This window comes from Adiantum capillus-veneris, chromosome 17, assembly GCF_014529385.1.
Source record: "Adiantum capillus-veneris isolate H3 chromosome 17, ASM1452938v2, whole genome shotgun sequence".
In the NCBI taxonomy this organism is placed as follows: domain Eukaryota; kingdom Viridiplantae; phylum Streptophyta; class Polypodiopsida; order Polypodiales; family Pteridaceae; genus Adiantum; species Adiantum capillus-veneris.
Genome location: NC_140947.1, coordinates 149,848,252 through 149,992,430, shown reverse-complemented (window position 1 = coordinate 149,992,430; position 144,179 = coordinate 149,848,252). Strand labels below are relative to the sequence as shown.

General features: G+C 42.8%; 1 protein-coding gene and 1 pseudogene across 2 annotated transcripts; one reads left to right on the top strand and one right to left on the bottom strand.

Annotated features, from left to right (window-relative positions):
* Nucleotides 1–24,433: 24,433 nt before the first annotated feature.
* LOC147438317 (uncharacterized) lies at nt 24,434–113,532 on the bottom strand. 2 transcript variants are annotated; one of them, XM_086486108.1, is made up of 4 exons: nt 113,334–113,532; nt 113,067–113,124; nt 76,816–76,875; nt 24,434–25,122 (listed from the first exon to the last, which is right to left on the bottom strand). In XM_086486108.1, exons 1-4 carry the CDS (start codon nt 113,501–113,503, stop codon nt 24,994–24,996), a joined length of 417 nt encoding a protein of 138 aa, XP_086342234.1. In that variant the 5' UTR covers nt 113,504–113,532; the 3' UTR covers nt 24,434–24,993. The 2 variants fall into 2 exon arrangements, with proteins under 2 accessions (XP_086342234.1, XP_086342235.1); XM_086486109.1 differs by lacking the exon at nt 24,434–25,122 and adding an exon at nt 30,539–30,990.
* LOC147438318 (uncharacterized) lies at nt 88,863–91,847 on the top strand (annotated as a pseudogene).
* Nucleotides 113,533–144,179: the final 30,647 nt, after the last annotated feature.

The following is a 144,179-nucleotide window of genomic DNA, read 5'->3' as shown; positions in this document are numbered from 1 at the left end:
AATTGACTCACAACACCCACTGCATAACTCAGATCCGGCCTTGTTATTGTCAAGTAAATAAGGCTTCCAACCATCTTGCGGTACATAGTGACATCCTCAATGTAATGTCCATCATCAAACAACTTCACATTTTGATCAAGAGGTGTATCAACCGGTTTGCACGCTGTCATTCCATACTTCTCAAGCATATCCAATGTGTATTGTCTTTGTATCATCCAAATTCCTGATAAAGTATTGACAATTTCAATTCCCAAGAAATATCTCAACTCACCAAGGTCCTTCATGTTGAATTCTCTCAACAAACTCTTCTTGACATGCAAAATTTGCTCATCATGACTTCCAGTGAGAATCAAGTCATCAACATAGATAACAATAACGACAATCTCTCCATCAACATGCTTCAAAAACAATGAGTGATCAGTAGTAGACTGTTTAAATCCAATCTTCTTCAAGAATCTGGTTATCTTTTCACACCAAGCTCTAGATGCTTGCTTCAAACCATACAATGTTTTCTTCAACTTACACACATAATATGGAAACTCTGGATGTTGATAACCCTCTGGCTGTATCATATAAACTTCTTCTTCCAAGTCACCATTCAAGAATGCATTATCGACATCCATTTGCCGTAACTTCCAACCGAACATACTTGCCATTGCTATCACCAATCTGACTGTTGTCATCTTTGCAATTGGACTAAATGTCTCATCATAATCAAGACCTTTTGTTTGTGCATAACCTTTAGCAACAAGCCTCTCTTTGTATCTTTCCACACTACCATCTGACTTGCACATGACTTTGTATACCCATTTTGAACCAATTGTTTTCTTTCCATTTGGCAAGCGAACCAAATCCCAAGTGTCATTCTTCACAAGAGCATCCATCTCATCATTCATAGCTGACTCCCATTCTGATTTTCCAATTGCTTCTTGAAAACATGTAGGCTCTTTATGTTGCACACGTGAAACCATGTATGCATAATGTGTACGCATGTAACCGTTGTATGTCAATCTATCAACTGGATAACGCACCCTCTCTGATTTTCTCAACTGTGGTACACTCTTCTCTTCAACTCTTGCATATGGGGGTACATATATTTCAATATGCTTACTGCCAGGTGTCCTCAAATGTGGTAAACCATGCTCTTCATCGAAGCTTTCATCTCCAGAACTCTCTTCAACCACTTTCTTCTTACCTTTCTCGTCTTGCTTCTTATCTCGCAAACAACCACTCCATGGGTTGACACTTCCTGTACTCTCCTCTGCCATATGTGGTCCTGAAATATTTCTTGTTGATGGTCCTGGCTTATCAACAACATGATGCACTTTCTCTTGCTCTTCATACTCATCTTCTATCATCACTGGCTTTGGTTTATACCATGGTTCCTGCTCACAAAATCTGACATCTCTACTGACATAAACTTGTCTTGCCGTAGGATCATAGCACTTGTAACCTTTCTTTTCAACTGGGTAGCCCAAGAATATACACTTCACTGCCTTTGGCTCCATCTTCTTTCTTGCTTCATTTGGCACATGAACATAGCAAACACATCCAAAAACTTTCATGTAGGAAACTGTTGGCTTGATCCCATAAAGTCTCTCATAAGGTGAAATTTGATGAATGGCAGTTGTTGGTGTTCGATTCATAATGTGTACTATTGTATGAACTGCTTCAGCCCAATATGTTAATGGCATATTCATCTCATTCATCATGGCTCTTGCAATCTCTGATATGACTCTATTCTTTCTCTCAGCAACTCCATTTTGTTGTGATGTGTATCTGTGAGTAATCTGTCTTCTTATGCCTTGTTCACGTAAGTAATCATCAAAACTGTGTGACATGTACTCTCCCCCTCCATCTGTACGTAGACATTTAATTTGACAACCATTCTCTTTCTCAACCATAAATTTGAACTCCAAGAATACCTCAAATGCGTCTGACTTTGCCTTTAGAAAGTAAACCCATGTCATTCTGCTGTAATCATACGTGAATGTGATAAAATATCGACAACCATTTGGCGTAGCATGATCACAAGGTCCCCAAATATCTGAATGAACAATTTCCAAAGGACTCTGGCTAATTCTCCCCCTCTTTGGAAATGGTAAACGAGATTGCTTTCCAAATTGACAAGCTTCACAAACATGATCAAAATTCAATCTGCCAAACTTTGGTAATCCACGTACAATTTGATTTGATTGCATATGATTTAGTCTTATAAAATTGACATGACCAATCCTCTTATGCCATAACTCTGCCCAATCATCTTGAGTGGCTGATTTGTTTGCATACATACCGCTGTGTAAACATGGATCTCCAGCTTCCAATGAGAACAAGCAACCTTTCTTTCTTCCACGTGCCAATATCTTGCCTGGTCTGCCTTTGTGAAACTCCTCTATGAAGCAGCCATAACGATTAAAATGGACTTGCAACCCTTGATCTTTCAATTGTCCAACTGATGCCAAATTCTTTGTGATTGAAGGCACATATAGAACATCTCCCAATGTGTTGTATGTCCCATATTTTTCTAGCAATGGAACTGAACCAACATGCGTAATCCGATGCATAGTATCATCACCTGTAGCGACAAACTCATCCTCTTCTAACTTCTCTTTTCTGTCAAACCATTCACCATGATATGTCATATGATTTGTGGAAGCACTATCTAAATACCAATCATCTGTATGATGTGGCTCCACCATGCTTCCAACAACATTCTCCATAGGAAATAAATGTCCACTCGATCTATTGTCATATATATTTTGATCATGAGGATTGTATCCAGCAAAGTTTCCTCCATGTCTGCCATAACCTCGGCCTCTTCCACCACGATCACGATTTTGATTTAGCCTTGTGTAACATTCTCTTTCAAAGTGACCATAAATGCCACATCTATTACAATATCCATCTCTTTGAGGATGTACAAATCGTCCACCTCCACGACCACGTTGTCGGGCTCTCCCCCTGCCTCTTTGGCTGTAATCATTGTAACTTTGACTTTGTTGGTTTTGCCATTGACCTCTTCCAGCATTGTTTCCACGACCATAATTTCCTCTTCCACCTCTATTGTTTCCATGACCTCTAGAGTAAAAAACCTGATCTCGGGAATTGTTATTTGATGTAGAAGGACCTGACTTGCCTAACTTCACCTCTTCTTGCAAACAAAGGTTTACTAACTCTTCAAAATCAGGCATGTGTCCTCGAACAGATATAGATGTATCCAATGACTTGTATTCCAGTCCCAAACCATTCAATGTCACTGAAACTAAGTCATCATCTGGAACTTCAACATTAATGCTCGCAAGATCTTCCTGTATTTGCTTTATCTCTGTCACATAATATGATATGGATCTATTTCCTCACCATACACAATGTAACCTTTGCTTCAAGTGAACTTTTCGTGGTTCTGTATTGGAGTTGTTCATTCTTGCTAGTATCTCCCATGCTTCCTTTGGAGATTGAGCCTTCTTCACATGTGGTATAAAGAAGTCACTAATGCATAGAGAAATCCAATGCATCACTTTCTTTGAATTCTCGATCCACTTTTTGTAAGCTTCTACTCTTGCTTGCCATGTTTTATGTGCTTCAACATTCTCTCTGTTTGGTTCCAAACCAACTTCGGGACACTCTTGTTCACCTGTAATGTAATCCCATAAACCTTTGCCCATGATAAAGTTTTCCATCATGTAAGACCATATGCTATAGTTCTCTCTGGTCAGCAGCTCTCCAACAATCTATGTGACTTGAGTTGAACTTTCTGCCATCTTCACTCTCTCAATTGCTTCCAAAGGATTTTGACAAAATTTCGGCAGAGTTTCGTTTGTATTTGGACAATATCTCAAGTGACAATCTCAACCAAAGTGCTCATAAACACTGACAGAAAATCTCTCACTGCCAAGGGAAAATCCACTGACCCACTTTGCCACATACTGACTCAATACTATGCATAAATACTCTAAAACAATATCCACATGGACCTATATGCAAATGCAATCCATACGCTGTCTGTACCACATATCCATACATCCACCTTCTTCCCGTAGTCGTAAACGACATATGAGGTCTTTCGCGGGGCCAGTCGGGGGTTCGCTCCAGTACCTAATCCACCTTGCCAAGGTACCAAAGCTCCCAAGGCAAGGCTTCAAAAAACCTCACTTGACCCTCACAAAGGCTGCAGTTTTCCAAAATACATTAACCGCATATCCATACATAACCACAAAGTACTCAATCTGACAATATAACCGCCTCAACTTCTTCCCACAACCTTTCTTACATAGGCGGCTGTCCATAACGAACCCACAACAACCAAACATAATCTTCGATAACACAATATCATGATGCAAAAGCTCTATGTCGCTCTACAAAACCTGTGTAAATGCTGAATTCTTCACCTGTAACCTGTAAATCTACTGTCGAGTGCAAAACTGGAAATCTCCTATGCTTGCGTGAGCTGGCTGTTTGCTGCAAAAAATTGCAGATTTTGGCAAATCTGAGTATGCCAATGCGTCCGGAATGCCCAAAAACATAAAGATAGACTCCTGGATCATTGTATTCCGAGTTCGGTTGAGGGAGTTATGACCAAAAAACCTCTCTTTTTTGCTATTTTCCATAGCTGTGGAAATCTGTGTATTGACTGTAGCTCCTTAAACTGAGCTCTGATACCACTTTGTAGAGTGCGCAGGTGATGGAGAAGGTAGGAAAGAAGACTACGCACACACACCAACACACATCAAGACACACACACACACACACACACACACACATAATCGTTACCCTGCAGCAGCCATTCAACGTACTGCTCTTCTCTTCTTCTCTTTGAACTATTATCCAAAGTATATTTACAACATAGTATAGTCAGTGTCCGGCCGCCCATAGCACAATGGACATATTCTTTAACATCATATTCTTTAACATACTCAACCTCACAACTCGAAGTGGCCACAGTAGGTTGCTTCTTGCTCAACCATGATATACATGAACTGCCAAGCATGAAACAAAAACCACTTGTGGACACTCGCGTGTCAAAACAACCAGCCCAATCTGAGTCTGAAAAAGCATGTAAGTCTGGCGGTTATGATCCCCCCTTGGGATAAAACAAACCAAGATGTAAAGTGCCACTAAGGTAGCGGAAAATGCTCTTGACAGCCTGCCAATGCTTAGACCTTGAGCTATGCATAAATCTGATCACCTGTGAGACTGCAAACTGAATATCCGGCCTCGTGTTGCATACATAAATGAGACAGCCAATAGCAGTTTGATAAAGAGTGACATCAGCAGGATCGCCAGCATCATGTAGACTTAACTTCAAACCTGTTTCCATGGGAGTGGCAATAGGTTTGCAATCCTCAAGTCCAAACTTACATAGCAATCTTTCTATGTAACTTTTCTGACACAAGGCAATACCACCATCACACTGCTTAAACTGTATACCCAAGTAATGATGCACAGCCCCAAATCTTTCATCTTGAAAGTAGCATTCAAATCGGCCTTAAATTTAGCAATATGTCTCTCATTTGGTCTAGTGATCAGCAAATCATCAACATAAAGAACCACAATGAGAAGTACATCACCCTCACGCTTTACATACAATGTGCTTTCTGTTGGACTGTTAGGAAAGCCTTGTTTGACCAAATGAGTGTCAGCTTTCTCATACCAAGCCCGAGGAGATTGCTTCAATCGATACAAAGCCTTGTTACATTTGCACACTTTGTCCTCTTGTCCTTTTATGACAAAACCGCGAGGCTGCATTACATAAACTTCCTCAAATATGTCACCATTCAAGAAAGCAGTAACAATGTCTGATTGATATACATCCCAACCAAATGAGCTGCCAATGCACATAGAAAACGCACAGTAGTCATACGACAAGTGGGAGCAAAAGTCTCTTCATAATCTATGCCTTTTTGCTGAGCATAACCCTTTGCAACAAGTCGAGCCTTATGGCGATCAATCTCACCATCCGTCTTGCGTTTCAACTTGTAAATCCACTTCGTACCAATGGCCTTTTTGCCAGGGGGCAAATCACATAAAGTCCATGTGTCATTTTCTATGAGTGCATCATATTTTGATTGCATGGCAACCATCCAATTTTCTAAATTATGTGCTTCATCAAAAGACAGAGGCTCCTCAACATCATGTAAGCTAGACATAGCCAAAGCATAACAATCCGATGCATAAGATGCATGGTGAGAGCCTGAACGAGTACGACTAGACAAAGGTGCATCCAATTTACTGTCACGCAAAGTGTGCACCAGCCATTTTGGCATACCTCTAGCCTGCTCATTTTCAGCCCTATTCTCATCAAGTACATCATGTACATCTGCATCAGTAATAGGCTGATCTAGAACATTTTCAGAAACCCCCATAGGCTGTACATGTGCCTCATTGGAACTTACGTTCGTATTTCCACCACTGAAAAAGAGGCAACAAAGTGTCATAAATGTCCTGTGAGCTTACATTACTGTCTCTAGTACATGACAGCAAGGGCTGAACAGAATCTTCCACAAACACTACATCCCGAGAAACCAGAATACGTTTTGTTTGCGGATGATACAACCTGTAACCTTTGCTTTCAACACTATAACCAACAAAAATATATTTGACAGCCTTATCATCCAATTTTGTGTGCTGCACTTGTGGCACCAAAGCATATGCCAAACAGCCAAAAACACGCATGTGCTCAATAGAAGGCTTTCTATCATGCCATGCTTCATTTGGAATAATAGACTGCAAAGCTTTCGTAGGACACCTGTTAAGTACATAAGTGGCACACATGATGGCCTCAAGCCAAAAAGAATGCGGCAAAGCTTGACTTTTGACCATACATCGTGCCATTTCCGTAAGTGACCTGTTTTTCCTCTCAGCAACACCATTTTGTTGATGTGTATAAGGCACTGTACATTGGTGTTTTATCCCACGACTAGCCAGAAATGCATTGAATTTATGGGACATATACTCCCCCCCTTGATCGGAACGGAGGGTGCCCATAGTACATTTTGAGACATCTTCAGACATAGCCAGAAATTGTTTGAAGCACATAAAAACTTCGGACTTCTCTTTAAGCGGAAATACCCATGCATGCCTAGAGTAATCATCAATGAAAGTCACGAAGTACAGGTAATTGCCCAAGGACGGAGTTTGCATGGGTCTATAAGTGACTGAATTCCCATAACGGCCAGACTCGAGAGACGTAAACAATTCACAATGTGAGGTAATGTGCTTTGTAGCACCACTGTTGAAATACCACACATGTGAATCTGCAGCAACTGACAAGCATGCATCATGGACAACGGGATTGTAAGTGCACTCTGTGCTAAAAGCCCATTCTACATCAACATCAGCAACACGGTCTCCTTTCACAGAACACTCAACAATGGCTGCATTTGTAGTGGAACTAGCATTTGCAGTGGAACCACCCTCTTTGTTCTTAGCCTCTTTGGCCTTCAACTTAGGACACGGCTTGATCAAGTGATCATTGGCTTTACAATAATGGCAACGTATCTTCTTTTTGCCCTTATCACCAAAATTTCCAAACGAATTGCTGCCAGCAGAAGCATTAGGAACAGAGTTTTTGCCACTCGCAGCAACCATAAGAAATGACTGCATTGCTGTTACCCACCCTTTCTTTGAGAAGCAATAAAAGCCTGTTCAACTGCACGTTGTCTAGTCCTGTTTTTTCTAGAAAGTGACTCTTGCAACAGCAATGTGCATAATGCATCAAACTTGACAACTTCTAGATTTTCTTGGGTCATAAGTCTTCAAGTACTAGCAAAAGTCTGGTAAGAATCTGGTAAGGCATCAAGGACAGTCAGCACAAGGGAACTGTCTGAAATAACTTCACCTGCAGAAATAAGTTTCTCATTGATATCCTTGACACTAGCAAGGAAAGTGTCCATATCATCATCCTCATCGACTCCAGCTCTTTACGCAGCAAAGCAATTTTAGCCTCATTGCGGCTTGCATAAAGACCTGCTAGAATATCCCAAGCCTGTTTTGCAGATTTTGCTTAACGGATGTGAAGAACAATGGTGTGCTTCACAGACAACGCAATCAATGCATGATCCTGCGCATCCTTAACATCCTAACGAGCTTGTTTTGTCGTAGGCAAAACAACTCTAACAGCTGCAATCCTTGCAGCAAGACCTGCAACATCCTCAACATCGCCTATATCCTCAGAACCAGGGCGTACATCAATGCCCTGCACAATGTTCCAGAAACCCTTTGACACAAGAACATGTTGCATCATATAAGCCCACATAGAGTAGCTGTCCCCATCCAACCTATCCTCAGCATCAAACATCTTGAACACATCTGTGTTGTTGTTGTCAGTCATGGTAAATGATGCACCTGATGTGAAAATTGCCCGAAAATAGGAGAAACGGAGCTGGAACAACCTATTCTATATAGCACAAACTATAGAAGACTATAAGGCATCTGTTATGCAGAAAACGGCACTGACAAAAATTCTGCACAAAATGACGAAATAGCATGTGCAGTAGTGCCTGTAGTGGAAACGGAGGCCAAAATGAGCCCAAATCAAAATTCTGAGTAGACAAAGCTCTATGAGCCTACCCAAATTATTTTTCGAGTTGCGAACGCTTGCCAAATCTCACTGAAATCGGAGAAAGTGAGCAGGCGTGTGCTGGAGCAGCTGGCGACTAAGCCCGGGAGGACGTGACCTGCTCTAATACCAATTGTTGGAATTAGGGTTGCAGAGAAACGCACACAGCTTGGAGAAGAGGAAGGAAGCTCAAGGCACACAATAGAGGGTGTATTACTTAGTGTGCAATGGAATGATCAATAGCCCTAGAGTGATGGGCGTATTTACAATGCACGAAGGAAAAAACCTCCTAAAGAGGGAAAAAATGCCCCGGCGGTCCTAGTGTGTTCACACACATCACTACCACATGTATATGGTAACACAAATGGCATTTCTTTCACACTTGTTGATGCACTTTATGTACCTGTGATCAAGAAGAATCTTTTGTCTGTGTCTGCACTTGCTAGACTTGTTCTGGTAGTGATGACAGGTGTACAGTACATGATTTGAGTTTTGGTGATGAAATTGTTGATCATCAAGCATTTTATGACGTGGGTTGTATAAGCTCAATTTGTATGTCAAGTGTGGGCGGAATTTTGCAAATGCGATTGTGGATTCAAAGGCTATTTCAGATGCAAAACTTTGGCATGCACGTTTTGGTCATCTGAATTTTGCCAGTTTGTTGCGTTTGTAGAAATTTGATATGGTTGCTTCTTTTCCATCTCTTGAAACACCTATCAAACATGTTTGTGAAGGCTGTATTTTGGGTTTTGATCAATAAGTGGGAGGTTGTTAGGCTAATGACCAAGTGGCCGATCGGACAACCACTAATCCATCTACTCTCTATTCTTCTTTATCTAATGAAAGAGTCAGTGAGACATTGCGCAGTATTAGACATCACCCACATTGTGTGTCTCTCGCTTCTCCACTATACAAACAACATATACACTCCCCGCTCCTGCACACTCTTTAGAAAGAACTCAAATTGGCACTTCCTCGTGAGTTAAAGATTTCCTTAAAGCCACCATCAGTGGGCGTCATCTTCAGACATGAAAAATTGACAACTTAGGTAATGTGTATGCAATCAGTAAACCATTCTAAATGAGAGTCACACATTGACTAGTGCTTGCATCTCTTGAGACATTTCTTGCAACTCCTTCTCCAACATGTACTCAACTAGATTCTTCTTCATGTTACTAAAGGCATGCAAGACCATCTCCTTCCCAATGATCATTTACACTCTTTTGGGTCTAGCACTCCGGTCCATGCTCTCCACTTAGACACCAACACGAAAATATTATTCAAAGAGCTCTGACTTAGCCCCTTTGAAACTTCATGGGAATGCTCTTTGTGGTGCAAAAACAACCTTGTGTATTATGTCTTGTCCTTTGGCATGAAGTAATAGACTTTGGCATTACAAGTTTTGATGCACATAGGGACGTGCTTACAAATGAACCACTCGAGTGTCCCAAACTCTGGGACAAATTTGGCGAGTATTTTTCGGTGAGCGTTTTTTTGGAATTTGGTGAGCAGATTGCAAAAATATATTTTTTTCTCTCTCTCCCCTTGATTGTTGAAGATCCGATCTTTTTCCCTCTCTCCTCATCCTCTCTCTCTCTCTCTCTCTCTCTCTCTCTCTCTCTCTCTCTCTCTCTCTCTCTCAATTTTTCCCTTGGTGAATATATCTTGCTCAAACATTAATTATTTACAAATCTCCCTTTTTTTTGCCTCTCTCATGCACACTCATACACAAGCACAAACATACATCCGAATCATTACCCATACACACACACATGTACTGCTATTAACTGTAAGTAACTACATCTTTTTCCACACCTTCACACACTCACACGCACATGCATTGCTTTTGTCTATAACCATCCCTGCACAAATTTAAAAACAAAACCTCTACAAACTTTGGTTGATCATCTACAACTATGAATAAGACCAGGCCTACAGATACATAGTAGGAACCTTGAGCCTTGAGCATTTTTTGCACAATCAAAACTTATCTCCTAAACCCTCTTGTCCACATAATAAAACAGGTGATTTTTTTCTCATTAGAAAATGCCTAGGGTGACTTGTGTCTTTCTCTAGCACCCGACTGCGTTTCTTATAGTACCTACCCCCTTTTTGGACCTTTCCCCCCCGTATACAAATACTGCACATGGGATGGTACCCTTTGTGGGGTGCTTGGCCTTTTTTTATAAACTTGCATAGAAATCTACCCCTCATAGGGGCGCCTGTCTAATCACCCTCACTTGATTTTTCTAGCACGCGTTTTATGGCCCACTGGCAGTTTTACGGGCATAGTTAAGGCTTCACGCTTCGGCCTCTCTCTCTGCCCCTATATCCTTTTCTCTCTCTGCAATGCCTGTGCACCTTCTGCTTAAATGATTCCATCTCTCTTACCTTAACCTTTACATTAGTAAAGGTTAACCAAGTCTACTGCCACTTGTAATCATTTGCCTTGAGAATCTGGCATGGTGAAGAGCAGGTTGTGGGAGGAATTCTCCATGCTCGGATTTACTTGGCGCATCCACCAGTAGAATATCACTATATAATGAGGTGAGAATTGCATGCCCCTCACTTAGCCTTGTTTTTACGTATTGTATGTGTATGTTAAAGAGAGGTTTGAGGGCTTTTTTTTGTCTACCTACAGTGTTGTTATGGAGTTGGTGGAACATAATGCTGCTTCTCACGTTCATATTCTTCCACACTAGCTGTGTTTTTTTAATTTACAACATGCTCTAATATCGTTACTCTGCACTCGCCCATGTATTTGGTGGTTGATTATGCGTTATTCACTATTGTGTACTCCGAGTATGCTGCACCATATTTGACAATTAGTTTATGATCATAAGGTTGTTTTTGGCATCTTGATGAGTATACGGGTTGAGACACCTGGTCTAGAGGGCTCTCTCTCTCTCTCTCTCTCTCTCTCTCTCTCTCTCTCTCTCTCTCTCTCTCTCTCTCTCTCTCTCTCTCAGAATTTTTCCCTTGGTGAATATACCTTGATCAAACATTAATTATTTACAGATCTCCATCTTTTTTTCCTCTCTCATGCACACTCATACACAAGCACAAAAATACACCCAAATCATTACACTCTCTCTCTCTCTCTCTCTCTCTCTCTCTCTCTCTCTCTCTCTCTCTCTCTCTCTCTCTCTCTCTCTCTCAAATATCATAATTTATGTTGAGCATGAAGTTACCCACCAATCGGAAAAAGGTACACCTGGATCATTCACAACAAGAAAATTTTAAAAGATAATTCAATCCAACTTTGTCTTTATAAATCATTGGATGGACAACATTGAAAGACTAGTGAAACATACTCATATAAACTAATATTGAAAGACTTGAAAGTAAACACCTTAAAACAAAAACTAAAAACAATTGATATAGAGTGAAACAAAACAGTTGAATATTGTCATATGGGTTCACAGGCTTATTGTCCTAACACTAGCGTACAATGGAAAATCTATTTGTTGTCATCACTAGTGTCATTGTCACTGTCATTATCCTCATTATTGGCTCCATTGGCTTGTCCTTATGAAGCAATGCATGTCATCCACACATTGGGAAGGATGCACACTCATGTGAGGTGCGATATCCATGTTTCCCCCAAAGCATTATTGCATTGTGGGGAAAACAACAAATTTCTCAACAGCCTCTTTGGTTGGATGTGCATTTTCATCAAGTTTATACAAGTCACTGAATAAGGCGGTTGTAGCATCATCGCCTGCACAAAAATCCTACGTGTTGTTGCCTACACTTTGTGTTGTGCATAAATTATTCATTGCATACACATTGTTAGGAATGTGATTAGTGTATACATTGTTGTGAGTGTTGTTTTCCTTATCATTGTCACTGTCATTGTCCTCATTATTGGCTCCATTGGCTTGTCCTTGCAAAGCAATGTATGTCATCCACACTTCTTGAAGCCTGCACACTCGTGTGGGGCGCGATATCTATGTTCCCACCAAAGCATTATTGCATTGTGGGTAAAAACAACAACTTTCTCAACATCCTCTTTGGTTGGATGTGCATTTTCATCAAGCTTATACATGGCATTCAATAAGGAGTTTGTAGCATCATCGACTGCACATAAAGCCTCTGTGTTGTTGCGTGCACTTTGTGTTGCGCATAAATTATTCAATGCATACACATTGTTAGGAATGTAATTAGCATGCACATTGTTGTTGGGTTCAACATGGGGGAGTGGTGGATCATGCTAAGAGCCATGACTGTGTTGAGTGGCTTACCCATGTTGATCGCATTGTCCATGCTTTCCCCTTGGCATGGTGAATGTGTGAATGTGAGAAGTCTGAAAGAGAGGGGAAGGTTGTTTTGCAATATATTCATATGCTTTTGTGTCTTCCCTTGGTGGTAACTCGGGAATCTCTGGGTGTTGTTCAACCGCTTGGGCTTCATCCTTGCTGGCATCTTCTTCATGCTCAAGAGGGCTTGGAGGGCTGCCAAGTGAAGATTTTGGATCTGTTGCTTTTTAGCGTTTTGACTCCTCCTCCTTTCTCTGTTCTACTTTTTTCTTTAAAGTCTCACTTATCCTCCTTCTGGTGTCTGTAGCCAAATCCGCTTGTGCTTGAGCTTTTGCGGCGTTCTTCCTTGAGCTTGTTCATCTTGGCATCGATCTCTTCAAAATTTGTTGATTGGGCTTGCTCTTCTATATTTTCTTTCATTGCCTTTTGCTCTTCTCGTGCCTTGTGCGCTTCTTCCATGGTTCTTTGTGTTTGTGTGAGAAGAATTTGTTCAAATTCTTTCTTTGCTTTGTACTCTAGAGGAATTGTTACATCATCTTCTTCCTCAAAAGACTGGTATTTAGAGGGGACATCATCTTTACCTGTTATTTCCATGCTCAAATGTATATCAAAGTCAGTTCTCTCACTATCAGCAAGGACTTTGTCTTTGTGGACTTTTTTTTGGTCCTCTTTGATTGGGCTGCAGATGTGCTACCTACTAATCGTGCTACGTGCTTTGCTCTGTGTAATAGGTCTAGTTGAGATTCTGCTTCGGGAAGGTTATCAACCATGCCGAGTGCTTGGTAAGCTATCCGGGTAAGCACTGGTCCAGCGTTCATATTTGAATTGCCTCTTTTGCTTCCCCTTAAGTTTGCATTGACTAAATTCTCTAAGATATAAGTCCCAAAGTCACAGCTACCTATTCTTCTCTCTGCTAACCCATCTCCATTACTACCCCCATATGCAACATAGGTTTAGAGTATCATGGCAGTTTTTGCACTTTGAAATGCTAGGAAATCAGTCGGGGGTAGTTTTGTCTTTGAATAGATCAAATCTTGATAGGTTATCTTGTGGCATCTTTGCTTAGGGAATGCCCTGTCATTGTCTATTGCCTTCATCTTCAGTAGCAGATTCATAAGGAGAAATATGGACTTTGCATGGGCCTTGTAAGGAATCCTAATTTTTAGGGATTAAGGCTAATGTTGTGTAGGGTTAAGGGGACAAGGGCATTCAAGGCGCTAGTTTTGAGTAGGCTTTTCTAGCCTTTTTTTAAGACACGTGTAGGATGTGGGACCTAAGAGATTACTTTCTCTCTCTATCTATTTGAAAGTGAAGGGAGTAAAGGGGTGTAGCCACATCAGCAAAAACGTGGGTCACTAAGAGCCAAAATTTGAATTCATTTTTACTTATTTTTTACTTAAAACTCCCCCACCAACATACATACATATCCAAAAATCATTTTTTGACCTTTTTTTTTTAATTTACAAGCACTGAAAGTCCATTTTTCCAAAATCTTTCTCCAAGCAAAAACAACTTTGTTACCTCCTCCTCCTCCCTCCTCTCTCCCTTTCCTCTCTCTCCCTGCCCCTACCCTTCTCCTCCTCCCCTTCTCTCTCCTTCTCTCCCCCCTGTCCCCTTCTCTCCTCCCATCTTTCTCCCTCTCCCTCCCCCCCTCTCTTTTCATCCTTTGCTTCCTCACGGAACATCTTCCATGGTGCTTGAACATCACAAATTGTTTGCTTCACCACCACGTAATCCGCACGCCAAAAGCATACATAATTGCTTGCCCACGGTGTTTGCACCGAAGACTGCATGTGAGGGTGATCAAAGGTCATCACAAGAACGTCGTGCCGTCGGTGAGATGAATATTGACATTTGAGTGGACGGCCATTTGTACCCTTACGATCCTATAAGCCGCGTCCATCCATTCTTTTAATAGCCTTTTGACATTTTTTCAATATCTTGGGAGGGGAGAAGTAGGCTTGCTAGGCTATTGCAAGCGGTTGTGTATGGATGCAGGTGCTTATTTGCATTCATGGATGCACGAATGTCAAGATCTTCAGCTCAAGACGGTGGCATTACAAGAAAATATTGCCTCTTCGGAGACGGAGGTTGAAACTCTTCCAAAAAAAATGTAAGAAAAGGATGCCCACATTATGGAGCTTGACAACACCATCACATATTTGAAAGAAACACGCCTTGGTGTAAGGGAGCGCAAGCCCACGTTTTCATCCATTGAAACCCTTCCACATTCGGGTGGGGCACGCAACCGACAAGTGAAAGCCACAAGGTGATTTGTTCTTTACTTGCAAGATACATTTTTGCTTCCCACTATTTTCTAATATTTATCTTATTGGTTGCTAGAAACTTCATCCAGGAGGCATGCGGTGGAACAAGCCAAGATGATTGAGTCAACCTTCTCACTAGTTATCTCAATACCCATGATGTGATTTCTATCCTACAATTGCCTAGGCGGAAGCACATTAGGGATGCAGTCACCAAGGACCTTATGCACAAATTGAGAAATGTGGTTAGTGAAGATGACGTGCAACAAGCTTGTGATGAGGCTGGGATTAGCACCAAAGCCTACCAGGCTATTTTTCAACTCCTAAAGGATGCCCCCAAAGAGCATGGCATTGTGGAAAACCTATTTCTCATTCCGCACAAGGTCAACCTTGCAAAGAATTCCACAAACAAAGATGTGTTCTCCCGCATTGGGGCATACTCAAAACAACTCAAAATAGCTCCAACCCAAGGCAAGTAACCTTTGAGAACTCTCAATTATGCAAAGGTACTACTAACAATGATTCAAATGGCGAGCTTGATAACAAGCATAAGCAAGTTTGGGAAATTTTTGATAAAATGGTCAGGCTTATGGGCCTTACCATCACAATAGAAGTATTGGAATTAGGGTTGCAAGAAAACACACACATCTTGGAGAAGATGAAGGAAGCTCAAGGCACACAACAAAGAGTATTACTAAGTGTGCAATGGAAAGATAGATAGCCCTAGAATGATGGGTGTATATCCAATGCATGGGGGAAAACACCTCTTAGTGAGGAAAAAAATGCCTCGACGGTCCTAAGTGTGTTCACACATCACTACCACATGTATATGGTAACAAATCCCCCTTGGAGTGATGCGGTGAACGAGAGCTGGCACATGAGTAAAGGAAAGTGCCATGCCTTGAGAACATGATCATTCCACAAAGGAGAGCAAGCCCAAAGCTTTGCGGAAAGCTTCAAACTTCTCACGAGACAATGCATTTGTGAAAAGATCTACAAGGTTGTCCTCTGTTGGCACATAAGCCAAGCTGATCTCTCCTACTGAGAGTCTCTCCTTGACATAATGGTAATGCACCTCAATGTGCTTTGTTCGAACATAAAAAACTGGGTTCCTTGCAACTGCCAATGCACTCTGACTATCAGTGCAAATAGTGTTGGCAGTGTGCTATCCAACACCCAAATCATCCATAAGGCGCCTGAGCCATACACATTCAACCGTAGCCGTGAAGACTACCTTGTACTTAGCCTCACAACTAGAAGTGTCCACAATAGGTTACTTCTTTCTCAACTGTGATAAACATTAAATGCCAAGCATGAAACAAAACCACTTGTGGACGTTCGTGTGTCAAAACAACCAATCCAATCTAAGTCCGAAAAAGCATGTAAGTCTGGAGGCAATGATCCCCCCTTGGGATAAAACAAGCCAAGATGTAAAGTGCCACTCAAGTAGCAGTAAATACTCTTAACAGCCTGCAAATGCTTAGACCCTGGGCTATGTATAAATTTGTTGACCTGTGAGACTACAAATTGAATATCCAACCTAATGTTGCATACATATATGAGGCATCCAAGAGCAGTTTGGTAAAGAGTGACATCTGCAAGATCACCAGCATTATGAAGACTCAATTTCAAACCTGTTTCCATGGGAGTGGCAATAGGTTTGCAATCCTCAAGTCCAAACTTACATAGCAATGTCTCTATGTAACTTTTTTTACACAAGGAAATACCACCATCACACTGCTTAAATTGTATACCCAAGTAACGATGCAACAGTCCCAAATCTTTCATCCTGAAAGTAGCATTCAAATCAACCTTAAATTCAGCAATATGTCTCTCATTTGGTCCAATGATCAACAAATCATCAACATAAAGAACCACAATGCAATTTGTATGTTCATAATCTATGCAATTTGTATGTGCATAACCCTTTCCAACAAGGCGAGCCTTATAGCGATCAATCTCACCATCTGGCTTGCGTTTCAACTTGTAAACCCACTTTATACCAATGGCCTTTTTGCCAGGATGCAAATCACATAAAGTCCATGTGTCATTTTCTATAAGTGCATCATATTATGATTGCATGGTAGCCATCCAATTTTTTGAATTCCGTGCTTCATCAAAAGATAGAGTTTCCTCAACATCATGTAAGCTAGTCACAACCAAAGCATAACAATTTGATGCATAAGATGCATGGTGAGAACTTGAATGAGTACGACTAAACAAAGGTGCGTCCAATCTACTATCATGCAAAGTATGCAACATCCGTTTAGGCATACCTCTAGCCTACTCATTCTCAACCTTTTTCTCATCAAGTACATCATGTACATCTGCATTAGTAATAGGTTGATCTATAACATTTTCAGAACTCCCATAGGCTGTACATTTGCCTCATTGGAATTCGTACTTCCACCATTGAAAAGAGGCAACAAAGTGTCATAAATGTCGTGTGAGCTTACATTATTGTCTCTAGTACATGACATCAAGGGCTAAACATAATCTTCCACAAACACAACATTCCGTGAAACCGGAATGCTCTTTGTTTGTGTATGATACAACCTGTAACCTTTGCTGTTAGCACTATAACCAACAAAATAACATTTGACAGCCTTATCATCCAATTTTTTGTGTTGCGTTTGTGGCACCAAAGAATAAGCCAAACAATCAAAAACACACATGTGCTCAATAGAAGGGCTTTCTATTATGCCATGCTTCATATGGAGTAATAGACTGCAAAGCTTTCGTAGGACACCTGTTTAGTACATAAGTGGCACACTTGATGGCCTCAAGCCAAAATGAATGCGGCAAAGCTTGACTTTTGACCATACATCATGTCATTTTTGTAAGTGACATGTTTTTCCTCTCACCAACACCATTTTGCTGATGCGTATAAGGCACTATACATTGGTGTTTTATCCCACAACTAGCCAAAGATGAATTAAATTCATGAGACATATAACCCCCCCCCCCCCCCCCCGCCCCCCCCCCCCCCTCAATCGGAACGGAGAGTGCCCATAGTACATTTCGAGACATTTTCAGCCATAGTCAAAAATTGTTTGAAGCACATAAATACTTTGGACTTAGCTTTAAGTGGAAATACTCATGCATGCCTGCAATAATCATCAAAGAAAGTCACGAAGTAAAGGTAATTGCCCAGGACGGAGTTTGCATGGGCCCACAAACATCACTATGCACAAGCTGTAACCTGCATGTGGCCCTAACTGAACCGTCCTTTGCAAACTTAGAACACTACATCAGTGGAGTAAAACAACAAAACTATGTACAAAACATGTACAGCTGTGAAGCATGACAATGGCTATACCCAACACCCATCAAGTCTATGCAATGTGAAAATTTCTCCGTCGTTAAGCTCTTCATAAGAGCATCCATAGAATTGTTATTCGAATGGACTTTGACAAGCTTGATCCGCTAGTTTGCCTAAAATTCCCGCATGAAGTGATATCTTAGCTCTATGTGTGTTTTTTTTTAATAAAACACGGGACTCTATGCAATGCAGCATTGGAATATGTTGACCCTTGTCCAGCTCTCCTATTAAACATGCCAACCATAAAGCTTCCTTGCTGGCCTCTCATGCGAAAACACTCAACCTTTTTAGTGGAAGATGATGTGTCATTCTTAAGACATGAGCTATCTCCAAGAGATAGCTCCTCAAGCAAATATGAAAACATAACCAGATGTAGATCTCGTATCATCTAAATTCCTTATATATTCTACATCTATGTATCCAATGGTAGATGCATCACTATTTTTGAAGCATGACTGCATGAGCACCTACTTGTTATACCATTCAAGTACCTGAGTTATACTTCACTTCATCCCAATGTTTCTTGTGAGGGTTAGCCATGTAACGACTCACCACTACTGCAAGTGCAATTTCTAGCCTCATAGTCACCATTGCGTACATGAGACTACCCACAGCTAAGGAACACAAATTCTTAGCCATGCCATCCTTCTTAGCATTTGATTTAGAGGAATCATCATTGCTAAGTTTCACACATGCCAACATTGGGGTACTCAATGCTTTCCCCCTGCATATTGAAATGATGCAAGACCTTGTGTATGTATGATTTTTAAGACAACTCAAGAATTCCCTTTGACATGTCGCATTTGATATGCATAGCAAGAAAATGACTAGCCTCTCCCACATCCTTCATAGCATAATTCTAACCCAAAATTTGCTTTGAATTGGCAATCTCATGATAGTTCTTCTCGGTAATAAGCACAAAAATGATGCTCACTACTGCAATTGATGTGCAATTAACCTATAGAGAAGTTCAATGCCTTGCTTGATATGGAAAAGGGTGACATCATTCTAGTACGACTTAGGATGCAAACTTTCCAATTTGGCTAGGAGTGACAACAATAGAAGCTGATCAAGAGATGGAATCATCACAATACAAAAGGGTGAAATACAGTATTGGGCACCAATTTCAAAGAAGAAAAATTGTGACCAATGAGGAAGTTTAAAGAGACTGTTGAAACAAGTATCAACAAGAGAATAAAAAAAGATCCAGGAAGACACTAGCTGCATCATCTAGGCCTCGTAACAAAAAAGATCCCAAAGTTAGTGATGACAAAGGCCAATGCAAGTCTACAACTAGAGGATATAATTCAAAATACAAAAGATCCATCAAATGTAAGTGGAGTGGAGGAGGGATGAATGAAAAAGAGTATCCTAGTTTTGTATTAAAGAAGCAAATATTGGCCAAACTTTGAGAATCATATTACAATGTAATGTCTAATTGGAATTGAGAAACACTATTCATTTAGATGTTCCTTGAAAGTTAGTTTAATTTATGGATTGCATATTTATATATTCTTTTTCTTGTTCAAGTGATTTTGGTATATTGTGTGGTGTGTTGCAAAGTCTTTGTGTGGTGTGTTGCAAAGTCTTTGTTTTGATGATTGGTGTGTGTAATGTAAGCACAATGTTTGCACAAATCAAGCACTAGTACCACAAAGAATTTAAAGAATCCAAAATATGACATCAATGCAACCGTCACACCCATTAGTTGATAGCAATGCAACCTCACATATTGCAACAACAATTCTAACACTAGTTTCACAAATAACTTGATAGTGGCCTTGGCCTTGATAGCAATATAACCCTCACACTCAATACAATTCCACAACTCAACATCACTATCACAAAGAATTGTCCCAAAATTGCATGTTTTTCTCAAAATTCTTAAATATGTCTCTTTGGGTAAATATGTAGTTGTCTTCTTAGACAATGCACTTATTTACAATAGTTTTAAGGAAAAACATTTAGATTATCTACGACATGTTATTGATCTGCTTAAGAGGTATGTCTTGTATGCCAAGAAAAGAAAATGTGCGTTTATGCAAACAAAGGTGCAATATCTTGGCCATAGTATGCTTGTTAATCTTAAGATGGATCCTAACAATGTCAAGGCTATTTTAAAATGGCCTTATCCCAAAAATTTAGAAGAGCTTTTTTTTTTTTTGGGCATGATTGGCTATTACTGCAAGTTCATTCAAAATTATGCTAAGATAGATGTGCCTATGACTCACCAGCTGAAGGGTCAAGGTTGTCATTTACTTGGCAATACTACCTCAAGGAGGTAAACTAGTTTCGTTTGAAAGTAAGAAATCAAATGCTCAACAAAATTACTCTATGTACGAGCGCGAGTTGCATTTTATTTATACATGTCCTTTGCAGATGGAAGCATTATTTATGTGTGCAGAGTTTGAGATCTTGTTTGATCATCAAAGCATTAAGTGGTTCACCAATCAAATTTGAAGGTCAAAAGGCTAGATGGGCAAAGATCCTTCAAGTGTATGATTGCTCTTTATAGTATCGTAAAGGTCAGTACAACATGGTAGCTGATGCTTTAAGTTACATGCTAGAAATTAATGCTCTTCCTTTCATGGAAATTAAGAGTGAACTCTTGATCTCTCTTTGAAGGAAGCGTGAGCAAGATCCGTTGTATAGTATGGTGTGGTCTCATGCAAAAATGAGGGATGCTTTTCACTCTATTGTGAGTGTAGCAATTAACTTATACACAGTTCTACTTTTTCATAAGAAAAACATAGCAATGGAAAAAAAATTCTATCAGTGATGTGTATCTACTCAACAAGGGGAGTATATGTACTCATGGACTCAAACAATAGGCACAAAATTCTTTTTACATGTCATAACAATCCAAGTGCAGGTCATCCTAATATTATGAAGACATATGCATTACAATATAACTCGCCAGGTTTACATAATGGCGTACATGAGTTTGAGATTGATCGTAACTTAAGTACATCTAGATAGATGGATAGGCTAAGCAAGTAAATCAATTACTAAAAGGTATTTTACAAGCCTATGTTAGTAAAAGTAAATAGATTGGGAAGACCATCTACCTATTTTGAAATTTTCTTACAATAGTACAAAGAATGTTTCCACACGATTTAGCCCATTTATGTTCATGTGTGGTTGTTATCAACCTCAATCTCCAGTTTCCATACGATTAGGTAATGAACACAAACACTTGGCTAAGGATTTATTAAAAGAACATTTTGCTACATTGAAAATTGCTAAGAGCAATGTTAAGCAAGCTTAGGACTGCTACAAAAGTTTGCAAATAAGACGCAGACAAGTCTCCTTCACAGAGCGAGAGTGGGTGTTTCTGAAGGTTCCAGAGCATTCAAAAAGTTTGAAAATTGGCTCTCACCTAAACTTCCACTTATGTATTAAGGTCCATTTCAGATAAATAAGAGGATTGGTGAGTGTGTTTAAAAATTAGATCTGCCAACACATTCACGACTTTAGCTCAACCTCACGAGCCAAAAAGGATTTTGGATCATCACAGTTTACAAACATGTAATCATGTTCGCCAGCAAGTTATCAGCAAGTGGAAAGATAGAATTGAGGAAGGTGCCACTTGAGAAAAAATTAGTGTGCTTCAGAAGTGATTTATACTTTTGTTTTTGTTTTCAAGGACAAAAACTCTTTTCCATTAGGGAGTAGTGTTAGGACAAGTGGGCACGACCACACACAAACAATGCACGGGGTTTGTCTCTAGGTTAGGGGCTATAAAACTAGGGAGGGGTTGGTTGGGGGCAAAGTCAATCACCCAAGAAGACCTCTTGACCTTTCACTTTGACAATTGATTTGATGAGTTATCCATCTATTTGTCTTTTTCTCCCAGCAACATCGTGGTGCGACTGAACAGAGGGAGCAATTGGCGGAGTTGGAACGATGGCCGAGCAAGGAGTTGGGGGCTAAAGTGTGTCAACAAAGGTACGACTAGTAGGGGTGAACAGAGATTCTAAAGGAAGTTCATAGGGCAAGTCAATGGAACACAGAGCATAGTACAGATCATGTGCATACCATGGCGCCTCTGAAGGCGAAGTGAGCAAGGAGTTTGCTTTCCAATTCATATATTCTTTAGAAATATATCAAAGAAGTTAATGGGGTTCAGCACCAGATTCCAAATTGACACTTCATCATGTCTTTGACAACGTTCTTCACAATGAGTGCCCACCACTAACTGAACTACCGATCAAAAAAATGTGTGTTTTTTTAAAAAATCTCTATTTTTCATTAGCAAAAAACTAAGGCCTTACCCCTTTGGAGCAAGCCAAAAAGGAGGGACAATGGGGTTTTCCCTCCTTTTTGGGCCCTTGTACACAAAGGCTACCACTCCCTCCCTTGTTCCACATATATGCATTTACCATGGAGCCCACTTTTTTGAGCCCTTGATTTTAAACCCATAGGCTACCACTCCCTCCCTTGTTCCACACCTTTACCATGATCGAATGGTTCCATTCAAAACTTAAGAAGAGGCTCCTATTTATTTCTAGCGTTTGATTTGAAAATCATCCAATGGCCCACACTATTTCTCTTTAAGCTCTATGCTTTATTAAAGGAGGTTTGCAAAGGCTGCCAAAACTAGTAGTGGGATTTGTTCCCATGAACCTTTTTTTCTTTTTCTTTTCCCACATTGTTCCATTTGAAAGAATCTTTATGTGGCATCTTATTAGAGTGTTGACAACCCCCTATTTCATTCCATATGTCCCACACTCATTTGCACATTGCTTAATCTTCTTTCTAAGCCCATGACAATTTAAGTGGCCCTCCTAGATCCCAACCACCTCCTCTTGATGAAGGTATGAACACCTACTAACATGCGAAGATGGTATCTCTGATGAGAAATCCTTGCATACCATGCAATGGAGAATCTGATAGAAGTAGAGTCTTGTCATAGGTTGAGTGCCTTCATCCTTTGCAGATGAACCAGTCGTCGCATTTGATGTACCAACCCACCGTCAAAACTTTGCCTTTAGATTTTTTCTCTTTCGTAGACAAGATGATGAACTGGGAAGAAAGACAATTTGCAAGTGAAAAAACACCATGAGGATAGATATTTTCACCAAAAAATTACTGTGTAGGGGTTGAAAATGTTGATATTCGTCAATGAGAGACACACCAAGGGTGAGTTGAATGGACTTGCAAGTGATCGTAGCAAACACCACATAAGGGGTGTCACTTTAAATGTGTAGAAGATTCTTCAAGGATGAAAATAAAGAATGGAAGGGCTTGACCATATTCTAGTTGGAATTCACCAAGTACATTTGGTGGAAGATGATCCAATGCTAAAAGTGAAAATACTAAGGGTGAAGTGGAGAACTACTACCACAATTACTCAATAGGGTCCACATCTCACTAGCTATGGATTTCTTTGTGAGAACTAGACTTGAGGTTTTGCAATAAAAGGTCTCCATTCAGCTCCAATGGTAGCAAAAAAAAGCAAATTTGGTGCAACTTTTGACCAAAAAAAACACTTTACAAAACAGAACTCTAATGAGGGTGCATGCAAGTGGAGGTGAGAACTTGCATACAAGGGACAAAAACACGGTTTTTCATGATAGAATTTTTACAACTAAGGGCTAATGTATAAAACACAACAAATTGACTCAAGTGATTGTGATGAAAACAGTTGTAGCAGCCTCCAAAGTGTGTTGTAGATCTCCAAGCAACCTTCTTGCTCTAATACCATGAAGGAATGAAGAGAAGAGAGCAGAGAGAGAGAGAGAGAGAGAGAGAGAGAGAGAGAGAGAGAGAGAGCCACGAGCAATAAGTCAACAACTCAACAAAGTGCTCATACATGCATAGCCATTTTGACCATACAACCATGCCCTTTACCTTGGGATGCCACCATCTAGTGAGTTGCAATTGAGATTGGGACTAAAGCTAAAATGGTTCAAGGAAAGTGCCACATGTTGTTGCATGCCTTTTGAACACCAAACTTTTTGCACACCCTTTGAACACCATACTTTTTATAAATTTATACAAATGGACATGAAATGATGTGACAAAAGAATACATGGTTGTTTTTTGTTGGATTATTTAGCATACTTTAGTAATCACATGTACACACAAGGAAAGTCACTTCTCAGTGCTAGCTAGCGATCTACTTTATGTTCCCAAGTGTTTTTTGTTTGAGGTGCTTCTTGTATATAAGTTAATTGAGTCGTAAGCAACCAAGGGGTAGCTTATTATCAAATTTTTGTGAGTTTTGGTCATTGGGTCTTCTTCTCCTTTGTGGATGACAGTTTGGGCTCTTGTCTTTTCCTCTCTACATGCTGTGATTCCAAGACAGCTCCCTGTTTTGGTGGAGATTTTTCACATAGATGTGTGAGGAATCAATCTTGTGTTCATATGTTTTTTGATATTGTTTTCAAGTTTCTTCCAAAACCTAGAATTTTCCTACTAGATCTATAATGCATAAGTTATGGTTAATTTCTTAGAGTGTTTGCTCTATGAAAGCTTTGGAGCAGTAATGAGTACAAGGTGTTGTATGCATATGTATGCAAATTGAGGGACAAATGATGCACGAGGTTGTTCTGAGTGTTGGATGGTTCTGAGTGTTGGATGGTTTGGCTAACACTCTCCAACCACAAGAATTCCCATTGTCTTGTTTCGGCACCTGCAACTCAAAAATGTCATCTCATCCCAAATGTCCTTCCTTGGGTCAGTGGGTCCAGGGTAGTCACGAGCTTTTGAACAAACCTGACGAGCAATCATGAGCTGACATACTCAAAAAAATTGTCATGGAAAATAAATTCATAGCCAAAAACTCAAAAACAGACTTCACTAACGTCCGCACATTCCCATGGAAACCATGTGAGGAGTTTGCAAGGTAGCAAGTTTGTGCTCTAGAGCCACAACAACAAGGCTTTTGGGACCTGTTTTAACAAGTAAGGTCAAGTGAGGTGCATGTATGTACCATGTGCAATGTTATTAAGGAAGGATTTTACTTTTCACTGTGTATGAGAAGAAAAAACTTCAATGTCTCCATGTTGATGGTTTGAAACCAATCGACTTCGTCCACCCATGAAGTATTCTAGGAAGTGAGAACCATCTAAACCTATGAGTCCAACATAGCAAACTCATTTTGAACATTCTAAGAGAGGTTTGAAATTGACAAGAGTGCAAGCAGATACTATGTCCATTGAAATGCACGATATTTTTGCACTAGAATCTTAGTGAGTTCCCTTTCACTGTGTCCCACAATGGCAATCTCATCAAGGCCAAAGGGGAAATAGAAAACACACCCCCACACAAGCAAGGCAATGTCAAAAAATTGCCTAAGTCAGTGTAGAGGTTTGACATTGCCCATGTCAAACCTCTACACTGACTTAGTAAGGTCAAGTGAGGTGCATATATGTACCATGTGCAATGTTATTAAGGAAGGATTTTACTTTCACTGTGTGTGAGAAGAAAAAACTTCAATGTCTCCATGTTGATGGTTTGAAACCAATCGACTTCGTCCACCCATGAAGTATTCTAGGAAGTGAGAACCATCTAAACCTATGAGTCCAACATAGCAAACTCATTTTGAACTTTCTAAGAGAGGTTTGAAATTGACAAGAGTGCAAGCAGATACTATGTCCATTGAAATGCACGATATTTTTGCACTAGAATCTTAGTGAGTTCCCTTTCACTGTGTCCCACAATGGCAATCTCATCAAGGCCAAAGGGGAAATAGAAAACACACCCCCACACAAGCAAGGCAATGTCAAAAAATTGCCTAAGTCAGAGTAGAGGTTTGACATTGCCCATGTGCATGCATTCTGCCATTGGTTGATTGTGGATGTCAGCCATCCCCTCTTCATCGCCCCCCCCCCCCCCCCCCCCCCCCCCCCCCCCCCCCGTCTTCCACTTCTTCCTCACATTGAAATTATCGTTCATTATTGAGAGAGGTACCATATTGATGGACATTTGATGTCATATCTATCACCTTAACCCTTCATTCAGAGGAGCATGATGCTCAATATGTTTTAATTGTTGGATATTTTCATTGAGACAAGTGTTTTGTCATACCTAAATTGTATAAGGTGAAGGGAGTTGAAGTCTTGTTTTTGCATTGACGTATGTATAACAATCATAGAGTTGTTATGTATAGCTTTGTTACAAAATTGTAGGTCACAGCATCATGGTGCTTTGTATCAAGATCATGCCTTGAATTGAGAGTTGCATTGCACCACAAATAGACAATTATCTCTTATCTATGCACAAACTATCTTCTTCTCCTTTCTCTAGCAGAATTTTACGATAGAGTTAATCCAACATATAGATTAGACCAAAATATTGTGACAATGACGTATGGGAAAGAAATAAATGCAACAACAATGTTACTTGTAAAACATACTACCCTTCACATGTTGCATTGGAAAAGAAATTTTGGAGGCAAGTTGAGGTCAACATCATTCTCCAAATCCTTGGGCACTTGTCGCAGTGTGACATTACCTCGAATGCTAAGAATTGTCACCAGGTCATGTCCACACCATACCTCAAATATCTTCACCGGATTGTTCATGTCACCAGATAAATATTGGTCCACACCTACCAATTGTCATGTACTCGATGCCATCTTAAGTAGTGGAAGGACGCTATGAAGTTTTGAGAGGATATCATGCACTCACAGTAGACTTCATATCCACCTTGCACAAGATACCATCAGAATCATGGATATCCCAATAATCATTTAAATAATCAAGGCATTTCTCTGGCTTGCAAATAAGCATGGTAGCAGTCTTCCTTGTCATGGAAGAAGTCAATAAACACATTCATGGGCATGAAAATGGAGACATGTACCATACGACTAGCAACATTTGGTCTTAAGCACTTCTATATTTCTTGATGGAGATTTAGTTTGAAGCACTCAGAGGTTTTAGAGGCAAGTACTGCCCAGTCTGGACTTTCCTTTCGAGGTGGTGGGAGATATCGGAGTGTGCCAAAGCCAAGCACAAAACAAAGAGCATTAGTAAAGTGATCGTAGAAAAACACCCCCCTTTAGCCAGTGCTCTTCTCGTGCTAGTGTTGTAGAGAAGCTCACTTATCGATGCATGGAATACATGAAAGATGCCCATTATGTATTCCATCGTCTAGCAGTCTTCATTGCAGATATCTACAGCCATCAAGTTAATCACACAGTACACGAGTGAACAAAAAAATCTCTTGTTTAGCACATGCATAGTTTGGTCTGTTCGTTGGAAACCTATTGGTGGTGCTCAAAAATGTTGCTCAGAGTGTATATATACGCGTTCAACAAGCACCTCCTTGACTGTTTTGCCCATTTGTGATGAGCAAAAGTCTTCTCTCCACATTTGTAATTGTTCACAAACTCATATTCTCTATGCCTTCTCTTCCTTGTCTACATGAGAACCTAGCTTCCAATGGTAATGGAGGTGGCAATCCATCAACTATTGTCCAAATCAAATCTATTAAATACTTCCATTGACTTAATGCTTGTAGACGGTTGTCAAGGTCTTCTATTCTCCATTAGTGCTTCTACGACCTTAACTTGCGCGCACGCACACACACAAAGTTTAGTAGTGTCACTTTGTGCAAAGAGCATGTAGTGAAATGTAAATTGAATAGTTAGTAGAGCGCAAAATAATGGATTTGAGCGAGAGAACCATGAAATCTCCCATATTGAAAAAGTGCGCACAAAGGCATTGTGAGTGCAAGTTATGCCACATTTGTCTTATATTTGGCCTCTTGGACTCTAGTGAAATGCATAAATGCCACATAGGATACACATGGGTGTCACATGAACTAGTGCCACAAGAACTCCAACTAAGATAGGGAGGCTACACTCGGATACTCAATAAATGTAGAGGTAAAGTTCTCCCAAGGGCCATAGGGTGGTAGGTCAATAATTCATTATAAATTTTTTCATTGTATACATTCTATTGAGGATGACTAACCAATCAAAACGAACCAAGATGAAAACAAGATAAACACTATAGTATTGAGATTGAGTGCATTGTCTTTGTTAATGCCATATAAGCAAATTCTACTACAATAAAAGATGATAAAAGCTAAGTTAGTAAAAATGCATTAAAAAATCCTGTTACAAACAAATAACAATAGCTTACCAAGCTCTCTGCGCGCGCGTGTGTGTGTGTGTGTGTGTGTGTGTGTGTGTGTGAGTGAGAGAGAGAGAGAGAGTCTCATGTAAGTGTACAACTTTTAAAAATTTATAAAATATGTGTAAACAAGAGGTGATTTTAATAATTCAATGAAACATTTTTTTTGAAAAAGAAATAGAACATTAAATATGTGCTAAAGGAGAACTTACATTACGTTACAAAGATTCGTCATGGTGCGTGCATCTTCCAAGGTGTGTGTGCGTGCTTGACTCCTTTGTCAGCCAGGAGGCAAGGTCGCACATACCCTTAAATGAAATTTGCATCGGGGGCGCAAAACCCTTCTTGTATTGACTCTCTAATGTAAACTAAGGCCCGTGTCACACTGGGACGGGGTGTTTGCGGCCATGTTGAGATGGCGTCCAACTTTCTATTGAAGCGGCCATAAGCGCGAATGACACTCATAGGTTTCGAGCCTTGTCAGTCGGCCCGAAGAAGGACGCCTTACCATTTGGCTACAGCTGATTTGCTGGGAGAAGTGGGCATTGTTTGTTCTATAGCCTAATGTGACAGCCAAAGGCTGCCCGTCTTCCAAAAAGTGGAATGGCCGCCTGTCGCAGTGTGACAGGGGCCCTAAGCAAGCAAAGAAGAAATGTATTAATGCGCAAATGTGCGTCTGCCGGAGTGGGCAGGGAAGGCGTGAGCTCAAAGGGGGTACTTTGCCTAGCAGCTTGCTTTCTTCCTCCCGCTATGGCTGACGCCGTTTTTTCATGGCCCAGATGGCTCCTGTGCAAGTTCCCCCTTCGACGAAGGCACTACGGCAATGCCCGCTACTTTCCTTTGCGTTCACCGATCGTGCGTGTCCAACTGCGAAATGGCGCATACTGCTAAACATCCTCGCACGCCATTTCCTTGCTGGCAGCCAGCTCGACGCCAAAACGCAGGTGAATTTTTTTTGGGGTCGCCAATTCTCTTCGACCAATCAGCGCCTTCCTTTTTCATTTCTTAAAGATGGCAATGTGTTATAACCGTCACTTAAGCCCTGCCCGCCATTTTCAATTGGGCCACCATGTTTTCAACAGGTGCCCATTTGGAAATGGCGATGTGTAACCTCTTAAATATGTTTCTTAAAGCTTTGTTTGTAGCCGGTGTGGGCACGGTCCACCCTCTGTGAGGGGGTGGCCGCCTGGTGGCACTCACTATTGGTATCTGGCTTTGTTATGGTTTTGGGCTTCCATGTAAAAAGCCCATTACTTTGAACCGAGGAGCTTATGGACTCCGTAGCTCGGTATGAGCATGGTATATGTTTAATTCATTTTGGTTTTGATTCACTAACTCACGATTTGTGAGCATTGCCAAATTAAAAAAAAAAAAGAGGAAAGAAGAAAACTGAACCCCAGTTATTTAAATTTGAAAGCACACATAGATGTGATCAAGACAAAAAAGGTCATAGAAATGCCACAAAAAAAATTGCTGAATGGGAATCCCCTGGAAATTGGAACAAGGCATTTATAGTGTTGCAAACTCAACAATGAAATTAAGGTATCCAACATAAATGCTAAACAAGGTGTCAAGGCAAAGATTTGTTTCAACAAGACCAAGTTCCTATAGCCAATGAAAGCAAAGAGCTTGATGAACTCACAAGACCTAAGGGGCTTCGATCATTCTTGTGAAGTTCATGAAAAATCAACCATGAAAATAGATGGCAAACAATTTGAATCTAAAAACACTTTCAATTTTGCCTTCAATCAGTTTAGAACATTTATCTCATCTCCCTTTTCTCTACACTCATTCATTTGAGAGGGGGGGGGGGGGGGGGGGGGGGGAGGAGAGAGAGAGAGAGAGAGAGAGAGAGAGAGAGAGGTAACTTTCTTTGTTCTTATTTAATTAATAGTTTATTCGAATAAGACATAAGTTTTCCATTTTTAAGGACTTTCCTTCAAAGTTTCCAATTGTACGATTTGAAATTATGTATCAATCTTTGTTGTAGATTTCTGAACATGTTCAATCTTCAAAATCAAGTATCTAAAGATGTCCATCAGAGATAGTGATATGCCAACCGAAATGAAGTGACAACTTACAAACTAAAGAAAGACATTTAAAGAAAGTCATGAGGTCCTTAAGTGAAGGGACCCATTTGCAAACTTAACAAAGGCAATCAAAATTTTGTAAACCTCTCTCTTTTTTTCTCTATGGCATGTTTTAACATGGCAAAAAGAGAAGAGCATTAAGTGCATTATCCTTACGCTTTGAAATGATTCTGCTTTTTAACGAAGTGAAGGCTCACATTGGCATTTTATAACAAAAAGTTGAAAAGGCGTGAAGATTTGCTCTTTACAATGCGTATCTCCAAAACTTTTTCGAGTTGTTTTCATTTTCAAGAAATCCTTCAACATTCCCACTTTCTTCAAACATTTGGCATATCACTGTCCATGCTTAATATTGACATGATGGAGTCCAGCTTGGGGATACTTGATCTTAAAGGTTGGACGTGTCTACAAATCTGCAACAAAGATAAGCTTTGTTAGTGTTACCATATACATGTGGTAGTGATGTGTGTGAACACACTAGGACCGCCGGGGCATTTTTTCCCTCTTTAGGAGGTTTTTTCCCCCGTGCATTGTATATACGCCCATCACTCTAGGGCTATCCATCTTTCCATTGCACCCTAAGTAACACACTCTCTATTGTGTGCCTTGAGCTTCCTTCGTCTTCTCCAAGCTGTGTGTGTTTCTCTGCAACACTAATTCCAACAATTGGTATCAAAGCAGGTCACGTCCACCCGCGCTTAGTCGCCAGCTGCTCCAGCACACACCTGCTCACTTTCTCAGATTTCAATGAGCTTTGGTGAGCGTTCGCAGGTCGACAAAAATTTTGGGTAAGCTCGAAGAGCTTGGTCTGTTCAGAATTTTGATTTGGGCTCATTTCGGCCTCCGTTTTCACTACAGGCAATACTGCACAGGCTATTTCGTCATTTTGTGCAGAATTTCTGTCAGTGTCGTTTTCTGCATAACAGGTGCCTTATAGTCTTCTACGGTTTGTGCTATATAGAACAGGTTGTTCCCGCTCCGTTTCTCCTATTTTCGGGCAGTTTTCACATCAGGTGCAGCATTTACCATGGCTGACAACAACAACACAGATGTGTTCAAGATGTTTGCTGCTGAGGACAGGTTGGATGAGGACAACTACCCTATGTGGGCTTATATGATGCAACATGTTCTTGTGTCAAAGGGTGTCTGGAACATTCTGCAGGACATTGATGTACGTCTTGGTTCTGAGGATGTAGGCGATGTTGAGGATGTTGCAGGTCTTGCTGCAAGGATTGCAGCTGTTAGAGTTGTTTTGCCTACGGCAGAACAAGCTCGTTGGGATATTAAGGATGCGCAAGCTCATGCATTGATTGCGTTGTCTGTGAAGCGCACCATTGTTCCTCACATCCGTTCAGCAAAATCTGCAAAACAGGCTTGGGATATTCTAGCAGGTCTTTATGCAAGCCGCAATAAAGCTAAAATTGCTTTGCTGCGTAAAGAGCTGGAGTCGAAGATTATGCATGAGGAAGATGATATGGACACTTTCCTTGCTAGTGTCAAGGATATCAATGAGCAGCTTATTTCTGCAGGTGAAGTCATTTCAGATAGTTCCCTTGTGCAAACTGTTCTTGATGCCTTACCAGATTCCTACCAGACTTTCGCTAGTACTTGGAGACTTATGACCCAAGGAAATCCTGAAGTTGTCAAGTTTGATGCATTATGCACATTGCTGTTGCAAGAGTCACTTTCCAGAAAAAACAGGACTAGGCAGCGTGCAGTTGAACAGGCTTTTATTGCTTCTCAAAGAAAGGGTGGTAACAGTAATGCAGCCACTTCTTATGGTTCTGCTGCGAGTGGCAAAAATTATGTTCCTAATGTTTCTGCTGGCAGCACTTCGTCTGGCAACTCTAGTGATAAGGGCAAAAGAAGATGCGTTGTCATTATTGTAAAGCCAATGATCACTTGATCAAGTCGTGTCCTAAGTTGAAGGCCAAAGAGGCTAAGAAAAAAGAGGGTGGTTCCATTGCAAATGCTGGTTCCACTACAAATGCAGCCATTGTTGAGTCTTCTGTGAAAGGAGACGGTGTTGCTGATGTTGATGCAGAATGGGCGTTTAGCGCAAAGTGCACTTACAATAATGCTGTCCATGATGCATGCTTGTCAGTTGCTACAGATTCACATGTGTGGTATTTCGACAGTGGTGCTACAAAGGACATTACCTCACATCGTGAATTGTTTACCTCTCTCGAGTCTGTCCCTCATGGGAATTCAGTCACTTGTGCCAACAATGCCTCTTATACAGTTCAGGGAGTTGAAAAGATTGTGTTCACTGCTGCTAATGGCAGTTCCTTTACACTTGTTGATGCACTTTATGTACCTGGGATCAAGAAGAATCTCTTGTCTGTATCCGCACTTGCTAGACTTGGACTTGTAGTCAAATTTGTGGATGACAGATGTACAGTTCATGATCTCAGTTGGTGATGAAATTGTTACATCTGGCCTTTTGTGCCGTGGGCTGTATAAGCTCACTTTGTATGACAAGTAAGGACAAAATTTTGCAAATGCTGTTGTAGATTCAAGGGCTATTTCAGATGCAAAACTTTGGCATGCACGTTTTGGTCATCTGAATTTTGTCAGTTTGCTGCGTTTGCAGAAATCTGATATGGTTGCTTCTTTGCCGCCTCTTGAAGCACCTATCAAACATGTTTGTGAAGGCTGTATTTTGGGTAAGATGCAGCGTTCTAAATTTCCAAAGGATGGTTCAGTTCGGGCCACATGCAGGTTGCAGCTTGTACATAGTGATGTTTGTGGGCCCATGCAAACTCCGTCCTTGGGCAATTACCTGTACTTCGTGACTTTCATAGATGATTACTCTAGGCATGCATGGGTATTTCCGCTTAAAGCGAAGTCCGAAGTTTTTATGTGCTTCAAACAATTTCCGGCTATGGCTGAAAATGTGTCGAAATGTACTATGGGCACCCTCCATTCCGATTGAGGGGGGGAGTATATGTCTCATGAATTTAATGCCTTTCTTGCTAGTCGTAGGATAAAACACCAATGTACAGTGCCTTATACACCTCAGCAAAATGGTGTTGCTGAGAGGAAAAACAGGTCACTGACGGAAATGGCACGATGTATGGTCAAAAGTCAAGCTTTGCCACATTCTTTTTGGCTTGAGGCCATTTTGTGTGCCACTTATGTACTTAACAGGTGTCCTACGAAAGCTTTGCAGTCTATTACTCCATATGAAGCATGGCATGATAGAAAACCTTCTATTGAGCACATGCGTGTTTTTGGCTGTCTGGCATATGCTTTGGTGCCACAAGTGCAGCGCAGAAAATTGGATGATAAGGTTGTCAAATGTATTTTTGTTGGTTATAGTGCTGAAAGCAAAGGATACAAGTTGTATAATCCGCAAACAAAACGTATTCTGGTTTCTCGGGATGTAGTGTTTGTGGAAGATTCTGTTCAGCCCTTGCTGTCATGTACTAGAGACAGTAATGTAAGCTCACAGGACATTTATGACACTTTGTTGCCTCTTTTCAGTGGTGGAAATACGAATGTAAGTTCCAATGAGGCAAATATACAGCCTATGGGGGTTTCTGAAAATGTTTTAGATCAGCCTATTACTGATGCACATGTACATGATGTACTTGATGAGGAAAGGGCTGAAAATGAGCAGGCTAGAGGTATGCCAAAATGGCTGGGGCACACTTTGCGTGATAGTAAATTGGATGCACCTTTGTCTAGTCGTACTCGTTCAGGCTCTTGCCATGCATCATATGCATCAGATTGTTATGCTTTGGCTGTGTCTAGTTTACATGATGTTGAGGAGCCCCTGTCTTTTGATGAAGCACAGAATTCAGAAAATTGGATGGCTGCCATGCAATCAGAATATGATGCACTTATAGAAAATGACACATGGACTTTATGTGATTTGCGCCCTGGCAAAAAGGCCATTGGTACGAAGTGGGTTTACAAGTTGAAACGCAAGCCGGATGGTGAGATCAATCGCCATAAGGCTCGACTTGTTGCAAAAGGTTATGCACAACAAAAAGGCATAGACTAATGAAGAGACTTTTGCTCCCACTTGTCGTATGACTACTGTGTGTTTTCTATGTGCATTGGCAGCTCATTTTGGTTGGGATGTACATCAATCAGACATTGTTACTGCTTTCTTGAATGGTGACATATTTGAGGAAGTTTATGTAACGCAGCCTCGCGGTTTTGTCATAAAAGGACAAGAGGACAAAGTGTGCAAATGTAACAAGGCTTTGTATGGGTTGAAGCAATCTCCTCGTGCTTGGTATGAGAAAGCTGACACGCATTTGGTCAAACAAGGCTTTCGTAACAGTCCAACAGAAAGCACATTGTATGTAAAACGTGAGGGTGATGTACTTCTCATTGTGGTTCTTTATGTTGATGATTTGCTAATCACTGGACCAAATGAGAGACATATTGTTGAATTTAAGGCTGATTTGAATGCTACTTTCAAGATGAAAGATTTGGGGCTGTTGCATCATTATTTTGGTATACAGTTTAAGCAGTGTGATGGTGGTATTGCCTTGTGTCAGAAAAGTTACATAGAGACATTGCTATGTAAGTTTGGACTTGAGGATTGCAAACCTATTGCCACTCCCATGGAAACAGGTTTGAAGTTGAGTCTACATGATGCTGGTGATCCTACTGATGTCACTCTTTACCAAACTGCTGTTGGCTGCCTCATTTATGTATGCAACACGAGGCCGGATATTCAGTTTGCAGTCTCACAAGTCAGCAGATTTATGCATAGCCCAAGGTCTAAGCATTGGCAGGCTGTCAAGAGGATTTTCCGCTACCTTAGTGGCACTTTACATCTTGGCTTGTTTTATCCCAAGGGGGGATCATTGCCTCCAGACTTACATGCTTTTTCGGACTCAAATTGGGCTGGTTGTTTTGACACGCGAGTGTCCACAAGTGGTTTTTGTTTCATGCTTGGCAGTTCATGTATATCATGGTTGAGCAAGAAGCAACCTACTGTGGCCACTTCGAGTTGTGAGGCTGAGTACAGGACAGTCTTCACAGCTACGGTTGAGTGTGTATGGCTCAGACGCCTTATGGCTGATTTGGGTGTTGGACAGGACACTGCCAACACTATCTACACTAACAGTCAGAGCGCATTGGCAGTTGCGCGGAACCCAGTTTTTCATGCTCGCACAAAGCACATTGAGGTGCATTACCACTATGTCAGGGAGAGGCTCTCAGCAGGAGAGATCAGCTTGGCTTATGTGCCAACACAAGACAACCTTGCAGATCTATTCACAAAGGCATTGTCTCGTGAGAAGCTTGAAGCTTTCCGCAAAGCTTTGGGCTTACTCCCCTTTGTGGACTGATCCTGTCCTCAGGGCATGGCACTTCCCTTTACTCATGTGCCAACTCTCGTTCACCGCATCACTCCGAGGGGATTTGTTACCATATACATGTGGTAGTGATGTGTGTGAACACACTAGGACCGCCGGGGCATTTTTTCCCTCTTTAGGAGGTTTTTTCCCCCGCGCATTGTATATACGCCCATCACTCTAGGGCTATCCATCTTTCCATTGCACACTAAGTAACACACTCTCTATTGTGTGCCTTGAGCTTCCTTCGTCTTCTCCAAGCTGTGTGTGTTTCTCTGCAACCCTAATTCCAACAGTTAGGATTTTCTAAAAATAATCAATTCCAAAAGTGTGGACACAAAAAAGGCATCACCATTTTTTAGCTTTGTAATAGCTTTGTCCTAACACACAGAAATCATAGGGCTTTGTAGAAATTTGTGGTGAAGTACCATGATGGAGAAGGTGTTCGTCCAATTATTACTACAAATGTGAGCTAAAGATGTGATGATCGCAAAAATAAAGCGATCAAACGAGCTAGAGAGCCTTTGAAGGTCTTATATAGTGCTTGAACATCTCAAAAAAAAATTGTCGTATATATTTCAAAAGTAAGACCAGAACAAGTGTTCACCCAAACCAGAAAGAAAAAGGACTCGTTTTAAATTATCCCGGTTTTGTGTTAATAAATGTAGGATATAAACTTACATGTATGAATTTATTTCAATTTTCAAATTCGATGATGCGTAAGCGTAGAGACCAAGGAGAGAAAGCATGAGAGAGAGAGAGAGAGAGAGAGAGAGAGAGAGAGAGAGAGAGAGAGAGAGACCAATCAACCTTGGCAATGAATAACTGATACGATGTACAATGGGGGCAAGGGGTCACATATATACCCACCTCAGTACATTGCCCTACCACCCAGACTTCGACAAATAAGTAAAAATAAATACCCTTAAGCCAAAATAAATAATGGGATCACTTTGGGTGGTTCACTTGAGATGCCATAACTCTTAACACCCTCTCTGCAGCTCATAGTGGACATAAATCGTGAGACAAAGTCGATGAAGAAGCAACCATGGATACGCCAGCAACAGTTGTCATGCTGGATACACCTCTTGTTGCTGTCATGTTGGATACACCTCAGATTTGCTACCCTCAACTTTGTACCTTAGAAGAATGCCATCTTGAGCATTGGTTGCCTTTTAGAAAATTTGAACTGTAGACCACACTACCAAGAATCCCCATTCGCAAACTGTGAACACATCACATCCAAAATACTCCAAGATAATGGACTGTGGAACACGTCCTCTCCATAATCCGACCAACAACAATGAATTGGTGCACTCATCCATAGTGTTTTAGATACGTCTGATTGGTTCCTTGCCAAATGCATGTGCCTTGAACTCCAAGCCACGGGTTCAAACCCGATAACTTGAACTCCAACACAAGTGTCCAAATTAATTTAGGGAGCACTGCTTACCCCTCTCTACCACTCACAAGCCTCTCTCTAGCTGAAGTTGGTGGCAACAATTGCCTTATGACTAGAAATCTGGTGTCATGGCCACTATGGTCGCCGCCACGTGTGCCATGCCGATCTTCTCTCTCAAATCTTTATCACCGTTATCTTTGTCCAGCTTGCCTTTGTCTTTGTCTCTTTGTGAGTTCCTGCTTTTGTCTTTGGCTTCAAACTCTCGAGCCAAACAAAGCTTCGTGTCACATTTATAACAACAATTGTCGGACCTCGTGGGTACCGAGGCAGCTAACTAAGTAATGATATTGTCGTCCTTGTCAAGCTTGCCTTTGCCTTTGCCCTCCAGCGAACTCGTCCATTTGCTTTTGGCTTCACAAGCCTGAGCCAAACAAAACGACGATTTCCTTGAGAACTTCGCCCATCCATAGGCCGCTAACTAGATGGTGGTTGATTTGCTATCCATAGCCTTTTGTTGGTTTTGGTCGTTGATGTCGCTGGCGCTCGAGCAAGGGGAGGGCATGTTGAAGTTGCAATATCTAGGCTTAGTACCTTCTCGCACCTCTAGTAATCCAAGCCGTTTGTTCAAATCTACAAGGGGGGATGATAGCTTCGAAGCTTGACACTCCCAAAAGGGCCTCGGACGGTTTCAAGCTTTTCACCAAAGCTTTCCAATGCAGCTTACCATGGGCCTCGAAAACAGCTCCCCCAGGCAGCTTCTTTACGTCCTTCGAAGTCCTTGTAAGGGGCCTTTCCAAAGCCTCTCCAAATCCCTCATCTCCAAGTCACTATGAAACTCACTTTTGTCCTCTCCTCTAGCAACACACCGCCCACCACTTGCTGGCTCACAGCGATTTAAAAGGCTGGGTCACAAGGTGGGGGTGACAATAGGCGTCGCTGCTAAAGGGGAGGAGGAGATCTCGGTGTTGTCATCGTCAAGGTGGGAACAGCATGTCAAAACGCAGCCTAGCTGTCATGCTGTGGCACAGGGAGGGCAGGGCACAAATGGGGTCGGTCAGGTTAGTGTTTCAAAATGCTAGGCCGGAAAGGGAACAAGGCGGAGTCGCCGTTTCAAAACGCTACGGCAATAGGAAAGAGACTCCGATAGGCTCCAAAAATGCAGCATTTTACAACGCCGTCTGCTAAGGGTGGGGGGATGGCTCCGCCAGTTAAAGGGAGAAGCTCTTCACGGATTCTCTTCACGGGCCGCCTTGATCCACCAAGGATTTGATACCATGTCAAAGTCGACGATGCGAAAGTGTAGAGACCAAGGGGAGAAAGCACGAGAGTCTCGTGAACCAATCAACCTTGGCAATGAATAAATGATACGATGTACAATGGGGGCAAGGGGTCACATAATACCCAGCTCAGTAAATTGAGCTACCACCCAGACTTTGACAAATAAGTAAAGTAAATACCTAAAAGCCAAAATAAATAATGGGATCACTTCGGGCAGTTCACTTGAGATGCCATACATTTAAGTGGTGAAAAACACACTAAAGGATGGTTTTTTGTGAGTTCCGGCAGAACTAGGCTGATTTATCTTACAATTTGCCAAGAAAATAGAAGTATTAAATTGTGGTCAACCACATGACATGTTGAGTGGAGGTCAAAAATTAAAAGAAATGTAGAAAATGCTTGAAAGCTAACTCAAATTAGTCATATATGAAACATCAAGCAACTCCAATAAGAAATATAGAGTTTTCCAGATTTTCAATTGTTGCAATGACCCATGTAAGACCAAAACAATGAAAATGTAAAAAGTTCAAGAAGCAACATGCAACATAGTAATGTGGTAGCTCATTGGAATGGCATTGAAATATAGACACCAAACACAGGGAAATGCAGAGATCTAATTGATGCCAACACAAAGCTACTACAACACAACAATATTTTCACAAATTAACCTGGTACTTTTTAAAGTAAACAACACTACTTCCCAGCAATGGAGCCAAAAGAAGGCTTTGCGGGTATAGCACTCCTAGGGCAACCCTCAAAAATTTCTAGAGAAGAAGGCTAGAGTGGCCTGTACCGTACGTGTTGGAATCTATCTCACTTTAACCACCAAACCAGAGAGCTCATGAGATTCCATCGTGGCTAACTATCTTGTAGAATCGCAGGTGCCCTTCTGTTACACACGCCATGTGCAAGGGCTAGCTAAAATGCAAACGCCAACCTGATCTAGACTGGTTCAAACAAATGCACCGTCCGCGAGTACCTATTGGATGGCCTTGCCATCGATGATGACTCGACCATCGTGATATATACCTCTTTTTCCCTCTTTGGGAACTATAGAACTCGTGATTATTAGAGCTTTATATTCACCTTTGGATGCTATCACTCCTGCTTCCCAGCTTGCACACATGCACTGGTGTCGATTGTTGCACAGGACAGACACTAACATAGGGCTATCGGATGCAGTTGTGGGGATTCCGGCAGCTGCACTCATCAACCACTACACAAGGTAGGCTGCAATCCGGAGGGCAAACCTGTTGGGTAGGTGCAGGGCAGCTTGTCAAAGTCGACAATGCGGAAGCGTAGAGCCAAGGAAGAGGATGAGAGAGAGAGAGAGAGAGAGAGAGAGAGAGAGAGAGAGCCACTATACAAGGTAGGCTGCAATCCGGAGGGCAAACCTGTTGGGAAGGTGCAGGGTGGCTTGTCAAAGTCGACAATGCAGAAGCCTACTAGAGCCAAGGGAGAGGATGAGAGAGAGAGAGAGAGAGAGAGAGAGAGACTGGTGAACCAACCAACTGGGCATGGATTGATGATCATTGATTATACAATGGGGGCTAGGTGTGCTTATATACTCCCCTCAAAAAATTGACGTACCCAAGACTTTAACATTTAAGTAAAATAAATACCTAAAGCCAGAATAAATATTGGGATCACACTGGGCCATTCACTTGAGATGCCATAACTTTAACACCCTCTCTGCAACTCATAGTGGACATAAGTAGGAAGACCAACTCGACGATGAACCTACCATGAACACCCCAAAAAGCAGTTATCTACTGGACACCCCAAAAGCAGTTGTCTACTATCAACGTGTCACCTAGGAAGAATGCCATCTTGAGCATTTGCCTAACAGAAAATTGAACTATAGACCACACTATGTCCAAGAATCCCCATTCGTGAGCTGTGAACACATCACGTCCAAACATTCATAGTCAATGAACTTTTGGAACACATGTTGTCCATAATTTGGCCATTAGCGTGCACGTCCATAGTGTTTTGTATACGTCACATTGATTCCTTACCAAATACATGTCCCTTGAACTTCGACCCACGTGTTCAAACACCGATAACTTGAACTCCAACACATGGGTCCAAATCATTTGTAGGGAGCTCCTTTTGCTCCTCTCTGCCGCTCGCAAGCCTCTCTCCGGCTGAAGCAAGCGGCGGTAACGGCCACCTCACTAGAACGTTGGAGCCCTTGCCAGTGTAGTCTCTAGCACACCAGCAGACCCCCTCGTGTTCTTTCATGAGTCACTATCATTGCTTTCCTCATCATGCTTGCCTTTGTCTTTGTCCTTTGTCATGCTTTTGCCTTTGCCTTTAGATTTGCAATCCCAAGACAAATGACCATGCTTTCCACAATTATAACAACGCTAGTGGACTTCTCAAAGCAATAAGTGCTTCACCACCTTTGCTAGAAACTCAAATCTTGTTTTGAGTGATTAACACGACTTCCTCCTAAATGAGAAAAGAGCTGAGATCATCATCAAATTCAAGCTTTTCCTTAGTGATTGCAAGCAAGTGTCCCTAGACACCGTTTTGTACTCCTCACTCAATTTCATGAGTAGCAAGGCAGCTAAGTGAGTATTAGTCAATGCACTTTTCATAGCCGATAGTTGATCATGAATAATCTTCGCCTTTATTAGAAAAGACTGCATGGAACTTCCGGTTTCAAACTTGATTGAAAATAACTATCCAAGGAGGGTGACCGCTCGCATCGCAGAATCTCGACGATGAGCTTGGACCACATTGCATTGGCAGTCTTCAAAGTTTGTGAGGCTGGAAAAATTTCCTTGATTAAAGACTCCAACATGGACTATAACACACGGCCATCACGCCATGTGCAAGGGCTAGCTAAAATGCAAATGCCAACGTGACCTAGACTGATTCAAACAAATGCACCCTCCGCGAGTCCCTAATGGATAACCTTGCCATCGATGATGACCCGACCATCGTGGTTGGGGCATGTGTTGGGGTATAAAGCCCAATGTGGTCGCCCAGGTAAGTGGGCGGGCCGCCAGGGATGTACACATATTCTTTTGTAAAAACCTAATAAGAACTCACTATGCTCTACACATTACAGTAGAGCGAGTTCACCATATCATCGTGCTCTTCTTCTCGCACTCTCTCTCGCGTCGCACTTCCGCTCGTACTCCTTCAACTAGTATCAGAGCTCAGATCGAGGCTCGGGGCAGCACTGCAGGAGGCTAGAGCCACCAGCTCAGATTGGAGTGAAATTCGACAGGCGAAGACACGGCCCCAAATCTCGTGGGATCACCCGAAGGGCTCGGTGTTGTCAGAATTTCATTCTGAGGTCATCTCGGCCACCGTTCGGCTTCGACAAAGGTCTGCGCAGGCCATTTTCGACTACGTGGTCTCAACGGGTACAGATCCGACTCTGCAAATTTGGGGTTTTTCGGCCTACGACTGCAGGTGCTGAGGATATCGACACTCCCAGAGTGTTGATTTGTGGCTGTCTACACATCGAAGGACGGCTCACAGTTCTTGGAGGAGTGTCACATACGACACGGGCGCATCTACACACAAACTGTAGGCAACATCCACTAGTTCATCAGGTAGCTTGTGTTTGCTGCTTGATATTCCAGATTTCATCCTGACATTGCAGCTACTTCCACATGGGATGTATTGTCAGAGATGATGTATGTCTGTTGAGGGTTTGCTGGCTGTGAGTCACGCAGCAAACAACCGCCGCAGCGGTTACAGCATACAGTGGGAAATTTGTGGATGTATGACTTTGTGGGAAGTCTATGTACTGTCAGATTTACTGCAGCCTTTGTTGAGGGTCGAGTGAGGTTTTATTGAGCTGGGGGATTCTCGAATGTTGAGATCCTTTCGGTGATACGGGTCTTGGAGCGATCCCTCGAGCACCCTTAGATAGGCAGCTAGGATGTATTGACTGTGAGTTAGACAGTTGGGATTGCATCTTTGCTTTACTGCCGTTGAGGCATTGTCACAGTCTATGCTTACAGAACAGTGACAGGACAGTGAGAGACAGTACAGGTGCAGGACAGGTTTACCCGCAGCTTACAATGTCAGAGAGACGGTGTTTTTTGAGCTGTTTTTTGGTCTGTTTTTTGAGTACACCAGAGCCATTTTACAAAAGAGACTCTGCCGAAATTTATGCAGAATCTGAAGCTTTCTTGGTTCATTTGACAGGTTGATATTGGTTCAGAGGTCAGTTTACAGGGGAAACTCTGCCGAATTTTTCCCAGGAAAGTAAACCACTGTGAAGCGTAGCTATGGCTGGATCACAGGACACTGCTCTTTACAATATCAAGAAGCTGGATGGAACCAATTTCCCATTGTGGAAGAAGCGGATTTTGCATGTGTTGGTACAAAAGAAGCAGATAAAACCTATAAAGCTCAAGGGGATAAAACCAGAAGATATGGACGAAGATGAATGGAGCGAAATGGATGAATTGGCACTTTCTACCATTATGCTGACTTTGGCAGAAAGCGTTTACTTCAATGTAGCAGACGAGATGTCGGCTTATCAAGCATGGTTAAAGCTGAGTGATCTTTATGAGAAGCAGAGTGCAGCTTCACAGGTATACTGGCTTAAGAAGCTTGTTGACTTGAAGATGAAAGAAGGGACACCTATGTCCAATCATCTGAATGAATTCAACACAATCTATAGTCAGTTGTCAGCTCAAGGTGTCAAGTTTGATGAACCTGTTAGAGCTATGTTCCTGTTGATCACATTGCCGGAAAGTTGGGACACTTTTCGCACAGCTTTGAGTAATTCTGCACCTCCAGATGGTTTGAACATAGCAGGTGTAGAAGGAAGTCTGCTTACTGAAGAAACCAATAGAAAGACAATGGACAAAGGCAAAGGAACAGCCTTAGTTGTCAGGGGAAGGACCAAAGAAAAGTACAAAGGTGGAAAGAGGAATCAGTCTCGTAGCAAGTCCCGCAGTGCTAAAGGCAAGAGTGACATAGAATGCTACCATTGTAGCAAGAAGGGTCACATGAAAAGAGACTGCAGAGAATGGAAAGCAGAAAAAGGCAAAGAAAAAGCTGAAGACCATGGTGAGAAGAACAAGTCCTCAGTGAAGATTCAAGAAATAAATGTGACAAACACTATTGCAAAGGATGACAGTCTAGTGTCAGGAGACATCTACTTCTTGAAGAATACAATGGACTCAGCTCTTCTTACAGCATCTGATGGAAATGCACTGAGTGACTGGATTATAGACTCAGGGGCATCACTTCATGTGTCTCCAAACAAGGAGTGGTTTACTTCTTATGTGACCACTAAAGATCATGTTCGGCTAGGCAATGGACAGACATGTGAGATCTTAGGTGTTGGAGATCTTCAATTGAAGTTTCAGAATGGCTCTTCTTTCACGCTGAAGAATGTGAGACATGTTCCTGCAATTACAAAGAGCTTGATCAGCACAGGTTTACTTGATGATGCTGGCTACGTCACCACTTTTGGACAGAACATGTGGAAGATATCCAAGGGTTCTATGACACTAGCACATGGAGTAAAGTCTGGAGGACTTTACATGATTTATGTATCAAATGTCTCTAAAAATGTAATCAATGTAACCGAGCAGCCGAACGTTTCTTTGTGGCATAGCCGGTTAGGACATATGTCCAAGAAGGGAATGGAAATCTTGTCTCGTTCTGGTTATTTGCCTGGCTTTTCATTTAATGATTTTGAATTCTGTGAACATTGTCTATATGGTAAGCAAACACAGTAGCCACATAAGCATAGAAGCAGTAGAAGAGATACACAGTTGGCACTTGTTCATAGTGATTTGTGTGGACCTATGCCTAACCTATCTCTAGGGGGAGCTTCTTACTTTATGACATTTATAGATGATTACTCGAGGAAAGTATGGGTTTACTTTCTCAAGCACAAGGATGAAGCGTTTAGTGTTTTCAAAACATTTGTGACACTAGTGGAGAATCAGAGTGGCAAGAAGCTTAAATGCTTACGCACTGACAATGGTGGAGAGTATGTTTCAAAGGCCTTTCAGGACTTTTGTGAGTCAAAAGGTATAAAACGTGAACTTACTGCTCCTTACAATCCTCCTCAAAATGGTGTTGCTGAGAGGATGAATAGGACCATACAAGAGAAGGTCAGAAGTATGTTGTCTAATGCACAGCTGCCAAATGGGTTTTGGGCTGAAGCTGTATCAACAGCTGTTCATCTTGTAAATAGATCTCCTAGCAAGGTTTTGCAGAAGGATTCAGTGCCGGAGATGGTATGGTCAGGCAAAATGCCTTCATACAAGCATCTCAGAGTCTTTGGCTGTGAGGCATATACTCACGTTCCAAAGGAATTTAGGAACAAACTTGAGCCAAAGAGTAGAAAGTGCATCTTTCTAGGCTATGGTAATTCTGGTGAGATGGGGTACAGACTTTGGGATCCCGAATCCAGAAAGGTTGTCCGCAGCAATGATGTTCACTTTAATGAATCCAAATATCATTCTAAACCAGAGAGGGTTGAGGAGATTAGAAGAGTTGTCTTCCAAGAAGATGGACTTGCACGTGCAAGACAAAATGTCAAGGCTCAAGAGGAGCAAGGACAGGATAGAGTGGAACCACAGGTTGTGGCTGAGCCTGAGCCACCTATTGTGCGTAGATCTGGACGTATCACGCGACCTCCTGATAGGTTTGTTCCATCTATGAACTATGTCATGTTAACTGATTGCAATGAGCCTTCATGTTACAAGGAAGCAGTGCAAATGAAGGACTCCGGGAATTGGCAATTGGCTATGCAGTCAGAGATGACAGCTCTGCATAAAATCCATACATGGAAGCTAGTTAAATTACCACGGGGCAAAAAGGCTCTACCCTGTAAATGGGTTTACAGGTATAAGATCACCGCTCATGATAGTCAGCCAAAGTACAAAGCAAGGCTTGTTGCCAAGGGCTTTAAGCAAGAACAAGGCATTGACTTTGATGAAGTCTTCTCTCCGGTGGTCAAGATGACTACATTGAGATGCTTTCTTGCATTGGTTGCCATATTAGATTTGGTGTTGCACCAAATGGATGTCAAGACAGCGTTCTTGCATGGTGATTTAGATGTGGAAATTTACATGCAGCAGCCAGAAGGGTTTGTTGAGAAAGGCAAGGAAGATTGGGTATGCCAGTTGTTAAAGAGTCTTTATGGCTTAAAACAATCACCGAGGGCATGGTACCATAAATTCCACAAGTTTATGCTTTCTCAAGGCTACAAACGTAGTGAGTTCAATCACTGTCTATATACAAAGAAGGCTAAGGATGGCAGTTGGCTGATCCTTATTTTGTATGTGGATGACATGTTGATTGCTGGCAAGCACTTGGAAGAAATTTCAGCTTTGACGTCAAAGATGGCAAAATCGTTTGACATGAAAGACATGGGTGAGGCAAGTCATATAGTTGGTATGCGCATTGAGAGAGACAGATCAAAGAAGTTGATTTGGTTATCTCAAACAGAGTATATTGACAAGGTTTTGCAACGTTTCAATATGGAGAAGGGAAAGGCACTGAGTGTTCCATTGCCACCATATGTGAAACTTAGCAAACAAGATTGTCCTGTGTCTGAGGAAGAACAGGCTGAAATGGATAAGATTCCATATGCGTCTGCAGTGGGTAGTTTGATGTATGCAATGATTGCTACTCGCCCAGACATTGCATTTACAGTGGGAGTAGTAAGTCGATACATGTCAAACCTAGGCAAGAAACATTGGGAGGCAGTGAAAGGAATATTGAGATACCTGAAAGCTACAAAGAGTATGCGTATATGCTATGGGAGTCAGGAGCTAAGTGTAAAGGGTTTTACAGACTCAGATTATGCAGGTGACTTAGACAACCGAAGGTCTACGTCAGGGTATGTCTTTACATTGGCTGGTGGAGCAGTATCATGGCGTTCTAGATTACAAGATTGTGTTACTCAATCTACTACAGAGGCTGAATATGTTGCAGCATCAGAGGCATGCAAAGAATCAATTTGGCTTAATCGACTAGTAACAGATTTGGGAATCAAAGAAGAGATGCCTGTGTTATATTGTGATAGTCAAAGTGCTATACAATTGGCTCGCAATCCAGTTTATCACTCAAAGACAAAGCATGTGGATGTGAAGTATCATTTCATCAGGGAAATGCTCGAGGATAAGCAACTTCATCTTGTCAAAGTTCACACCACAGAAATCCTGCTGATCTACTTACAAAAGGACTTCCCTCAGAGAGCTTTGCGCATTTTCGCAAGCAGTTAGGTGTAGGGTAGTACATCACTTCTCTACATCTCTTGTATATTAGCTTGTATAGTAGCTTCTCTCACACTTAAAGTACCACATTGGACTTTAGTGGGAGGTTGTTGGGGTATAAAGCCCAATGTGGTCGCCCAGGTAAGTGGACGGGCCGCCAGGTATGTACACATATTCTTTTGTAAAAACCTAATAAGAACTCACTATGCTCTACACATTACAGTAGAGCGAGTTCACCATATCGTCGTGCTCTTCTTCTCGCACTCTCTCTTGCGTCGCACTTCCGCTCGTACTCCTTCAGCATGTGATGTTAAAGCTTTATATTCACCTTCGGATGCTATCACTCCTGCTCCCCACATTGCACACGTGCACTAAGGCCCTTGGTAGAGGCAGGTTTTTGATCCAATTTCGCCAACATAACGGCGCAAATATCCCTGTAGGTCAAAAGTACATGTCAAGGACACTTTCCCTTGCGGTATGGAAGCTTTCCAGTGAGCTGCAGGTCAATTTCAGCATGCTGTAATTTTGTGTTTTGCCACTTTTAGGTGCCTATTGCCTTGTACACACATCCAAAGGCCTTTCCGAGGCTCCCCTGGCGATTCCCTGCAGTTTAGGTGCAAAACCCTAAACCTGCAGAAGAACACAGCAGGCTTTAATTCTCTGTTTTGGACCGTTTCGAGCGGAGTGAGCACGCATTTGCGTGTCTCAGGTGCTCCCGCACGCAATGGGACAGTTCCCTTTCAAATCGGACAAGTTTTCACGCGAGAAAACTCTCCATTTCGCATTCCTTCGCGATGGAATTGTGCGTACTTGAAGGGGATTAACCATTAGCTAATCCAGTTCCTGTGTGGATGTTATTCGTATTCCAATTCCAAAGGTTGTTTGCCATAAGAATCACCATGATCTTCATCTTTGAAAAAGTAAAGCAACTTTTCCGATGGATAAAGATTGGCACCCCATTGTTGCTTGACGTATCTGCAAGGAAAAAAAGTAAAACGGAAAAATCGTGAAGTAGAAGCTCAGGTAGAAGGGGATCTAAAAGCCGTACCCAATGACGCACCAAAGCCAATGCAAGGATGGGGTAAGTGACCAAATTCAGTCAAGGAACTTGAGAAGTCGGTTATAGTGCAAAGGTATCTGGTTCCCACACCAAAACACAAGTATTGGGGGTTGGTAGCACAGGTACGAAACCGATTGTAGAGCAATCCCGAATCAAAAGGTGATGAACAGAGAAAAGAGGTACTTGGCAAGTCTTCTACAAACTTTAACAGATGTCAATGACGAAAGCAAGGTCACTGAGAGGAGGTTAAGAATGGAGCACGAACGGATTCCGAGGTTGGACGTGTCGGCAAGGTATGTAGAGGCTCCAAGCACCAAAGCTCGGGTGGAAAAGCAGATAGGAAGTGCCGCCTAGTAGGAGTGATCGCTACAGCTGACAAAGCAAAAGCGTAATAACGCAACCATAGCCGTTTATAAATTAATAAAACACGCTATCCCAAGCGAAAGAAAATGAAATTGCTTTAATGCACAACAATGGTAGAGAGCGATGAAGGCACAATACTCACAAGCAACAAAGGAGAAGAAGACAAGGCACATGAGAGAGAGAGAGAGAGAGAGAGAGAGAGAGAGAGAGAGGTGAAGCCAAGAACTCAAAAACTCTATAGGAAAATGATACAAGATGCTTAGTGAATGGAAGCTTGGCTGTCACAAACTGCTGACGTGTCAAGTCACTGAAGGACGGAGCCAACCTTTAGTCCCGGCCGAGGGGCCTAAACCCTAAGTGAAGAAGCAGAAGCAGCAAAAGAAGTTTTACCAGCTTGCAAAGTTTTTCCGAGTGGCCTTTTTTTAAAGAAAAGTTCGCACCAAGTTATGGGACCCCTTCCGATGGGGCCCAAGTGACACCAAGAATAAATAAATTTGGATCTACACACATTCACAAATAGCGTAAAAGCTGATGACGTGGCAGCTCTACAAACAGTACGGAATTCCGCAATTTGCGCTAGCTTTGCTGACGTGGTATACTGTACGGATTTCGTGTTTTGTGTTGCATGCCGTGGCAAGTGGACAGATTTCCTAAAATTGCAATGGCTGATTTTCAGCATGTGGTTTTGGGCCCGATGCTTTTGATTTTGAAAGCTTTTCATGGCCAAGGGCTCTTCTTTGGCATGCTCCACTTGAGGTGTGGAGGACGGAGTACCGATGTTGTACAGAGTTCAAAAAATACGAAAGGGGTGCCAAGGTTTTGGGCAAGTGCTCTCTTGGGGTGGAACTCCGACACTCCCCGTCTCGTGTCGTGCATCAACATCTCTTTCAATTCGGTTGTTATTTGAAGTGCTTAAAGTTGTTCAGTACATTCTTTTCCGTTGGCACGTGGTGCGCGTCTCGTGACAGTGGTATCAGAGCTTCAGGTGTGCTTTTCTGAAAGCATACTGGTCATACCAAAGAGCAAACAGAGCAAGATGGCGCTTCCAAGCTTTACATGAAACTTTATTAGCCCCTCCTCCCACCCTTACTTCATCGCGCATTGGGCACGCTCCCATCTTCATCGCTCTGTCTTACAGGGCATAATCCATGAAGATCACTTGTAGAGACTTTTTTTGCCTCGAGCTGCCGGTTTTCTCAGAGGCAGTGCCATGCAGTGGTGGATGTCGATAGCTACCAAGACGCACACACCAAGGACTTGGCAAGCTTTCAAGAAAATTTTGCCTGAAGTTATATGTCTTGTGACAATTTCCTTCAAAGTGCAGAGTGGGTTATCTTGAAATGCTTGCCGCGGAAATCCTAGCACATTACAACTTGCTGTCTTTAGATATATCTCAGCAAGTGTCTCTTGTTGATAACCTTGGAGGTCCGGTGTGATTGTCATGTCTTGGGACTACCATCGCCGCCAAAGGAACACTGTCTGTCCAAGAGCTAATGGACCATGCTGTGGTCAGCTACGACCTTATGGAAGGAACCTAACCCTAATTTTTGGTGTAGGTTTCAAGATGGAAAGTCAGTCGACTTTTCGAGCTTGATTGATGTCGAGATTGCTTTTTAAGTTTGAGTTATGTTTGGAACTTGTTTGGTGATCCTGTTTGGAATTTGTTTGAAATGGATGGTGTCTGTTTTCAACCTGTCGTGGTGCCCATATGAATTGTTTGACTCTGGTTTTAATACTGGTTTTAATGATTGGTGATTTTACTCTCGGGTGGAGCACTGAGATATGATGTTTAAGAATGCTTGTTCATACTCATGGCTTGGACCCTTGTGGTTATTTGTGGGGGGGGGTATTGAATGTTTGAAAAGTGTTGTTTTACTCATGGCCCGGACCCTTGTGGTTATTTACGAGGGGAGTATTAAGAAGTTTGAGCAGTGGTTACTCTCAACACCTCTAAACGACGCAGGTTGCGGTCTGGAGGGCGTTTGGTTGTAAAAGGCCTCTATATCTCATGGCCTGGACCTTTTTAGGTTATTTGCGGGAAGAGTGATGAGGGAGTCGTTGAACAGCTCATGACCCGGATCTGGATTGTTATTTGTGGGGGCAATGTTCATCGACAACTTTATGTTTCTATGTTTTGTAACATGCATATGTAAGCATATGTGTTGCATTGTGATGTGCCAACCAATGAATATTCCTTATTGGATGAGATACTTCTAGGAAGTTAACGACCCAGGATATCAAGAGTTCCGATCTGGAATGAGACTCCTCATTGGATGAGATTCTTTTGGGAAGCCAACAGCCCAGGAAATCAAGAGCTCTGTTTTGGAATGAGAAAATAGATTGTTCCTCGGAATGACCCTCGAAACTTTTTGAGCTAACTTGAGTTGTTTTGTAGATATGTTGTAATCGCGGACGATTACTTTCTTTCAAGAAGGGGGATATCACAAACTGCTGAGGTGTCAAGTCACTGAAGAACGGAGCCAACCTTTAGTCCCAATCGAGGGGCCTAAAACCTAGTGAAGAAGCGGAAGCAGCAGAAGAAGTTTTACCAACTTGCAAAGTCTTGCCGAGTGGCCTATTTTTAAAGAAAAGTTCCCGCCACCTAATGGGACCCTGTCCGTTGGGGCCCAAGTGACACAAAGAATAAATAAAGTTGGATCTACACACATTCACAGATAGTGTAAAAGCTGAAGAAATGGTAGTTGTACAGACAGTACGAAATTCCGCAATTTGCACTCACTCTGCTAACGTGGCATATTGTACGGATTTTCGCGTTTTGCATCCCATGTTGATGTGGCAGGTGTACCGATTTCCTAAAATTGCGCTGGCTGATTTTCAGCATGTGCTTTTGGGCCAGATGCTTTTGAGTTTAAAAGCTTTTCATGTAATTGCTTTTCATGGCCAAGGGCCTTTAAATGAGCCAAGTTCTCATTCTTTTGCATGCTACGCGTGAGGTGCAAAGGATGGAGTATCGGCGTTGTACAGAGTTCAAGTAATATAAAGAAATACTGAAAGGGGCGCCAAGGTTTGGGGCCAGTGCTCTCTTGGGGTGGAACTCCGCCACTCCCCGTCTCTGTCGTGCATCTCTTTCAGTTCAATTGTTATTTGAAGTACTTAAAGTTGTTCAGTCTGTTCTTTTCCGTTGGCACGTGGTGCCTGTCTCGTGACATTGACCACACTCATAGTGTGTCACTCTTGGGTTGGGCAAATCCTCTACAAATACCCAACACTAAAAATCTCCAATCTGAGAAAAAATATAAAATGGTGAAAATGCATGGTGTATACCTGTGTCACGAGGACGTGGCAATTGCTAACTTGAGTTGTTGGTTTCTTTTCGATGATTTTTGTTTAATTTTTGGAACCCTCTTTTTGAAGTTGCAAATGACCGGACATTGCGTGGCCAGTGTGAAACGGCCGATGGCCGAAAGTTTCACCCGCAGTCGGGAAGGGCAGGTCACCACAAGTTGGTCGAGCTAATTGGCACTGGAATTCGAGCAGTAAAAGGGTGTCTAGGCTCAGTTCAAAGTCATTTAGGCCCCTCGCGACACTTATAAGTTGGTGGGTACTAGGGAATTAACTCAAAAGAGGCAAACTGGACACATGGCGGCTCCACATGTACTTGCCAGGTCTGCAAGAAGAGGAGGCGCCCATTTCAAGAGAGGGGGCTGATTTTTGCTTCAGTGTGACTGCTACTGTGTGTGTGAGTAGTGGGTGCAGTTGATTACAGCTTTAATGGAAAGCTTGCCTTCTCCCTTGCTCTATGTAGCGCGACGATTTTCTCTCGCGCATCTCTCTCTCCCCTTTGCACATATAATAATGCCCCACTACTTGGGCTTCTCAGATGACCATGTACAGTTCTGGCGGTTTATGCGCGTTTGCCAAGGCAAGAGCCTTCTACTATTTGTCCTACGGTTTAGATATATGGAGCATCTTCTACTCTCGCTTCCTCGACTACTGTTTTGGGACAAGCCACTCCTACCTCTTCTACTAGCAGATTACCTACGGAATTTGGTACTTTCATCGATTGTTACACACAAGCTGTGGTTGACACTTGGCATAATAGTCACACGAAATGGTGTTTCGGGGGGCCAAAACGGAAACGCCATTTCCTCACCATTTCGGACCTAAAGAAACTCGGTTTCTCATCTCTCTTTTTTTTGGGGGGATCAAGTTGGGGGAAGAGTGCGATTTTTCTAGATTGTTGTTTTTGCGAGCAGTTTTCTCGGCAAAGCTTTAGGGGCAAACAACAATTGTCCGCACACACACAAGCATATGGGCAGTCCTACATTTGACTTGTGACATGTATGAGGTATCTTGTATGTTGTACCTTGGTTTGACACTATGTAGTATGAAGATCTAGTTTTTGATTTGAAACTAGTCTATTAAGTTCTAACTTGTAGGCTTGTATACTGTAGGTTTACAGTTTACCGTTACTTTCTTTGAAGCATTAAGTTTGGAACTTCTCTATAATATGTCTAGTTGTGTTTCAATGAGGAATACACCTATAGCCCCTCCTAGGCTACTTCTTGTAATACAGTGTTCATAAATTCTTAAAAGAAATGCCGTTTTGTGACCGTTTTTGCCTGGGACGAAACTCTGAAAGACCGGTTTTTCCGTTTCTACTTTTGCCGTTTCCGTTTCGTGTGGTGATTATGATACTTGGAAAGAGACAAACCACATTGCATCAATTGTGCAGATTGTGTGATTTCACTTTTTACATAATTTCGATAAGCACATGAGGTTTGGGAATATCTTCATAGCCTTTACGAGGCGCATACTCCTGGTCGGGTCTTTGCTTTGGAGAAGACTCTGCCGAACCTCTACTTCTCACACTTCTCTTCCATTTGAGCATAGGCTTTTATTTGTTGCATGCAGCAGTTTCGAGATGAAGAGCTTGCCGAATGTGGCAAGGTATCACTTCTCAGGTTATGGCTACTAGAATTTTGGCCAATCTACCCTGGTAGTATGATTCTCTTTACCAATCCCTTGTTACTTTTGCTCAAGCTACCACTTGGGAGAATTTTCTACCTGCTTTGCAACAAATTTCTCAACATCTTCGCAATTGAGATTGCCACAATTGTGGGTGAAACCACTTTAGCAGTTGCTCTAGAGGTGGAGGTACTCAGCAAAATCAACCTGATGTTACAATACCTATTGTGAAAGACAGAGACATACAATATCCAACATCCATTTGTTATTAGATATGGCGCATTCCTCATAGATGCAAATGTTGATTGCTCACCTGGGTCAGGGTCAGCTTCTATCCTTGCATGCCTCAGCCAAGATATCGGCTACCAACATTGCCCCCTCTAGCCTCATCATTTGCACATTACCATACGAAAATGTCAATTCCTTTGCATTTGAAGTGTTGTCGATTTCTTCTTGACCTCAACAATCTTTCTCCTTTGATTAGGTTCTTCCACTTCACGGGTACCACTTCTTGACCTCTCTCCCCTTGCTTCACCTTAGCCGATTAGCTATGATACGCTCATCTTTTGTACTTCCATAGATAGTAGCCATAAAGTTTCGAAATGTTTCGTAAGAAACGAGTTTCGAAAATTTCAAGAGCCTTTGACTATTTTATGAAACGCCACAATAATAGTCTCGTCAAAATCTTGAGTCTCAAGCCCTAAATATGTATGCTTAGAGCTTACACTCACAGCACATGTACATGCAAATCAACATAAAAAGACTGTGAGATTCAAAAAGTCATTTTGAAGTTGGAAGCTTTAATCAAAGTAACATATGGACAAGATGATGTGGACTTGGACACTAGTAAAAAGCATGCGGCTTTGAAACGTTCAAGAGAAGTTTTGAAACATTTTAACGTTTTGTAAGTTTTGGTGATTAAAGAAACGAGTTTCTTTAACTATGCTTCCATTTCATTTCCGGCAACTTATTCCGGTTTTTGGGCATACATAAGAGACCTCTGGAGATGCGCAATGGCCTATCACCCAAAGAAAATACAGAAGTGGGCTAACAATGTATATGCTATGTAAACATCAAGGTGGTATGTACGATGAATGTAAAAGATGATCTCGCCCATGTCTAAAGCAAGACACATCAACGCTGCTCCGTGACCTTGGAGGAGCCGGCTGAAGAATCCCACTGACTGCGAAGAGTATGCAGCAGCTCTCTCCATATGGCTACCAAAATGGACATAGAGGAGGATTGGGAGCCTCAATGTGAGCACATCGAGCCTTCCACCAGGTCCAAAGCATGATGTTGCATATCACTGAAAAATGTCTCGCTGCCAAAAATCCAGCTCGTGACCTGCATCTGAGATCATTGGTAGAGTGCCTGGTCTATATCCTAAGGGAGTAAGCAAGAAGACCGGATCTATCGGCAAGCCTTGAAAAAAGATGTGTGACCCGGAAATTGCAAAAGCCATTCAACTGCCCCTCACATCACAAACCCATCATGGATGCCCACTCTAATCAACAAACAACAAACTGCCATCCACATTGGCTGCGCAAATGGACAAATCCACAAACAATGCCTCAAGGACTCACGCTCCAATGTACATCTCTGACAAGTCGAATCACGACCAGTGACTGCCGACCAAGTGCCTATAGGCAATGCAGCATGTGCTATCATCCACAGGAATAAACATATCCTGCGGCTGATCCAGAGGGTCCAAATGCATGACCAAAACTGTCGCTGGAAATCTGGGGGGATGCGCTGATCCTGCCACACCTCTGAGTAGGCTCTGGCTAGCGTGAACGGTGAGGTGGATGACAGGTCCGCAAAAGAAGCCTGCTCCCAAGGAAGACTATGCACTCATTAAAGGATAAAGGTGCTCCATCAGCGCTCAACGAAGACCAATGCCACTCTCCAAGATCCATAGTCTCTAAAGTGGTACAAGATCTTCTCTAGAAAGAGCCTACTACTCTTAACAGGCTACCAATGGGCACTCAACTGCTAATCGGGTAGAGCCTCACCTTGGAAATCCAATCTGATGGGACGTCCATGATGGCGAATATCAGCGATGCTGAAGATAAGAGTCCCCTGCTAAGCAACAATCGGGTCTCCTAAGAGAGGATCGAAGTACACCCTGTTGGCCCGTCATTCCATCTAGCCCAATCAATGTGAGTCCTCTCGCCTAGCTGACAGCCTTCTACATCTGTCACATATGCATTCCATACAAGTGGATGCCTCACTACCTCCTTGACACAAGAAGGCAGGTATCGGATCAACGCAAAATGTAATTCCTTCCAAATCCACAGCAAGCAGCACATAAATGGTGACAAAAGGGACAAATCCAAGGGTGCATTTGTGAAGATGAATCTCATGGTCGAGCACCAAACACGGACACCATCTAGAGATCCAAAATGAGGAGAGGTATATAACAAAGCATGGTGTAAAAACCGTCTCCAAGGCTCTGCCCTTGGAAACAATCCGCGTACAATGAGCTTCGCAAGCAATGCCTTGCTTTGCATCTCTGGATCAATAATCCTCAATCCTCCCTCCTCTCTAGGCAAAATGATTGTGTCCCAACGGACTCGTGGTCGAGTGTCAGTTGAGCCATCCAAGCTATCCCACAAAAAGTTGTGTACAAGGCACCTCAAACGCGCAATGATGCCACAATGAAGAGTCATGTAGGATGTGGCCATCACAAGAAGAACCTGATTCACCACAGGGTTCCTCCAACCAAAGATAAATGCAAGGATGACCAATGGCAAAGTTTCTTCCTGATAGACTATAGCACGGGCGCAAACTGCTACTCCACTAACACATCAATGCCTACATGGAAACCCGAATATTCGCAAGTACGCCCTCTAGGTAGCCAAGTAAAATTATCATGCTGCCCACCCCACTGATGATCCTCATCCACTCCTACAAGAAAACCTAAGGACTTGTGCCAATTTATGAGAGCACCACTGGCCATGCAGAAGGTAGCAAGAGCATCCCATAGATTGTCCGAGGTGGGTGTGTCATATCGTGCAGAAGACACAGAATGGCAGCTTCTGCTCCACCTCAGAGGGACTATTCAGAAGCCCCCTCGCCCGACACCGCAGAGCCGAGTCTCGACCCTTCAACTTGCTCTCTCGCCAGAAGAGCAAGCGAGCTTGATGACCGAAGTGAAACGCTTGCAAGCTACTTCGGTTATCTGCAAGATCATTGGCACTCGGCCCAGCCGGGGCGAGGTTCGAGGTCTACTTCAGGCCCGTCCTCTCTCTGATGTGGGCAAGATCACCAATGTCCAGATCCTCGGGAGAGGGTACTACCAGATAGAGTTTGAGTCTCCAGAGATGACGGCCAAGGTGATTTCGATGAGCCCGCTCGAGATCCGAGCAGCTCGAGCTTGCTTCAAACGATGGCATCATGGTTTTGATCCTACTACAAATGTGCTTGAGGAGGAGGCCAAATTGCCGATTTGGGTCTGCTTCCCAGGCCTGAGGCGAGAGTACCTCCCTCTTCTCCCCAAGATTGGTTCCATGTTCGGGATAGTTCTGGAGTCTCCGCGCACTGCAGCTTCAGTTGTGGCCAAGGCCACAGGTTTACCTACTGTGCGGCTTCTTGTTCGAGACACACACTCCCTCCCGAAGGTGGTACTGCTGCCTCGAGTGAGTGGGGGTTGGATTAGATAGAGTGTGGAGTATTCGGGTCTCCCGAATCAGTGTTTCATTTGCAGACAGATGGGCCATTTAGCAAAGGCCTATCCTCGCAGGAGATCTCGATCACAGAGCACGCGCAACCTCCCAAGGCTAACCATGCCCAGCAGCCAGATACACAGGACGCACAGGCTGGTACCTCGATAGAGACCAGCGATCAGACAGCTCACGGTTGGCAACAGGTGTCCGGCCGCGCCGGCAGGGGTGGGCTCGCCCCACTGCTCCCCTTGGTGGCCGACCTCTTGGAACTCAACAGCACTGGGTTCCGACAGGGAACCGTTTTGACCCCCTTCGGCAGGACCCGCCCGAGGAGGCCCCATCCACTTCAGCTCCTCCGTCTCCACCTCCTCCTCCCTTAGACGCTACCGCTCCGCCTCCCCCGCCTCCTCCCCCTCCTCCACCTCCACCCCCGCCTCCTGTCCCTCCTCTCCCCGGTGGGGACCCACAACCTCTTCTCTCGACCCCTCCTCCACTCCTTAAGACGCAGGAGACTGGACACGCGTCTGCCGCGAGGCGATCTCTTGGTAGTGCTTTCGCTACGAGCCGTGTGGCTCGGGAGGGATAGCCCTATCTGAGGCCGCCTTTTCTCGTGCAGATTTCGTTTGCAGTAGCCCCTAGAGGTTTGACTAGCTTTGACATTCGCAGACGTTGGGACTTCTTCGACTACAGCTTCACACAGTTCCTAGGTGACTCTTCTCTTGACCTAGAGGAGGCTTGCTTTCGAGTCCACGTCCTCTTTCTTGCAGCTCGAGGCATTGAGGCTTTGGACACAGCGGTGGGTTTCTCCTTCCCGCTATGCGGTAGGGATCCTACAGAGTGGACCCTGCACAGTTCTTGACTGGCTCAAGATTCAGGCCACTAAGTTCTCACACCCCATAGGGGACTTGGAGGTGACAGATCTGGTACAAACACTTTGGCCTCTTGCCAAGTTCGACGTGACGCCACCGGATGCAGCGGGTTGCAGGCACGTTGTATGTGGCGTCCGTGAATGCCATGCAGAGGCTTTACAGCACGGGGCGAAGGTGGAGGGCAGCCTTAAGAGCTTGTGTGCGTCCCTGTGGAGAGTAGCCGCACTCAGACAAGCGTAGTATCGGCTGCCCACGTAAATTTCAGCTCTCCGACGAATTTCAGAAACAGTTTTCAGCCAAGGAGTACTCGCTTGGGGATCCTTTACGCGAGCAGATAATAGAAGGGGATCTCTCCGGCCAAGAAGATTCTATAGTGAAGCAAAAGTGGCCGTTCTCGGCTACAGGTATGATAAAGTTCAGACAAATTGGCTCATGAATACATGCATCTCTATACATCAGGATAGTCTTTCGGGACAGGGAACAATATAAACTTGTCCAGTTTATGTGCTTGTAACAGTTCAAGAACTAATAGAAAAAATCTTTTCAAGGGGGGGGGGGGGGGGGGGGGGGGGGGGGGGGGGGGGACCAGCCCATCTTCTGGTCCCTAGTGCTGTATTCTTTTTTTGCATTGTCTTCTCAATTTTATTTTGTGTGGAATCCTACGTGGATTTAATCAAATAATCACAGAACTATTTAGCACGCTTCCTTTTTTGTGACAGTAGCATCAGAGCAAGGTCCTCTCTTTTCCTTTCCAAGGAGAGACAGTCCTTGGCACAAAAAAAAAACCATCATGGCAAGACAAGTAGAAGAGCTCGCGCATCAGGCAGCAAATGGAAGAACTACAAGCCGCTCTCTCTCAGTCCGAAGTGCAACAAGCGATTAAGACCCTTGAAAAAAAAAAAGCAAAGATGGTGGAGAAGCCACCTTAGAATTCCCAAGGGCCGACTCGGAAAATAACTTAGATTGGGGCTCCAACATAGCCCCAGAGGAATCCTGCAGTGGGACCTCCCGACAACACGGAGAAGATTCAATCCCTTCACTAAATTACTCGCCAAATTACTGTTTTATGAAGAACCTAGATAATATTGTTCTTGATGAGGATCTCCAATTGCTTCCAGACGGAGCTGTAGATCAACCACTGGAAGCAAGAAAGCAAGACAAGGATCAAAGGAAGAGTCGACACAAAATCCTTGTGCACAAAGAATCCAAAGTTATTTACAAGAAGCGGTCCCGACACCACAAGAAGAAGAAGACATTCAAAGCTGGAAATGAGGACGTCAAATTCGAATGCTACAATGGCAGGGTGGTCAACAAGGCTCTAGCTTTCATCCGTCAATTCGAAGTGGCCTTGGCAGAAGGCAACTTCTCAGAATGCTCGAAGCTACGCCATGTTAGCATGTATTTAAAAGATACAGCTAGCAATTGGTGGCTTACTACAATTCTAGAAGGTCGCAAACCCAAAGATTGGGAGGAATTCAAAAAGCATTTCTATGCTCAGTTCCTTTCTCTCGACTTTGAGACACATGTAAAGAAAGAATGGGATCTCTCTCAAAAAGAAAATGAAGTTGTTTCTGACTATGTCAACAAGTTCTGGGAGATTCTCCTCAAAGTCACTCCCTTTATGAAAGTTTCTCTGATGAAGAGAAGATGAGCAAGTTTGAAGTTGGACTCCAGCTGATACTTCAGAAAAGCATGAAGTTGTAAAGACCCTTCAAATTATGATGCAATCCGCCCTGGTAGCCGGTAATTTGTATTCAAAAGGAACTTCTCGCAAGTAAGAGTTTGATACCTTTCATGCAAAGCAAAAGGCTCTCTAAACTGAGATAGATACCCCCACATGAAAGCGGCCTTCAAAGCAGCCTAAAGGCCCAAAAAAGAATCCACAGGGGGCTAAGAAGAGTAATTTCTTACTCCCTCTCAATTGAAGGCCTACATGAGAGAGGGCAAATGTTTCTATTGTGGCGAGAAAGGCCACAAGAAACCAGATTGCCCACAGTTTAAGAAAGGCTCTCCTCTCGTGCATCAAATTCAGTCCCTGTCGTGCAAGCTAACACCAGGAAGGAGAAAGGAAAAAGGCAGCTACTCAAGGGGTGGGGCAGTTTGAATGGGCAAAGAGTCTTGATCCTGGTTGGCTCGACAGATAACTTCATCTCGCTATACACCTCAGAATCTCTTGGTCTCGCACCAAGAGGTTGGGAACTCCAACTAGTTCTGGTCTAGCCTTCAAAGGGTTGACCACGAACTCCACTCTAGTGCAAAGGCATTTGAATCTAAAGATCAAAAGGTACTCTGATCGAGAGTCTTTCCTCGTTGCTCCAATACAAGGATGCGATGTCATTTTGGGAATGCCTTGGCATTACAAAATTCATCCTATCCCAGATTATGTAAATAAGAAACTGTCCTTTCTTTCAAAGGGCAGCAATATGATGTAGATGCAAGGGCGAGTAATTGGCCTATACCCATGGTCAATCACATCACTGTTAAAAGAGAAGTAAAGAAGTGTCTTTCTACTTGCTTGATTTTTGTCAGAGAGAGAGATGAGTGGTAAAAATGTTTTATCGAAATTGGATAAAGATTGCCTAACTTTTCTTAATCAATATCAGGATTGTTTTACTGACACTCTCCCAGCTGAATTATCTCCTGAAAGACCGGAAGATCATCGTATAGATCTAATTCCGTGTAGTTCACCCCCAAATCAGCCCCCTTACAGAGTTAGTCTCTTACAACAAGACAAAATTCTTAAACAAGTAAATGAACTTTTGGAGAAGGGTCTTGTTCGCCCTAGTACTTCTCCGGTATTGCTTGTTCATAAGAAAGACGGTACTTTTCAAATGTGCATCAATTATCATTCTCTAAACAAGATTACGATTAAGAATAGATTTTTGAATCCTCGAATCGATGATATCTTAAGCAAGTTACAAGGGGCATCAATTTTCAACCGTATAGATCTCAAGAGCGGCTACCATCAGATTTGTATTGCTCCAAAAGACATACCTTCGGATTGTACGAGTTTTACCTTTCGGCCTTACTAACGCTCCAGCAACTTCTAATCTAATGATGAATCAAATATTTCTTCCTCATCCACAATTCACAAGAATTTTCTTTGACGACATTTTGGTCTTCTCTCACACAGAGGAAGAGCATAAATGACACTTGCAGACTGTCTTCAAAGAATGGCAGCAGCATAAACTTCAAGTTAATGCTAAGAAGAGTGAATTTTTCTTAACAAAGATTCACTATCTGGAACACATTGTCTCCCACAATCAAGTATGCATGGACCCAGCAAAGATTCAAGCTATTTCAGATTGGCCACACCTGTTTCGGTTCATGACTCTGTTCCTACTATAGACGTTTTATTCACCATTTTGCACATGTTGCTGCACCTCTCCGCGATCTCACAAAGATATCCTTTGTATTGGGGGCTAAACAGAAGGAAGCTTTTGAAAAACTGAAGTACCTTCTCACGCATGGACCAATCCTCATTGTACCTGTCTGAAAACTATTTGAAGTACATTGTGATGCTTCACGCGATTGCATTGGCTCGATTCTTAATAAAGAAGGCCACGCAATAGCTTATGAAAGTAGACGACTTGTGATGCGGAGCTTCATGCTTTTATCTATGAGAAAGAACTCATGGCAGTTATTCATGCTCTCTCATTTAGGAAACACTACCTTGTGAGAGCAAATTTTACGATCAAGATGGATCATCAAAGTCTTCGATATTTACTCTCCCAATGTACGTTGTCTGAGAAACAGATGAGATGGGCCATGTTTCACTTTCCAAATATTATACACTTCCGGAAGCAAAAATATAGTTGTTGATGCTCTCTCTCGACGGCCCCAAGTAAATGCTTTAACAAGCATACATCATCAAGATTTGGAATCTCTCTCCAAGATGTATCCTGACGACTTCGACTTCGATGGAATCTGGCAACAACTACAAATTGGTACTGAAACTTTTTCCTACTCTATTAAGGATGGCTATCTTTATTTTCACTAGACTCTTTGTGTGGCACAACCACTTAGAACAAAGGTGACGGATGAAGCCTATGCTTCTCCTTACGCAGGACATAGAGGCATAATGTCCACAACACAAGCCTTAGAAAGATATTTTTTTTGGCCAACACTACGAGCTAGCATAACTAAATATGTTAGAAAATGTGTACCATGCCAAAAAGCTAAGTATGATCTCCATAAAACTCCTGACTTCCATGTTTCACTTCCAAATATTATACACTTCCGGAAGCAAGAATATATTGTTGATGCTCTCTCTCGACGGCCCCAAGTAAATGCTTTAACGAGCATACATCATCAAGATTTCGAATCTCTATCCGATATGTATCCTGATGACTTCGACTTCGGTGGAATCTGGCAACAACTACAAACTCGTACTAAAACTTTTTCCTACTCTATTAAGGATGGCTATTTTTATTTTCACCACTCTTTGTGTGGCACAACCACTTAGAACAAAGGTGACGGAGGAAGCCCATGCTTCTCCTTACGTAGGACATAGAGGCATAATGTCCACAACACAAGCCTTAGAAAGATATTTTTATTGGCCGACGCTACGAGCTGGCATAGCTAAATATGTTAGAGAATATGTACCATGCCAAAAAGCTAAGTATGATCTCCATAAAACTCCCGACTTACTTCAATCCCTATCGATACCTCAGGTACCTTGGGACAGTATTATCACTAACATCGAATGGAAATGATGCAATCTGGACTATTATAGATAGGTTTAGCAAGCAAGCTCGTTTCATTCCAGTAAGAAAAACCACCAAAGCTGATCATATGGCCAAGATCTTTTTGGCCTAGATTTTTAAACATCATGGCACGCCCAAAACGATTATCAATGATCGCGACCCACGAATGACCTACGGCCACATCCACTTTCTTTACTGTCACAATGGTGGAGAGGGCTGACTGTTGAGCTCGCTGTTGCTGCCCACTTCTCCCCGCGCCCTCGTTTCCTGCCCCCCCCCCCCCCCCCGCGTAACCCCCTGCTGGCTCGCCCCATGCTGCCTAGCCCCACCGCTGCTGCCCCTCGCTGCCTTCCCGCCACTGCTCCCCTCGCTGCCTAGCCCCGCCCGCTGCCTCTTGCCCTGCCACTCGCCGCTCGCTGCCATCCCCCGCCCGCTGCCCTAGCCCGCTGCCATTTCCAGCCCCCCCCCCCCGCTCTCTTCGCTCTCCGCCTTTTTTCCCGCAGGTTCCCTTCAACTGGCTCTGGCAGTGCTGATTTTTTTGGACAGTGCTCGTCACGGTTTGTTGCAGAGAAATTCCTCCATCCGCTTCTCTGCCACAGCAATAGACACAGATGGAGGATCCAACTCCGCCACAGAGGGACTCATCCGAAGCCCCCTCGCCCGACCCCGCTGAGCCCACCATTCGACTTGCTCTTTCACCGACAAAGCAAGCGAGCCTAGCCGCACAGGTAGAGCGCTTGCAGGCGACTTTTGTTGTAACAAACTGCTGACGTTCGACCTACTGAAGAACGGGGCTACCGGCCGAGGGGTCTAAACCCTAAGAAGAACAAGTAACAGAAGAAGTGTCACAAAGTGATGACGTGGTTGCCCGAGAGCAAAAACCCTAACCCTAATTTCTGCGAAAGACCCTAACTGCTGAAACCCTAATTCTGGAAACCATAACCCTAAAATTGCAGAAACCCTAACCCTAACCCTAAGGACAGCAAGAAGATTTCCGCGTTTTGCGCTGGCTGATGACGTGGCAAGCTGTACGATTTCCGTGATTTACGCTGGCAACTTTTTGGCTTTGCTTTAGGACCAGAAGCTTTTGAGTTTTAAAGGCTTTTTACTATAACTGCTTTTCAGGCCAAGGGCCTTTAAATATGAGCCTAGGGCTCATTCTCCGGCATGCTTCCTGGAGAAGGTGCAAAGTCTGGAGTACTTGCTTGTACTGTGTTGATGCAACAATATAAAGAAATACCGAAAGGGGTGCCAAGGTTTGGGGTCAATACTCCCTGGGGTGGAATTCCGCCACTCCATGTCGCATGTCGTCTCTCTCTATTTCGGTTCAGTTGTTATTTGAAGTGCTTAAAGTTGTTCAGTCTGTTCTTTTCTATTGGCACGTGGTGCCCGCCTTGTGACATCTGTCATCTTCAAGATTCTCGGCACCCGACCCAGCAGAGGAGAGCTGTGTGACCTTCTCCAGGCCCGCCTTCTCACAGAAGTGGGCAAGATCTTGGACGTACAGATACTCGGAAGAGGTTACTATCAGATCGAGTTTGAGACCTCCGAGATGGCGTCCAAGGTCATCGCCATGAGTCCATTGTCCATCCGAGCAGCTCGAGCCCACTTTCGACAGTGGAGACATGATTTTGACCTTGCTTGGGATGTTCTGGTAGAGGAGGCAGACATCCCCATCTCCGTCTGCTTTCCTGTTTTGCGGAGGGAGTACCTATCACTTTTGTCCAGGATAGGCTCAACCATTGGGACTGTCCTGGAGACACCTCGCACGGCAGCCTCAGTAGCTGCAAAGGCGGCTGGCATTCCCTCAGTTCGCGTTCTAGTTAGGGACACTCACACGCTCCCGAAGGTCATTCTTCTGCCTCGGGTGAGTGGGGGTTGGTTTAGACAGAGCGTGGAGTATTCGGGCCTCCCGAACCAGTGCTTCATTTGTCGACCAGATGGGCCATCTTGCGAAGGCCTATCCACGGAGGAGGCCTCGACCTACACCACAGACTCAGCCCCAGTCTGCAAGGGCTGGCCAGCAGCCCACAAGCAGAGACACAGCGCACACATGCAGAGCCACCCTCTGAACCTGGGGCTCCAGCGGAGGAGGGATGGTAGCAGGTCCGTGGTCGACGACAGCAGGGGCCACAGCGACAGCCTGGCACTCAGAGTGGTTCTCAGGCGCCTGCCCAGCAGCAGTGGGTTTTCACGGGGAGCCGTTTCGGTCCTCTTGAGCAGGATGAGGTCCCTGCTCTAGCCCCCACCTCAGCTTCACCCTCGACAGCCCCTCCCCCCCCCGAGTTCCCCCCCGCCCTGCTCCTGCCGCCTCTTCCCCCCGCCCCTCTACCTCTGCCGCTCCCCCCCGCCCCTCTTCTCCACCTCTTTCCCCTGCTCCTACTCCCCCCCCTCCCGCTCCAGTTCCACAGTCGACCCATCCTCAGGCGCCTGCCCAGCAGCAGTGGGTTCCCACGGGGAACCGTTTCGGTCCTCTTGAGCAGGATGAGGTCCCTGCTCTAGCCCCCACCTCAGCTTCACCCTCGACAACCCCTCCCCCCCCCCCCCCCCGAGTTCCCCCCCTCCTCATCATCCTCCCCCCGCCCTGCTCCTGCCGCCTCTTCCCCCCGCCCCTCTACCTCTGCCGCTCCCCCCCGCCCCTCTTCTCCACCTCTTTCCCCTGCTCCTACTCCCCCCCCTCCCGCTCCAGTACCACAGTCGACCCAGGGGGCAGGCCCATCTCCGACTGCTAGGAGATCTCTTGGCAGCGCCTTTGCCACGAGTCGCTTGGCGAGAGAGGGACAGCCTTTCTTGCGACCCCCTCTACAAGTACAGACGTCTCCCCTTGCAGCTATCCCTCGTGGTCTGACAAGCATCGATATCCGGCACGGATGGGACTTCTTCGACTACAACTTTACTCGTTTTCTCGGTGACCCCTCAGCAGACCATGAGGCAGCCTGCTTCAGGGTCCATGTTCTGTTCCTTGCAGTTAGGGGGACAGAGGCCTTAGACTCAGTGGTTGGCTTCTCTTTTCCCCTTTGCGGCAGGGACCAGACTGAGTGGACTCTCGACTTAGTGTTGGGATGGTTGGACACACAGGTCCTAGAGTTCTCTCACCACATGGGAGAACTAGGAGTTACAGACATGCTTCAGAATTTGTGGCCGGCCATTGGCCAAGTTTGCGGTGACCCCTCCAGACACAGCAGGATGTAGACACATTGTGGTTTACATCTTTGCCGATACACAGTGCTTGCCATGCTATGTACACATTCATGAGTACTCCTAGACAAAGGAGGTTGCTTTACATACGGCTCGCTTTGCTTGGGCTTGGGTCAAGCACTCGTTGCAGTCACGCCTATCTAGAGGACGCTCGGATGTGGATTACTCCCCATCCAAGCCAGCCTCGAAGATAGCCCGTTTAGCTGCTGCGGCAGCATCTGTTCTCTCTCGCTCCCCATGAGGATTGTCTCATGGAACGTGCAGGGACTTGGTGGGCCCGAGTTTCAACGTCAGGAGCTTCAGCACTACCTTGTGGGAGGAGAGATTGATCTCCTTATGCTACACGAGCACAATTTGTGTGAGAGCCGGATTAGACGTTGTGGTCAGCTCTTGCGTGGACGATATGATACTTTTTGGTCAGTTGCTTTTGGACATGGAGGCATCCAGGGTGGGGTATGTATGACTATTGCGGCTTCTTTGCAGCAGGCCATTGTGGGCAGAGGGATTATTGTGCCAGGCAAGGCTCAATGGATCACTATGCAAGTTCAGGGTTGCCTTGTGGGCTTCCTGAACATCTATGCGCGAGTGCACGAGCAGAGTTTTGGTCACAGATAGTTGAGTCTCTGCCACAGGCAGAACCTGGTGCATAGGGGGGGACTTCAACATGTTGGAGGACCCTTCTGACAAGATTGGTGGTAGCCATGCTATTGTGCATGGAGTTGAGCTGGCAGCTTGGGAGAGGTTTTGTATGACTCTCAGGGTCTCGGATGTGTGGCAGCACTCTAATTTTGTGAGGCCCCCAAACAACCTAGCCTTCTCTCGTTCGGACCGCAGAGTGGGAGGAGTGAGCATTTCAGTGACTTGGGTGGGACTGTTGGCATTCTGGCAGGGACTTCCTTCTCAGACCATGCACCAGTAATCCTCACACTGGCAGATAGGCAGAGGAGGGGAAGCACGATGCTTTGCATCGCAAAGAGGGTCTTGCTGGACTTTGCACTCAGAGAGAGAGTTGAGACTCTCTGGATAGAGAGCTTGGACATGCAGGATTCTCCTGCTGACAGAGTGGCCTCAGGACTAGCTCAGATTAGTCGTTTCTTTCTCCAGGAGTCTTTGGCTCGCTTGGCTGTAGTGAGAGAGGAGGAGCAGCGTCTCAGATGGGGCATTGCTTCGTTGCAGAGGATGCAGGAGCAGCATCCAAATAGTCCTTGGTTGGAGAAGCAGCTACAGCAGGCTCGCCAGGAGCTTGTTAGCACACAGGAGCGACAACATGAGTTTGCCTTCCATCGACAGGCATCTCAGTGGACACAGGTGAGCGACAGAGTGACTGGTGCTTTCTTCGAGGCAGTGGGACCAGGAGGCCCGACGGGTCAGTTGCTTCTGAGCCAAGAGGACATGCGTGCAGTTGCTACTAACTTTTACCGTGAGTTACTGTCTGCAGAGCCTCAGTCAAAGTGTCCAGATGCATGCAGGGAGCAGGTGTGGACACAAATGCCTTGCCTTGTGACTGAGGAGATGCTTCAGAGGCTTGAGCTGCCACTTCAGCTTGAGGAGTTGCACACGGCTCTTAGTGCACCTGCACCCCCCCGTGGTAGTTGTCCAGGTGAGGATGGATTGACTCCCAGTTTTTTCTTGGAGTACTGGGACTTACTTGGCCCAGATCTCTGTAGTGCTTTTCAATACATCTTGCACACAGGAGTGACGCCTAACAGCATAAGTGAGGGTCTGATTTACCTCATTCCCAAGGAGGGTGGCTCCTTGGATGAGATTCGACAGTGGCGCCCCATCACCATCCTCAACTCAACCTACAAAATTCTTGCCAAGGCTCTGAGTTTGAAGATCCAGCCACTTCTAGAGAGCCTTATACATGGGACTCGGACAAGTTTTGTCAAGGAGCGCAAGATCCTTGACAACATCTTTACTTTTTGGGAGGCTTCTGCCCTAGCGTGGCTCCGTGGTGAGGACCTGGTGATTCTTCTTCGCGATTTTGAGAAGGCATACGACAGAGTTGACTGGGACTTTCTAGAGGGCACTCTACGCCGGATGGGCTTCTCAGATGCTTGGATCAGAGGGGTGTCAGCTTTGTACAGACAGGCACACAGTCAGGTTCTTTGGCAGGAGGTAGAGGTGATCGGTTCATGCTCACACGTTCGGTCAGACAGGGCTGTCCTCTTGCCCCCTTCCTCTATCTATTCTATGCTGAGGCGATGAGCAGGTTTTTGGTGTCGCCGCAGGTTGGTCTACGGGGCTTAGCACTCCCTATTCGAGGAGATGAGCTACTGGACGTTGAGTTTGCTGACGACTCAGCCTTATACTTAGATGGCCAGGAGGCCTACCTTCACAGGTGTGAGCAGGCTCTTGACACCTTTTGTTGTGCATCTGGCGCACTGATCAACTGGAGAAAGACTGTGGCTTTCTCGGTTGGTAGTGCTCCTGTGCTCGACTGGACGCCAGGTGAGGGTTTCAGGTGGATTCCCCCAGGGACTGCAGTTCGGTACTTCGGCTGTCAGGTTGGTTTGAACTTGTCTCCCGAGCAGCAGATTGCTCCCCTCCTCCTGTCCATCAGGAGGAAGTTGTTACATTGGAGCTCCGCAAGACTGTCTTTGGCTGGCAGAGTTGTAGTGGCCAACCAGGTGCTGTTGGCTACTATGTGGTACATCACTTCTTGTTGGATCTTCTCGAGTTCTTGTATCAGCCAGGTAGAGCGGCTGATCAAGAATTTCCTTTGGTCAGGGCAAGACACTTTGACTACCCGAGCCAAAGTGGCTTGGCAGGTCATCACTCTTCCTTGTTCACAGGGAGGGCTTGGGATCATTGACCCAGCACAGCAAAGCAGAGCCCTTCTTGGGAACTTTATCGTCCGAGGTCTTCTTCCAGGTGAGGAGCCCTGGAAGGAGCTCTTGTTACAGCGGCTTCGTGCTAGGGTGCCTCAAGCAGGAGGCCCCTGGCAACCTTCGACCAGATGGATCTTCACAAAGATACGTAAAGTTGGTTTGAGCAAGAGACTGGAGGATCGCTTTGCTCTGGGGTTGCTTCGATCTTGGGAGCACTTGCGGCGAGGCCTGGAGCAGCGCCAGCCTACTTGCACAGAGGAGCGCCTGCGACAGCCACTTGTTTGGAACCCCATGGTTAGCACTCAGAGAGGGCATTTGGTTGGTAGTCGGCCTCATGTTTCCTGGGATTCCATGGCAACGGGTCCAGCACGCTCTTTAGGTGACTGGTTACAGTTTTCAGGCTTGTCAGAGGAGCTACAGGGCTTTCAGCTACAGGGCATGAAAGGGGTGTAGAGCATGTGTCAGGACATTTCAGAGGCAGTACCAGCTGTGCGGCTCACGCCTCTGGAGTCAGCAGCGCCCAGATGGATGGGAGCCTTCACGCGACTGGAGGTTCTCATCTCTGTTCGGGCTTGCTCAGACACTGTTGCCTCTCTGTTCTTCGAGCTACAGGGAGAGGGACGCTTACAGCGAGTTGCAATAGACGCCCCGCATGTGGCAGAGAGCTGCTTTCAGAGGATCCGACTGGTGGGCATCTGTGGGAGGACTTGTGTCATCGATCCTGACCCAGCAGCTCTTGAGACTGGACATTGGAGGCTGTGGGCCTGGGAGTGTTGTCCACTGGCACGAGTACAGTGGGGATCCTGGTGAAACCGGCCCGTAGGGCGGTAGGCGTTGGCTTTCACCCGAAATTCTTTACTTTAAACACACACACAGAGCACTTTGCAAAGAGAACCTGCGACGGGAATTAACACTTAATCACACACACGGCTCGGAAGCTAGAATGCTCCGAGCAGATGCCGACAACCTGTAGGCCCCAAACTTGGCGCCCCTTTCGGTATTTCTTTATTCTTTAGGAGGGTAAATTACAAGGTAAGGTCCTGGGAATCCTTCACGTGTATCCACCTAGATACCATTTGATTTGGCCAAATTTCGGCAGCATAACAGCCCCAAAACTTGCGCGAAACCAATTCCCCTGCTGGAACTCGCTTGCACTGTCGTATACCCTCTGATTCCTGTCCAAAAACAGTAAATTCAGCACGCTGTATTTACTGGTTTTTGCCCTGTTTTCAGCCCCAAACAGTCCCCTAACTGTCCTTTGCCATTGGGGCACGATTCCCAATGATCCTGGCGTCCGTACGGCTGAAAAACAGTGAATTTACAGCGCATACACAGCGCTGATTTTGCACCTGTACGGTGAGGTTATGACCCTCACCAGTGCCTGCTTTGGAGCAGCAGTTAGCTACCCCTGTTCCTGCTCAAGGAGGCTCTTGCCTCAGCACAAAAGCATGAACCCACACAACTGTACATCAGTCAAATGAGTAGCCCTCTTGTGGGGCATCACATAACTGCACGTAGGGGAGAGAGAGAGCAGTGTGTAGTGTGCAGGGCATCACTCCTAGCACCACACTGTACATGAGAGGGAAAGAAAGCACTCCATAGCTCTTAACCTGTGACAGGTTACAAATGAGGCTTCTCCCAGCATAAAAATCAGCGCCCATTTTTCTGCAAGAGGAAAGTTCACCAAAATGTGACACTTGGCGCATTTTCAAGCATTTTCCCGTTTCGGGTTTGCCGCTTAAAAATATCCTGACCGGTTGCCCAGTTGACTTCGCGGCAGAGTTATAAAATGTTCCCCTAGTCATACCGGAAGTAATGATGCGAACACATTTCACGGCCCAAAATAGCAGTTCCCTAAATTTTAGGAGATGCTTCCGTTGGGCTCCCACTGGTCTTCTGACCATCTATCCTCATTGGGACCGCATCCAAAAGTGCAATGTGGCCCAACTGTCAGATACTTTTTGTTGGAAGTCCCACCTTGACTTTACGCCTTAATTGAGTTCACTTCCTAGTATCCACCAACTTGCTAAGTGCGACGGGGGGACCTATATGATCTTGCTCTGAGCCTAGACATCCTCTTACCATACGAATTCCAGTGCCGACCAACTTCCCGTCTGCGGGTGAAACTACCGTTCACATTGGCCATACAATGTCCGACCATTTGCAACTTCAAAAAGAGGGTCTCAAAACAAATAAAATAAACCCCATTGGAAAGAAACCAACAACCAAGGTTAGCAGTTGCCACATCTCTGTGACATGGTTAATAACTGCCACGTCCTCGTGACACCTGGTGAGTGGCTCTGGAGGGACCCTTTCTCTTCTGCAGACCACCCAAGTGTCCCTTTCTTTCAGTACACTGTTCGACTGGGACGTCACATACTGGCAGCACAAAGAGAGGCTCGCCCCGCTGCAGCACCTCATTGGCAAGAGGAGGGTCTCACAGCTGAGTTTTTGGCAGCTTTTTGGGAGAGGTTGTGGGACTCCAGACAGCCGAGGCGAGTCACTTTGTTTCAGTGGCTGGTCGCACACAGAGCTACAGCAGCTGGGAGTTGGCTGGTGCATAGTGATCTCTCGGCCGCATGTACAACTTGTGGCCACCTTGTAGAGAGTCAGCGTCATTGTCTTTGGGACTGCCCTTTGGCACAGCAGGTGTGGCTTCGTGTTCTTCATCTGATGCCTGCTCTTTCCACGGCTCGACAGTACACCTGGGGGACAGCGGCTTGGTCCACTCTCACGGGCCCGGCACTTCAGTTTGAGCTATCTTCCACCGGCAAGATGATAGTGATGCGGGGGGGGGGGCGGCCTACACTCCAACTTGCAACAGAGCTTACTCCACAGGAGTGGTGCAGTGAGAGAGAGGAGTGTTGGGAGCTCATCAGTGGCCTTACACTCTGGTTCATCTGGCAGGCCCGCTGTTTCCGCATCTTTGAGGCTCGCCCTATACCACCAGCAGAGACTGTTAGCGATCTTTGGCTAGAGCTGATCCACACTCTTAGAGGAAAGCTAGAGAGACTCCAGGGCAGCTCCGACCGCATGCGGGAGCGTAGAGAGGCCTTCCTTCGACTCTGGCGTCCTGGGCCTTTTTTCACCATGGTCCAGGGTGTACTCAGATGGCACTACCGTCCACCTGTGTGGCTTTTCCCTCCTCCCATTTCTTGATTTAGCCCCATTGTACATATGCTGTTTTTTCATTGGGAGAGTCTCCCCTTCATGGTTGTTGTAGCCCTCTCTCGAAGAGGTGGTTGTAGCCCTATGGGCAGTTTCATTAACTAATAGAAGGATGTTTTTCTCAAAAAAAAAATGGTGGAGAGGGCTATTCGCCGTATTCAGCATGGCCATTCCACGGATTACACGAGTATGCCGAGTGAGTGTCACGAGGACGTGGCAATTGCTAACCTTAGTTGTTGGTTTCTTTCCAATGATTTTTGTTTTATTTTTGAGACCCTCTTTTTGAAGTTGCAAATGGTCGGACATTGTATGGCCAATGTGAACGGTAGTTTCACCCGCAGACGGGAAGTTGGTCGGCACTGGAATTCGTACAGTAAGAGGATGTCTAGGCTCAGAGCAAGATCATACAAGTCCCCCCCCGTCGCACTTAGCAAGTTGGTGGATACTAGGAAGTGAACTCAATAAAGGCATAAAGTCAAGGTGGGATCACCAACAGAAAGTATCCAACAGTTGGGTCATATTGCACTTTTGGATGCGGTCCCAATGAGGATAGATGGTCAGAAGACCAGCGGGAGCTCGACGGAAGCATCTCCTAAAAATTAGGGAACTGCTATTTTGGGCCGTGAAATGTGTTCGCGTCATTACCTTCGGTATGACCAAGGGAACATTCTAGTACTCTGCTGCAAAGTCAACTGATGCACCAGTTGAGAGATTTTTAAGCAGGAAACCCAATGCGGGGAAATTGCATGTATGAGTGCCAAGTGGCACTTTGTGGTCAATTTACCAAGTTTGGGAGAACAGAACCCGTAACTGACTTTTGAGAGCAGTTTTGGAGGCTGTTAACTTGGATTTTCAGCCATTTCTCTCCATTTTTGAGCTTCCCATGACTTTGCCTAGGTCCAAGGAGTTCATTTTCAGCATTGGAAGGCATCAGATGCGTGTTTACAGGGCTGTTTTGCTGCGTTTTCAGCGATACACAGGTTTTGGCAGCCATGGAAATCTTCTCCTTTTTGCATCTATTTGTTCATAGATGCATTACAGGTCAAGGGCAGCAGAGGGGGCGCTCGATTTATGCTGGGAGGATGCTTCATTGAGAACCTGTCACAGGTTAAGAGCTATGGAGTGCTTCCTTTCCCTCTATGTACAGTATGGTGACGGGAGTGATGCCCCGCACGCTACATACTGCTCTCTTTCTCCCCTACGTGCAGTTATGTGATGCCCCACAAGAGGGCTACTCATTTGACTGATGTACAGTTGTGTGGGTTCATGCTTTTGTGCTGAGGCAAGAGCCTCCTTGAGCAGGAACAGGGGTAGCTAACTGCTGCTCCAAAGCAGGCACTGGTGAGGGTCATAACCTCACCGTACAGGTGCAAAATCAGCGCTGTGTATGCGCTGTAAATTCACTGTTTTTCAGCCATACGAACGCCAGGATCATTGGGAATCGTGCCCCACTGGCAAAGGACAGTTAGGGGACTGTTTGGGGCTGAAAACAGGGCAAAAACCAGTAAATACAGCGTGCTGAATTTACTGTTTTTGGACAGGAATCAGAGGGTATACGCCAGTGCAAGCGAGTTCCAGCAGGGGAATTGGTTTCGCGCAAGTTTTGGGGCTGTTATGCTGCCGAAATTTGGCCAAATCAAATGGTATCTAGGTGGATACACGTGAAGGATTCCCAGGACCTTACCTTGTAATTTACCCTCCTAAAGAATAAAGAAATACCGAAAGGGGCGCCAATTTTGGGGCCTACAGGTTGTCGGCGTCTGCTCGGAGCATTCTAGCTTCCGAGCCGTGTGTAAGTTGAAGTGTTAATTCCCATTACAGGTTCTCTTTGCAAAGTGCTCTGTGTGTGTGTATAAAGTAAAGAATTTCGGGTGAAAGCCAACGCCTACCGCCCTACGGGCCGGTTACAGTGAGCACCTCATATACAGTACAGGCACCCTCACGCCTCTCATTGCTCGGTTCATCAATAGAGCACTAGCAGTGAGATTATCAGCAGAGTTGACTAGGTACACCGTTGTGCCTATCCACAACTCTAGGGACACTATTGACCCGAGCAACTAAAGGACCATCATGATTGGCCACATATTGGCCAAACTTAATGGAGCATTGTTGGAGGTAGACTTTAGATCATATGTAGAGAGCGAGGGCCTACAAGCCCCAAGACATGTCGATTTCAGAGAAGCCTTCTCTACCATCAACCTCATCTTACATTGCACTATCTGATCAATAACGAGCTCTTCTAGCGCCTTCAAAAACTTGGTATGTCACCAAAGGTCGATTGGGGAACCTACTCTCTACATTGACAAAATATTAGAGTACATTCTTCGCACAAGAGGTGCAAATGTAGATATCGCAGATACTCCAAGTCATTATACAATATGTTGGTATGCCACCAAAGTCATTTGGGGAACCAACTCTCTACATTGACAAAATATTAGAATACATTCTTCGTGCAAGAGACACGAACGTAGATATCCAACATACTCCAAGTCATAATATACTATATGTTGATGGTATTCTCTTGTATATGAGTCACGAGAGGGACTATAGCTCCATCTACAAGCTTTGGATGAGTTTTGCACATAGAAAAACCCAACGCTGAACCTTGGGAGCACCAAGGTTTTGATTTTTCATACATCCCAGCAAGTCACCAACAGAGCCCTATTTACATTAGCTAAAGGGCAAGTCAAGGCGGTAGATTCATATGTGTATCTTGGGATTATCTTGATATTTGCTTCACACGAGGCACTTCAGCTCTATTTGCAAGCTTTGGATGAGTTTTGCACATAGAGAGACCCTACAGTGAACCTTGGGGAGACCAAGGTTTTGATTTTGCATACATCCAAACAGGTCACCAGTAGAGCCCTATTTACACTAGTTTGAGGGCCAATCATGGTGGTAGACTCATATGTCTATCTTGAAATTACTTGACACATCCACCATAGACTATTTCTACATGGCAAGAATAGCCAGAGACAAGGTCACTAGAGGGAGATGCTAGAGCGCCATTGTCACCAAGAACCCCTATCATGATATATGGAGCAAGAATTTGGGCACCCGTACTTACTGTAAGGTGCAACAGAAGTGTTAAAGGATTTAGCTCAGATCTAGTACTTGGCACAAACATAACGTTACTTTACTTGAGAGAACTAAACTAAATACAATGAAGAGAGAAACAGAGAGAGAAAAGAGAGACGACACCGCATGTAGGGTTCCAACAACCATCAAGGGCCCCCTTGCTTTGTTGCCAGAGCAAGTACTTGATTTGAACACTTGCACAAATGTTGATACAATGACTAAATGCTGAATACTAAGTGCTCCATGCTGATGATCTGCAAAAACGCTAGATAATGATGCTAATGCAAAAATGCTAGGGCTGATCTGGTGGCTGATCTGACATAAAAACGATGGTTGGTCTAATGCAAAAACTCTGGCTGATCTGATGCAAAAACGCTACGGCTGATCTGCTCCTGGTGAAGGTGCTGGCAATGGAAACGTTGATGAATGCTAAGGGAAAACGCTAGGGTCCTGCTAGGTACTGAGTACTGATCTTCTGATGCTCCCAATGAGGACCATCCGACTAAAGGGTTGCTTATATAGGATTCTTCGCGATTTGCCCTACCTACTTTTTATAAATGTCATGTCAAAGTCACTTATTAATAAATGACTTAAGTGACTATTCATATGCCTATATGCTTAAGTGATTGTACTGTGCAAGTGAGGGTAAGCAACTATGACCTACCTAATCATGCACGTCATTCTAGAGGCTCACAAAGTGCTAGGCTAGATCCTAAGCTATACTAGACTGACGTTGATCTGTAGCAGTAGATGTACACGTGGATACATAAACCGAGGAAAACTCCTCCAAACTTATGAAGACTGCGGATGTAGGTACTGCTGCGATGTAAACACCAACCAACCGGTAGCCTTACTACTATCGCAGAATATCAACCTTGATGCTGACTCTGCCTTGCGAGCAAGTACTATCACTCGGAGGTAAGGGTGCTCGGAGGTATATCCAAGGGTTCCATGTCGACAGAAGTGGATGCACGCTACATGCAAATGTAGAAGCGGGTTAGGGATCCTTTCTCCAACTCCTTCCATATCCGCATACAAGGCAAGCAAATCTTGGTACTCAAGATTTGGATTTTCGTGTATCTGATGTCGATCTTTGTTCGAAGACATAGCGATGAAGACATAAGCGCACCCAATGCGCGATGGACTAAGGGTGGGAGTGGCTAGTAAGTTCGAGGCATGGACACGGAACTTCTTTGAGAAAAAAACTGAGACAGTTTCTTTGGGTTTTTCATGCTTCCCTTGAGTTCGCAAAGCCTACGCACGTCCAGAGCTTTGATACCAATGTCGGGTGTAGCGGAAGGGCTTAATAATTTAGCTCAGATCTAGTACTTCGCACAAACACAAGGTTACGATGAAGACGTAAGCGCGCCCGATGCACGATGGACTACAAGTGAGAGTGGCTAGTAAGGTCGAGGCAAGGACACGGAACTTCTTTGAGAAAAAAAATTAAGACAGGCTCTTTGGGTTTTTCATGCTTCCCTTGAGTTCGCGAAGCCACTTTGCTTGTGAGAACTAAACTGAAGAGAGAGGCAGAGAGAGAAAAAAGAGAGACGATAACACATGTCGGGTCCCAACCACCCTCAACGGCCCCCTTGCTTTGTTGCCAGAGCAAGTATTTGCTTTAAAACAAGTGCTGATACGATGACTAAATGCTAAATATTGAGTGCTCCATGCTGATGATCTACAAAAACGCTAGATAATGATGTTGATGTGAAAACGCTAGGGCTGATCTGGTGCAAAAACACTAGCTGGTCTGATGTAAATACATTGGCTGATCTGATGCAAAAACGTTGGCTGGTCTAATGTAAAAACTCTGGCTGATCTGATGCAAAAATGCTGGCTGATCTGCTGATGTTGATGGTGCTGGCAATGGAAACGCAGATGGAGGTTGAGGGAAAACACTAAGATATTGCTGGGTACTGATCTTCTAATGCTCCCAATGGGGACCAAGGGTTGCACGTGATTCACTTACGGATGAGCACAAAAGCAGAAAGCTCACTTTAGGTATAAGTATGTTTGAAATTTTTCAGTAGCAAAAACAATGAAAACAACTACTTAAAATGAAATACATTAGTGTGAAATTTGCCAAATAAGATTGTTTATGTTCTTCTTTATCAAATATTGACAAATAATAGATTGCAAACTAAAAGACTATACCTGTTCAATTTGTAGGAGCTTATTATGGTAAAAGAAACGCTCGCGATTCAAAGAGTCTCCCTACAAAATAACAACACTATCAAAGACAACAAAACATATCATTGGACTTGAATACCTTGAGTGTCGATAGATTACAGATACTCGATCTCCCCACAATAATTTCAATGAACCCCGTTATTCCAACAAGAAGCTAGATTTGCATAGAACTTTCCTCAACTAAATGTGAGACATTTCCACAACATTTACATGTAAAGCCATACTTAAATAGTGGTTTTTTCGATTGATCTACACTATGCAAATACTTGACAAGTGTACTTAAAAGTTAACAAGCAACGATGAGAAATGAAAAAACTAGCTAATAGCCAAAGAGGTAATTGTGTTTTACTGTGTTTTGTTGGCTCTAAAATGGAAACAGAATCAGGAATACAAAACAAAATGTACAAAAACCTCAAACAATGAGATCCATATAAAAATCAACGAGTCATAGATCATGCAAGAAAAATCTTCCAAACATATTATTTTCCTAGGCTTTCCAGCTTTACTACTGTTATTTTACAAAAATGAATTAGGTCTTAGTTATTGCTCTTATATGTAAACTTCTTATATCTCAGTGATTAATATAGTCCCTCTATTGAAGACTAACTCCTCCCTATTCAATGTACATTAACCGTTATAAAGTCAAAAACACCTAGGACGAGAAAGAAATGAGAAATATATTCATTACAACAATTTTGATCAAAATAAAAAAAAAGATAAAACAAAAAACTGGTCACTTTTTCATATAGCAAGAAAAGCAAAAAAATGAAAAGAAAAAGAAACAAGACAAAAGGAAAACCTAGATGAATTTATTTTTCATCCAATCCATCCTTCGGTAGCGGACACATATATTCTCTCTCTTCAAAGACAAAAAGACATAGTTCCATTATCTTCATGTTTGATAGTTGCCTTGGAGAATCAAGATGACCTTTTCTCTTTCCTTGAGCCAAATACTCGACTCTTTTCTTTTCTAGACACGTGAAGAAATTCATAAAGAGCTCTAGGAATGTCTAATGGAGGTGTGGAGCTCCCTGATGTGCTTTGGACTTTACTTTGGCTACTTGAACCAATATTTGTTGCGTTTCAGGCACAGCAAGAAGTGTTTGCATCTCTTCTATTTATGCCTTTAGAGTAACATTCTTTTGTATTGGGTTTGCTATTCTTCTTACTTTTGCCAAAATAGTCCCCCTCCCAAAGAGAGAACGAGAGCGTTGCTCTAACCCCACTCACACGTGACAGGAAGCGCAACTTTAATTTAGTGATAACATTTTAATCCAACTTCTTGATACAGAAAGGCAAAAGAGAGAAACTTTTGATCCGATGCTAGGGACCGGAAGATGGGCCTATCCAACATTTGAATATTTTTTGAACCTAATTAAGGGTAAGCCATTTACAAGCACGTTGATGAATGAGAGATAGAGAGCAAGGTTCTTCTCCCTTCCCGTCCTGGTTCTCGTCTTCCTGAGAAAAGGAGAGAAATCCCTCTTTCTTGCTAAGAGAGAGGTTCCCCCCTCACAATCGTAAATTATAACAACTTGTCTACAATCTTGAGAGGAATCGTCCTTTATTTCATATAACTAATGTATTTGATTCTTCGCAACCAACCCGGTAAATTCTTTGCTAAACTTTCTTACCAAAGCTCGAGTGAATTCTTGCCTTATTGATTGCTTTTGTATACTTGAATTTTCCTTTTTGGCTTTATTAATTGTAAGTCTTCTCTAATGAGATTGAATGCTTTAAACAACTTCAAATTGCAGAAATTTCTTTGGCCATCAAGCTCTTTGCATGCAAAAAACCTCGATTGTGACCTGTCACAAAGTGAAGATGTGGCCTACCAACTGAAGACGACCTGTTTTTCAAGCGCAAGTAAGTGGCCGAATAAAGGGGATAAGTTCTAGGACTAAAAAATGATGATGTGGCATGACCTTTAATGACATCTCGGAATTTGTGCCACGAACCACGGAGGCTATATGGAATCCCTAAAAATCCAAAAATCTGTTTTTGGACGCCAGCTTTTCATATATGATTCTTTTAGGTTTGGGGTCTTTAAATATGAGCCTTGGGAGGCCTCTCTAGCATTTTGGAACATCTAAATTGCAGAGAAGGCTCATTTGGGCATATGTACAATGTGATCATCTATCAAAAAAGAGATACTTAAAGGGACGCCAGACTTCGGGGCCTCTCTCTCTCTCTCTCTCTCTCTCTCTCTCTCTATATATATATATATATATATATTTATTTATTTATTTATTTATTTATTTATTTATTTATTTTTATTTTTTATTTTTTTTCAATTCAGTTGTTGGCAATTTTTGTTCATGTGTTGCTATTGATTTCTCGCTTTGGGTGTCCAAGCCTGTTACAGTGGTATGATAGTTCAAACAATTCTTCTCCTACAAAGGATCCAATCCGCTTTCTGCAGCACACACGGATTCAACAATGAATTTTATAAAGAGGACAACATCCAACCTACTACACTGAGAGAACCAATGGGGATTCCAACAAGAGGCGGAAGACGACCATCGTAAACCTTCGTAAGGGGATCTCGGCAGATCTAAACACAAGCAACAGCTTCACGTTGACACCTAAGATGCCTTGTCAAATACTCCAAGGACTCGAACTATGTAAAGTATCTGAAGAATCATCCAATTGGTGAGATTTACAACACATGGCAGAAGGCCCTTCACACTCGAACCAAGTCAACATTGAAGACCAAGGCAAAGCCCGGGGCAGACAATCAAAATCTGTACTCAAAGAAAGAGTTTGATGAAGCTCTTGATTAGAAAGTCAGCAAGTTGATGAAAACTAAAAAGCACTCTCAGAATGGCAGCAAGTCAAAGGATCATGCCAGCTATTTGGGCCAGAGATCTACTTTCGAGCAAGCAAGCAGATCAAAGAAGCGTGTTCGCTTTGAGGATCCAATTCTTTGTCGTCTTCTACTGACACTTCGTTTGTTCTTCCTCTAGTTCCAATGAGGATGAAAAGAGAGGGAAGAAGCGAAGAAAGAACAAGAAAAGCAAATCAAAGAAAAAGTCTAGAAGGCAGAATAAGAAATCTAGCAATTTGGAGGCGGAAACCTCTTCCACCTCTAACAGTTCTGCCAGTGACACACTTGGTACACTTATGGTAAGAAGAGGAATAAGGTGGAACCATATCTGAATACGGTACATGTTCAATACGTAAGGTACGCAGTCCTATATGAATTGAGGTTTAAGGTACGTAAAAATACACACTAAGAGAAAAAAATGAATTGTACAATAGAAGCCTACAAAAATGTAGACTATCACTCTATATGGCTAAATGAAAAGTCCTACTTGCATTAAGCATCAATCAAGTGACTTACCATGCTTCGGATTAGGGACACAATATCGGATTTCAGTGATAGTCTAACAGACTTGTTCATATGATCTTAATTTTCGATACCATAAACTTAGAAGCAACTTAGCAATGAAAGAGACATGATTAAAGATCCAAAGACTGACTAATGATTATCAAAATACTGCAAGTACAAAACTCATCACTACAATCATCATGTCATGAGGTCATATCAATCATCACCAATGTCAACTACAAAAGCTCATTAACCAGCAAAACTGGTACATAGCATGAATAATACTAAAAAACCAACGGAGTCAAGAGACTCAGTCTGCCCTAAGACTACTAGTCTAAAAGTCATTATCAGATGAAGATGAGCTCTCACTAGAAGAGGGAATGTCTCCATCTGTCAAGACATTGCCCTAGTCATCGTACTCTGGCTCCACCGTCGTAGACACCTATGGTTGGTCTACATCATCCTCCTCAAGATCCTCCTCCTTTGTAGCAAGAATGAGACAAACAACCTCATTCGCTCAGTCCCGTCCTTTACAGACAACAAGCTTTCCTCCGCGAATGCTCTCACCTCGTGCACTATCTAGATCTAGAACTCGCTTCCGGAGTGGAATGATATATGTCCATGCTCATGATCTGGTCACATGCCAATCCACACTCTCCAATTCCCTATGAAGGAGTCAAAGAACATCCTGCTGCTCATCTCTCGTTTGTTGCTCAATGTCCTCTTTAGTCACATCACGCACCATCTTCACTTGTGTGGAATCTACCTACTCATAGGGAAACTAACCAAACCTTCGTTACAATAGTTCGATCCTAGAGTGAGATTTGAAGCTATAGCGTCTGTTAACACTGAACAAAGTACCTGCTTTGGTGTCCTCGAAGTGTGGTAGGTTCCCACAAGCTTCATGTTGGCTACACAAAAAACCAACCTCTCTAAGTGTGCAATGCTCAATCAATTGCATATTTTGGTGTGGATCAATGAGTAAGCACTCCATTGTGCTCACAAGCACCTGCATAGCAATCCTTCAATTTATAAATCACAATGCTTTCGAAATTGTGGACCAAACAAATTGCAAACCGCAAGGTTGAAACTTGAAACCTCTCTGAGTGCTCATGGTTTAATGTTTAGTATTTACCTACGAAAGTAGTTGTAACGCAAGATCAAGTAGCTTTGGAGGATGTCACCAACCAGTGGCAATTCCATTTTTGTTTATTTTCTCTTTCTTTGGGGAATTTCGTTTGTTTTACCTTTTGGAAACAGTCCTCTGGAAATCTAACTGTCCTACATTGCATAGCTAGTGTGGAACTGTTCAGAGAGAGTCCAGGCCTGAGGGCTAAAGAGCACTAAGGTTGGACAAGGACCATGGTTAGCCAAATTGGGGTCATTGGCCAGCCAAAGCGGAATCCTTTGCTACATAGGCTACATTTCAATTCTGGGTGTGGCTACAGTGTACAAAGAGGGTCAGATGACCTAGAAGAATGTAATGGCAAAAACTCCTAAATTTTAGGGACTGCTATTTTTGGACGGCAAAATGTCTTCGCGTCATTACGTACAGTTTGACATGGGGATCATTTTGTTACTTTGTGGCCAAGTCAACAGAGGCTGCAGGTGAGATATTTTTAGACCCGAGGGTCTAAAGCGGGAAAATGCACAAATGAGTGACACTTGGCACTCTGAGGCCAGTTTACTACTTAAAGAGAAGGCAAAACCGTGATTTTCAGCCGTGAGCTCGTTTTTGAGAGCTGACACAAGTGGGAGAGCTTCAATGGAGTGCTTGCTTACCCTCTATGTACAGTGAGGTGCAGGATGTCATGACCTGTATACCTCTCACTGCTCTCTCTCTCTCCGCTATTCTTTATGGTTATGCCCCTCTAGTGGACTCATCACATTGACCAATGTACAGTTGTGTGGGTTCATGCGCGATTGCCGAGACAAGAGCCTCTTGCACAGGTACTGGATTAGCTAGCGGCTAATCCCCCACAGGTACAGGTGATTCGGAGAGGTTTCACGTGCGAAATCTCGTCCGATTCAAAGGGCAAGTAGCCCTACAGGTGCGGGAGCTCGAGGACTTGCTACGGATGCGACCGGCACGCGAAACGGAGCCCGAAACAGTGAATTACAGCCTGCTGTGTATTTTTGCAGGTTTAGGGTTTTGGCCCTAAACGGACCCTAATACCCCCAGGAGGTTCGGGGACGCAAGGGGACCGCTGTACAGGTGATCTGGTGCATTTTCAGGGCAGAAAACAGAGAATTCAGCGTGCTGCAGATTCTCGCCAGGTTTTGCAAAGTGTCCGTATGCGTCGGGAAAGTCATCTAATGCGTGGGGATATTAACTGTGAAGGGTCCTAGTACAGTTATGCTGCCGCAATCGGGCCAGAACAGAAGAAATTCAGCCCAGATTGTGTGGGGCAGCTTGTAGGGAACCACAGCTTTTATTCCCTCTTTTAAAGAATAAAGAAATACCGAAAGGGGCGCCTATTTAGGGGCCAATCTGGTGTTGGTCTTCGCATACAGATGCATTCTAGCATCTGTGTCCCATTCCCCTCTCTTGTGTCATTATAGCACAGGTAAAATAGACGACTAATAATGGGTGAAAGCTAAATTAAGGTTTGAAGTATAGTCTACCGCCCTTTTTGAAGTTAACAGGCCGGTTACATGGTTCCATTGCCCGAAAGAAGAAAATACAGCTTGCTGTATTTTTCTGCAGATTTAGGGTTTTGACCCTATTTGATGCCTTTTTGTCCCAAGAGCTTCGGGGAAGCTAGAGGACAGTAATACAAGTGATCTGGAGCATTTTAGGAGCTAAAAACAGAGAATTCAGCGTGCTGAATTTCCAGGATAGGTTCGCAAAAGTGCTCTATTATGCGTAGATAATCACTTGGATATGTGGATTTTTGGTTGTGAAGGTTTCTACTACAGTTATGTTGCCAAAATTGGGTCAAAAAGAGAATTCTCAGCCCAATAAAAGTGACAGCATAAGGGTAGATCACAGGTTAATCTCCAAAGATCAAGATGAAGAGCAGAGAAAGATTGTTTTCGATGCTCAGTATGCAAATCAGTGATATTGCATAAAGGCTGAAATTGCCTGAGAGTTGGAAGATTCACAATGCGTTTCACGTGAGTCTTCTCAGACCCTATGTGGGTGATGTGCCAGAAGATATGCCAGTTGAAGATCAGCCGAAAGTCGAGGAACTTGACGAGATCTTGGTCCCGGAACAGATTTTGGCACATAAAGAAAGAAAAGAAAAGGCAAGGTTGCAAGGTGTTGTTTGGTAAAGTTCAAAATCTATTCACCTCTGGATGTCAAGTGGATGGAAAAAAGTGAACTTGCAGAGTCACTAAAAGTATGGGAACTTAAAACCTTGGTTTGCAACCTACCTTGACCCCTTGAGATTCAAAGCTACATGGATTGTTAGTGTGACAATGGCTTCTGAAAGAAATGATGTACATGTTACTTACAGTGAGCTCAAATGAAGTGCATGTTACATGAATGTTAGACCTGTACAGATTGTCAGTTTGGCAATTGCTCTTATGGAATGTCCAAAAGTTTTGTTAGTGCTATAGAAGTGATTATTTCTTGTCAGTTTGTCAAGCATACAGTAATTGCTTCTATTAAAGGGTACATGTGTAACTGCATTCTTAAATTGTCGGTTTGGGTATGCTCGAAAGTGTTACCGGATCCAACGTGTACTAAAAGACAGTGGCAAAATGCGTCGCTACCATTTTGTAATTGGAAAGTTAATGACTCAAAGCAATGGCAGAGTGCGAAGCTACCACTATGTCATTGGAACAGGGTTCACACGCAGGCAATACATGTGTCGACGAGGTGTTGAATACACCAGGGTTGACAATGAGCATGTATGTGTCGTACATGTGTCGACGAGGTGTTGAATACACCAGGGTTGACTGTGACCATGTACGACATAGGTGCAAACGAGGACGTTTGAGATTTCAAGCGGGGGGTATGTCACCAACCACTGGCAATTCCATTTTTGTTTATTTTCTCTTTCTTTGGGGAATTTCGTTTGTTTTACCTGGAAACAGTCCTCTGGAAATCTAATTGCCTTGCATTACATAGCTAGTGTGGAACTGTTCAGAGAGAGTCCAGGCCTGAGGGCTAAAGAGCACTAAGGTTGGACAAGGACTATGGTTAGCCAAAGTGGGGTCATTGGCCAGCCAAAGCGGAATCCTTTGCTACATAGGCTACATTTCATGTTTGGGTGTGGTTGTAGTGTACAAAGAGGGTCAGATGACCTAGAAGAATGTAATGGCAGAAACTCCTAAATTTTATGGACTGCTATTTTTGGACGGCAAAATTTCTTCGCGTCATTACGTGCAGTTTGACATGGGGATCATTTTGTTACTTTGTGGCCAAGTCAACAGAGGCTACAGGTGAGATATTTTTAGACCCGAGGATCTAAAGCGGGAAAATGCACAAACGAGTGACACTTGGCACTCTGAGGCCAGTTTACTACTTAAAGAGAAGGCAAAAACGTGATTTTCAGCTATGAGCTCGTTTTTGAGAGCTGACACAAGTGGGAGAGCTTCAATGAAGTGCTTGCTTACCCTCTATGTACAGTGAGGTGCAGGATGTCATGACCTGTATACCTCTCACTGCTCTCTCTCTCTCCCCTATTCTTTATGGTTATGCCCCTCTAGTGGACTCATCAGATTGACCAATGTACAGTTGTGTGGGTTCATGCGCGATTGCCGAGACAAGAGCCTCTTGCACAGGTACTGGATTAGCTAGCGGCTAATCCCCCGCAGGTACAGGTGATTCGGAGAGGTTTCACGTGCGAAATCTCGCCCGATTCAAAGGGCAAGTAGCCCTACAGGTGCGGGAGCTTGAGGACTTGCTACGGATGCGACCGGCACACGAAACGGAGCCCGAAACAGTGAATTACAGCCTGCTGTGTATTTTTGCAGGATTAGGGTTTTGGCCCTAAACGGACCCTAATACCCCCAGGAGGTTCGGGGACGCAAGGGGACCACTGTACAGGTGATCTGGCGCATTTTCAGGGCAGAAAACAGAGAATTCAGCGTGCTGCAGATTCTAGCCAGGTTTTGCAAAGTGTCCGTATGCGTCGGGAAAGTCATCTAATGCGTGGGGATACTGACTGTGAAGGGTCCTAGTACAGTTATGCTGCCGAAATCGGGCCAGAACAGAAGAAATTCAGCCCAGATTGTGCGGGGCAGCTTGTAGGGAACCACAGCTTTTATTCCCTCTTTTAAAGAATAAAGAAATACCGAAAGGGGCGCCTATTTAGGGGCCAATCTGGTGTCGGTCTTCGCATACAGATGCATTCTAGCATCTGTATCCCATTCCCCTCTCTTGTGTCATTATAGCACAGGTAGAATAGACGACTAATAATGGGTGAAAGCTAAATTAAGGTTTGAAGTAAAGTCTACCGCCCTTTTTGAAGTTAACAGGCCGGTTACAGAGGACCTTTGTCTCCCATAGCTCTGTCATCAAGTCAAAGGATGAAGCCTCCTCTCTCAGTACCACAGGTCGCACAAAGAATAGGCCCAAGTTGTTGATGAAGCTCATCATCTCACCATCAATCTCCAATTGCGCGTGTCACAAACTGCTGAAGTGTCAAAGCTCTGAAGAATGGAGCCAACTTACACATGCCGGCCGAGGGGCCTAAACCCTAAGAAGAACAAGTAGCAGAAGAAGAAGTCCTACCACCTTATGGGGATCCCATCCGATGGGGCCCCATTGACATAAAGGGATTAAAATAAAGCAGGACTCACACATACACACGCAAAACTGATGACGTGGCAGTTGTACGAAATTCCGCAAATCACGCTGGCAGCTTTTTGGCATTGCTTTTGGACCAGAAGCTTTTGAGTTTTGAAGGCTTTTCATGTAAACTGCTTTTGGGGCCTAGGGCGTTTAAATATGTGCTAAGGGCTCATTCTCTGGCACGCGTCCTGGAGAAGGTGCAGAATCTGGAGTACCGGCTTGTACAGTGTTGATGCAATATAAAGAAATACCAAAAGGGGCACCAAGGTTTGGGGCCAATACTCTCTGGGGTGGAATTCCACCACTCCGTATCGCGTGTCGTCTCTCTCTCTCTTAGTTCAGTTGCTATTGAAGTGCTAAAAGTCTATGCAATCTGTTCTTTTATATTGGCACGTGGTGCCCGTCTTGGTGACAGTGGTATCAAAGCATCAGGCGTGTGCTTTTCTAAAAGCATACTGGTCCTACAAAAGAGGAGACAGAGCTACTAGAATTTTACTTGAAGTATCTTCAGGTCCTGACCTCGGACTTATTAGCCACTCCCACCCTTACTTCATCGCACATCGGGCGCGCTCCCGTCTTCATCGCTCTATCTTACAAGGCATAAGCCATAAAGAACCCAAGACATGGATTCAGCAGAATATTTGCAGTTTCTGCTCAACGAACTCCGCGACATTCTTTCGTGGCATCCTCAGTAGAATCTTCCGATGCTGCAAAGTTTTCAACAATTTTTGAACTACATGTTACCCCCTCTGATGCCCCAGGTGGTACCTCCTCCTCTGGCACCAAAAAGTACGAGAGCTTCCAACTAGCAACCTTCTCAGCCGTCTTTTCCAATCGGGGGAGTTTTTAGGAATATGGTGCAGCCATCTGACCCTGATCCAATGCAACCGCCTTTGCCACCGCCATTGCCCCCACCTCCACCACCAACACTGCCACCAGGCTACAATGGTTGGAGTCCGTATGGATACCCTTATTATCCATACTCGGGATATGCGCCTAACCAACCCAAAGATTTCAAAGATGGCGGCACGACAGTCAAATTTTTCACTTTTTCTGGGGTGAAGGATCGCAAGAAAGCATTGTAGTTCCTACAGCAATTCGACAACATCTATGCTTTGGGGAACTATACAAAAGAATCCAAGATTTCTCGAGTAGCGGGATTTCTTAAAGATAATGCTATTCAATGGTGGAGTTCAGTCACGACACAACCGCATGCTCCAAGGACCTGGCAAGATTTCAAGACAGTTTTTGCACATAGTTACATGATTTCTATGTTTGAAGTCCGGATTTTGGCAAAGTGGGGCAACTTGAAAATGCTTGCCACTGAAACCATGGAAGAATATAACCAAAGGTTTCTCGACGTGTACCTTCTGGTGTCCTTCTTTAAATTTGTTTCCTTGGAGGCCCAATGCGAGTGATACACCATTGGACTACCATCACCATTGCAGGAATATTGTCTATCCAAGCAGGTCTCCACCATGCAAGAACTTATGGACCATGCCGCGGTCGGCTACAAACTGATGAAGGGAAAGCTAGAGTTTACCACAGAAGAATCTTCGGCCACTAACCACAACTCTTGGCAACAACGAACAAATTCTCGAGAGTCTCACGAAAATCAACCGCAAAGGCCTTGTTTGACGCCTCAACAACGAGACACCTTACTACAAGAAGGCCGATGCTTTGGATGCTTTCAAACAAGGCATGATCATTCTAATTGTCCCAAACGCACTGATAGACGAGAGGAGCCGACGCCTGCACCAACGGTCGACAGAACCCCAACGCCACCTCCTGCTAAGAGAGCTAGATCCGCTATTGGACTAGTTCCTGATATTTATGGCATACGCCTTGAGAGTACAAATGAACTGTGTCGAGCATATGGCAAAGTCAATGGCTTCAAAGCCCTTATTTTCTTTGACCCCGGAGCTACAGAGAACTTCATCCATCCAGAATTCTTGAAGCACTTTGATTATGATGCAGAGGGTGGAGAAATTGAAGCTGAGCTAGCCACGAGGCAAACTCACAAGTAGTACCGCTCATTAGTACTCTTCCAGTGACTATTCAAGATTATCATGGAAAGTTGAATTCCACATCATGAAGTTGGGCAATTGCGACCTCCTCTTGGGCATGCCTTGGCACGACAAGAATGATGCGACTCTCCAGGTTCGAAACCGAACCATCACCGTGATGCAGAAGGACAAGCCAGTCGTCCTCAAAGTTCGGTTGTCCGAACAAAACCTCGAAGGAACTCTCTCTACTTGTTTTTCTTTATAGCTAGAAAGTATTGTTTGAAAATTTATTTGAAATTTGTTTGAAATGGATGGTATATGTTTTGAACTTGTTTTGGTGCCGATTTGAAATGTTTGACTCTGGTTTTAATACTGGTTTCAATCATTGGTGATTTTACTCCCGCATGGAGTAGTGAGAAATGCTGATTGAAAAGCGTTGTTTTTGACTCCCGGCCGGGACCTAGATCGTTATGCCGGAGGAGTATTAAGAAGTCTAAGTAGTGGTTACTCTTAGCACCTCCAAACGACGCAGGCTACGGTCTTGGGGGCGTTTGGTTGTAAAAAGCCTCTATATCTCCCGGCCAGGACCTTTTTAGGTTATGCGAGAGGAGTGATGAGGGAGTCGTTGAATATCTCACGGCCCGGACCTTGTTAGGTTATGCGAGAGAAGTGTTCATCGGCGGCTTTATGTTTCTATGTCTTGTAACATGCATATGTGAGCACTTGTGTTGCATTGTGATGTGCCAACCACTGAATATTGCTAATTGGATGAGATTGCTTGGGTATCTAATTTTAGTGCATCAAGACACCCATGGAGGATTAGTGCGGTCTGGGTATGATGGCTAATTTTACTACGCCAGAATGTCAAGAGCTCCAATCTGGACGAAAGGAGAAGCCAACTCCTTGATCAAAAGCATAGAAACAGGGGATGGGGAGACGCGGCCCATTTATGCGGGGACGGGACGGGGGACGCCGGGACAGAGACGGGGACCCATTTTTGGGACGTGGGGACGTCCCTCACAGGGGACGGGTAAGGGGACGGGTCCTGGGACGCAGGTCCCCGGTGACACCGCCAGATGGGACGCGGGCAGGGGACGGGCTGCAGCCAACGAGGGGGCGGGATATTCAAATTTCAAACGCTGGTTAAGCGCCCACTTTTTGGGGGGTTTTTCAAATCTCAAAAGCACCCTTTTGGGGGGACTTTCAAATTTCAAAAGCCCACTTTTGGGGGGCCTTTCAAATTTCAAAATTCAAAGTTCAAACCTCCATTTTGGGCGGAGCTCATTCTACTTAAGAGCACCCAACTTCCAAGCCTCAAGGCTCATAGCCTCATAGTATCATACCCAAGCCTCAAGGCTCAAGGCCACTTCCTTGAAGTTCCCATTGAAGTTCCTCTCTCTCTCCCTCTCTCTCTCTCTCTCTCTCTCTCTCTCTCTCCCATCCTCCCATCAAGCTTTCTCCTACTCTTTCCTTCTCTTCAACCCTTCTCTAATATCTATCATCAATGGCATCTCAAGATGGATCCCAAGCTTCTCTAAGCCCTCCTCCTTCTCTTCCTCCGGCCCCGCCGCCGCTTCTCAACCCCCTTCCTCCGTCGACTTCACATGGACATGGTGGAATGAGGTGATTGCTCCCAAGTCCGGTGTTGGAGGTGGAAGCAAGCCGTGGAAGTGTCGCCGTTGTGGCTACGAGCGCAATGGTTCCGTGAGGAAGTTGCACGCCCACTTCCTTCACAAAAAAGGACATCAAGTTCAATTTTGCCCGCAAACCGGCTCGGAATAGGAGAAGCAAAAGCTCCTAAACCTTGAGAAGACTCTTGCGGATATAAAAGAAGCCAAGAAGAATTGTACCAACCGTCGCACGGTGAATCCGAGGGAGATGGCCACGGCGGCTTTCATCTGAGCATCGGCATCCCCTTCTTCGGCATCATTTTGTGCATCAACCGGCACCGACAATGACCACCCACCTCCACTCTCTACCAACCCTTCATCGTCATTTGTCCCTCATTTTCGTCCACCCAAGCGGCAAGCAACTCTTGGAGATAGTTGGAAACTGGCCTTGAAAGAGGAGGTAGATGTCGCCGTAGCAAGATTTTTCTACCACGACCATATTGCTTTCAATGCAGCGCGGTAAGCCAAGCTAAGATTTAATCTTTAGTTTATACAATGTATATCACTCAAGTCTCATTTACACTTTTTTTTTGACATAAAAGATCTCCATATTTTAAAGAAATAGCACGGAAGATCGGAGAGTTTGGACCCACATATGTCCCTCCCTCTTCGGAGAGCTTGCGCACCACTCTTCTTGACAGGGAGAAAATCATGGTGGAGGCGGCATGTGCATCCACAAGGGCTTCATGGAAGAAGAATGGGGTATCCCTCATTGTGGATGGGTGGAGTGATACCCGTCGCCGCTCCATTCATGGCGTGGTGGCATATTCTCGGGGGGAGATGTATTTCATTGACTCCCATGATGCATCGGGGACCGGGAAGAGTGCGCAAGTACTTGCATCGGAGTGGGCGCTTACGATTGAGAAGGTGGGAAAGCACGATGTCATTGCCATCTTCACCGATGGAGAAAATAGCAATCGTGCCGCCGGAGCCATCATCGAATCCCTTTATCCACAAACCACGGTCACATATTGCATGGCTCATTGCCTCAACAATCTTCTCAAAGATATAGGCGTCTTGGAATGGATTTCCCCCGTCATTGAGCATGCGAATTCAATGGTGACTTTTGTCAATAATCATCAAAAGGTAACCATTTGTCACCAATCTTATTTCAATTCGAATCTAATTTCAATATGGAAGGCCAATTCTCCTTTTGAATGTTGAAACTTGATTTTTCTAAATAGGTGAGGGCTGAATTTTCAAAGAGGTCAAAGCTAGCTCTTCTCAAATACTCGGAGACTCGCTTTGCCTACAACTTCATTATGCTCAATCGCTTGAGTTCATGTAGTGGGGCATTGAGGGGACTCTTCATTAGTGATGAGTTCTTGGCAATGCCCGAGTCAAAAAGTGTCAACGGAGTGGCATGCCGAGCACGGGCCGACATGCCGGAATGGTGGGAGGAAGTAAAAACAATATCCAAAATGGTGAAGTCTATCATCCACCTCTTGCGGGTGTTGGATTCCATGAAGCCTTGCATCGGCAAGATATATGAGGCCATGGACACCATGATTGACTCTCTTGAAAAACTTGTGACCGACCCCAATAGGTATTCACGTCGCACGAGTCACTTTTAAGTTTTCCCTATGCTTTACAAGTTTACTCTCTTGAGTTTTAACTTTGTTTTGAGTCTTCATAACGTAGGTACGAGGAGATCCAAGAATTGTGTGTCAAGGTGGAATGCCTACCATTCTCCTCTTCATGCGGCCGCTTATGTAGTGGATCCACAATTCCAACAAGGGAACCAATGGAAGAACAAAGAGGTGATGAATGGTTGGCAAACCATCTTTGCGTGCCTTGTGGCCGACCCAAAGGAAAGGACCGAGATTCGGAGGCAAATCAATGTCTACAGGAATGGAAAGGGAGAAATTTGTCACATGCCCGATGCACAAGCATCTCGCTTTGAGATGGGGAGTGCTCTTTGGTGGGAGGAGTTTGGGGCGGGATTGAGCGGTTTACAGGATTTGGCTATTCGCATTCTTAGCCAAGCATGCACTACGAGTTGCTTGGAGCAGCCTCAAAGAAGAGGAATCGTCTTGATGTGCAGAGAGCCAATGATCTCATATATGTCTCATCAAATTTGAAAGATGCTTTCCAAGTCAGACCAAAGTGATGATTTCGGGGAGTGGGCACTTGCTGAGGATGATCCTATCCCAGAGACACAAATAGATGCAGAGGTGCCAGAGGCAGAGATTGAGACAACACCACTTGAGGATGATTTTTTGGATCAAATGGACTATGCATAGCCAGTTGACATTCAATTGGCACCATGGACCAACATGTAGAGACTAAAGTCTAGACCTCTTGAGTCTCGAGTCTTGACTCTTGACTCGAGTCCTTCCCTTCATTTATGCTAAACTCTACTTATCCACTCTTCACTTGTACATCATTATGTTTTGCCCCTTGGCGAGGATGATTGATGCTTGATCACCACACCAATGGTGTACTGTGTCGCGCACGCCGCACGCCCTTAGTTATATTTTGGTGTTATGTAATATGAATGCAAAAACCACTTTTTCTTTGCAATCTTGTGCTCTTAGTGTTCACTATTGTCTCAGTATTAAATTTGCAAAGAATTAGTGTTTTTTAAAGCGCGTCCCCTGTTGCGTCCCCGTCCCCTGTTTTGCCACGTCCCCGTCCCCATGTGACTATGATCAAAAGAGCCGAAAGGAGAAGCTAACTCCTTAACAAAAAGAGCAAAGTGATTGTCCCTCGGAATGACCCTCAAAAAATTTTGAGCTAACTTGAGTTGTTTTGCAAATATGTTGTAATCGCGGACGATTACTTTCTTTCAAGAAGGGGGGATGTCACAAACCGCTGACGTGTCAAAGCCCTGAAGAATGGAGCCAACTTACATATGCCGACCGACGGGCCTGAATTTTAAGAAGAACAAGTAGCAGAAGAAGAAGTCCTACCAACTTATGGAGACCCCGTCCGATGGGGCCCCAAGACATAAAGAGATTAAAATAAAGCAGGACTCACACACACACAAAACTGATGACGTGGCACAGCTGTACGGACGCTCCACGTTTTGCGCTGTGACTGATGACGTGGCAATTGTACGGAATTCCGCAAATCGCGCTAGCAGCTTTTTGGCATTGCTTTAGGACCAGAAGCTTTTGAGTTTTGAAGGCTTTTCATGTAAACTGCTTTTGGGGCCTATGGCCTTTAGATATGTGCTAAGGGCTCATTCTCTGGCATGCGTCCTGGAGAAGGTGCAGAGTCTGGAGTACCGGCTTGTACAGTGTTGATGCAATATAAAGAAATACCGAAAGGGGCACCAAGGTTTGGGGCCAATACTCTCTAGGGTGGAATTCCGCCACTCCATGTCGCATGTCGTCTCTCTCTCTCTCTCTTAGTTCAGTTGTTATTGAGGTGCTAAAAGTCTGTTCAATCTGTCCTTTTCTATTGGCACGTGGTGTCCGTCTTGTGACAGCGCGTCCTCGTCATACATCAATGAGATGTATGAATCGCACAATGCAAGAAAATCCCTATTATGGAATAGGTTGGGCTTCTTGTAGAGAGGATGGAGACATGCATCCATCCCATGTATAGAACAGCTCATGAATGTCCATCGGCTCTCCACAATAGCCAGTATGTCATCCCTTCTACATAAAGCCATAAACAAACAGACATCTCAATGTAGTTATAAATAAACATCTAACAACAATCAAGGTTGAAGGTGACAAAGAAACTTACCACTCTTGAGATAAAGAAGCACACTCTGCAATGTGGTTCTTCATTTGCAAGAATAAATGGTAAACCAGCCAAGCGTCGAGCCCTCCATGTCCGTGACACGTACCAGCACATGAACAGGCTGCAAGGCCACCATGAAGTTCTGCACCTCCGCCCAAAAGCTCTCATCAAGGACACGCCTCTAGATGTACTTAGTGGTCTCCTACTGGGAATTGTGCATGTCTCTCCATTTGGAATCCACCACCGTTTGCATCAATGAATCCCTCAGCTTGATTAGCCTATGGAGCATCAAATACATATAGGTAAACCTGGTTTTTGATTGCCGAACCATATCCAATTTTCTGTGGCTCTTAAAGATGGCAAGTATCTGATGCTTCTTGCAGAAGAAGTGGTTATCTTTGTGGCATCAAATACAATAGGAAACACCCAAGAGACTTTCCCTATCCCCTCCATGAGTAAACCAAGGCAATGTGCAATACATGGGGTCCAAACTATGCTGGGAAACTTTGTTGAGACCATGTCACCCATTGTCTATAATTTGATGCATTGTCAATGACGGCCTGCACCACATTCTCTACACCAACCTCAATGATAGCCTGCCCAATGTGCTCGTATAATCCCTTGCCTTCCCTGCATCTATGGCTCGCAAAAAAATAAGTCCCAAGGCGAGACTACACAAGTATGTTGATGATGTGTCGTCAACATATGTAAGCCATCTGAAATGATGGTCCACCAAAATTGTTTCCATCTTGCTCACACCGGCACCAAAGCCGTGTTAAAGGCATTCTGCTCATCAAGCATCGTCATGTGCATTTTCTTGTAATCTAAGCTAGTCCATGTATTTGTGGGACCAACCTGAGAATAGCCTTCACCATCCTTTTCCATTGGTCAATCCTCAATTGAAAGAGATATTACACTTGCGAGCAATCTCCATCTCCGCCACCTTTTGTCCCTCCTTGATCCAAGACGGAGTATGCACACGCAAGAGCAAGATGGTCTGTCGAGGCTCTATGGGATCCTCCCTATCATTAACATCCTCTGAAAATACATCCTCATCCTCCTACATGACATGAGCCCTCTTCTTGCTAGTATTTGTAACGAGAGGGCACCACATGCCATTGAAAAGAACAGACTAGAATAGACTTTTAGCCAGAGTTACCCGGAACGTGGAACGCGGAACGGAGACGGGGACCCTCGCGGAACAGGGGAACGGCCAGGGGTCCGGAACGGGAACGGCCAGGGGAACGGGAGGCATAAAAAACACCCAAATAATGCTTAAGAAGGGAATGGGTGTGAGGGGGTGCATTTTAATTTTTGAGTCCTTGCACACTTTTAAAAAAAACCTAATGTTCACTGCAAATTTGCAAAAAACTGCCTATTTCTTCCCATTTTTGAGAGTTGGCCGTTCCGGGCCGTTCCGGTATCATGTGGTCACCCAGAACGGCAAAACGTTCCGGGGCGTTCCAGCTTGGCAGAGGGGGAGGGAACGGCGTTCCGACGTTCCAGGGCCTACGGAACGCGTTCCCCAGTAACTATGCTTTTAGCACTTCAAAACGACTGAACAAAGAGAGAGAGAAGATCCACATAGTGGCGAACTTCCACTCCCACAGCACTAGCCCCAAAACCCTTGTACCCCTTTCGGTATTTCTTTTATATTGCTTCACAAAGGTACAACTACTGAGGGACTCGGTCTTTGCTTCCGTACACCTTGAGCGTCGATGGAGCCCCCAAGGCACTTATTTGAAGGCACTTGACCCCAAAAGCATCTGCTATGAAAAGCATGCTCCCAAAAGCTTCAGACTCAAATAGTTGGCACCCAAAGGGCTGTTCTGCATTTTGCGTTGGCTGTTAGTACTCTCTGCTACGTCAACATTGACTTCTGCGATTTACAGTTCTGTACGTACAACACTTGCCACGTCAGCACTTTGGCTGATTTGTGTTCAGTTGGGGTTTTTTTAATGACCCTAACCCCCTAGGGGTTGCCACGTTACCAACTTATGACATACTCCCCTCTTGAGAGAAGAGTAATGCTCCACGATTAGACCTACAAAACTCAATCTGATTCTTTAGCAGACACTACCTATATGCATACATGTCAATGCCCATCATTACCAAACAACACATTCTCTAGCATGCATTACACCCTCTAGGGCCTTAGGTGTGCCCAAATTGCGGCTTAGAACACCTTAGGAGGACCCTAGCAGAAAATACCCTGAAGCCCTAGTGATTGGGAAATCGGGCCTTCAATAAGGGGTAGACAGTAGTTGTCACAAAAATACGGAAGCGTAAACTGACTTTTTAATTGCACTTCAAATACTCGAGAATTTGAGAGAGAGAGAGAGAGAGAGAGAGAGAGAGAGAGACTTCATTGGGGACCAAAAGATGGGCTGGTGCTTTTCTCCGTTTTTGCCTTTTGCTTTTCCCAACATAAAGAGAATATCTTTATTACTAAGGGAGAATCTTTACAAGCACACGAATGGGGCAAAAGCCCGTCCTCTATTCTTTCTTTGTTCCTTTTCTGCTTCTGACTGAGAGAGTGAGAAAACTACTCTCTGACAACTGAGAGGATTTTCCCTCTACTGGGAGATTTTGGGAAGCTCTCCTAAGCGAGAGTCTATCTTCCACAAAACTCCACGGAAGCTCTCAAAAATGAGAGTCTACCTTCCGCTAATTGTGTCCCTTTATGCATAATCATTCCTACAATAAAAACAAGGGAGAAACACGTAAAATTCACGCACATATGCTTGCTGTAATTTTCTGCACATAACCTGAAAATGTTACCCGAGCACGTTCCAATGCCGAAATAGAGACCTTTTTCGCGATGGAATCGCACCAAACTTTGTGTACACGTAGTGTAGGTAGAGAAGAACTAGATTCTATGAGTACTTTGTTGAAATTCACCCTAATAGAGGTGATTAGGGACTGAAGACAGAGAATTTGTAGCAGCTAGGCGTGAGAGAAAGAGAGTTTCCTTCTACTTTTCGCGATGAATCTTTCCCCGCAGCAGCCTATGACCAAGAGAAACCTTGTTCTAGGTGATGGGAGCTCTAAGACCCCACATACACCACAAGGGTTGATTCTCAAGCTTCAATGAAGAGCTCTAGTGTATAGAGCACGCTCACTTTAGGGGGGGTAGGTGCACTGCCAACCCGTGAAGAGGGAGAGGGGATGCTCCTATATAGCCAGCCAGAATAGGGGGGCGCTAAAGGATGAGGGAGGGTGAGTGAGAGTGAGAGAGTCACTCTGCAGTGGTAAGTGTGCCAAGTGGCACACTTACTTAATAACTTAAAAACCATTCAACTTTCACCTTTAGAAGTTCCTAGGCTATTAATGAAATGTGCAAATTATGCACACATGGATGCTACTAATAAAAACGTTAGCTGCTCCCCACCCCAATGCCGTACCGGCACTGCTCTCGCATTACCTGTTTACACTTGTCCGACCATTTGGTCTGGCACAAACAATTTAAATTACTGACTTACACTAGGGCCTTAAAAATAATCCAAGCCTTAGGATTACTGTTCTAAGGACCCCATCTCATTCATGTGCTCGCATTGCCGCGCGTAATTTTCTGAGCCTAAAATCTGAGGCTACTATCTACCCCTTATTGAAGACCCGACTTCCCCATCACTAGGGCTTCAAGGTATTTTCTGCTAGGGTCTTCTTGAGGTGCTCTGGCCCAAGTTTGGGCGCACCTGAGACCCTAGAACTACTAGTTCTATTCCAATGTGCATACAACTAATTAGATAACTATTTTCTCGTAAATAAATTCATTATTTACAAAGTCTGACACTCTTGGTTCTAAATAATTGACCTCAACTGTAGAGCCTCAACATATATACCTTCATAAGTTCAGAATAGTCTGAACTCACGAATTATAAGAGGGAATAAAGCACTCATAAAACTATAAAAGCAAGGGACACAAGAAAAGAAAAGAAAAACAAAAACAAACAAACTAAATCACTTTGTTTGCTATGAAACAAAACTAGATAAAACAAAACATTATTAACTTAAAAATGTTTTTAAAAAAGGCATGTGTAAAATAAGTTGACGCAACGTATTTGGCTTAAAACAAGTACTCAACCTTAAGCAAAAAAAGGATAAGACATCTTAAAAACTTAATCCTAGAAATCAAACTTCACACAACAACTTCTAACGAAACACATTCTTAAGTCCTCAGGTAAGCTAAATACGAAATCGAAAAATAAATACTACTACAAAACCTACGAAGAGCAAAGAACCAAACTTGACAATATGTGATCTCAACTTCGCTGCTTGTCCAAACAGGAAGAATAAGATTATCACCTTTATCATGCATAGCAGCTATGACATCCCTACTCACGTCGTCAGTGCCCAAGAGTAGGTGCAAGTTTATATAGAGGTCATTCATACTTTGAACGTACTCTACAAAACCAACGAGCTGAGTTTCTATCACCCTCCGGAGGTGATGGGCATACTCAGCCATGATAAAGGCTAGCATTTGTCAAGCTATATTAAAAATACTAGAAGCGCTAAAGATCAAAACAACAACATAAGGTGTTATTAAGTCAAACAATAAGTGGGCTTTTTAGCTCCCCACTTCTATTGAATTTACTACTGATTATCTTGAACATTCCAAAGGAAGAAACGTTAAAAATAAACTTACTACGATGCAAAAATGAACGAACGTTTTTCATGATTCTTTTGAATGAGTATCCTTTTTCAACTAGTAAAGAAATAAGACGGCAAGATTGAGCAAAAAAAGTAGATTTACTAGAGCAAAGACGAGAAAATCGAAATAGTTGTGAGCAAATGACACCGTACTTAGCTAAAAGAGAAATGTTCGAAGAAATGTGAGGCATACGGATGATTTTTAGATTGGCATATTCTGGTTCAAGGCGCTTATCATAGATATCTACTTCTAATCCCAAGGGAGTCTGGAAAATCTTAAGGTCTAAAAAGGCACAACAATCACTATTTGTGATACAGTTAAGTTCACAAAACTCCTTGGGATAAATTTCTCCACCTAAAGAACTCGAATTCAAGTACATAAAATCTTGAAAAGAAGGAACGTTAGGGACAAAAAGATCATCTACAAAGCGTCTTACATTGCATAACTTGTGCAAAAATATTGGGCAAGTGTTAGCAAGGACAAGACGCTCCATAAAATCAAACTCATAAGTAAAAAGATAGAAATATTAGCAAGCACAATTGGTACCCATAGGGATACCAATTGTTTGTTTGAAAAGAGAGTCGCCAATGGTTACATATAAAGAAAATCTAACCAAGATATGATGTCAATGTCATCTACAATCCTGGTGAATCTCTTTCTTCCTTTGTCTACATCTACATTCTTAGTTTTCAGCCATAAGAAGTCAAAGTTCAAGGCTGACTTTTCTACTAGCAATGCCTTGTACCTATCCTTCTCAAGCTTGTACGCAAAAACTTTTGAAATAAGAGACTTGACTCTAAATCTAAGGTCCTCCAAATTTAGCTTCGTGTATAGCGTTGTAAAGTCAAAAGTTTGGAGACATAAAGGAGAAGATTTCTCCTTGAGGCTTCTTGAAGAGTTCAAAAACTTTAAAACAGGAATCACACCTACTGAATCATTTAAAATCCAACTTAAATCGGTAGGTACGTCTGCTTCCTTTAGCATGTTTATCCACAATTCATTTACGCTAGGTAAAATGGCTTTGAAACAATAACTAAGCCATTTGGAAACCTCGGTCAAAGAGGTGTTACAAGAAGCAGCTATAAATCTAAGCTTTATAAGGTTCTTGTGGAACTTCCAAACGGTACATAAAAAAGGTAATTTAGGCTGGCACTTGAAACCAAAATTCTTACAAAAGTCTTGATGTTTCAAGATAACCTCTTGCATAGAAAGATCACAATCATTGTAAGTCTGAGAGTTTACCTCACCTAACAAGCATTCTAAATAGAACTTTTTGCACGTAACAACAAAGTTATTAGAGCACTTATCTACATAAGAGATTACAAAATCGCGATGAAATTTCCTAAGAGCATCACGATCAGAAGAAGATAAGCTATTCCTTCCTGAAGAAACGTTCCGAGAGCAAGATGCTAATTTCAAAGAAGCTTTCTTGAGGATTACAGACTTCCAATGGGTAAAAATACCTTGAACTCCTAAAGACTCCCCAAACTTTACTACGAAACTAGAAATTCTTTTTTCTATGGCTTTGAGAAGGCAAGAGTCGTTTGAGGAAGGGAGCCTATATTTAGTACCTCTTGAGAAAAGGTCTTTCAAGGAATCAGAAGGAAGGATAGAACAATCGACAGTAACTACATGACCCAAAGCTCCATTTACGTAAGAAGAAAAGACAGTTTTACTACAAGGGCAATCAATACTTGAGATTGCTAGCCTCTCTTGCTTTTTAAGGTTACGTCCTATGTCACTATAGTTGAAAGTTTTTTGTCCTAAAGTTTTCACATATTTGAAAGCTACGACAGGATGGTTCCATACCTTTCTCACACAAGAAGGGAGAGCATCCAAAGCTTCTTGAGATCTCAAAATAGAGCTTAATCTAATCTTGTCTAAGTCAGGGGAGGTAAAGATAGTTATCAACAAATCTTTCTTTCCAACCAAGGGATTTTTCAGACTAGGACATTTGGACTTCAGAAATTTGTCTAACAGTACTCGAAGTTGAGTACTATGAGACTCTCTTAGCTCCAAATCTTCATAAGAGTAGTTCTCAAGGGTATACAAGAGCTTAAATAGGATCCTTATATTATACCTTTCAAATAATTTATAAGAAAAAGAACCCAATTCCATGGCTCTAGATAGGTAAATCAATCTCCGTTTGAAATCTCTATAAGCAAAAATTCTATGGTTAGAAGGGTCATCACTCTCAATTCTAGAGATTGAAGCCCTAGGGAGACCTTGTACTCTACTAGAAATAGTGTTGTGCAAGACAACTGGATTGATTTCAGGGATAGAAGGCGGATCGAAACGAGAACCTTTGCGAATCCAAGTTCTTTTAAACTCACTTGAAGAGAGAACTAACTCAGGTTTGGGATGCCTTCGCCAAAGCATAGATTTCTTATGGTAAATTGTCTTATTTTTACGTAAAGAAGACTTTCCTTCTAAGTTGAAACCTTTAGGAAAAAAAGTATGCAAAGTTCTCATCCAAAACAACTCTCGAGGCCATACTGATTTATAGAACTCTTTAGAGTTTCTAAAATTACCTTCTATGTGCTCAATGGGAAAACAACGGAAAGACTCAAACCCATGTTTTGCTATTGCCACATACAAAGGTTTCACACTTTCACGTACGGTGCTCTTACTTTGAACTTTTCTCGCTTCTCTTACATGTTCCTGAAAACGGACAAAAGTTGTTCGAAAGGTTTGGCCAACATACATCATAGAACTATCGTGAATATTATAAATAACATAAATAACTTGAGAGGTATGAACCGGACTTTGAGGACGATCTACCGCAAGATGTTTTTTTCTTAAACGCCTCAAACGATTGAGGGCTTTTATAGAAGAACTTGTGTAATGAGTACTAACTAAGACATTCTTAAAAGAAGCCCAACGAATAGGACCATCACCAAAAACATGCAAATTCTTCAAATTAGACTTAGCTAAAAACTTACATCTTTCTTGATACAAATTATGACTACTTCTAGCTAGTGAAAAGAAAGGTCGAAAAGACGTACCTTAGAGTCATCAACATTGCTAGTTGAAGCTGAAGAAGCAGTAAAAGTGTTTTTCATTTTTGTAGTAAGGTCAGTGTTTCAGATCAACGCCCGCCTCAAGGCTAAAGATCCTAAGGCTAGATTGGTGCTAGCCACACCCCTCATTTGTATAGCAGGGCTGCTGCCAAGCAGTGAGGTCCTTAAATAAGGCTTCTTGCTACACTCAAAAGATCATCGACAATAGCGTGCAATCGAGTGCCCGTGATCCCTTGCTAGAATCACTACTCAACCTCTCCTCTCACAAGAGATATTTCATGAAACCACACAAGAAACCCTTGATCCAAGGGACCCGAATTAAGATGTTATTTTTATTTTTTAAGAGTTTTAAGAGAAAAACATTATTTATTAAAAACATGCAATCTACAAAGTTAGAATTATAACTTTCTCACTACAACAACCAAAAACACACACACACACAATCAAAAGCAAAAAACAACAAATAGATAAATCAAAACAAATTAAAAAATAAAAGACATAACACTTAAACAAACCAAAATCGAGACGAAAAGGAGCTCTACACAATGAATCACGATACAACCAAAATTACAAAAAGACCCATTACTTATAAAAAAAAGGTTTATTTAAACCAAGGAATAAAAGTAATACACACATAAAATCACATCGACACACACATGAGTATAAGATTGGTAGTTGTTGGGGTATACACACCCTCCCAATATATCTTCATGAAGCTCAACAGCTGGTCACCACTCGGACGAAAATCAAAAAGATTTGCATGTCTGCTAGATGACTGAAAAATATACCTTCATAAGTTCAGAATAGTCTGAACTCACGAATTATAAGAGGGAATAAAGCACTCATAAAACTATAAAAGCAAGGGACACAAGAAAAGAAAAGAAAAACAAAAACAAACAAACTAAATCACTTTGTTTGCTATGAAACAAAACTAGATAAAACAAAACATTATTAACTTAAAAATGTTTTTAAAAAAGGCATGTGTAAAATAAGTTGACGCAACGTATTTGGCTTAAAACAAGTACTCAACTTTAAGCAAAAAAAGGATAAGACATCTTAAAAACTTAATCCTAGAAATCAAACTTCACACAACAACTTCTAACGAAACACATTCTTAAGTCCTCAGGTAAGCTAAATACGAAATCGAAAAATGAATACTACTACAAAACCTACGAAGAGCAAAGAACCAAACTTGACAATATGTGATCTCAACTTCGCTGCTTGTCCAAACAGGAAGAATAAGATTATCACCTTTATCATGCATAGCAGCTATGACATCCCTACTCACGTCGTCAGTGCCCAAGAGTAGGTGCAAGTTTATATAGAGGTCATTCATGCTTTGAACGTACTCTACAAAACCAACGAGCTGAGTTTCTATCACCCTCCGGAGGTGATGGGCATACTCAGCCATGATAAAGGCTAGCATTTGTCAAGCTATATTAAAAATACTAGAAGCGCTAAAGATCAAAACAACAACATAAGGTGTTATTAAGTCAAACAATAAGTGGGCTTTTTAGCTCCCCACTTCTATTGAGATCGGACTCAATCATCCACTTTGCATCTAAAGGGGTGTAATTCTTGAACTTGATTAAGTACTTTCGATGTAATCTCTTTGACTTAGTTGTCTCTCGGAGAGGTGTATTATTCATTCTGCTGGAAGAATTTCCTCAGTCTCTTCGACTTCTGGAGGATCTTCTTGTACTGGATCCACTGGAGGAGGACCAACATATGCTCCGAGGAGAAACTTACATAACAAGCATTATGGGTACGCCAATGAGAAGGCAAATCCAATCTAAAAGTCATTTCATTGACTTTATGTGTAATCTTGAAAGGACCGTAAAATCTATGGGAAAGTTTAACAACCTTCCCTTTTCCAACCCGCTTTTTCAATCTAGCTTTCTCAAACTTAAGTAGGACGTATTGTCCTTTTTCAAGATTAAGATTTCTTCTGTGCTTGTCGGCTTTTCTCTTCTGTTGCTCTTGAGTACGAAGAATCGCTTGTTTTACTTGCTTGTAGGCGGTATCAATATCGCGTACAACGTAAGAGTGGCTTCCCATGAATAGTTTCAAAGGGAGCTTTGCCAGTTGAGGAATGTATGGTATTATTATACGCAAACTCAACTAAGGGTAAGTACTGTTCCCATTCGGATTTTCTTTCCGAAACATAGCACTTGAGAAGGACCCACGAATGACCTACGACCACATCCAATAATGGAGTAACACATTCTAAGTGGCCAGGACATGCTAACCTTGCCTCTGCCGTGTACCCCATCTCTTCAACTCTGATGCCCAGCTTCATAGCTAACTCTGGTGAGATAAAGTTTGCTTTGGCACCTGGATCAAAGAAGATGAGTGTCGTCTGATCTCTGACTTTACCCCATGCTCTGCATAACTCGCTGGCATCTGTACTTGGCCTATCACCCATCATATCTAGCACCAAACCTGCCGTGAGCTTAGGCTTTTTCCTTTTTTGTCCTCTTTATCATCTGAGTCAACAGGTCTTTTCCTTTGTGGACAATCTGCAGCAAAGTGACCAGGCTGCTCGCATATAAAGCATTTATTCTCAGCCATCAAGACCTTCTTTTCCTTGAGCGAATTATGCACAAAAGTCCCAGCTGCGTCCTTGTCCTTGTTGACCTTTTCTGACCCCTGTGACGCTTCAGGAGCCGTTTTCACAAAGGGCTTCTTTGGTGAATTTTTCTTTTGCTGCCCCCCTTTCACGTTGCCCAGAAACCCACTGTCCTCTCCCTTCAACAAGGCAAGACCAATGTTGGCAACTTCCATAAGCTGAGTGAGGGTAGCCACTCTGTTCTTTGTACAGTAATCTCGAAGCCCTTTAGGCAGCCCACAACAATACTTCTCAATCTGCTCTGTTAGTGGCACAAACCTGTAGGAGGTTACTGAGAGCAACGCTTTACAAAACCTCCGATTGTACTCATGTAGGCTCTTGCAAGTAGCCGTAGTGAATTGGTGCCAATCTATCATGACATCGGCTTCAAATTCATATGACAGCCACACATATGCAAACATTTGCTTGAAGTATACCCATGTGGCGGGTGCGTGCCCTTGCATCAACAATATCGTCCACCATGTAAGCGCATTGTCTTTCGAGAAAGTGACAGCTTTCCTGACCTTGGAGGCCTCTGTAAAATTCCCTCCTGCATAAGCTGTATCAAACTGCTTGAGGAATGTAAGAGCCTTTGCCTTATCCTCAAAGCCGCTGAAAGTGCTAAACTTTACACCTGCACCACCTTCTTTGTAAGCTTTCGGCTTTTCCAGTGCCCCAAATTGTCATAAGGAATTGTCTGCAACATGGGCACTGTAGTAGGGATCATCGGCATTCCATGGCCATTGACATTTTGCATCGTAAGTGCCATATCCCGCTGCTGTCCAGAAAAACCAGCCATGCCAAAATTGCCCTGTGGCACCCCAGAGTGGCCCTAATTGCTCTGAAAGCCTTGTTGCATGCCGATATTACCATACCTGGGGTTTGGCATCATGCCTTGCATACCCCCAAACACTGTTCCTGGCATATATTGTTGCTTTCCAAACGCATAACCAGCCATTCTCTGAAACACTAATCCATGCCTTGCATACCCCCAAACACTGTTCCTAGCATATATTGCTGGTTTCCAGGCGCATAACCAGCCATTCTCTGAAACACTAATCCACCCCCGAAATACTCAGGATGTACCATGGGTGGTGGAAAAACCCGATGCATTGCCTGGAAACTGGTTCCCTGTCCATTTAATGCAACATGTGGACTCTGAAAGGTGGCGGGCTGAACTGGCAAAACCTGTGGAATTGGCAAAACCTGTGGAATTGGCAAAACCTGTGGAATTGGCGTCCTAACCACCCGTTCATGGACGAAAGGAACTTGTCTTGGAGCCCTTGACTCCGCAACATGCGAGTGCTCCCTATCATGCTGGGACGCATGAAGTACCTGGGCTTGAGCCTCATCGCGCTCTATTGGCTGTGTGAGTTGCCTTGTCTGTTGTGGGCCATGGCACTGGTGGCGCTTGCAAAAACTCCATAAACCCTGGATTCTGCACCAGTCGAGAAAACACATTCACACAAGCAACCAACTAAGTCCTGATCGCATCATCTTCAAGTTGCCCAGTCATAAAGTCTTGCACTGGTGGAGCATTCACATCAACAAGAGGTACAGACAGACGTGATTGTGACCTCTCGCCAACCTCAAACACTGTAGGAATTGCCTGCCTGTCCTGTGAAGAGGAACCCTCTTCCATGATGCCTTTCCCTTTGTCGGCCATAGTGTGATCCTGCGTTCCTGTACTCTTGTGTCTTCGCCACAAACCAACCGAGGCTCACTTCTTGAGAAAAAAGTGATTTTGTCCCCGTAATGGAACCATGAAACCGCCCCGTACGGCGGTAGACGTAAGCTTTCACACGAAACTTTACTTTAGACTTTAGGACACAGAGAAACTTTGCAAATAAAAACTTGTAACGGGAATTGATACTTCAAACACACACGACTTGGAAGCTAGAGCGCTATCAAGCAGACGCCGACACGTGTTGGCCCCAAAGATTGGCACCCCTTTCGGTATTTCTTTATAGTATTCGAAGAGGAAATAAAACCTATGATTTCTTACAAGCTGCCCCGCATAATCCGAGCTGAAAATGACCAATTCTCGCCCGATTTCGGGAACATAACCATACTAGGATGCTTCACAGACAATATCCCCCCTTGCAAAAAGTGAATTTCCCAACGCATACGTACACTTTGCAAAACCTGGCAAGAACCTGCAGCACGCTGAATTCTCTGTTTTCTGCCCTGAAAATGCGCCAGATCACTCGCACAACGGTCCCCTCGCGTCGCCGGACCTCTTGGGAGTATTAAGGACCGTTTAGGGCCGAAACTCTAAACCTGCAAAAATACACAGCAGACTGTATTTCCCTGCTTTGGGCTCCGTTTTGCGAGCCGATCGCATCCATAGCAAGTCCTCGAGCTCCCCCACCTGTAGGGCTACTTGCGCTTTGAATCGGATGAGATTTCTCGCATGAAATCTCTTCGAATTCACCTGTACCTACGGGGGATTAGCAACTAGCTAATCCAATACCTGTCAAGAGGCTCTTGCCTCGACAATCGTGCATGAACCCACACAACTGTACATAGGTCAAATGAAGAACCCTCTTGTGGGGCATCACATACCTGCACAGAGGGGGGGGAGAGAGAGCAATGAACGTTATGCAAGGCTTCAGCTCTTGCACTTCACTTACATAGAGGGTAGGCAAGCACACAGTAGATTTGGTACCTGCAACAATCCACCGTACGGCTGAAAATGCAGCCCCACGTTTAATTTCAACGCCTCTCTCTCTCTCAAGCTGGAAAGTGCCCAAAAACGTGCCAAATGGCACTCATGCACGGTTTTCCCGTTTTGCACCTTCCAGTCTAAAAATATCTCAACCGGTTGCTCAGTTGACTTAGCGGCAGAGTAATAAAATGTTCCTCTTGTCATTACGGAGCTAATGACGCGAACAGATTTCATGGCCCAAAATAGCAGTTCCCTAAATTTTAGGAGATGCTTCCATGGCACTTCCACTCGTCATCTGACCATCTATCACCATTGGGACCACATCCAAAAATGCAATGTAGCCCAGTTATCCGGTGATCTTCTCTTCAAACTTTGAGTAGAGCCTACACATACTTTTACTGCTCAGATTCCAGTGCCGGTCGGCCCGACCAACTGTTGGCGACAAGGCCTTCCCGTCTGCGGGTGAAACTCTCGGTCGTTGGCCATTTCACACTGGCCATACAATGTTCGGCCAATTGCAACTTCAAAAAGAGGGTCCGAAAGGTACAACTGCCGAGGGACTCGGCCTCTGCTTTTGTACACTTGAAATGTCAAAGTGAGCCTCCAAGGCTCTTATTTAAAGGCACTTGGACCCAAAAGCATAAGGTGCAGCGGAAGTGAATGTTGAACTTTGCTCAAGATGAGTGCTCCGAACTGCGCTCAAGGGTTCCTTTTACATACGGAAGGGAGAGCCTTCCGTTCCTTTAGTGAGAGAGTGCAATGGACACAAACAAAGTGGTGAACACTGTGAATGAAGGTGCATGAGACTGAGAGATAGAGAGAGAAGAATACGACACCAGAATGTTGTCAAACCCTCCGGCCCTGGCGAGAGCGGTCTACTATTGATTGCACAAATCTCTACAATGCTTGGACTCGACAACGATGAGGACGACGACAAGACAGGCTGAAATCTGAAAACGCTAAGGGCTGAAATCTGCAAAACTTTATTTGCTGAATTCTGACTCTATGTCGGTGACGATGGCGATGACGACGATGCAATGACGACACGCTGAAAACGCAGATGCTGAAATCTGCGTCTTCCGGGCTGAATCTGCAAACTTCGGTGGATCTAACCATGCGGCGAGGATCTGCTACAGGGTTAGGATTATTAATTCCTAACCCCTTTATTGACTTTGGACCACTCGGTGGGTCTTTATAAGTTGGGATTTCTTCTCTTTCTTCTTCTTTACTAATCTTTAGGCCTCTCGCCCGGTTCTTGCAAAACTCAATCAGGTTAGTCCAAGACCTGAAGGTCACACAAATGTTCCTAGCACCATGCAGATGCCTTTAGATGCAAATTCCACATAGAGAGAATTTATCATGGCACACAGGATTCTGGCTTTGACTAAGAAGTTGGCATGGACCACCTTTCTAGAGGAAGTGAGTCTGGGCCGATATCACAAACTGTTGTATGTCAAACCATTGAAGACCCGACGGGTTGGGGTTTCCCAAACCCAACCCTAGGCGACCTGCAGATCTCGATGGAGGGGCCTTAACCCTAAGAAGAAGCAAAAAAAGAAGTGTTTACCAACTTACAGATCCTCGTCGAGTGGGCCTAATATTAAAAGAGTTATTACCAACTTATGGGATCCTCGTCCGATGGGGCCCAAGCGACAAAAGACAATAAGCAAGACCCCCACCCCCCCCACACACACACAAATAACCCTGCGTAGCATATTGCTGATGTGGCAATAACTGTACGGACTACCCATAATTTATGCTGACAAACTGTACGAATGCCCGCATTCTGTGTTGCAGGCTGCTGTTGACATGGCATCAATACGGATTTCCGCATTTTACGTGTTGATAACTTTTGAAGACCAGATGCTTTTTGACTTGAAACTTTTCATTGTAAATTGCTTTAATAGAAGGGTGGGCTCTCTTCTCTGGCTACCTTACAGGAGCAAAGCAAAGCAGAGCCACGCCATCTCCGTTGTGAGTTCAAGCAATATAAAGAAATACCGAAAATGGGCACTAGGGTTTGGGGCCAGTGCTCTCTTGGGGTGAAACTCAGCCACTCCCCGTCTCGTGTGTGTTGTGCATATCTTTTAGTCCACTGTTATTTGAAGTGCTAAAAGCCGTCTCGTCTGTTCTTTTCCATTGGTACGTGTTGCCTTACCATTACAGTGGTATCAGCGCTCCAATCGTGTGCTTTTCTCAAAGCATACCAGTCCTACCAAGAACAGACAAAACACCATGGCGTTTATAAATTCGGCAGAGTACCTGCCGAAGCATCCGCAACAAAATCTCCCGATGTTGCAGGGTTTCCAACAATTTCTGACTTACATGTTACCCCCTCTAATGCCTCAGGTAGTACCTCATCCTCCGCCACCAGAAAGTACGAGAACTTTTCAATCGGCAACGTTCCCAGTCATCTGTTCCTATCGAGGGAGTCTTCACAAATATAATGCAACCGTCTGACCCTAATTCACTGCAGCCACCTTTGCCAAGTCGTTGCCACCACCTCCCTCACCACCAGCACCACCCACGCATTGAGAGATCACCAATTAGTTATCAATGTCAAAAAGAGTGAATTTTTCTTGCCAGAGATACACTTTTTGGGACGCATCGTCTCAGCAACACGAGTACAGATGGACCCGGCCAAGATTGAGACTATACATGATTGGCCGATTTGAAGAATGTTCATGAAGTTAGAAGCTTCTTGGGCTTATGTTCTTACTACCGGCGGTTCATTTGAAAGTTTGCAGAGGTAGCTTCCCCTTTGCACATTCTAACACACAAAGGAGTTCCTTTCTTGTGGGGACCCACAGAGGTGACTGCCTTTCAGACATTGAAAGAGAAATTGACTATTGGACCAATATTGACTTTGCCGGATTTGCAAAAGTCATTCGAAGTGTATTGTGATGCTTGTGGTCGTAGTCTGGGTGCGGTCTTAATGCAAGAAGGCCATGTGATTGCCTATGAAAGCCGATTGTTTTCAAGGCCAGAAATGATAGCACAAATCTATGACAAAGAGCTACTGGCAGTGATCCATGCTCTTACTCAATGGCGACATTACCTACTCGGAGCCGATTTTACTGTCTTCACTGATCATCAAAGTTTACACTACTTCTTGTCACAGAAGCAGCTTTCAGAAAAGCAGACACGGTGGGCTAATATCCTGTCACAATTTCACTTCCAGATTGTCCATGTTCAAGGACAGTAGAACTTGGTGGCAGATGCTTTGTCCCGGAAGCTGTTAGTCTTGGCTATTTCCGCGATTCATCATAAAAGCTTCAAGGACATGGTTGCTCAGTACGCCACAGATCCAGATTTTTCGGATGTTTTCACTCGAATACAGAATGGGGAGGTAGTAGCGGGATATTCCATACGGGATGGATACTTGATGAAAAAAACGATGTTGTTCGTTACACAGCCGTTGAGGGAAAAGGTTCTGACTGGATGCCATTGTCCACCTTTTACGGGTCACCGCGGCATTGACACCACCTTGATAGGTGTGGAGCGTTACTTCTTTTGGCCGAGACTCAAGAAGGATGTGAACGACTTTGTACGCAGCTGCTTGGTATGCCAAAAGGTCAAGTTTGACAGGCATAAAGCACAGGGATTGTTACAGACTTGGGAAAGTATTGCAATAAATTTCATTTTTGATCTCCCGAAGACGCAGAGTGGGCATGATGGCATTTGGACTGTCATCGATAGATTTAGCAAGCAAGCTCACTTCATTCCAGTGAAGAAAACAGTCAAGCCGGATCATTTAGCGAGACTGTTCATTGCACGGATTTTCAGATTGTATGGCATGCCGGAGACATTAGTCTCTGACAGAGATTCCCAGTTCACGAGTTCGTTTTGGAAGGCTATTTGAGAGAACAATGGCACACGGTTGCAGTTCTCGTCGTCTTTCCACCCGCAGACAAATGGGCAATCCAAGATTGCAAATTTAGTCGTACTGGATTTATTGGAGTCTTACGTTTCTGATCAAAAGACTCAATGGGAAAAAAATTTGCCCTTGGTGAAATTTGCCTACAACAACACGATCCACTCTTCGACGGGAAGGCGCCATTTGAGATCATTGAAGGTGCTCCGAAGGTTCCACCCTTCCTTAGCACGGAAGATAAGATTTTTGAAGCTGACCAATACACAAGGGACTTGGACACTGCTTTTGCCAAGGTCCGGGAGGCTTTAGCGAAATCTCAGGAAAGACACAAGAAGGCAGCAGATCGACACCGTCGCGATTTGAAATCAAAGGAAGACGATTGGGTGCTCTTACATTTTGAGAAGGCACGACAAAGAATGAAAAAGGGAAGGAGCTGCTTTTTCCAACGCTTAGCATGAGATACTATGGCCCTTTCCAGATAAAAGAAAAGATAAAAGATGTATCCTTTAGACTGAAGCTGCTCGATACTTGGAAGATTCACAATGCTTTTCATGTGAGTCTCTTGAAGCCTTTTAAAGGCGATGTGCCCGATGACGAGGAGCTAGATGAGCAACCCGTAGTGGAGCAGCGAGATATTGACACACAAGAATAGATAGATTAAAGGTAAAGTGATTAAGCGGTTCTTGGCTAAATTCAAGAACTATCCTGCATTGGATGCGAGGTGGATGGAGGAGGAGGACCTAGCAGATACTCCGCAGATTTTGGAACTTTACCTTGAAGCATTCGGTTTAGCATAGTCTACTCCGATAGAACCCCGATTTCAGCATGGGTGAATCTAGTGCAGCGGGTTTGCACAAGAGGGGAGTCACTCCGCTCCTTTGTCAACGAATTACCCCGATTTTGAATAGTCACTGATGTCCCTTTGGGTTTCAGGGATACTAATGGACTGACAGTATTCTTCTGTATGACTTAATAAACCAGAATTCTCAAAAATGAAAATGAAAATGAAAATGATTGATTTGTACTTGACTTGTTTGAGTGCAGGGACTGAAAGACGAAATGACTGTAGCATTTCGGTCTCATAAATCTCTATAAACATGATTGCAATAAGGATTAGTTAATCGGGCATCTGTGAGGTCCCGACTGGACCTAGATGCGGTTACTAAATACGTTGCCGATTAATCAAGGTCTGAGATTTGAAATGAATTTGTTGTGATTTGTCATGTGATGTCCTGTGATGTTCGGTGATGTGACTATCGATTTGTACAAGTGCTAGATGTGTTGTGTCTAGTGCGTCGGTACTACTAAGAGTCGGTGTCTACTGACATTTTATGGCCTCTGTCTATTTTGCAGGCGTAATCGACAACGATTACAAATCTTTCAAGAGGGGGGTATGTCACAAATTGATGACGTGGCCGACTCTCGTGAAATACACCGACAGGCTGACGTGGCAACAGGCCAGCGGAAATCCCACCGGAAAACGTGCTGACATGCTGACATGCTGACATGGCAGGCCGTACGGACAGCAGTACGGACGTTCCGCTTTGTGCACTGACAACCGTACGGATTTCCAGAAATTACGTTGAGAAGCTTTTGGGCACTATGCTTTAATTTTTGAGAAGCTTTTAAAGTTTCAAAAGCTTTTGATTTTGAGATTTTTGGGGCTCTACTTTTTGGGCAACCCTTGTAACAATAAATAGCTCTCTTGGGTCTCATTACTCAGCAGAGTCTGAGTGTGAGATCCCAGAGACTCCCTTGTACTTTACACACAGATTAATATAAAAAGAAATACCGAAAGGGGCGCCAGTCTTTGGGGCCAATACCTCTGAGCACGGAACTACGCAAGGCCGTGTCATCTTTTGTGAACTGTTTTAAAAGTGAATCTCTGTTATGTCACGGTAGAATCTAAACTTGGGGTGTCCAAGTTTGTTACAGTTATTGCCATGTTAAAACATGCCTTAGAGAAGAAGGGAGAAAGGCGTAAAAAATTGGAGAAAGACAGATTTATTGGAAGGCGAGAGAGAGAGAGAGAGAGAGAGAGAGAGAGAGAGAGAGACTCCAATAGATCTTTGAAGTCTCTTGGGATTGTTCCTACGACGCTACAAATTCTCTTCTACTTCTCTCTCTCAAATTTTCGCTGAGTTTGTTCTCTCAATAAGAATTAGAAATCATTGTTATGCTTCCCCGCAAGTGACATGTATGCCTTCTTCCCTCTCCGTATTTTTCTCTAATGTAGCCTCAAACTATTGTTAAGTTCACCATCAATACGAAAGATTCGGTTACAAATATCATCAATTTGTGTGTAAAGAATGGAGTACCAGCTATATCTGGGCTCATCGCCTACAAAAATGCACTAAGTTTCTAATGTGCATGCAACGCATATACCATGCTATACCAATTCACTCGGTCTACAACTAGCCAACCAGAAAGAGACCTAAGTAGTGGCCTCTACATGCTTCAAACCAGACTTTTATCTCAGCCAATGTCCACAAATGCGCAACAAAACAAAACCATCTACAATCCGTACATTATTACTGCCAAGAGGGATATGAAATATGCTTAGTGTACTGATCTACTAAATTAGGCTTCTTGGTATGCAAGTTCTTAAAAAAGGCAATGGAAATCTGTCTCCGAGACCCCAAAACGTAACGCACAGTTTATAATGCTGAGCATCAGCCGTTCTTGGCGCATTCAAAATTCTTTGAGAAGGGAAATACATATCTGCGGATAATTTCTTACGTGTTTACAACACTCAGCCAGGTGACAAACCTAAACCAACCGAACTACTTAAGAACACAAATTTATGCACTTGTTTCAGACCCCTTGACAGAAAAAGTCTTAAAAACAATAATGGAATTCAACTCCATGCTAACATGCATAACTTGTGGCTAGCCTGTAAACAATACTCCCAAAAAGAACAATGCAAGCCCGCTACTTTTGAAGAATACCTCTGCCAGCAATTCAGAATACGCTTGCAATCTGGATACCAACTCTCCTTCAAGATAACTGCAAGACAGCCACAGAAACACTCTCTCTCTCTCTCTCTCTCTCTCTCTCTCTCTCTCTCTCTCTCTCTCTCTCTCTCTCTCTCTCTGTGTGTGTGTGTGTGTGTGTGTGTGTGTGTGTGTGTGTGTGTGTGTGTGTGTATACGTTTGAGCATCTCGAGCGCTAACTTGGTAAGTGTGAAGGGTGATAACTTCTTGGCAGGTTCTTACGAAGCAAGGCTTTCCAGCACTTGTTGCTGTTGTGCGGGATTGTCGTCCTCGGACTCGGGAGGCGGTGATGGAGATGGTTGCTGAGCAGAAGAAGGAGCGTGACGTCTAGTGGAGCGAGACGTAGAGGAAGGGACGTCGCTCGGGCAAGCAAGCCTCGCTTGAGAGTCCATTTATGAGTTCTTGGCCGAAGGCCACCTGGTCAATCAGCACATTTGTTTTGTTTTCATTAGGGGATGGTCATGCGACGCATGGTCACCAAGTTGCATAGCACAAATAAGGTAATGGGGCCCAGACGGCCCTCAGTTACAAGCATACTATGTCCCAAAATTATTTCACTCGAGCAACAGTTTCGCGCTGGCACGTTAGCCTAGCAGATTATATGGTCCCCTCTTATTGAACAAGGTGTGCACTCAAGTCTACCCTCTTAGGACACATTACCTTTTGCCCACAGGTTCCCTTCCATCTCTGGCTGTGAATGATGAATTCAAACAAAAACTTTCTTACTTAAGGATTTCAACAAGGCGAAGAAGGAGATGCTGGAAAAATATCAAGTTGAGATATTGGAGAGAGAAGTGTTTCTGTCGTGTTTAGGTGCAGGGAGCTCTTGCAACTATGCCATATTCTACATAGTTCACAAGTAACCTCAACTTTTCTACTTAAGAGCTAACATAATCATCAAATGCATTTGCACATGGACCAATGAGAAAGAAGTGCTCATGGACCATTTGCACTCAGCACACAAAATCTCCACTTTCCAATTAATGACCTCCACATGTTAGCTAATGCCACAAAAAATACTACATGGGACCATGGCAAAGCATTTCGTAGCCCATTGTAATCAACATGAGACATAATTGGTCTTGGTTATCAACTACGAGTAACTAAGGTTGGTGTGACCACTGATGCACATCACGAGTTATGTGTATGGAGACACACACACACACTCACTGAGAGAAGTACAAAACTTGTAGGTGGAGCTTTGTAGTAACAAACATCTCCTTATTTTCCTTGTGTGTATGTATGAATAATAAATCAATAAAGGTTAGTGAGGTTAATAGAATGGGTGGTGGGTCATCTTTGACCCCAACATAGTGGCCCTTTACCCAACAACCTCCTACTTAAAGGATACTGTTTCTTTAAGCAAGCTATGGAGATATATACAAGTATGTAGAGATTGGATCTCTAACCAATGCCATAATGTGCAATAAACAATGTGCAAACTTCTCGGGGGGGTAGGCCTTTGGTTAATAGGTCACCAAGGTTATTATCTGTGTGAATCTTAGCAAGCTCAATGTGCTTGTCCTCAATCACCTCACGAATGAGTAATAGGTCACCAAGGTTATTATCTGTGTGAATCTTGGCAAGCTCAATGCGCTTGTCCTCAATCACCTCGCGAATGATTAATAGGTCACCAAGGTTATTATTTGTGTGAATCTTGGCAAGCTCAATGCGCTTGTCCTCAATCACCTCACGAATGAGTAATACCTCATAGCAGAGGAATCTCAAAATCCGAGCGAGAATTCTTGAGCAACTAAAAAACCGAGTGAGAAGCATTGACCATCATGTAGTGAAGAAGTACATAGTATGTAACAAAGATATGAATTAAGTTCATGTCCATAGCCAATAGTGTCCAAAACCTTGTCACTAAAAACAATATCATGCACCTGCAATCATTGCTCAAAACATAGCTTAATGCGTTAAATAAAACACATAGAATTGAATTCACTAGTCAAATACAAACACAAAACCAATTTAATGTGCATCCCAATACCAACAAAATAACATGAGTAGAAGGGCCCCTGTAATTAAAAGTAAAACATTTGCAATAGCGATTTTCTTATATAGAACGTTCGAAAATTAAAGTATAAGTTGGCATACAAAAATGGTCCACAAAACAATCCAATTTTACGTAGCTGCAGTTAGCCGCACACAACCAAGAGCTTGAAATAATTCCACTTTGGCTAAAGCAGCCTGGTGTATGAATTCATTTACATGACAATCCAGACCCAAAACGTGCAAGAAATGTAGTACATTTGCTTGCATGGAACATATGTAGCTTTTGTGCCTCTCTTTTTTGAAAGTCTTCACAAGTGCAATGCGGAAGCTCTGAAATTGTTAACCGAGTATGTCACACTTTAGTGATAGAGCCCTCTGTATTGTCGTAGAACATATGTGTTTCATTGCACACCACAACCATTAAATTTCACAAACTCTAATGATATGCTTCTACCCAAGTCAATCCTAGTGTAAAACTCGTGCGTCAATTTGGTTCTCCACTTAACAGCCTTCCCATCCCTGTATTTTGGTCGAAATCCATTGGAAACCCTGTTCACATTTTGAGGGCCATCGTTAACGTGAGTAGCTACTGCTATTTCATGAAGCACAAATCCATTATCTTGTAGTTGCTTCACTTCTTTCTCTAGCAAGTTAGTGCCTTCATCCACAATCCATGTTCTTGAAGCATGGCCTGGTGGAGCAACAATCATGTCGTGAATCCTCCAAGTGTGCATCGTGCTTGTGTTACAAAACCACACAAACCCTTTGACAAGACCTCTCGGACAGTTTTTGGAGGGCGGATATAATCAACACCCCCAAAAGCAAGGAGCTAGAGTCCCCATATGTGATTTCGTTGCACCTTCATTAATCTATCTACCACGTCTATGACCTTCAGTTCCCACTAGCCCAAAACATGTCACTTTTTGCCCAGGTTCCGTTCTTTGTATAGCCCACATATTCTTGAGAACATTTGTCTCTTTCCATGCATGCCCACCCTACAACAATTTGGATGCATGTGTGTTAGTTCCACCGTTAGGTTCAGCGACAATCACAAATTCAATTCTTTGGCTATCATCCTCTAGTTGTGCATCCCCATCAATGAGTATTGATCGGTTCTTTGAACATTCCTCTCTCTAAAAGTGGTTATATTCATCTCTAGGCTATTCAAACCCATCTCATGCATTGATAATTTAGTTAAGTCAATCAAATTTTTTGAAGCAAAAGCTATGGACATCGCTTAAGAAATATGTCTGCTAAATCCTTTATTCCTAGACCTTTGGATGAATGCATGCCTCTCAAATATGCATTGTATTTCACACTTTGCAAAACTGTTATAGACATGTCTGCTATAGCAGCTTCATACAGACTAATGTGGTCTTTGTATCCAATGGATGCTTGCATGCTAGCATGTTTTGATTTGAAGAGGTTCATGGGTAGAATGAAAAGTCATGTTTCATCTTGTTTGACAAACCTTTCTCCCCAATGTGAAACCCTCACATCCCACCATGCTAACCATGTATCAAGGCACACAACCTCTCTCGGCACAACATTTCTTCCAATCCAAACACGGTAATGCTCTCCCTTGCAAATAGTTGTTGCATTCTCCAAGGGTGCATTGTGAACTGTGAGCTCACAAATTGTTGCTATTGTCAAAAGTTCTCGCAGGAAAGGGTCGTACGCGTGGAGACATAGTCAACCATCCTTGCACTCTGTGAATATGATCAAAGTGAATCCACATGTGCTCCAAGTTGCCCCCATGATGCATCTTATTCACCAAGTCAACCCCATTTCCATGACCCAAAATAGACATTTTGAAGATATGTGGCTATTTCTTCACTCCAAGCTAACTAGGGAATAACACACTATGGATGAATGGATATCTTCATTTGCTTTTGAGCTCCGCAGCAGCTTCCAACCTTTTTTAATATATTTTTGCTTTTTTTAGCAGAGTGTAAACTTCTCTCAATCATTTGTTTGTTAGTCAGAGGAATAAGTAATTCCAAGAATTTAGCAAACTCTCCATTAGTGTTTGGGAAAAGTGTGCCTTAGCTTAGCCTTGAGGTTGAAGAATAGAAACGGTCAGTTGAAGGGAGGGGAAGAAGGAGAAAATTCACTTGGAAAATTTAAGAAAATGGAGTAAAATTGCAAAAAATGTCAATGATTTTGAAACATTTTCTCTTTCTTGAATCTACCCTAAACATAATTTTGTGAAATTGATTTTTCTTGAACACTACTCTCCATCGTTGATGTCAGATGCTACACAAGGTCCTTTTGCCATTAGCTCATCATGATTAATTCTTAGACAATGATGCGCTTTAGTTGTTTTGCTATCATAAATGGATCCCATGCAGCATTATTTTGCAGAATGGACTCCACCTTTTGCTTTGAAATTCTGCTAATGCCTTCAGCACAAGGATGCTTGTGCTCTCCGAGATGAATGGCACACCTACTATAATTGTGCTTTCCTCTAGGCAATCAAGAATAGAGAACATCTAGACATGAGAAAACGCATTCAAGAATTTGAGAGCAATCCAAGCAAGCCAAAGTACCATAATCTAGAGTAATGCATGGGGGACAAAACTTTGAAAGACATCCATGCCATTGGGTTTCAGTATGCATGCTAGTTCTCAAATAGAAAGAGCAATTAACATTAAAGCAACGTAGATGTCGTGAATCTCTAGTAAACCTCACAAATTTAGGAAAGCAATCATTGCTACATGTAAAGTGCAAAACCACAGGATGCTATGAAATTATGGAATGCTCATAGTTTCTTTTTGATGTCCTATTACCTGTTTTTTATATTCTTTTCGCTTTTAATAAATGAAAATTTGAGTTACCTGGAAAAAAATACCATAAATTACCCAAAAAAAAACATTTTGGAAAATTTGAAGGGCGAGGTTATCCTGGGCAATGCTTTAAAATAACCTAGGTTGAGTGTGACCCAGCCAAAAAGAATTTGAGATTTACCTCTAAATTGTAATTTTGAAGGTGATTTTAAAAAAAAAGTCAACCCACTATGTTGTCCCCTTTATTGCTCTGACCTCTTTGCCTCATAAGTAATAATTAGAGGTGGCCCAAAACAACCAATAATTGAAGACCCCATTCTTTTACTAGCAACGTGACCTCTTCTTAGACTTTAATAATGTCTCTATGCAAAATGAGGTGAAAGAGTCATGGCGAGGACCTCCAAAGCAGGCCGTGAAGCATTATCTCCAAGCACGCAGAGTAGAGGTCGTCATCGAGGTTGCCCCCCTAGCAAGGTACCCTTAATCCCAAGCTCTATCCCTACCTTGCCTTTTGGCATAGCTCTTCACACGCTCACTGACAATAGGGTAATGAAAGACCTATTTATTAGAAATAGTTTTTTATAATGTTTACTTATGATTCCCCATTGCCTACTTTTACACCTCCCTTTGACACTTGATGTATCATGCTTATTGGAGATTATATCAGTATTGCTGTTGAATTTTGAGCTTCCATGAAGAATCCGTCATGATCTCTTGTGCATGACCACATGCTTAGAGCTGCTAGACTAGATTCGATACACTACACCAAAGCAGGTAGAATTTTTAGTTGGGTAGCAAATTTTATATTTCTTGATATATCATGTGGAGGATCACACCTAAGAGCTCAAGCTAGGCTAGCATTGGTAGAGGATCATGTTCGTGGTGGCATCCAGCTTGCGGCAGCCACTCTTGTAGATTCCTGGTGGCTACTAATTATGGTCTCATTGATAGGGGTTGTTTAGATTTTCTTGGTGATATACTATGCATGCTCGTCTCTTATTTACTTGATGTTTCAGAAACTGATTTCAATTATCAAAGGTGATTCTATCGGATGGGTGGAGAGGTAATGCAGAGTCTTGCACATGGCAATAGCCCACTGCAACTTTGTTTTTCACCACGACGCTTATGGATACGTGGAGCTACTTGGTAGTTGTGTTCAGGTATATGGCCATACAAATTTGTAGTACTTATAATAAACTTCTTTTAAAGCTATGTGTTCTCAATAGCATGTATTTTTTTACCATTTTTTTTTCATTGCAATGTGGGTCCTCTATGTTGCTCATGGTGCATAGGGGACAGACATATTACCCCTCCCACTTTCAATGATCATCATTTTGAGAGATTGGGGATGCAAAGTCCTGAATTCTTCATGCGATGCTACATTCTAGATGCTCACATTGCTTCATCTAGCATAGTGTTACCATATACATGTGGAAGTGATGTGTGCGAACACACTTAGGACCGTCAGGGCATTTTTTCCCTCACTAGGAAGTTTTTTCTCTCGTGCATTGTATATACGCCCATCACTCTAGGGCTATCTTATCTTTCCATTGCACACTAAGTAATACACTCTCTCTTGTGTACCTGGACCTTCCTTCGTCTTCTCCAAGTTGTATGTGTTTCCCTGCAACCCTAATTTCAACAATTGGTATTAGAGGAGGTTGTGTCCTCCCGAGCTTAGTCGCCAGCAGCTCCAGCACATGCTTGCTCACTTTCTTCAATTTTTGTGAGCTTTTGGCAAGTGTTAGCAAGTCAAAAAATACTTTGGGTGCGCTTGAGGAGCTCGATCTACTCATAATTTTCATTTGGGCTCATTTCGGCCTCTGTTTCCACTACACGTAGTACTGCGCATGCTATCTTGTCATTTTGTGCAAGATTTTTGTCAGTTCCATTTTTGCATAGCATGTCCCTTTACAGTCTTCTACGGTTTGTGCTATATAACACGTGTTGTTCTTGCTTTGTTTCTCCTCTTTTGGGTAGTTTTCACATCATTCACCACAACATAGCAAATGTGTTCAAGATGTTCGCTTACTGAGGATAGATTGGATGGGGACAATTACCCTATGTGGGCTTACATGATGCAACATTTCCTTGTGTCAAAGGGTGTTTGGAACATTGTGCAGGGCATTAATGTATGTCCTGGTTCTCTCGATACAGGCAATGTTGAGGATGCTGCAGGTTTTGCTACAAGGATTGTTGCTATTATAACTATTTTGCCTATGGTTGATCAAGCTCGTTGGGATGTAGTAAGAGATGCATAGGCTCATAAATTGATTGCATTGTATGTGAAGTGCACTATTAAATTTACAAAACAGGCTTTGGATATTCTGGTTGGTCTTTATGCAAGTCGCAATGAGGCAAAAATTGCATTGCTACGTAAAGAGCTGGAGTCGAAGATTATGCACGAGGAAGATGAAATGGACACTTTCCTTGCTGGTATCAAGGATATAAATGAGCAACTTATTTTTGCAGGAAAAGTCATTTCTGACAGTTCCCTTGTGCAGACTATTCTTGATGATTTGCCAGATTCTTACCAGACTTTTGCTAATACTTGGAGACTTATGACCCAAGGAAATCCAAAAGTTGTCAAGTTTGATGCATTAGGCACATTATTGTTGCAAGAGTCACTTTCCAAAAAAAAAAACAGGGCTTAACAACGTGTAGTCGAACATGCCTTTATTATTTCTCAAAGAAAAGGTGGTGACAACAATGTAACCACTTCTCATGGTTCTTTTGGGAGTGGTAAATCACTTGTTTCCAATGCTTTTGTTGGAAACACCTCATGTGGGAATTCTTGTGAAAAGGGCAAAAAGAAGATGCATTGCCATTATTGTAAAGCTAATGATCACTTGATCAAACAATGTCCTAAGCTAAAGGCAAAAGAGGCTAAGAAAAAGATTATGGTTCCACTACAAGGTCCAATACAAGTGCAACTATTGTAGAGTCTTATGTAAAGGAGATTGTGATGCTGATGTACATGCAAAGTGGGATTTCAGTGTAGAGTGTACTTATGATCCTAATTTCCATGATGCACGCACGTCAGTTGTTGTAGAGTCACATGTGTGGTATTTTGATTGTGGTGCTACAAAGCACATTACCTCACATTGTGATTTGTTTACCTCTCTTGAGTCTGTCCTTCATGGGAATAATGTCACTTGTGCCAACAATGTTGCTTATCGGGTTCAAGGAGTTGGAAAGATTGTGCTTACTACTGCAAATGGAAATTCTTTCACACTTGTTGATGCATTGTATGTACTTGGGATCAAGAAGAATCTTTTGTCTGTATTTTCACTTGCTAGACTTGGACTTGTGGTCAAATTTGTAATTGACAGATGTACAATACATGATCTCAATTTTGATGATGAAATTGTTGCATCTGGCATCTTATGTTGTGGTCTGTATAAGCTCACTTTGTATGACAAGTGTGGGAAAAATTTTGCAAACACGGTTGTGGATTCTAAGGCTATTTCAGATGCAAAACTTTGGCATGCACGTTTGGGCATCTGAATTTTGCCAATGTGCTGCATTTGCAAAAATCTGATATGGTTGCTTGTTTGCCACCTCTTGAAGCACCTGGCACCATGTTTGTGAAGGCTATGTTTTGGGTAAGATGCAATGTTCAAAGTCTCCAAAGGATGATTCACTTAGGGCTACATGCAGGTTGCAGCTTGTGCATAGTAATGTTTGTGGGCCCATGCAAACTGTGTCCTTGGGCAATTACCTCTACTTCGTGACTTTCATTGATGATTACTCCAGGCATGCATGGGTATATCTGCTTAAATCTAAGTCTGAAGTGTTTATGTGCTTCAAGCAATTTCAAGGTGTGGCTGAAAATGTCTCAAATTGTGCATTGGACACCTTTCGTTCCGATTGAGGGGGGGAGTATATGTCTCATGAATTTAATGCATTTATGGCTAGTTGTAGGATAAACACCAATGTATAGTGCCATATACACCTCAACAAAATGCTTTTGATGAGAGAAAAAAGAGGTCACTTACGGGAATGGCATAATGTATGGTCAAAAGTCAAGCTTTGTCGCATTCATTTTGGCTTGAGGCCATCATGTGTGCTACTTATGTACTTAACAGGTTTCCTATATAAGCTTTGCAATATATGACTTCTTATGAAGCATGGCATGATAGAAATCCTTCTATTGAGTAGATGCACGTTTTGGTTGTTTGGCTTATGCTTTGGTGCCACAAACGTAGCACAAAAAATTGGATGATAAGGTTGTCAAAAGCATTTTTGTTGGTTATAGTGTTGAAAGAAAATGTTACAGATTGTATCATCCACAAACAAAGTGTATCTTGGTTTCGCGGGATGTTATGTTTGTGGAAAATTCTATTCAACCCTTGTTGTCATGTACTAGAGATAGTAATGTAAGCTCACAGGACATTTATGACACTTTGTTGCCTCTTTTCAGTGGTAGAAGTTTGAATGTATTGTTGCAAAAGGCTATGCATAGCAAAAAGGCATAGATTATGAAGAAACATTTTTCTCCCACTTGTCGTATGACTACTATGCATTTTCTATGTGCATTGGAATCTCATTTTGGTTGGGATGTACATCAGCCAGACATTGTTACTGCTTTCTTGAATGATGACATATTTGAGGAGGTTTATATAACACAGCCTCGCGGTTTATCAAGAAAGGGAACTAGAGGATAAAGTATGCAAACGTAAGAAAGCTTTGTATGGGTTGAAGAAATCTCCTTGTGCTTGGTATGAGAAAGCCGATGCTCATTTGGTCAAACGAGGCTTTTGTATAGTCCAACAAAAAGCACATTGTATGTAAGCATGAGGGCGATGTACTTCTCATTGTCGTTCTCTATGTGGATGATTTGTTGATCACTGGACCAAATAAAAGATATATTGATGAATGTAAGGCTGATGTGAATGCTACTTTCAAGATGAAAGATTTGGGGTTGTTGCATCATTACTTGGGTATACAATTTAAGCAATGTGATGGTGGTATTGGCTTGTGTCAGACAAGTTACATAGAGACATTGCTATGTAAGTTTGGACTTGAGGATTGCAAACCTATTGCCACTCCCATGGAAACATGTTTGAAATTGAGTTTTTATGATGCTGGTGATCGTGCCGATGTCACTCTTTACCAAACTGTTGTTGGATACCTCATTTATGTATGCAGCACAAGGCCGGATATCTAGTTTGCAGTCTCACAGGTCAGCATATGTATGCATAGCCGAGGGTCTAAGCATTGGTAGGTTGTCAAGTGGATCTTTTGGTCCTTGAGTGGCACTTTACATCTTGGGTTGTTTTATCCCAAGGGGAGATCATTGCTGCCATATTTACATGCTTTTTCGGACTGAGATTGGGTTGGTTGTTTTGACATACGTGTTTCATGCACGACAATTTATGCATATCATGGTTGAGCAAGAAGCAACGTACTTGGCCACTTCCAATTGTGAGGCTCATTACAAAGCATTCTTCACAGCTACAGTTGAGTGTGTATGGCTCAAATGCCTTATGACTAATTTCAGTGTTGGACAAGACACTGCCAACACTATCTACACTGATAATCAGAGTGCATTGGCAATTGCAAGAAACCCATGCTCGCACAAAGAATTGAGGTGCATTACCACTATGTTAGGGAGAGGCTCTTAGCAGGAGAGATCAACTTGGCTTATGTGCCAACACAGGACAACCTTGTAGATCTTTGCACAAAGGCATTGTCTTGTGAGAAGTTCGAAGCTTTTCGCAAAGCTTTGGGCTTACTCCCCTTTGTGGATTGATCATGTCCTCACAGGGCATGGCACTTTGCTATACTCTCATTCACCGCATCACTCCCAGTGGGGATTTGTTACCATATACATGTGGTAGTGATGTGTGTGAACAGACTTAGGACCACTAGGGCATTTTTTCCCTCACTTGTAGGAGGTTCTTCCCCTCGTGCATTGTATATATTTCCATCGCTCTAGCTAGGGCTATCTTATCTTTCCATTGTACACTAAGTAATACACTCTATGTTGTGTGCCTTGAGCTTCCTTCTTGGATGGTGGGTGAGAAGCATTACAAGACGGCATAAAGGGTTAAGCAGACTTTGCAGTGTTACAAAGAATATTCTCATGTTTATTTGCTTCGTGTGTAGAACCATATGGACAGATAGGCTTACCAGTCGACCGCCTTTCTTGCTGCTGCTTAATTTGGTGTGTTCTTAGTCAGTAATGGAACCAATTGTCCCTATCGTTGTAAAATAAGAGCACCGAAGTCCCGCCTTGGCAACCGCTACGTAGCATCCCAGCCCGGAGCAGGTTCTTGTGGAACTGCCTTCGAATTGTTAGTAAAGACTAGGGAATTAGAGGACGGCCATTACCTGAGCACTCTTCCCGCCGATCTTACCTTGGTAATACAGGAGTCATTGCGTTGGAAGACAAGCAGGCTTACTCAAGCAAGATCCTGACAAGAAAAGCAAATGTCTTCTCCATGCTGTGTGTGTTTCTTGACAACCCTAATTCCAACACACTGGTGAGGCATGGAGGGGACCCGTATAGAGGAGCCACAATTTTGTGGCTTGTTTTGTAGTGGGTGTGCGTGCCTCGAGCCAGGTTACAACATAATACCAGTGCTCCGTGTGTGTTTGGCTACGGGATGCACATGTGCTTCTAGAGAGTGTACTATTGTTGACATCATGCAAAGAAGATGAAGCCTTGACATGAATCAAATCCATACAACATTTGGTTTATGGACCAAAGAAGCTAAAAAAGGCATTGTCGATTCCAAAACTTGGTGTTGGCAACCTTGGTATTATGAATCTACCATTGCAACCAGATTAGGGCCATTCTTATCTTCTCACATGGAACTATACGGGCTAGGTGTTTATGACACACTTGCTTCAAGTGAGGATACTAACTCTCCCAGTTTCAACAAGATCATGGAAGAGATTGAGAATGACAAGCCTAATGTTGAAAAAGAACGTGAAAAGTTGGATTGGGATCCTCTCAACGTTCTTGTCAAAATCAAATAGGCTCATAAAAATTTCAAAAATCCATAAAATGTCTAGTTTTCTTTATGCATTGCACAAATAACCGAAGAATTTTCCCCCATGGGGTTTTACCTTTTCCATTTATAGGTTCACATAGCTTATTCTATTCCCATGGTCAAACACCACCCATACTAATAGGTGGTAAGACCTCAATTCCCACTTGCATTCAAGAATCCCTAATCATTTGGTCATTAACCTAGCCTATCTAGGAGGGGGATACCTTTGCCCTTTCAGTTGAGGGGGGATTTTCTATGGGTTTTTTAAAAGTCACATGCTTTCTCATTCTTCCATCCATGAGACGCATGCCTTTCACCCACATTTGTCATTGTCCAACCTCTAAACCATGCAAGGTGGTCTCCTTTGAGCCATGATGAGCCACGTCTGAACCTATAAGATGTATGTTTCCATTTATCCACCTCTTTTTCCTTTTCTTTTTGAGAAATTTATCCATCATCTCAACAATACTCTCCTAGGTTAGTTCACCTATGTGATGAAGGGGGGTTAGGTTAAAAAGTAATGATTACCTCAAGATACTACAATCCACTTTTTATCAATTGAACGTGATCAAAGCAGACCCAAGGGTGCATAAGATCCCTGCTTCCAACCATGTTCATTTTCTCCACAATGTTCACTCTTGATCTAGGCCATGTTGTGGATGTCTTGAAAATAAAGCACCTCTCCTAGGATGGTTTTACCAGAATAGGAAAGCTCAACCCATTAAAGTGTTAGGGTAACAACCAAGTGGCCAACTGGATAACCACTAACCCATCTACTAAATCTATTCTTTCTTATCTAAAGAATAAGGAGTCAGTGATACATAGCTCACTACTGGACTCCACCTATACTATGTGTCTCATGCTTCTCCGCTGCACACGCTACATGTGTATGCTCCCCTCTCTCACACATTCTTCAACTTGCAAAAGAAACATTTTGGAAATTACTCACTGTTTTATTGTTATCTTGCTTAGATGGATTGTATAAAAAAAAAATAGGTTTTTTTGTTTCTTGCAGTGTATGAGTATGATGCACTTTTGAAAGAACGATGTGTGTTCAAAGTTGGGTGCATAAATTTGGAGATTAAAGATGCAATTTAAGCTTGTGCAAAGCTTTAGGTTTAAGGTTTTTTGTAGATTTGGCAAAGAAGAAGAAGGTAGAAATAGATAGTGTAGCTCATTTTTTGTTTTTTGGAGCTCCAAACTATAGTTTCTTGCATACCTTCTTCATACGGATTCGGATATGTATAGTCTTGGAGTCTAACTTAGGGTTTTGACATGTGTCAAACACAGTGGTGACATTAATTTTTTGAAAATTTCCAATTTTTGCAACCATATGTGTTTTTGGCTTTGATGCATTGTATGTGCCGTTTAGAGACTGAGTCTCTAAGATTGCATTTAGCCACAGATTGGCTTGCGGCTTACTTCCACAATATTACAAGTGTTTGGATAGAGGTTTCACAGGCTACACATACTTTTTTAGTTTCCATAGTTTACAACAGGTTTCACGTCTTGAGGGTGGTTTATGTGTATGGTTAAGCGTGTGCAGTCTTGACTGTAGTTGAGCTCTTTTGAGAGCAGTTCATGCCTGCAAGGATTAAGTTTATGATTGTTCAGTATGGAGTGTTATTCACCCCTTATAATTTTTATTTTCAAAACTAAGGCCCTAGTTATGAGGAGAAGTCATCGTGCGTGAGAAATATCACTCGTCAAAAAACAAAAAAAATCACGTCCGATCGGTTCGTTGAAATATTTTGGCCCGAAGGTGGCTGAAAAGTGACCAAAAAACAATTGGTTGGTGGCCGGTTGGGGCCGGTGACTGAATTCAATGGTCGATGGCCGGCATTCAATGGACGATGGCCAAGTTTTAGGCGAAATTGTCTACCTAAGGATGGCTACACATGGGAACATGGGAGAGCTCTACGTGAACTTGTCTACACAAGGGCAGCTACACACGATTGTCTCTCATGAGAGAGAGCAACCCATTTTGGCCTATAAAAGGAGGCCTCTTCTACACACAAAATGTATTATGGTGCATTGTGCTAGTAGAGATAAAGTATGTGTGAGGTGGTGTAAGAGAGTGAAGCAAGGCGAGAGTTCCATTAAGGGTTGCTAATCCCTTTGTAATCTACTTCTAGTTTGAAGAACAAAGCCATTGAGTGGTTGCTTTCTCGTGGAGGTAGTCCACACTTGGGTGAACCACGTACATCATGTGCTCTCTCTCTCTCTCTCTCTCTCTCTCTCTCTCTCTCTCTCTCCTCTATTATCTCTCTTGTGTGTGAAAATTGCGAGGTTTGCTCGTAGGTAACATATCTAAAGGAAAGGATTCCTTTAATTGAGTGGAAGTGATGGCAAAGGAAGGTAAGCTCAAGATTGAGAAGTTCAACAAAAAAAACTACCGACATTGGAAGATGCAGATTGAAAACTACCTCTACCAAAAGGATCTCTTTTTGCCACTAGGAAGTCTTGCAAAGAAGTCCGCAACAATGGTAGATGAAGCTTGGACTGTCCTTGATTGAAAGAAATTGGGAAAATCCAGCTATGCTTGGTGTCAACGGTGGCCTTCAACGTTTCAAAATGAAAACCACGGAGGACTTGAAATTGCTTGACGAACTTTACAAGAAACCATCAGCATCCAATAAGGTATTTGTCATGAAGTGATTGTTTAATCTAAAAGTGGCAGAGAGTGATTTGAACACAGAACACCTAAATGACTTGAACACCAATATAAATCAGATTCAATCAGTGAAGGTCAATTTTGACGATGAAGTGCGAGGTTCTCCTAATACTATTGTCTTTGACGGATAGTTGGGACAACCTTGTAGTACCTGTAAGTAACTCAATCTCTGATTCAAATACTTTCAATTTGATGATGTTGTGTGTGTTCTCTTAAGCAAGGAGACGTGAAGGAGAAGTACACGTGAATCATCAAGTGTTGCATTACCAATGGAAACGAGAGAAAGATTAAAGAAGAGGTTCAAAAACCAAAGGGGTCGTGACTGCTCAAGGCAAAGCAAGTCACACACAAAGTCAGTTCTTGGGTGTTTGAACTGCGGCAAGAAGGCCTATGTCAAGAAGGATTGTTGGTCCAAGAAGAAGAAGGAATCTAAGTCTCAAGACAACAAAAGAGGGTAAAATTCCTTAGGATAGGTAATGAAAGAAAAACCAAAAGGCTTGAATTAGTTCATTGTGATGTATGAGGTCCTACAAGTATACCATCCCTTGGAGGTTCATTGTACTATGTAACATTCATAGACGATGCAACTAGCAAAACATGTGTTTATGCAATGAAAAATAAATCTAATGTGTTTTCCATTTTAAAATGGTGGAAAGCCTTTGTGGAAAATGAAGCAGGTACCAAGCTTAAATGCCTCTTATCTGACAATGGAGGCCAATATTGAAGCCAAGATTTTGAAAGCTTTTGTGTTAGCAATGGAATTTGAAGTCAAAGGACAACCTCAAGGACACCTCAACAGAATGGAGTTTTGGAAAGGATGAACATGACAATTTTGGAGCAAGCATGAAGCATGCAGCTACATACGGGCCTATCGCTTGAGCTTTGGGCAAAAGCAGTAAGTACATTCGTATACTTGATTAACCAATTACCCTCAATGAAATTGGATGGAGGAGTTCCAGAAGAGGCACGGACATGTAAATCGGTGAATTATGCATTTCTCAAAGTGTTAGGATGTGAGGCTTTTATACACATAGATAGAAGTCTAAAGTCAAAGCTAGAGACAAAGTCCAAAAAGTGTTTCTTCATTGGATATGGAGAAGTAGAATTTGGGTATCGCCTATGGGATCTTGAAGATGGTAAAATCTTTTAGGAGTAGGGATATAGTTTTCAAGAACAAATTACTCACAAAGATTACTTGGAAAGAAAACAAACAAAAAGTGCAGGTGACGAGTACATGGAGCTTGAGGACACTGAAGACTCCACTAGTGCAAGTGGTGACAACTTGCAACAACGTCCCCAACCAAATGAGGAACCTCAACCTATGTCCCGAAGATCTACAAGAGTAAGTAAACCTCCAAAGAGGTTCATTCCTTCCTCAACCATCTCTTGGTCTCAAATTTTGGAGAGCCAGAGTCATTAAAAGAAGCCATGCAACACAAACCAAAGAGAAGTGGATGAAGAGAATGCAAGCAGAGATGGACTCATTGCATCAAAATCAAACATGGGACTTGGATGATTTGAGCACTGCAAAACAAATGGGTGTATAAGTTGAAGGAAGAAGAAGGCAAAAAGAAGAAGTATAAGTCCAGGCTTGTGGTAAACAAGTTTTCTCAAAAGAAAGGTATTTACTTCGATGAAATATTTCTCATATTGTAATATGAATTCTATTAGGCTCGTCTTAAGCCTTGTGGATTCTCGTGAATTTGAATCTTGAGAAAATGGATGTAAATATGGCGTTTTCTCATGGAGAATTGGAGGAGGAAATTTACATTCTTTAGCCAAAGGGGTATGAAGAAAAGAGTAAGAAGAAAACGGTTTGCAGGTTAAGGAAGAGCTTGTATAGTCTACAGCAAGCATCAAGAGAGTGGTACCTAAAGTTCGATAATGGATGGTGGATCATGGATTTAGAAGATGCAATAGATCATTGTGTGTCACAAAGAATTTGGAAGATGGGAAATTTATCATCCTAATGTTGCATGATGATGACATGTTGATTTCAAGTGCTAACACGCAGGATATCAGAGACCTGAAAGAAGAGCTGTCTAATTTTTTTCCAATGAAAGATTTAGGTGCTACAAAGCGGATACTTGGTATGAAGATATCAAGAGACAGGGAGAAAATCTATCTCAAGAGGATTACATCAAGAAGGAACTAGAATGGTTTGCAATGCAAGATGCAAAAATCCATTTCTACACCTTTGGGTAGTCACTTTAAACTCGCCAAGGATATGTGTCCAAAGACACAAGAGGAGATAGTTTATATGTCTAAAGTTCTATATGTTGTAATGGTAGGTTCTCTAATGTATGTTATGGTCTAGACAAGGCCAACTATTGCACATGCAGTGGGAGTTGTTAGTAGGTTCATGAATAATCCAGGTAAAGAGCATTGGCAAGTTGTGAAGTGGATACTTAGGTATCTAAAGGGAATGACCACAAATGCTTTTTGTTTTGGAGGCACTAACATTTTCTTGCAAAGGTAAGATGATGCATATGGCAAATGACAAAGATACCCGAAGGAGCACTACTAGCTACATCTTCATGATTGGAGGCACAATTATAAGTTGCGCTTCAAAGTTACAGAAAGTGGTCTCACTTTCTACTACAAAGCGGAATATGTAGCTCCTATGGAGAATAGCAAAGAGATTTTGTGGCTTCATGAGGGCTTCACAGATTCTTGGAGGAGCTTGGATACAAGCAAGACAATTCTGTCTTGTACATTGATAGCCAAAGCACCATTCATCTTGTGAAGAATTCAACATTTCACTCAAGGACAAAGCATATAGAGGTGAGATATCAGTCCATACGTACTCTTTTGAAAGAGGGACAACTAAAGCTTGGAAAGGTGCATACAAATGAGAACCCTACATACATGTTTACAAAGGTGGTTAACAAGGAGAAGTTGAGATTTTGCTCATCTTTGATTGGCATTCAAGTATAGGAAGCCACAACGGAAAGCAATCACAGGTTTGGTGTGGAGATCAATCTCCAAGTGGGAGATTGTTAAGTATGGAGCTTGATTCACCCCTTGTAATTTTTATTTTCGAAATATACATTGTAAAGGCCCCCATTACGAGGAGAAGCCATTATGTGTGAGAAAAATCACTCACTGGAAAACAAAAATCCATGTACAATCGGTTCACCGGAATATTCTTTTTTATCAAAATATTGTGGTCAAACGATGGCCGGAAAGTGACACGAAAATGGCAGGTGGTCAAATTCAATGGAGAGTGGGTGGAGCTCAATTGCAGATGGCCGAGTTTCAGGCTGATTTGTCTATCGAAGGACGGCTACGCATGGGCACATGGGAGAGTTCTACTTGAAATTGTCTACACAAGAGCGGCTACACGGTTTTTTGTCATGAGAGAGGGCAACCCATTTTTGCCTATAAAAAGGAGGCCTCTTCTACACACAAAACGTATTATGGTGCATTGTGGTGGTAGAGATGGTGTGTGTGATGTGGTGTAAGAGAGTGAAGCAAGGCAAGAGTTCCATTAAGGTTTGTTGATCCCTTTGTAACCTACTTCTAGTTTGAAGTGCAAAGCCATTGAAGGGTTGCTTTCCCATGAACATAACCCACACTTGGGTGAACCACATATATTGTGTGCTCTCTCTCTCTCTCTCTCTCTCTCTCTCTCTCTCTCTCTCTCTCTCTCTCTATGTGAAAATTATCTCTCTCCATTAAGTAAACCACTCTAATCTTTATTTAGCTATACCTTTATTCCTAATGGTGCTTACAACTTTATTGGTGTTTATTTATGCACAGATCTTGCTATCTATAGTAGTGATTACTTTGTCTTATATATGTAGAGTTGCAAATACTATCACCTTTTGTTGATTATGGAGCCATATATACATTAATGGTAGTCTTTATCATTTCTTAGACTTGATCAATAGATGGTCATTTCTTAGCTTAATCATAGTCCTTAGTCTTTATTGAGCCGTTTGAATGGTTGTGGGGAGGTTTTATTGAGCTAAGAGATTCTCAAATGTTGAGATCCTTTTGGTGATACAGGTTGCTAGAGTACCTCTTTTTACTAGGCCTTGCCATAGGACATGTATAGAGAGGACTAGGTGCTTTTGACACCATGTTGAAAAACTTGTGTGTCATTTATGATTAGTGTTTGATGTGCCTATAGTCATTTGACACTCTTTATGCTTTTGACAACATTTTTACTTTTTCAGAGAGATTTTTCTCATTTAATTGGGGAAACTCTACCAAAATTTTCCCATAATTTTTCCATAAAATTGACACTTGGTAATTATGGCTTCTAATTCTAAGAAGGACATTTACAACATCAAGAAGTTTGATGGCACAAACTTCAATATCGAGAAGGAGTAGATTCAAGATGTTTTGATCTAGAATGGTCAATTGGAGCCATTATTTGAATGCCAAGTGAGTGATGGTTACATGGATGCCCAATGGAAATCCCTTGATGCTAAAGCTAGATCCACATTCTCTTAGATCTTGCAGAGTCAGTGTATTTTAGTAGTGTTGGTGAAGCTACTTCTGATGCTTTATGGGAGAAGTTGTGCAGTACATATGAGAGTAAGAGTGTAAGTAATAAATTTTACATGATGAAGAAGCTGTTTGAGCTTCATATAAAAGAAGGTAGCATCATTTTTTAGCACTTGAATGATTTCAATGTTATCTTCAATCGGTTAATGTCACAAGGACTCAATTTTGATGAAGAGTTTGAGTTTCATATGAAAGAAGGTAGCATCATTTTTTAGAACTTGAATGATTTCAATGTTGTATTCAATTAGTTGAAGTCACGACTCACAAGGACTCAATTTTGATGAGGAGGTTTAGTCTATCTTCTTGTTATGAGCTCTACCTTCCTTATGGGATACTTTCTATAGAACCATAAATAACACTATGCTTACAGGAAAATTTGTTTGGATGATGTAGCTACTAATTTGTCCCTTTAGCCTACCAAGAGTGGTGATACTTATGTTGCACATTCTTGCACAGAGAGAGGTCCCACTCATGATCGTGCCAATTCTAAGGATCACAAGAACTCTTGTAGTAAGAGTCGTGGTTGCATGTGCAATATTGAGTGCTACTATTGCTATAAGAAAGGGCATGTGAAAAAGGATTTTCATGCTATACAAAGAGACAAGAAGTCTTAAGAGACTAAGAAATATAACAATGATGCAAAGGACAAGGATAAGCTTGAAGAAATCAATGTTGTAGAGTCTACCAACACTCATGGTTTTTTTGAGATGTCTTATATCTCAGACACCTTGGTTTTCATCTCAAATTTCATTATAGATTCCCTTGTCACACAAGATGCAAGTTATGCACTGAACTGGATGATAGATTTTGGTGCAAGTCTCTATGCTACTCCGGATAGAGAGTGGTTTTTCTCTTATGTGCAGGGCTATCAGGGTATAGTTAAATTGGGTGATTCTCATACACTTGTGATTGTATTGGAGACATAAAGCTGGTACTTCCAACTATCATGTAATTTATGCTAAAGAATGTCAGACATATTCCTGAGTTAGCTAAGAGTTTAATATCTATTGGACAACTAGATGACTTGTGAGACATGACTGTGCTTGAGAACAGTTCATGGAGTTTCAAGAAGGGAATCTTGTAGTTCTCAAAGGTAAAAATCATGGTACTTTGTACTCCATGTATGTGTCTTTTGTAAAATATAATTTTATTTTTATAGATGAGCTGCTATCTCTTGAGTTGTAACATATTGAGCTAGAAAGAAGAAATGAAACTCTCAACACGTTTTGGTTATTTTTAAGTGTTGAGTTTTAGTGACTTTTCTTTGTGTGAACATTGTTTGTGTATATGGCAAGCAAACTAGGAATGCTCATTTGCCATTGAATAGCAAGCATGTTGAGCCACTAGAGCTTGTGCATAGTGATGTATGTGGTCCTATGCTAACCAAGTCTCTAAGGGGATCTATTTACTTTGTGACATTTATAGTTGGCTCTACTAGAAAGGTGTGGGCTTACCCTTTGAGACATAAAGAGGTATTCTCTATGTTTCAAAAGTTCCTTGCATTTGTTGATAATCAATTAGCCAAAAAGCTTAAGGGCTTGAGGAATGATAACCATGGGAAATATGTTTTGAACGATACGATAGAAGTTTTTTTGCAAAAAGAGGGATTCAATGACAGCTTACTGCACCATACACACGCCCAAAATGGAGAAGTTGAGCATACAAATTGCACAATTCAAGAGTGTGTTATAGCTATGAAACAAGGCTTTTAAGTTGAAGCTGTTTTGACAACAGTTCACTTCCAAAAAACCATGCAAATGGATGATGAGTTGCAGTGGAGCAAGCTATGCAATTTGAGTATGACTTGATTGTTAACAGTGAGACATGGAAAATAGTAAAATTTTTAGAGGCCAAGAAAGCATTACCTTGAAAATGGGTTTGCAAGAAGACGTTCACAGTGGGAGATACAAAGCTTAAGTATAACTCTAGACTCATAGTTGAAGGTCTCAAGTAGTAGGAAGGTGTAGGTTTTGAAGAAAAATCTTCACATGTGGTCAAGATGACTACTTTGTGTAAGGTGCTTGGACTAGTAGCTACTGAGGACTTAGAGGTTGTCCAAATGGATATGAAGATAGCTCTTCTTCATGATGATCTCCAAGAGGATGTCTTCATGCAACAACTTGAAGAGTTTGTTAAACCAAGCAGAGAACAACTTGTATGTAGACTTAGAAAAGAACTTTATGGCTTGAAGCAAGGATCCAAGTTGAAAAGGACGACTTTCTCCATCGTCGGACCCGAGAGTACCGTGGAAGAGATGCAACTCTTTCACAATATCTTGAAAAAATTTGTTAGGCACCAATACTGGTCTTTCACAATGGAATGTCGCAAGAAGGTACTCTTGCAACATTTGCCCTGAAGATTGTCCCGCTTCCTAGGTGGACCGATGCTGCCAAAGAATGCAGACAAAGTCATTTTTATAAATAAAAACTTGTTTGCGAGAGAGTGTTTTGGAAATAGTCCTGGGTATACAGGCGTCCGTGCCGCATATTACTACACTGACACAACAATGGCACTATCCTTAGAAAAACAAGACCCAAATAAACTCTTAGAGTATGGCAAACACATGATGATAAGATAAAAGGGCAATGTGCTTGAACACATATCTAAAATATCAACAAGTTGAAACACAACTTGTGACTTGTACATGTTGTGTTAAGCATTGCAGATTTATACATGTTTTGTGGTAAACACATTACCATCTGTTTAATTTTCTCATAATTTCTTAAAGTACATATTGTGTCAAACACTCAATCTCTTGCTCCACCTATGGTTCACATATTCCATTGTCTCTCTCCACTTTCTTTGGCCTTCTCGGGCACTGGATTTGTTGAAATCCTCAGATTGTTTAATTTTTCTTTTTTGTAATTGTCTAATTGCCTCTGTTATTGTTGAAGATGCTAATACTTTCTTTTGCTGCATGCAGTGAAGGATTCTACAATAAACCATTGAAAAAGCTCTTTCAAATTGTTTGCCTTGTCTCGAGATCCACCATGCTGAGTGTGTCTAAGGTAGGTATTCCTCACCATGTAATGAGACTATTTTAAGCCCTAGGTATTTCATATGCATAGGTTTTTTTAACTTTTGAATGAAGTATGGTAAATGGTTGAAAATGATGTGCTGCAAATGAAGAAAAGTTGGTAAGCACAGACACTGACATAGTTGATTCTAATCACAAGAATGGTTTTGAGAGTACCATGTAATGAGTAATCTGAGTGTCTGTCCATCTTGTCTTGAATGATTTCTTTAGAAGCTATAGGTTCTCCTTAAACTTGTTGAGATCTTCTTGTGACCAATCATCTTTGTCACACATCAAAGATAGCACATCTATGGAATGCTAGACATCAACCTTGGCATTGTGATGAGTAGCTGGCTCCTAGTCCTTCATGTGACCTTATGCAATTTTTTCCATTGCGGATACTCAACTTTGATAACGTAGATGGAGTAATGTATCCTTTCACACTTTGTCAACTTCACATCTTTTTGCCTAGTGGTTTAGATAAAAATCTGCAAGCCATGACACTGCCAATGGATGGTTTGGTAGTCACATATTTCTCATTGCTTGATCTTTCTCGTCCCGCTGGATTTTGACATTGCCCCCATATGGAGACCCATATCTGACAATACTAGTTCAGGGGCCTCTAGATCCATCTTGACTTTATGGTTTTCCAAGAAAAACCAATGTAGAGATATACTAACTTCTCCACAATTCTAGAAAGACCATGCATTGTACAAATGTGGACATTAACAAGTGGAATTGATTGAACTCGGTGGAAGTTAGGGCCTTCATTGTGACGAGTAGGAGCCTTTATCCACCACTTTGGGTTCATCAACTTTGCAGACTCCATGCAGATATAGCATGGAGAAAGTTACACCCATTACACCCATTCCACAATTATACACACACTTCACTATTTTGAGGTCACCTGCAAGATGCCATTGGACCTGAAAGTCTCCCCTCCCATCCGTAGACAACACCTTTCCTTGATTTATTTGTCCATCAATTGGGGTTTGATTGAAGACCCCAAACAAAATTCAAGGTCCTCTTTCTTTACCTGCAAGATTTATCCTGATGTGATGTGAAATGAAATGTATCATTTTAGTAAAAGGGCTCAAAGAAAATGAAGTACCTCAAAAGCACCTAGCCACCATATGTTGGCTTCTAACTGAACACTGAAGTATAAAGGATCGTTGGTAGGACATTTCAAAAGTGCTCTCTTCATCAATGTGATTGTCACTCGCTCAAGCTTTTTCTCTTAAAGAATCTCACACTCATCTAGCTTCAAGACAAAATGTAGTACACCGCGAGTCTCTTTAAATGTGACATTGTAGAACTCTACCATTTGGTGTGCAACAAAGTAAGGTCCATGAAGATATTGTTGTGTTCATCATAAGTTGTACCTATTCCTTGTCCTTTGTAAGTACTTTGAATATGAAAGGGAAAACCAAGGAAGTCGTTCGGTGCATTGTTGAGCTGAAGTCTCTCTTTCCAGATACTTGATGTTGTTGATAGCAGCTTAGATTTTATTCCCTTCTTCACAAATATGGAGGAGACAGACTGTTGAATAGCTGAATACCCTCTCTTGCTCATGCCAAGTGAGTCAAGTGTGCCTTGTATCTCTGTTGCAGACACTGCATTTTGAGATATAAATCGGTCCACGACATCCCTATGTAAAACCTTAAACTTCTTGTCATGTATTATGTCTTTTGCAAGGCCATTGCTTATCAAGGGCTTGAACTGCTTCCCTACATTGGTCGTGGGATCAATGTTTTCCTTGTCCAAATAGATAGAAGGTCTACAAAGAAAGCAATACATAAGTCCAAGCAATACATAGATAGCATGTCTACAAAGAAAGCATAAATAGGTCAAACCATTACATTGATTAGCATGTCTACGAAGAACGCAATACATAGATAGCCTGTCTATGAAATCATAAATAAGTCAAACCAATACATTGATTAGCATGTCTATAAAGAAATCAATACATAGATAACATGTCTACAAAGAAAGCATAAATAAGTCAAACCAATACATAGAAAGATTGAACTTCTCATCTCAATGCTTGGATTCTTTTTTAAGACCACTAGATCCAACCTTCATGGTTTACTGCTCAGTGTAAGAAATGTTGAATCTCCCTCCAAGATGACGAGGTGCATTAAATGAAACTGGAAAGAGACATTCCCTCAATCATCACGACCGTTATGACTTTGTCACAAGAATCTACTTGGAAGTATACTCTTTGAACAGTTGTATGAGGACATCTTTTCTTTTATTACACCTACTTTCAAGAGAGAAAACACCAAAAATTCTATTTTCTTAGAAGGCCCTCCAAATGACCTCCAAAATTTCCTAATGTAATAATTTTCTACTTTCACCAACTTTAATGGATCTATTTTCATCCCAAAGGATGACTCTTTTCTATTTCCAATTATCTGCATATATGAGACCATGATTTTGCTCAATAATAGTTCCCATCAAAATCTCCTCATTTGTGGTAATGTCAATCTCTACACTTGTGTCGAAATTCTCTTTGTCCATGATAATGCCATTCCATAGCCACTTGATCTTGCAAAAGAGAATGAAGATTTTGAAAATTTAAAGGAAAAACTTACCTCTCAACCCATGCTAGCATTAACAGACCTTCAAAGCCTTTTAAGGTCTAGTACATTATGCTTGTGGAAAATGACTTGGAGCTGTTTTGCTTCAAGAAGGGCATGCCATAGAATACAAAAATAGGAGATTGGATGACCAAGAAAAGAATCTAGGCATATATGAAAAGCAGATGCTAGCTATCTTACATACCCTAGATACATGGAAGCATTATTGCCTAGGCACTCCATTTATTTTGGACACATATCATCAAAATCTTAAATACTTTTTGACAGAAACTAAGTTAAGTGATAAGAAAATGAGATGGGCAAACACTCTCTCACAATTTAATTTTTATGTTTCTCACATAGCTGGTAAGCACAACCAAGTGGTCGATGCACTTTCATGAAGGCCAAAACTGAATGTTGTATCAATAGGTGATCTATCCTCTGTGATAGATGAGTATACTATAGATCCAAACTTCAAAGATGTGATGCCAGCTAATGCACTATGGAAGAAAGAGGAACCATATAATGTGCAAGATGGTTATGGCGATGGGCTATGCGTTACACATAGTTTATGTAAAAAGGTTATGCACGAATATCATGTTCCACCTTATGCAAGACATAGAGGGATTCAAGATACTCTCAAGGGAGTAGAGTTGTACTTTTATTGACCAACAATGAAGGCAGACATACCAGAATATGTTGCCAAATGCATTGTATGTCAAAAGACAAAGTATGATAGAGGGAAGCATCATGGCTTGCTTTAGCCATTGCCTATATCTGATTCCCCATGGGAAAGTATATGCATGGATTTCATCTTTGTATTGCCCAAATCCATGCATGGGAGTACAAGAATGTGGAAAATAGTAGACTGGTTTAGCAAGCAAGCGCATTTCATACTAGTCAAGAAAACTATTAAAGTACACCATATGGCAACCCTCTTTATTTCACAGGTCTTTAGTTACCATGGCTTACCAACATCTATAGAATCCGATAGAGATCCAAGAATGACTAGTAGTTTTTGGAAGGGTCTCTTTGAGAATTTGGGTACTAAGTTAAACTTCTCCTTGGCCTATCACCCACAAAGGGATGGCCAAAGTGTGATAGCAAATTCAACTATCATTGATGTACTTAAAGCGTATGTAATGGAAGTAGATCAAAATGGGAAAAGTATTTACCAGTAGTAGAGTATGCATACAATAACACTATCCATACTTCTACATGAAAGGCACCCTTCAAGGTAATTGAAGGACGACCCAAACTCCCATTGATGGTCAAGACACTTGGGAAATTATTTGTGACTGATGAGTATAGTAGAGATTTTAAAGAATCTTTTCAAAAGATCAAAGAAACTATATCCATCAGCAACATAAGTGAAAGGCTGCTGTGTTGATAAGCATAGAAGAGCCTTGACCTTCAAAGAAAATGATTGGATAGTGCTCAAGTTTCCAAAAGCATGCCTAAGACACACTACATGCAAGGGAACACAAGGACACCCAACGGATCAGCAAAAATATCGTGCTAAGCTAGCAAAAAGATATTATGGCTCATTTCAAATTCTTAAGCCTATCAGTGAAACATCTTATAAGTTAAGGTGACCAAGTACTTGGCTCATTCATCATGCCTTTCATGTGAACCTCTTAAAATCTTTAAAAGGGTGAGCCACCCAAAGAACCAATAATTGAAGAACCACCTTTGAGTTTGAGGATCAAGAAGAGATTTTGCAGCCATAGAGCATCCTACGACATGAACAAGGTTTTACTAAGTTATAAGACTGTCCGACAACATCTTGTCAAATTTAAGAATTATCCTTTTGAAGCTGTAAGGTGGCAAGAAATCCAACTAAAGGATAATGTAAACCGTCTAGATACTTACAATGACTCCTCTCAAAGGTAAGAATCAAGTATGAACATGTATATTAAAAAATTTTTTGGTCTTGTTTTTTACTCTAAGATTTCTTTTCAACGTTCATAAGTTTTAAGTGTATGCATATCATAACTCAATCATGTGGTAGCTTAGTCTGTCAAGCATCTAGTAGACCTTGCCAATCTACAATTAAAGATGATTATGGCTAAGTAAAGACATGATTGCGACAACTAAGCCTTCCAACTACCAAGTGGAGTTAATCAGCATTGTGGAAGAATGTCGACGGGTAAAAAGGGATCCTCTACCCAAAGCAACAAGACGAGCTGTGACTTTATTTTCCCTACCCCATAGTCTAGAACAACTATGATTTCAAGGGAGAGGTAATGTCATGAATACTAAATTCTAACCTTCTAAAAGTTTTTTCCAACTAAAATTGACCACTTATAGTCCATGGAAAATAAAAAGAGAACAAGTGAAATTGATTAAGTGCTAATGGACAAACAACTTAAAGATTGGGACCAAAAAGAAAAAAGTCCATAAAAGAGCAAGGGTAATTGCTAACTAGTTATCTCAGACATAGGTGTAGATCAAGGAAGGATAAATGTATCTCGGGCAACTTTGATCAAAAGTATAGGACAAAGGCGATGATCGAGAGCAATTATAGGAGTCTAAAACAAAAATTATTTGTGCTAAGCTCAAGTCATTAGAATAACTCTTTAGAGTCCAATTGTGAAGTCTGGGAAGCCTTAGGGTGCAATTCTAACTTACCATAAATTGTCTAAATTTAGCAAGTTTTGGGAGCAGCTTGATGGAACCTCCAAAGCACCATGCTAAGGTTTTGCACAAGAGGTGAAAGTTTTAAAGACCAAGGAGTGAGTTTTATTTTTACCAAAGTTCATCATAATTTAGCAGGTCCTAAAATAGCAAGTAGGTTGTAGCCATGAGTCAGCTTCATAAGCCTCCAAGGTATTGTTGAGGAAAAAATTTTAGGGGTTTTTCGTACAAGTTTATGAACAGGTCTCCAAAGTGCAGTACACAGAGATTTACTGTACAAGTACAGTGGTTGTATGTACGCTTGATTGTGGACACTCGTTGAGTGTAGAAAGCATTACAGGTACCACGACAGCAGGTTCAACAGATTTGCAGGTTTTTGCAGATTGCAGCTATTTTGTCTTAGTGCTTCAAGATGTCTGACGGTTTCAGTCAGATTGTCACTGAGAAGCTTGAGAAAAATAACTACCCTGCATGGAAGTTCAGATTAACTAATTTCCTAAAAGGAAAAGGTTATTGGGACTATGTAGAAGGAGACAATGAAAAGGAACCAGAGATTCCCGAGGCAAATGCTACAGCAGAACAAAGAAAAGCTTTGAGGGACTGGCAACAAAGCCAGAGCAAAGTGATGTATTGGCTTTCTATGAGCATCACAGATGGCATGATGGGCTATCTACAGGATGCTGAAACCCCGCCATTGCATGGAAAAACTTAGGCAGAGTGTTCGAGGTAAACACTAAGGCCATGAAGCTTCAACTAAAGTCGGAGCTAAATCAGGTTAAGAGGAACAACCTCTCCATCAATGATTATGCTTTGAAGATCAAGAGTATCATTGAGGCTCTTGGATCTATTAAAGTCTTAGTGGAAGACGATGACATTGTCCGTGCATGCTTGGATGGTCTAGGAGATGAGTATGTACATTTCAAATCTTCCATGAATACAAGAGACAACATCCCCGTGTTCCAAGATTTGATTTCTATGCTTATTCTTGAGGAGAAGAACCTTGACACATCTTCTTCTCATGGCAGAAATAATTCTGAACAGGTCTTCTATTCTAACTCCAATAGAGGTAGAGGTAGAGGTCGTGGTGTAGGGGCTAATTTCAAGAAGGTCAATCAAATCAAAACAATACAGGTGGCAGGGAAAACCAGTCTCAAGGCAGGGGGAGTCAAAGAGGTCCTGGTGCAGGATCAAGCAGGCAGCAACATACTGCAGATAGCAGAGAATGTTGGACTTGTGGTGAAAGAGGTCACATGTCACGTGACTGTCCAAAGGGAAAAGCAAGTGGAAAGAGAGAACAGGGCAACTATGCATCTACTAGCAGAGATGCAGATGACAGCAAAAACGAGCGCATGTTTGTTATGCAGCATGTAATGAATACAATGACTGCAGAGAATTCCACCCAAGATGATGTTTGGTATGTGGATTCAGGTGCCTCTAATCACATGACGTCTCGTGGAGAGTGGTTTAGAGATATGCGCAAACCAGATGTGTCAGGCTATGTGCAGACAGGAGATGACACAACTCACCCCATTGCTCATGTAGGGGACATACCTCTAAATACGAAGAGTGGGAAATCAAAGTACTTAGCATATGTACTTCATGTCCCAAACATTACAAAGAGTCTTGTTTCTGTTGGAAAAATGGTTGAGCAGGGTTTGAAGGTTCTCTTCAATCCAAATGGCTGTTATGTAGAAGGTTTCCAGAATGGCTGTAAGCTGATCACAGAGGGCAAATGTGTGGGCAGAATGTTTATGCTGAATGTAGACATGCCTGAGGTAAAAGCTGCATTATTTGCACAGGGCACAGGTATTGTGGCTGATGTTGACATTTGGCACAAACGCATTGGCCATGTCAATGAGCAGAGATTGCGCAGCATGCAATCAAAACAGATTGTAAAAGGTTTGCCCAAATTCAAGGTGGATGGTATGCATAAAGTGTGTGCAGCATGCCAGTTTGGAAAACAGTCAAAGGGCTCATTTCCACATGAGCGCAATGTATGTAAAAAGCCACTTGAGGTGGTGCACACAGATGTTTGGGGTCCAACCGATACTGCAAGTATACATGGTTGCATGTATTATGTCTCTTTCATTGATTACCATACAAGGAAAGTATGGGTCTACTTCATGCGTAACAAAAGTGAAGTGTTTGGTCACTTTCAGGACTTCAAAGTCATGATTGAGAAGGAGACAGATATGCAAATTAAGACATTGAGGCCAGATGGAGGGGGAGAGTACTTCTCCAATGATTTTTCAGATTTTCTGTGAATGCATGGTATACGCAGGTAGTTTACATGCAGATATACTCCACAGCAGAATGGGGTCGCAGAAAGGAAAAACAGGCACATTGCAGAGGTTGCACGTGCATTGATGAATGATAAGAACATGCCTCATCATTTCTGGGCTGAAGCTGTAAATACAGTTGTGTACATTATGAACAGGACACCTACAGCTACGGTGCATGATGTAACACCCGATGAAAAGTTTACAGGTACAAAGCATGATTTGGCACACTTGAAAGTGTTTGGATGCATAGCTTATGTGCATGTACCAGATGAGTTGCGTAGGAAATTGGATCCTAATGCAGAGAAATGTATTCTTGTGGGATATTCCCTTGAACAAAAGGGGTACAGGTACTACAATCCCACTACACGAGAATTACGAGTGAGCAGAGATGTAGTCTTTGATGAGATGAGCAGCTGGTACAGTAATGCACATGGCACTATTGGGGCTGATGTAAAATATGATGTGGTTGTACAAAATGTGAGGCCACATTCACAGGTTTTGAGTGGACCACAAGATTCTTCTTCTCGTGGCTCTGTTGAGAAGCCATGGAATGGTAGACTACGTACGCATGTTACTCCACCAGCAGGTACAGGGAAAGTATCACGAAAAGGAAAGGAAAAGGTTGATGAACCTCCCTTTATGGCTGATGCATCATCAGGGTTTTCACATGTAGACATGGATTCAGATGGTTATGAACAAAGTCTTGATGAGGAATTTGGAATTCCGGCTGTCAGGACACCTGGTGTAAGGAAAGTACAAGAAGATGCTAGAGGGCAAAGGAGTGGCCCAGGACCTCGCAGATCTAACAGAGTCAGAAATCCAGTTCAGAATTGACTTATGATGGGTATCTAGTGCATCACCAAGCCTACATGGCTAAGGTGATACAGGATGTGGAGCCCACATGTTTTGAGGATGCAGTTGGAAATGTGCATTGGGATGATGCAATGAATGAAGAGATGGCTGCATTGGAAGCAAACGACACATGGGAGTTGGTGCCATTGCCAAGTGGCAAGAAAGCTATTGGCTGTAAATGGGTGTATAAAACTAAGCATAAGACTGATGGTAACATTGAGCGTCACAAGGCAAGGCTGGTCGCAAAGGGTTATGCACAGACGTATGGCATAGACTATGAGGAGACCTTTGCTCCAGTGGCAAAGATGACGACTGTGAGAGCTGTCATAGCAGTGGCTGCATCTAGAGGATGGATTATGCATCAAATAGAAGTAAAGAATGCCTTCTTGAATGGTGAGTTGCAAGAGGAAGTGTATATGGATCAGTCACCTGGTTATGTCGATCCAGGTTACCCAGATTATGTATGCAGACTTCTCAAAGCTTTGTATGGTTTGAAGTAAGGCTCTAGAGCATGGTATGATAGGATTGCCAAGTATCTTGTCAGTATTGGTTTTAGGAGAGCTCATGCTGATCATTCACTCTATGTACGTGAGGGTTATTTGGGGATTGTGGTCATTACCATATATGTAGATGACCTTATTATTGTGGGTGACAATGCTATGGAGATTGACCATGTGAAGGGTCTTCTTAAACAGGAGTTTGAAATGAAAGATTTGGGCGAGTTGCGC

What these genes read in the sequence shown, in the direction of transcription:
- LOC147438317 (XM_086486108.1), bottom strand. Translation starts at nt 113,503, where the DNA reads ATGGACTCTCAAGCGAGGCTTGCTTGCCCGAGCGACGTCCCTTCCTCT. An exon ending in GTGCTGGAAAGCCTTGCTTC is followed by an intron (nt 113,125 to 113,333) that starts GTAAGAACCTGC and finishes GCTGTCTTGCAG; the next exon opens with TTATCTTGAAGGAGAGTTGG. An exon ending in ATTCTGAATTGCTGGCAGAG is followed by an intron (nt 76,876 to 113,066) that starts GTATTCTTCAAA and finishes GTTATTTTGTAG; the next exon opens with GGAGACTCTTTGAATCGCGA.